The sequence below is a fragment of the Myzus persicae genome, unplaced genomic scaffold, assembly GCF_001856785.1.
Source record: "Myzus persicae strain clone G006 unplaced genomic scaffold, MPER_G0061.0, whole genome shotgun sequence".
NCBI lineage: Eukaryota > Metazoa > Arthropoda > Insecta > Hemiptera > Aphididae > Myzus > Myzus persicae.
The window spans coordinates 123,010-267,188 of record NW_019101384.1 but is presented as its reverse complement, the minus strand read 5'-3'; the positions used below and the strand labels follow the sequence as shown (position 1 = coordinate 267,188).

Sequence of the window (144,179 nt, the reverse complement as noted above, 5' to 3'; positions counted from 1 at the left end):
ATATTTTTAAGGAAATTTTAAATTAAAATTTGGATATTTAAACAAAATACAGTTATTTTAATGTAATTTTAAAATACTCTCGGCCAGGAGCAGAAAATTGTACATTTATTGTTATATTTTATCAAAGAGAGTTACAGAGTTTGGAGTTAAAATTATGTCTATAATGGATGTACAACTATACAGGTAATAACGATTTATAATCAACCAATTTTCGTTATTATTTTTGTAATTATTATCTTTAAAAAAATTTTCGTAGAAATTGAAACATTTCACATTACTTGAATTATCATTGGCTTTAAGAATGAAATTTTCAAAATAATTAGACTAATATTAAATTTAAAGTTAAAGCTATTTCATTTTAAGATTATTGTAGGCATTTGGTATTTTAAAACGTTAGTATTTTAGTTTATCTACGTTGATAACAATTTCAATGTTCGATAAAAATCCTAAAAACTGAATTCAAAATCATACATAAGTACTTTGTTCATAAATGTTATGTCATCCAAAAATTCTATTAATGGGGATTTGAATCATTGCATGTATTTGTTATAATATTTTATACAATGACATTTTTTAAATATTTTAATTAATTTTAGGCTATTTGTACCTCGAATTATTCACACCGTCCTACAGTAAGTCGATATTGTTATATTGACTCAAAAGTTAATAATTATCTTATATGATAAAAATATATACTATTCTAATACCTAGTTAATATTACTGTTATCTAAGTTTCGTCAATGCTAATTACATAACATAAAAAACTCCGGATAGCATAGAGTAAATCTATCAAATGATAACTACGTTGGGTGTTACTTAATACATTTGATATTTTCAAAAACAAACAACTTTAATTTAAATACATCCCTACTTAATATTATGTTAGTGTATAGTGCAACAACAATAATCTACAATAAAGTAAAAATACAATATTAGGCATAAAGCCGACTCACAACTACCCGTACATATATATGGGCGAAAGATGAAACGGTGGACGGCAATGGTGAATGGTGATTATAGAGACGCTGGGCGATGGATAGTCGACGGCAATGATGTTGAGAAATGCGGAAAGGCCATGAAATGAGGATGGTAACGCTGACACTTAAAATATTCGTATATATAGGATTTATTAAAGTAATAAAACCACACATTAGACAATACGTCTTATGTCGTATTACGACGCACGCACACAACGTTCGACCGCGACTGACTATATATATGTATAATATATAATTGTATGCACGCCAATCTATAGCCCAAAGTCGTATAAGATAGACGGAGGAGCATTTATGGCAATACCATCATATTATTAGATCTGTACTCAACAAATACAATAAATGCTACGTTTTTGTTAAAATCTAATTAAACCTACTGTATCACTAATGGAAAAGTAAATAACTAATATCAAATATAATAAAGTATAGGCAAACCGGCTGTAGACAGTCTCCAATAGTTGTTTGTACATATAAAATGATAAATTAGTTAAAGTAGTTGAATTACAATTTTAGGCAATCATTTAAGTGACCTATTAATTTACGAGATTCGCTCGAAAACTACTATACAGCTGAACGAGTTACTACGTTTTTTTACTACACATTTCAAAAAGCTATGGGTTTAGGTTTGTACCCCTGCCACTCGTTGTAGACGCTTTTGCTTGATATACTGTTTATAACTTCTAGAATATAATCTACTCAAAAGTTAACAGCCTGCCACCAGCAGGTCGAAGATCTCGATGAGGATCCCACCCTGCATCCCCTGTATGTCTGCCTATGAACTACTAACCTGCGCGGAAATATTTGACATTATAATATTCAACTTATACATATAATATGGGACGGGAATATTTTGCATTTTATACACACTTTGTGCAGGTATAATAGTGAAAAAAATACAATAACGTTTACTACCTATATGAGCAGTAGAAACTATATAAACTAAATAATGTAAACTTCTCAATAAAAAAGCTGATGAATAAAACATTAAATTTTCCTTATATTATCTTGCATCTTTGGAGGAGTATGTCACATATTATATTATACGAATGAGTTATGGAGTCGAAAATCGTAGAAGCAATATGATGCCAGTATTTTACGTCCTCTTAAAAAAAAAAAAAGAAACTCGGATAAGTATAGCTTTAGGACCGGGTTCGATGATTAATTGTCTAAAATGTTTTAGCCGAAAAAAAATGACTTTACCAGATGCACTTTGTTGAAACGAACATACATTAGTATACAGAGGTGACTACCTACTTAAAGTTTAAGAAAAAATGTTTTTAAAAATAAAATACAAAATCGTCGAAATAATAGTACCGCATACTTATATATTTGTAAAGTCAAACTTTTCATTCGGACGTACAATAAAAACGAAATGTTTCAATTTATTATATTTCCCGAATAAAATAATACGTATTGTTGTTTATATTATACTCATATCGTATTTATGTATAGTTAAAATAGCTAATTGTATAAATCAATTAAAACAATTTTATATGGATGAAATTGCTAATATTTTATTTTATTTTCATAATTATTACAAAGGCACGAACCTAACAAGCAAAATATTAGTTCCAAAGCACTAAGAAATCTAGGTTTTCTTATTAGAAATACAAAAAAATTCACTAATGAAGTCTGCCTAAAAACAAAATAATATGTTTCAAATGTTAGACCATTATACTATTATTATATTTACTTGAATATTGCTCGGAATTATGGAATCCGAAGCTAATAGGTTTAGCTGAATTTCTAGAACGTGTCCAAAGATTTTTACAATATAATTCCTCCATCCTTAAATTATACCTCGAACTATGATTCAAGAGAGCATCTTCTCATGATCTTAATCTATATAAAAGAAAGTCGTGCTAGTTACACTATTTATAACTCAAGAACGGCTGAACTGATTTGGATAAAAAGTATCCCATGTCCATCTCCTGGTTCTAAGCTACCTCTCCTAAATATTAAGTAGAATGCAATCAACAGTGTTCTTTATTTCCATTATATACAACAATTATTTATTATTATATTATTTATTATGTACAACAATTATTTATTAAAATTATAGGTAATCACCATTCATATTTTTTTCTTATAACTATCATTAGTAGGTACTTACGTAAACATTATTTGTTGAAAAAATTATCTTATGTTAAATAAACTAAACAGTCTTTCAAAAAGTACGATGTGTAAGTATATTTATTTGTATTAATGCCAAAAATAATAATACAATTGGGACGTTTCAGGTTCATATTTTTCTTCACCTAATCTTCAAAACATTAGATTTAAATATATAATTTAACAACATTTAACTTATAACTTAACGTTCGTGACTTTGATTTAACTTACCCTACTCTAATTAATTGTTTTCATTAACCTTTAACCTTTAACTGTCAGGTGACCGAGTTTCGCGCGATGTATTACAATATGAATATTGTCGTATTGGATATTTTTCTTTTTAGCAGATTAGTAATTTTGTTACTGAAAACCGCGGTCGTCGATAAAATTATTTAAGTTAATTATCACAATATATAATCATATGAATAAACAACTATATTGGTAATTAATTAATTTTTTTTTTTAATTTTATTTTAAATAAAACAATTTAAATGTTTTAATCAACGAAAAAACTAAACAAAATATACATAAACAAAATTTTTTCTACAGATACTTTAAGTTGAAATTTTGAAAAAATAAAATATTGATAATGAAAAGAACGATTTTAGTTATTTTGTTTTAATTTGAAAATACTGTTTGTAGGTATTTGAAACATTTAAAATATATTATTATTTTTTTTTTTTTTTCAAGGAGAGAGCCCTCGGCGACATAGGCCATTGGGTTTTTGTGTTGTATAGGTTTGTATTGTAGGTTTTTTTGGGACGGTAGGGGGGAACACGTGTGTGTTTGATTTGGCAGAATTTCGAATGGGGCACCCGTAGGTTTCTGCCATGCCCCGGGAGTGGGGGATGGCAGCACTTGTTCTCCGATCACCGCGACTTGTCCGGAGAAAAATGCCGCCCGGTGGCCGAGGATCGAACCGCGACCGGCTGCGTCGCAGCGGACGCGTCAGACCACTTGGTCACCTCGTCCCCCTAAAATATATTATTATATTCGATACACACAATGATATTTTTAAATGCACCGTTTATATCAACACCATCATTTTTTGTTACATGGAATGAGTTAATTTCGGTAAAAACTACAAAGCTGTTTTATTCCATTGAGGATAGGTCACAAAACCATCAGAATAGTGAACTTAATTTCTTAGATTGTTCTTGATTTGTTCTACCTGATGTTGGCGTTCAATAATATTAGACTTGCAAAATCTACATGGAAAGTTAGCTATAAAACTCTCTGAAAATCCTAGCATCAGATGTAGACCTAAATTGTCACTTAAAATCAAACCTAGAGGGTAAAAAACTTTGTTGATTTCACCATTATAAATAATATCAACTCTAGTAGTCTCTAAAAAATTTGAGCTCAGAAATAAGTTCTGAAAAAACAGCAAGGTTCCCGTATTCTGGCCTATCTTTTGATTTAAATGAAAATCAGCCACATGCTGAAAAATTAAAATGGAAAACTTCATTTTTTTTCCGTGATATTTTAATGGCTGACCACACGACTAACCACACAACCAGAGGTTGAATATTTTGAAAGGTTTTTTTTTTTGGTTATGATTTTACAATGAAAAAGTATGCTACCCAAATTCGTGAGAGCGTGCGCGTGCGAGACGGCCATCTGAAAAAAAAACCAGAGCATGCCCTCCACATGGAGGTAGCGTCGAAGGGGCTAACGGTGGTGAGCGTGGTAGACCAAACGTCGCATAGGTACAACAATCATCGGTGTGGTAGGAGCGTCGATACCGTGGTACTTATTGTGGGTCGCCACACTACTCCCCCCTCCCGGGGAGAAATGAAAAATGTACTTTTTGCTTGGGTTGCTTGACGACTTCGGCGTGAGTTGAGTAGGAATGGTCTGTAGCAGTGGGATCATCCCTCAGAAACACGGGAGGCCGATAGTCATTTTAATTTAGAAAATGCGGACATAGAATTTATAAACGCATACCGCCGTACTTCAACAAGCTAACAGCGCTAATCTGAACTTATTCTAGAGAGAGAGTCATTAGTTCATTAGCTCAGAACGTACGTTCTCCGTACCTCCGTACGGAAGGTAAGGCGTGTTGTAGGTTTTGACATTATGTGTCTCTCGATAAGGGCAATATCATACTAGCTATTACTAAAATGAAAAATATTTCTACTGAAACAAATTACATAATTTAAGTACCAACATATATGTTTAATGTATACATAGAATAATTGTAACCGTCAATTCAAGTTAATTGCAAATTTACTTATCGATTTTATTTTACAACAGAGTTTTTTTAATTTGTTTACCCATGGAACCCTTTTTATGTCTACTTTTATGGTGTAGCCCCTATTTATTTCAGCTTTTTAACTTTTTTTATTTAGCTTTCAACAATAAGTTATTACAACTCGACAATTATAACCTCTACTTTGTTTCAATCGTTTTAATGCGTCATTTTATGTAAGGATTATTTGCATTGAAAATTATAATAATTTCATGTAGTAAATATGTGTATACTGTATTTAATTTTAAAAATATCTTAAAATAAAAAAAAGTTTATTTTGTATAGTTAGTTATCACTTGTCAGTGTTTAATATACGTGCCACAGCGGCACAGTGACTCTACTGAGTGCTTACTTGATACTTCTATAGAACATTTAGAACTTAAAAGTCTGTGTCACTTTATTAATATGAAATTAATACATTTTAAAAACCTAATACTGTATGATTATTTGTAACATTTCTAATTAGAAAAAATAAGAAGACCATTCTTCTAGACAAATGCCTAGACATAGTTACATTAAAATTAAATATGCATACTGGGGTAACGTTTCTATATTTAAAAGAAAGTATTAATAAACATTTTTTTTTAATAAATTATCAAAATTTAACACATTTAAGTCTCTATAAATACTATCAGAACTTGTATACTATGGTAACTCTAATATAAATTGTATTATTTTATGTACAGTTATCTTTAGTTTGCTTATTTGAGTATCATAATATTCATATCTCCAACTCACAATTACCTACATAAGTTATAATTTTGATTGAACTAGTAAATCATACATTATATTTAATTGTTTTCAATCCAGTATGAATCATAGGTTTTGGAAGGTGTAAACAAATTGTGGGTCAGTATACATTCCTAAATATTTTATATAATTAACTTGTTTTTATATATAGGTACACATAAGATATAACTTATGTGACATAAGCAATGTACAGTGATCAGTGATCACAGATTTTTTAATTGTGTATAATAGTAATATATTGTATACATAAAATAATATGTTTTGTTATGTTTAAGTTGAATTCAAGCAGGCGATTATCAAACCATAATTTGATTAAGATAAAAATAGTATTTACATTAGTAGGTGTATAAATGTTCAATATTTTTATCTCGAAGAAGAATTATAACTGTATCATCAGCAAAAAAAATAAATTCTGCAGTGATGAAAAACATTCAAATTTCCAGTATTGAACTGTTAATGTTGTCACATTCTTAATTAATTTTAATACTGGATTATAATATTTATAATTATTAAATGTTCTTGCAGTGTTTTTATTTCCGGAATGGTCTTCGTATAGGTATAAGAAAATATCTAAGGAACACACTCACGCACGTCACATACAACATTCGAACACGTTTCTATCAAAGTTTTATTGAATTAATTGAAATCTGAAGAAGAACACCGTGGAATTCTGTAGGGATTTCATCTCCTTGTTTATTGTTCAACGTGTGTGAATATCCATTAAAAGACGACTAGAACGATAAGTAACGGATATGGTAAACTTTTGAGTTGAAAAAAAAAATTTATTTCCAACGCGACAATTCAACCATTACGCAAAGTACCTATATGGCTATATACATTATACATGTATGCATTTAAAAACCCTCGAACCATTGAGAGCCCGAGTTTCTAATGAACGAACGTACATTCAGTAATTAAGCATTGAAAATAATAATAAAAAAAAACGCCTATTTGACAGCCATTAATTATTATTTTTCTTCGACGGCAGCGTTGAACACAGAACTATTATAATAATATGTAGATGTGCGGTGTAGACCCTCCTTGTCATTAGGTTGCGTCGAATGTCGATATCTCGACATTTCCCGTCACCAATTTAAAAAAATAATCTCACTTTTGAAAAAGATTTCCGATTTTACGTCCATGTACTACTACACTACTCGTTTTCCACCGAAGGGATAATTAAATTTATGGTCGGAACATGTTTTTATTAACACATAAAAGGTTTAATGTAAGACACATCACGAACAAGTTACTCCGTCTATGGGTTTGACACATCTTTGATACAATAATAATAATTATGTATAAATTCTATTCATAAACAATGTGCGCCTGTTTGTGTGTGTTTATTTTGTTATTACTGATCGTTTGTTGCATATGTAACATTAAAATGATTTTAGCATTTGTATTACTATTATTACTGTTATATCAATTAATAATAACACATAACTAAAGGCTAAAGGTAATGTTATTATAACATAATATGGATATAAGTACCTATATAACACTACAATTTACAATACATAGAGGCTGCTGTATTTGAATAAACCTAATGCCAAGATCAGCACAGAATAAGATAATAATGGCTTTAAGGCATTTAGTCTCGCTTCTCTAACTGTGGCGCAGGGTATTAGTAGTACGTTGTTAATGTTGTTGTATTAAAATTAAAAAATAATAAATCGTGACATATAAAAATCTGAACTTACTTGCATTTTTTCAAAAATAAATTGTAAAATTCTTTTCATGTAAAATTTAAGAAACAGCTGAGAACGATAAACTTACAATTGAAAAACCTTAATCGCTAATTTTAATATCAAATTAAAAATTCTCCAGTTCAAAATTTAAGAGGAAAAACATAGAAGTTAATTTATAGGTATTTTAGTTTTTATAATAATGAACAAATATTTATCAATTGATTTTCTGAAATGGTCAACACTGAAATTTTAATTTAACATAAAATTATATTTATAATTAAAGGGTAAAGTAAGAAAGAGGTTTAGGCCTTTTTTTAATTAAAAAAACTATTAGAATTTAAAGTGCTGCCAAATAAATGTACAGTAGTACATAATAATTTTAATATAGCTAAAGATAATTATTCTGAACTGGATGTTTTTTAATGAATCTACATGGTAACTGTGTAAAGTAGAAATTAAAAGCAAGAAAAAATAGAATCTAATGAAAAAACCGACTTAAAATGTTTAATTAGTAATTATTTTTGTTATTTATATTCCTGTTTACTATGACAGAATACATTTTTCTGTAGTGAGTCTCATTTTATACATGAGCTCACTGTATGTAGATTCATAAAATTATAAGCCGTTCATCATGAAATAAAATAAAAGCAAATCCGTAAAGTTGATTCTATATTGCTGTTGGTTTTACACAATTTTTTTCCATATGGTTTTTGATTATTGATTTATGAAAGACATACACAATAAATGTGGCACCTCGCTGTGTAAGGCAGTTCAGAATAGACTCACATAATATATACCAAGAGAGTAGGAAATATAAATAAAAATAAATAAATACCTACTTATTTTACATTTTAAAATTAATAACTCACATTTGAACAATTATATAATATTATAATATTGTTTTAAACTGACTATAAATTAATAAATATATTTTTTTTAATGCATAGTCATTTTAACTAACTATAATAATTAATCCCAAAAATAATCAATACACGATAACAGAACAACTCCGAGACCGTGAAGGCGTCAACGTATCCGCTCTACGTCACCCAAAACTCCCATCTCATCACCACCTGCAGGGAGATAAATATCAAACCTCAAGCCATCAAGCCTTTAATTTTTGATCAGTCAATTCGATCTATGTAGTTTCACAAATCCTAATTTTAAAAATTCTCATTAGGTACTACATCGACGTTTAATATATTATTCTTTATAATCAAAAATACCTATAGGGGTAAATAAGTTATTTGTTTTTTGTTTTGAAAAAGTGTTTTTTCTCCCAGTAATTTTGAAAGTATCTGTCCCATCGCTGCATTTAGTTCCCAAGCCATTATTGCGACGAGGAATAGGAAATAAGTTGGAAATTATAGAATCGATGAGTCGAAATTTAAAATTCTAAGAACGCGTTTTTAAGCATAAATAACACAAATAATGATAAGTTAGGAACTTAAATCAAGATTACAATATTAAAAATAAATATAAAATAATTACTGTCTGTACTTTACGTAGAAGACCATATAGAATACTTTTGTTCTGTTATTTGTTGCTTTTATAGTTATTAAAAACATAAATTGATTGAACAGATAACTAAGAAAAGTTATAATAAAATACCATAATAGGTACGGTAAAATAAGAGCACTCCTAGGAGTTAATTAAAATATTATTTATGGATATTTTGGTAGACGTATGATATTTACGTGTAGAACGAACACAATTTCATTCATTTGCAAGTAAATCACGGCTTTAGTTTCAGAGAACTAAAACAGGTGCTTACTCAAACCCTATTGAAAACACTTGGCGCAACGCCAAAGTTTTGATGCCAAGCTTTAAAAGGAAAAATAAATATGCAAGTTCTAAGTTTTATTTTTTACTCGATAATCGTTTGAAATTCTAAAAACTATGCTTTCGTAATACGTTAATTGAATGAAATTAAAAATTAATTGACTTGAGAATAAAAATGTATTTAACATATATTTTTTATATATTGTAAACTTAAAACTTACAATTTGGTTGGATCCATAAAAAAAAATAAACATTCAGCAATTCGCTTCCTATGTAATAAATATTATACTAAGGTCAAAGATACTATATAAGTAGGTATAATGGTACTTACATATTATGACAAATAAATAAAAAAATTCAGTTCATTAATTATACTCCACTTAAGCGTCGTCTCAAAAAATATAAATAAATTATAATATGAATACTCATACTGGTGAAATCAAGCTTTTTTGTGTTCTTAAATATCATTTTGAAAACCCAAACTCTCGTGTTGAAGTGGAAAATTAACACTCCGACTCAACAAAAAACTGTGGTGAAATGTTAGAAATAAAACGCACAGTGGAAGGTGTTTTTGTTCCAAACCTGGAAATAGCATAATACATTAATAGACATGAAATTATTTTTATCATAACATTGTATAAACTGCAGTAATTGACTGTTCATGATACTAGTCGAATATATTAATATATTTTTATGAAATGTCCGATTAATCGTTTCAACAACAACTCTGAATTTAACATTCAACTAGGAAGAGCACGTATAGAACTTACCATTATTATATACGACGGTTGACGGGAATACAAGCAAGCAGGTAATTCTTGTACGACGTCTGTTCAAATCATTTATCCTAGGTGGTTTTGACGGTTCTGTATTTGTAACTGCGTACAGTGTACACATGCTAGGTCACACGGTTAGAAGCCATTCTCGCGTATTACTTCTGCTCAAAATCATTTCCCCAAAGTGGTTACTTATAACAGCGTGCTGTTGTGCAAGTGCAGGTTTCGAGGCATCTGATCTGTGAAAAGGGATAGCCCCGAAAAGCTTCCCGGGAATTATTACTCACACGTACATATTATAGTCATTTAGACGTATATTATAGTTATAGACTAGGGGTAATTAAAGTTCACAGCGTGGGGAACGATAACAGATTTTGTGCAGGCAAAGTACATTCTTTATCCTTATAGGTATACTAATTCTGTAGGATAATTAGCTACGTTTTTGACATTCACTGCAGTAATATAATACAACAGTAAAAAATATATTATCCTATTATAATTATATGTTACTTATAATGTGTGTCTATCGTGCAAGTAATCAAATATGTAACTCAAAATCATATTTTATATTAATAGTAAATTTGAATGATATTAATTTTGAATTTAGTATCGTACAATTTTGGTTTGATTTTCATCTTTATTTTTAGATTGCGTAAAAAATATGCCATTATACCAAGTCAATATTCATATTTTTAGAAATCTTATTGTTATTTCCTAAATCATATTTGTCAAAAATACGACCAAGAATTTATATTTTTGACATTTACGTATTTATAAAATATAGGTAAATATAAATATCTAACGACCTCCAAATTCGGTTGGCGACGGTGAAGAACTTATACACGATTCAGGTCGATTACAGCCAGCTGTCGGTTTGTTACTAACTGAGAAGAGTTTATTACCTACTTAAATTTTATCACGTTGTTTTTTTTCGAAATGTTTTTTTATTTAATTGAATTCGTAACTATAATTTATAACGAGGATATTATAATATCATGTCACGCACTATACATTCTGCAGTGTCCATCACTTAAAATTTTAAAATATCAAATTAAACTTTTTTTTAAACAAACCTGACCATAAAATATAATAATAATAAGACTAAGAAAAGAACAAGAACTGAGTCAGACCTGAAGACCGTGGTCTAGTTTTGGCCTGGCTACTTGGGTCAACGAGATCTTTGAAATTCATAGTGTACTGCAGACTATACAAAATAGGTAGGTAAATACCACCTACAAGTGGCTTTAAAAATAACCGTGTTTTATTGTAAGCCAATAATATATAATAGGTACCTATTATGTTGCACATAGGTAGTGATCGAAGTAAATGGATCAAAATAAATGAGGGATGCCACTGATCTAGTTGGTCTCTATTTTGCGTTTCCATAAGTTCCAGTAAGTCCTGTCGTTCACATTGTACTGCGCTGTCAATGATTAGTGATCAGTGATAACTTTCAATGAAAAAAATTACATTTTGGGAAACAAAATACGTGTATAAAAAATGTAAGTAATCGACAACGTTTGTTAAGAGCTTTTAAAAGTAAAAAACAATTTATTTTTCAAAATCTAACAAGAATATATTTTTTTTTAATTTATAGATAGGGGATAGCAAATTATTACTACTAAAATAAGTGGAAAATGACGTAACACGATTGAGCACTTTTTACCGAATTGCATGTTTTTTAGTTTCTTATATTTGAGAAAACCCCACTTTCACCATTTATATATGCAGTAAATATAATTAACATGATAATAATAATAATAATAATAATAAATAAAGTTTGGTTCAGTTATAGGAACCTAGTACTACTACTATATTATTATATTAATTAAAGACTGGTTCGTTTTATGCATATAATAAAACAGTATTTATAAATCATCATATTTCTTATTTGAAACATACATACAGATAGTGGGTCACCAAAAATATAAATAATAACTAAAATGGGTTGTGACTCCAATAAGGTGAAATACCACTGATAGAGACGAATTTCTTAAACTTTCATCATTTAAGCTAACAATATAATACACATTATGTGTGTTTTTTCAGATAAAAGGGCAAAAAGTGCGTAATCCTATTGCACCGACCACACTGATCTCTTCTCACCCAACACTTGACCATTAAACACAAATACATAGGTGTACATCACAATTTATGGTATTGTGAGACGGCGAATGCAGAATAATTACCATTTTTTTTCAACGAATATTATATTTGTGCAAGTTTTGTTTTTAAAGCACCGTCAACAGCAACAGGTAATATAACATATTATTATAATATATAACTTAGGTATATACGCACACGCTTTGGTTACGGTACAGCACGATAACACAAATAATTATAACAATATTTTTATTAAAATGCAATATATTATTATTATCGCCGTCATCACGACGACGTGCCGGTGCCGCCCGTGACAGAGGTTGCAGCGGAGGCGGCTGCGAAGCTACCTCTAAATATATATTTTTCGACAGAAACACGTCCCGAGTGGCCGTCAGCCAACACGCGCAAAAATAATGAGCAGCCCGCGACAGTCAAACATCGGCAGCCTAACGGACGGACGGACGAAAACCGCATAGACGACGGCATCGCGCCCCGCGGACGGTTTGTATAGGAAGGTAAACGGAAAAAAAATGAACTAAATAAAATTCCGCGTAAAATCGCAGTCGATTGGCCGGTCGTGCGGAAAACACGAAATCCGTAAACACGAAAAATATCCACTTTTACCGAGTACTGTGCCGAATCCCAGGGACCCGAGCTGTTTGGCACTCGTCTCGCATTAGCTCTCTCGGGCGTAAAAAAAAAAAAATGCGTCCAAGCCAGCTGTATAATATTAATTCCATCGATAGATTACCTAATAATAATAATAACAATAATAATATCACATATCATCACAGAATGCCGCCAATTTGACAGAGAAAAACAGGAAGCAGGAGTACCCCTCATTCTCGCCGAAGCCCTCCAGCCAGCCAACATTCAAAACACGATATCATTTATAATCAATTCTAATTTAATTAACCTTCTGTAAAATAATTTGTATATTAATATTAAGCAATTACCTTCCATTGTAAACCCATAAATTTGTAGTAGCCAATGGCCCAAGATGCCGAGGCTTTTATTAATAAAAAAAAAAAAATAATAATAATATCGTTGAATTCTTTCGTCGATCGATGTTCAGTAATATGCTCGATCAGGATTCGAGATTAATCCAAACATTCCAAACAGTACGCCCTATATACCGAGGTCTGGGAGCGACCATTTTTTTTTCTTCATATTATTACTATTATAATAACATACAATTAATAAAATCTTATACGAACCTTACAGCGGACAACCGTCATTAGAGTGCCTATATTTTTGCCCACTGCTTTTTGTTAATTTTGTTGGAAAATAATTGGTTGGTATGCGTATAATACCAATGTCGGAAAATATTTATTCTTTTTAAGTATCTGGAACCGTATAGGATTCGGAAAAATATTTGCTAGGAAACGTATTTCGTTTGAAAAGTGTTTACTTAGACGCCGTAAGGATTTGGAAATCGAATGGACCGTCGGAAAATATTGTTTTGTAATCGTATTTAATTGAAACGTATTTTGATGGAAATGTGTTTGTTCAAATACCGTATACCGTAATCCCATTTACCCATTATACATTTCCAATGACATATTTTGCATGAAAATAAGTTGCTGAGAAAATACGAACAAAATGCCATTCAATTAAAACCCAGTTCCAACAATACATATGTTTCCTGCCATGTATTTTTCCAAGATATACTGTTCCAAACCAATCATTATCCAACTTTTTCATTCGCCCCCGCTTACCTCACACTCTTATATGCAATATATCTTTAGGAACATATTAGTTTTAAATAAAAATAACATTGTAGATTAACTAAAACTAAATTTTTTTTAGAAACATTGACCACGAATAAATAATTATGGTTAAGTAAATAAGATTAAGTTAATTACCTATAAAGCTATAACTAAGGTCTGGGTTGCACACGTTGACTGCCGATGGATATAAAATGTGATCTCCAAAAATGCTTTAAAAAATTTGAGAGAGAAAAAAATGGGTGACTTATTAAAAGAGACCCTCTGCACTCACGTAGTTCTAATCGTACCAAAATCATAGTTTTTATATGGGTGTAGTATTATTGTATTTTATTAATGATAATTGATAATATTTCATTAATTGAAGGACTTCTATATTTTTAATTGAACATTTTTATGATTTGTTACTGTTACAAATTAACTGTTTTTTTTTTTCAAAAACGATAATTATTTTGAGTTTTATCAAGAGATATGAGTTTTTTGTCTGTATTAAACAATGGTAAAAAATGATATTACCTATACGAGTTGTAAAATAAAAAAAAATACTAGGTTTCTATTTTCCTTATCAATACACTATTAAAAAATTATTTTGATATTAAGGATATAATTTAACTGCATTATTTTTAATTAAAATTATTTCTAGTCACTAGGTATATCAGGCGTATGGCATGACTTAAAATATTAATTTACTTACACTAAAATAATTCTGTTGTGTGCTCGTATTATTGTAGTTTTTAAAATAATTTCTAAAATTATTAAGCGATTTTAAAATTGATCATAATATACAATAGACAATAGTTTTATAACCTGTATTCAATTTCCGATAATTTAAGACTTAAAGTACCTACTGCAAGGTTTAATATGGTATAATATGGTCTTATAAAAGCCGTATTTTAGCATTTATTTTTCAGTTTAATCTGTTCAAATTTCGGTTGTATCCAAAAACCACACACTCATGATTTCGACCCCAAAAAGGTCGGTACATAAAAACCTCACACTTTGTCGGTACATAGTATAGCAAAATACCGCACACTTTTTAATGCCAAATAAAAGAATAGATAAGATTAAAATTACTGATTGAAATAAATGGAGGATAAATGTTTAATATTTGATGATTTTAAGTACAGAAAATGTAGAGTGTATACTAGTGGAAATATTGAAAAGAATTTTTTTTTTTAAAACTTTACATATTTATTACTAACATATGTCTATACGCCGATAACAGGCATACACTAATAAATAGACAATTATTAAATTAAGCACTTTTATTAAAATATTTACGTAATGTGGTAGTCGAGTCACACGACCACCACCTGGCTCTAACACTGGTGGTCAGTGGTAGTCGAGTCACACGACCACCGCCAACTGACCCTCTTCCTGTTTTAACAACTAACTTATATACACATCTTAAATTTTGATGAATAATTTGTTTACAAAATAAATGTCTTCTTAACCTAGTTTTTACATACTAACATTTCTTTTTACTGCATCTTGCATAATTTATATTATTGTTATCCTAGCCTACTTGTATGTTTTTTTTTTTGTTTAATTTTATTTTTTATGATATTTCTTATTACCTATAATTGTTTACTTAACCTAATTTTTAAGTACTAACAATTAAAAGCTTATTACAACACATATTACATTTCACATTATTACATTTTTTTCAAATTAAAAAACGCCGGCATTCATTTTTAACCAATAAACCTTTGAACATTTTACATTTTTTGAAAATAAATATCTTAAATTTTTGAATATATGAATTTTTTAATTATTTTTTTTTTTTTTAACAAATATAAATAGGTAATATACGATAAATTATCCATCATTATAAAATGTGCGGTTTTGGAATACAACGCCAATTTCAGTAATTATTGTTTGTTACAAATTTTTTTGATACACTATTCATTAAAATAAATTCTAAACAATAATTTATATTGAATTAAAATAAATGATAAACATTTTATTTTAAATTTTAAACGTCCTTAATCATTATGCTAATTGATGAAATTTATATAAGTACCTAGCAATTGAGTTGGTTATAATTTTTTAGTTATCGATTTCTAAAAACAGTTGCTAAAACGTATTTTAAACAATGAAGTAAGTAATATATATTTTATACCAAATAAATATTGGTAATATTACTTGAGTTGAAGAGCAGTAAGCTTTATGTTATTATCTGGTTAAAATAATATGATGGTTGCTATTGTGCAATATTAGTTTGATGATGGAATTATAAATTTTAAAATTTACCCCAAACAAAAATTTAAATCACCAAGTGGCCTAAATAAAAATAAGTGGTATGAACTACCAATATATTTGCGCTATAGGAATTTTAAATCCACTCCACCGGCCCTGCACCTAAATGGGCATGTATATTACATACTGTATTGAAATCAATAACAAAATAATTTGCATGTAAATAATTGTACACAAAGAGCTAAGATTTAGTAACGTTTGAACGGTTTTAACCATAAGTTGTATGTACTTTCCATTTTCCTTTTATAGCCAACACATGTCTTCGATAGGTACCATGAATCACGATCAAATTTTAGTAGACAATGAAAAAAATTGTATTTATTTATTTTTCCCCTCAAACCCAAGGAAACGTATATGTCGAGACTAAACAAAATAACCCTCTATCGAATGTTTAGCTCGGGGCACGCGACCATCATGCAAGCTATATTATATTAATATCCAGTCCCGAACGCGGTAAATAGCTGCCATGCCGTTATACTGTTATTCGAAAGTCGAAACATAGATTCGAGCTGGTCTCCATTGACGCCCTCGAGATTTAGATAAAAATGTACAATACCTACAATATTTTAATGGAATTTCGAATCATGATATATGTATTATAAATGATGGTGAAACACTGAAATGTATAATTTAAATTTAGTTATTAACGACACTTTTACTATGTAGTACTACATACGAATTGTTTTGGCGTGATAGGACTGTACGGATAGAATATATTATAATTTATCAAACGATAATATTCCGTCTCATAAAAAGAAAGCACACACAAATTTAAATTTCAAAGTTAATAATTTGCATGACTATTGTTTTATCAATTACAACGCACATAGTATTATTATTACCTATGTAGTACCTGCAAGGCTACAACACTGGAACACTGCTACCCAAATTACAATTTCCACTAAAGAACATTTAACGAAAACAAAAAATATCGTCAAATGTATTAATAATTATAAAAAAACATTTATTTGTAGGCAATCATGCAGTTGCGCTCTATCAGTGATATTATTGCGAAGCAGTATTATAATATTTATAATGCGCTCTACCGGTGTTATTATGAGTGCAGTATGTGCACTTTTAATATTATAAATACTGATTATTTAAAAACACTAATTTAAACTATAATTTTACTGTATTTTATTGTCTTACCGTTTCTGAGTGGAGAGATAAATGTATTGTTTTATACAATGATGTGTGGTTTTTTGTGTATAATCACACCAGTGGCGCCGAACCTATATGTTAGGTGTGGCGGCTGCCACACCTAATTTAGGGGGTGGGTACCCACCGGGGGTGGGTACCCCCTAGCATTGGTAGTTTTTAAGTATGTACAAACAATTGTATAATTTTATAATTAAGATAAGAAGGAGCAGTGGACATAATATTACAGGTTACGGCGCAACGCGAACTGGTCCATTCGTAGAGTGTCGTAGTGTACACCGTGACACGCCGCGCTGTGTGATTACTTTAGAAAAATATTAAATAATATCACTATATTTGTATAAGATAAATTACCAACATTATTCCTAATAAATTTCTAAACCTAACAGCGGCTACAGTTCACGTTATTTTATGCAGGCTAATGGCTATACAGAGTGAAACATAATATACATGAAAGTAATATCGTAATACCTAGTAATATTCGAAATTATATATTTTTGTAATACAAGAATAATATAATTTTGTATACATTTAAATTCCTTTGATTTATTTGAACAAAACAAGAAATATATAACAATATGAAATCCACTATTATAATATAATATTATGAAATATTATAAATAATAATTATTGAAAACTATTTATAGATATATGGGTAATTACACTATTTACACTTATAACTGATAAGTCATTGTCATTCAGTTATTGGTCATACGACACACACTCACACAGAGTTCACTAAACCAAACATTATTGAGTGGGTATTGGGTACAATGAGTATAGCTATTAGTTATTAGCTTGTGTCTTGAAATCTGTGAAGAGTGAAATTACCGTTTTATATATTCTCAAGGTAGATCATTTCATGATAGTTGGTTTTGGAAAAAACTACCCTGTGGAGAACCAGTTCGTCGAAAATGGATGTCTTATTCTTGGATCAATAACCGATTATATTGTGTTCATTGTGCACTATTTGGTAAAAATAGGAAATTTGAATGGGTATGCAAATGGTTTTCGGATTGGAAGAATGGACCTGTCAAAATATGCAAACATGAAGTTACGGAAAATCATACTTTTGCCTCTATTAAAGCAATATATAAAGAAGCAGCTTTTCCTCTTATTCAATCAATGAAAGAAAATGAAATGAAAAAACTAGTAATGAATAAAGAAGTTATCAAAAATTTAATAGACATCACAATATATTTAAGTAGACATAGCTTACCATTCAGAGGCCATAGAGAAGGTTGGCAAGATAAAATCCGTGGAAACTTTAAAGATTTAACTATTTTTTTAGCAAAATATTCATCGCCATTAGCATCACATTTAACTGAAGTTCAATTGAAAGGAAAACACACATATAATTTTATCACATGGCAACGGCAAAACCAATTAATTCAAGCTATAGCCACTCACATACGTAATTCAATTAAAGATGAGCTTATTAATGCCAAATATTTTGCCGTGTCTGTAGATACTACATTTGATATTTCTCGAAAGGAGCAGTTGTCAATAGTATTTCGTTACATAAATAAAAACACCGGTGATGTCTGTGAAAGACTAATAGCTGTCCGAGAAACTTTATCAACTACTGGTCAACATTTGTTTACAATGTTCAACGATATATGTGAAGAAATGGATATAGATTGGAAAAAATATCTAATTGGCCAATCATACGATGGTGCAGCTTCAATGAGAGGCGCCTACAATGGATTGCAGGCCATAATGAAAGAACATAACCCTTCCGCTACATATGTCTGGTGTTGGGCTCACAGATTTAGTTTGGTAATAGTAGATGCAGTAAGTAGTTGCTCCCAGGCCAAAAATCTATTCGGTAATTTAGAAACACTATATGATTACATAGGCAGCAGTAAAAAACGAGTAGGGCTATATTCTCAACATCAAAAAGAAAGATATCCTGGAAAGCCATTACGTAGGTTAAAAAGAGTAGAAACTACCAGGTGGTCATCCCATGCTGCTGCTCTTCATACAGTTTTTGAGACTTACGATTCATTAATTGACACATTGGACGAATTACAAAATGATGTTGATCGTATTACTAGTGTTAAGGCTGGAAGTTTATTGAATTATTTATTGTCAGAATCATTTGTATTAACTGGTTTTATATTCAAACAAATATTTGAGCTAACTAATCCTTTAAGTGTATTTTTACAAGGCGTACAAATTGATTTATTGGCTGCTACTGAGTATATACAATGTGTATTTGAAAAAATTCAAGCTTTCAGAGATGACAATCAGTTTCAAAGTTTAATCGAAGATAAAAATCAGTTTGTATCATCTAAAAGTGACGAATTATCTTTCACGCCACTAGTAGCAAATAGAAAAAGAGCTAAAAAGAAAATGCCAGGTGAAATTATGTCTGATGAACCTATCAGCTGTCCAATAACAAGTTATAAAGTTAACACATACTTTACTATCATTGATATTGTGTGTACTCAAATTAGAGAAAGATTTAATGATCAGTCAACACCACTATATAAAGATTTATCACTTTTTCAAGTAAAGAGAATAATAGAAGTTAAAGAAAACTCCAATTTACCAACTGATGCATTTGAAGGTTTTGAAAAAATTTATGGACAATTTGTAAAAGCTGAGGATTTGAGACGTGAATACAAACAGTTTGTAAATTCATATTTAATGTTTGAAAAACTTATAAAATTACCAGTGAAGATACATAAGCCAATACCATGTGATGATAATAGCAATGATGACAGTGATGACACCGAAGAAGAAAACACAGAAAATCAAATTATGTCTACAACCTGTGGAACAATAAACACAGTATACAAGGTATGTCAACAAAATGGACTGAAAGAAGTGTTTCCAGCAATTTATACAGCTCTAAGCATTGGACTAACGTTACCTGCTTCAAGCTCATCTCCAGAACGAGCCTTCTCAAAATTAAAACTTATTAAAAGTAAATTAAGAAGTACAATGGCAGAAGAACGATTAGATTCTCTGATGTTAATATCATGTGAGAATGATATTGACATTGACTCTGACTCAGTTATAAATATTTTTACATCATATAGTACAGTGCTTAAAAAAATATTATGTTAATCAAATGAGTAACAGAATGCAGTAAAAAATGAACCTAATATTATATTTATGTAAATAGTTGGTTAATGGTTAATATAATATTATGTATTGTTTATGTTATTTATATAAATAGTTTATAATATTAATATATTAGTACTGCATGTCTCCATAATATTATGATTTATATAGAGAAAAATATAAAATATAAATCAGTTTCTTTGTCAATATCCTTTTCTGATGTGTGATGATCATATTAATAAATTTCTATGCTAATTAAAAATGATAGTACTTATCTGTATATTAAAATATTAAATAATGCAAAAATGCAGTTAATAATATAATTTATTTATGAAAATTATATTTAAAAAAATCTGTAGTGTCTTTGGGGGGGGGGGGGGCTTTGCCCCCCACGGCTTAGGTTTCATACCGCATATAGGTAGGTGGGTGGGTATAAATCAATGTAAATGGCCACACCTAAAAAAAATTAGTTCGGCGCCACTGAATCACACCATAGGAACTCAAAACAATTTTTCAATTTTTAATTACAGTAACTTTTCTGGTGGGAAAGTGAATCTAGTTGGTACTTAGAGAGGTCAAAATGGAAAATTCTTATGAGTTTTCAAAAGCGTTGGTAAAAACCAAATTTAAGAAAAATCTGGAATTTTCATGCAAAATCAGTTTTTAACAAAATCGATTTAGTTTTTTTTTAGTATAACTAAAATAATAACTGCATTTTCATCAAATGTCAATTACATTTTTTCTATACATGATAACATTTTCAAAATATTTTGACCTGTTTTGAGTTATTTGTAGACATGTTCAATATTTTTTAGTTATTGCCTTTAAATGTCAATGAAGTTTATTTCGTTGGGTCAAAACGTTTGAAAATTAAATGCAAGGTTTCTCATAAGTTGCTCTAATAACAATTAAAATATATTAAGTATTTAAGTATACATTGGCAAAAAAATTTTCATAAAAATCTATTACTTTTTCAAATTATTTAGTAACAAATTTATAAAATGTTCATAGCTGAGAATTGAAAATGAAGAACAAGGTATCTTAGAAATATCAAAACATAGTTCTAGTGTTGTCATTTTTCATTTTGTTATTGAATTCTACTAACGTCTGCAATTTTGATGGCCCACAAACAATTTCTAGATTCCTAATGTGGCCCTTCAAAAATATTAATTTATCTCTACAGTACAGTAACTAACTACTGTAACCTATTTTTTAATTCGTTTTTTTAAATTATTTATTTTTAAATAACGAATAAAAAGTTTTATTATAATTATAAATCATTTTCATTTTACAAATTTGTTTTATATTTTCATATTTCAAATACTTCTAAAAAATGTATAAAATCAACTTGAATGTTAGCAATTTACTGAATGTGAACAAAATTAATACTAAGTTAAGGGTATATAAATGTAGATATTCTACGCATATCCAGCCAATAAGATATTATGAAAATAATTATAGATGTAAGTTCAGTTTCCTATTCAAAAACGAAAGTCTCTAATAATGTGTAGGTATGGTTTGTCAAAATAAAGATGAAAAAACAATTTCTCGTTTTTCTTAGTATGCAAATTTGAATTTCGAATATAGTAAGAAAATCGTTTTTTTATGCATATTATATTATTAAAAATATATAAGTAAATAGGAATTATATGTGTATACATTCCATTTAAATATTTTATATTTACTTTCGTCATATTTTATGTCTATCAAATATTTATTTCAATATTTACCTACCTTATTTCAAATGAATAACTTGAATTTGTATTACTCGATATTATTTATATAAAACGCGACAATTTGATTGTCAAACTAATCAAGTATTTTTTCAATGTGATCAGGATTTTTTTTAGTGAAAATATTATAATATCATGTATGGTCTTCCGTAAAATTTTTAACGCCAATTAAGTTCCAAAATGATATTTTGAATGATGTACTATTACTATACTTACGCCATATACGTAATATACGAGTAGTATGCGGTACCCCAACAGCTGAAGTTAATTTTGTGTGTAAGACATTTTAAAATTCGGCAGGTCTTCTTGAACAATATTATGCACGTGCATTTCCGCCAGGGTATGGTGGTGAGCAAAACACAAGTAGGTATAATTTTTACTAGAGAAATGAGAATAGCCGACTATTTAATACTATACGCATAACAGCCCCGTAGTACTTAATCCACCGAAATATACTCAAACGGCTTACCCACAACTACAGTACCTACCTACGGACTGCGGGGCCTCGAAAGATTTTAAGTAGGACTTAAATATTTTTGCAAACACAACGTCGTTTCAGCCGCGCGTTTATTGTTTTCAAGTGTATTTTCACTCGTATATCGCCTGAAAAACCAAAATACAATCGTAATGGCAGAAGGTATTGTGCGGCGTGGGTATTACGCGACTTTAACTTTAATTGATCTTATAATATAATACGAATTTATCGACATAAACCAGCTGCCGTAGGACCTATATAATTTATAAAACAGTGCGTGTGCAACGATCGATTCTCTGTCTCTGGCGATTGAATGTGAAATTTGACGTCTCATCCTGCAGCATATGAAGTGTGTAGTGGTGAGAGTTTAAAAACTGTACAGCGCAGATAAAAAGATTTCAAATATATTGTAAGAATATAATACGTATATGCGGTACCTACCTATATGATGTTACGACAATTTTTTTTTCGTCGTTTGTCTTTAAGGTTCAAAATTCACCACTGCAGGTCTAATATGCATGTCGAATGCATCTGCAGTTCGCTTATTGTTTACTAGGTACTATATGTCTATATTTTCTTCTTTTTTATGTTATCTTGTTATCTATCTTTTCACCCACAAACCGATCAAATCCTCAAAAGATAATAACATTTGTTTTCCTTTTCTCCAATCATTCTCGGCGGGTATTAAAGTTGCGCACAATTTTATCAACACATATATTATGTACAATATGAATTCGCAGTTTGAAACGAACCGTCAAAATGAAACTATCGTATAGACAATATTGGACTCAAAAGTCAAAATGTTTGGAATGTAATATAAAAAATCGAATTCTTAGTAGTATTACCCACAGTGGCCTCTTTTTCAGAGGCTACGATGTAGACATGCTATAATATGGATATACATACAATATTTCATTTTATGGCTGTGTGTATTTTTCTTTTGTTTTGTTATTGAAAACACTTTTCGGAGTAGGTAGTAAAAAATTTCAAAATCTGCAGTGCAGCACTTTTGTAAATTGGATATTATACAACAAAAATATGTTTCGCAGAGAACCTGTTTTTCAGTGCGATAATTGGCGCGTTCGAATTGTTTGAAACATAATAGATAACACAAATAATACGATATCTCATTATTTCAATACCTATACAGTATACGGATATATACAATAACTGTTTCAAAACATTATGTTTTCAATGCACACTACCGCCACGGATTATATAAAACCAGATGGTGCACTTGCTATTCAAACCATATGTAACACAATACAATAGTATTGTAATACTAGAATACTAGATAAATGAAAATAATATTATTTTTGATGTTATGGACTACGAATTAGTTAAGCGTGCGGCTGACATGATTAAACATAATAAATAAATTAAACACAAAATACCTAAATAATTGGGCGAGAGACCGTTGTCAACACTTAGATCGTAGTAGACCATCGAAGTAGCGAGGCCAATTTAATGCGGCTACACGCCGTAAAGGTGCAACGGGTGGGCAAATACGTATTACGCGAGGCACTCAACCACAGTTAACTTTAGTTTAAGACAGCAACTGAATTAAAAATATTATTCAAGATACTTGCTGACGCTACCCCGTGATTCTACTCCAAATGACGCCTATGTCTCATATAATTCTATTATGTTACAGTTACAAACCGTGCTAAGTGAAAACGCCGTAACCACATTTTGCTAAGAAAGATTGCCGTAATTTTTACTTCAAACACGGCGTTTTTAGTTTTTACTTAGCACTTATTTACGGCGTTATTATAAAGTATTTTTGAAAGTATTTGGAATTTTTCTGTAGTATTAATAGGTATACAGTATAATCTTAGTATCGTACCACTTACAAGTTACAATAGGTATCAGCCAAAAATAGTGGCCCACTGAGTCATTTTGGACAATTATAGACCATGAATATATATGGCTGAGGATGTTTAAGTACTTAATTTGATTTTAGTGTTTCCGAGGTAATGAAAATTGTTTATTGTGATTTATTATGACCGTTGAATTATTGTAATCGATTTTGTAATCGTTTTAGATAATTTTTTATTGTTCACCTGTGATTAATAATTTATGACAATGCTGAATACTGCAAATAAAATTGTTTGTATTTATGGTTTTCCCATATCAAGAGGTCAGTACCCAGAGCATAAGCCCACAGATATATAGAATAAACTAGATTGCTAACTGTGGTAATACGTGAATCTACCACCCACCATTTTAAAAAGAGGCCAATGGGGTCGTATCACACCTATTTAACGTTGATAATAATTAATATAAATCATTTTTGCAAATACAAATTATTTAATGTTATTTATTATGTTATTTTATATGTATCTCATAAACACGAGTGATAACGAACACTGGCCTCGAATAAAATGGCGGTCAGTAGCTTCAACCAATTACACAGGTGCTGCATCGCAGTTAGCAATCTACAATCTAGTTTATTCTATATATCTGTGCATAAACCTATACTAAAAATAGATTATTATTGTAAATCATTCGAGTTTAAGAGTGATTTATTGATAGTTAAACTTGTCCATCAATATTCCCTGGTGGAATTCGTTCGCCTGATGGCCAAACATCGATTCCGCCGAATATGAATACAATAATTAAAAGGACGTAACACCCACACATTTTATTGTCCCCGATAAATATTTTCCCAAAAACATTACGTGAGCTTTTTTACGTACTTGTTGCGCTGTTATTAAAATACCCAATGTTTTGGATTAATCAATTTTATTATGTTAGATACTGTATTCATTGTTTTGTTTTTGATAGATAATTTTTAAGACATATTTTTGACCTTATCACTACAAACTTTCAATTTTCGTTTACCCGATGACCAGCACATCAAGCGCGGTTATGAAGAATCAACAGGTTATGCGTCGGTAGCACGATTTAATATAGTAGGGTTACCCGATGACATATGATAAGACCATAGACCTTATGCTCTTAGAGAGATTCGCGAGGGCAGAGCAAGCTAATTTTTCGGAGCTGCTGGTATCACGGATGGCTATTGATCAAAGAGTACCAATGTAGAAACGCCCTTGTTGTCAAAATTTAAACTTTAAGCGCCAATAAAAATCATGCTTGGTGCCTAAAAATACTTAATACCTTTAAATAACTGTTAAAAAATTGATGATGAACCTTTTATTAAATTTTTTTTATCGGTTAGACTTCGAAAAACATTTCTTATTGATATCTATAGAAAAAAAGCTTTAAAATAATATAATTTATTGCAATAATAATTAACAGAATATATAATATAAATAGTAGAATAAGTAGTTTTATTTTTGCTTAGTTTCGTCGTTTAAACTTTATTAGATTAGATAAATATTAAATTATCATAGTATTTTTTTTAGTATACTTGACGAATAAAATTTACCCAATATTACGATAAAATATTACATCATTTTTGCTTGAGCTTTATTAAATTTAAATGTCTCCTACTTTTGGTATAGCCGTCACAAAGTTCGCAAGTTAGCTTTTCTTTCAATTTTAATTGAAAATGTCTGATATAAATATTATTTCTTTATAAAATATGTTTAACCATAAAACGAATTGTTTTTGGATACTTCGAAAACCGACAATTAACAACAAGTTATACCTGTACAGCATAAGTGAACTGCAGAGTCCAGAAGAATGGGATTTTATAACCAACCCCATGAATTACGATATCAAATTTTTGGTTTGGTGGATTCAGAATGAATCAGTGCAATGATTGTATTACTATATAAGTACCTATAATAAAAGTGTACTTAAAGCCATATAAAAAAACGTTTATGTGTATTTTATTATTCCTCAATTATATTTCCATGCACAATGAATTTTCAAAATATTAAGATTTATTTTAAGGTATTTTTACAACAATCCTTTATTATTTATTACCTATTTATTCTCATCGTTCTATGGTACATCGGTTGGTAGACACTCACTGATTATAGTTAATAACAGCTAGGTAGTTATATTATAATTATTACTAATTATTATTATAATATAGTTTATAAATTGTTTTCGACATAAATTAAAAAATTAGTCCAATCTGCCTTATTATAGTAGAATATTAATGGATAAATAAAAAAAAATAATCTACTAATATTAATGAATATATTTTTAATTATCCTTAGAATAGAGGCCAATACACTGTATATAATAGGTACTCAATATCGTTATTCGTATTCAATAATTATTTAACATTACTTACTCCTACATCACGTACCCACAGACCGGTGTTCGGCAGTTATGCCGATGTTACGAAATAAATATAAGTTTTTTCACTAGTAGATTTTTCTCAAATTAAAAAAGTATACCTACATAGACTGCTATGAAAATATTTACCATAATTCACCGTAATATTTTTAGTTATCTTATTTTAAATAAATATGCAAAATGTGTTTATGTTTCAAGTTAGTCAAACTAAATTGTATAAAATACAAAAAACATACATTTTGAAATTTGTTCAATATAATAACATGTTATATGTAAGAAATGTTCTAAATATTGTCTAAGTTACAAGTACCGATATTATGTTACCGATACGAAAATGAATTTAACCTACTGTAGTACTAATAAATGCTTACCCTGGTGCAAAATAAATTTGCCTGCTCTTCATAACGTTCATATTTTTTTCAAATACATTCTTCACCAATCTTCAGCTGTATACCGTTACAGCAATACTGTATTAAATATTTAAATTATTAAAAAACATATGGATAAAGATTTTGCTTTATACATTTAAGCAAGTTCAGATATCTTTAGGAAAATGTTTGGAGAATATATTATTATGATACTTTTGATTTTAGACCAAATATTCCATATATTAAACTTAATTAGTTAAAAAAATTAATAAAACTATACCTAATTAAATTAAAAAGAAAAACTGTATAAGAAAAAAAACAATTTATGATGATACCAGTATTGAGAATACAATGTGGATACTAAAGTTAAATTATGAACATGGAGAAAATAATTTCAGTTTTAAATGTTTTATTAGTTAATTTTATACAATAATTAAGTACCTCTTTAAAAATCTATTTCATAAGTTACTTTCAAACAGTTTATATAATTTCCAGCAACGGAAATAAATATTGTAAAACATAATAGTTAAACAGTATCCACCCACTGTAAATCATTTTGTTAACATATACAAGTACATTGAACAAATTAAGTAATATAAAATTAGATTCATTGGAAACTGTTTTTTTAAGTGTTTATATAAAATTGAAATTAAACCTAATACTATAAAATTTTCTGATAAATTATACCAAATATCCTCCAATCAACAGTAACAATAATCGTCTTCATAATCACTATACCTTTGATCTATTTCGTGTTGTCTTTCTTTTTCGTCCCACAATTTGACAGCTTCTAGAACTTCTTCTGTGACAGTTATTTCATTTTCCCCTTCCACGATTAGTTCATGTTCTTTTAAAAACTTTATTTGAACATCGTACTCCATATGTGATCCATTAATAGCTGCTTGAGTATTCACATACACTTTAGAAATGAATTCATTTTCATCATCAACTGAGGAACTCGGATGACTCTCTTGCGACATTTTAGCAAAAAACTGGTATTGATGAAGCAAGTGGGCTTTTTTTAAAAATAGACAAAACTCGTCTTCTTTATTCGGTATAAGATAAGCAAAAGCAGACGTCATCATTACTCTAGGATAGTTCTTACAAATAGTCTCCATCAGTTCAAAAGACACTATAGGATTTTCAGCTTCATTTTTAAGGTACAAGCATGTTAATATTGGGACGCTCTCACAAACTCTGGACAATGTCACCGCAGTCTTTGAACTTTTAGCTTTTGAAACCAATTCATATTTCAATCGAAGTCTTTTGAGTTCGAGTTTAAATTCTGGTGATGATATAGAGATTTTTTCCAAATCGTTTCCTCTCTCAATACCTAATTTAATCAACATACTTATATCTATATCCATAACTGTTTTATCAGAACTTTGTGCAGCAATATAAGATATAATAACTTTAGGGTCAAATTCCTGTTCGTAATTTTTTTCCTGTGACCATGATGGTACATATTTAATGAATTCATGAAACTTTTTGGCCGTTACTTCATCAGTTCGACCATTCAAAATCATCTCACAAAATTTTTTTCTATCATCTTCAGTTATTTCGGATATCTCTTCGATCGTTTCTTTCATAATGATCTGGGGTTCTTCAGGGTTAGGCTCAGATGAATTAGGTGCAGTCTCTGATACTTCTTGTGCAGACATGTTTCTTTTGGCAGCAAACGGAAGTATTTTGTACCTACAACCTACCTTATATTATTTAATACTTGGTGTTCAATATCAAGACGATATATCAATAACTTATCGAATATGTTATACGAACTACTGCGACTACACTACAAACACTGTCAGGATGAAGCAAACCAAATTTTAAAATCATAATATTATTGTGGGTATCGATTTTTGTTCTGTGCAAACAAATAATACTGTAATGTTAATTAAATTGCGTCCAACAGTGAACTGTTAATAGTCAAAATCAATATTTAGTTATTATCTTTAAATATGCTCACTGCAATAAGTACGTTGTTGTCTCTAGTCTCTACACCATTCTAATAAAACTTAAAAAATATAATAACAGCAAAATAATAATATTGTCGTTAATACATCCTTAAATAGGTACAATGATTTAAAAATTAATGTATCAGTAAATAAATACATCAATGCACTAATGATGTGTGTATTATTGCAATGATTTTATAATGGTTCTGTTCTACTATTGACGTATACACTAGATACTGCGTGTTGATATTATTAGGTATTTTCGTGATATCTAATCATGTTATTGCCAATAATAATAATTATAAATTGTCTCTGAAAATCGTTTCCGAGCGCACTGCTAGGTTAAACTAACACAATACGTCATAATATTATATTGATGATATTTCTTTCTCATTTTTCGTGGTTTAGGTATTTCGGTAAACGTTTAATGAGTTATGGTTATAGGAAAACTCTTGGGATAATCAAATAATTGCTTTTTATTAAATTTACGTATAAATGCAATTAAATATATCTAAAAAATTAAAATAAACAAAGATCAGGTTAAAAGTATTTTCATATAAATTAATATAAAATATAAATAATAAGCTTTAATTTAATTACCCCGAATATAGGCAATCAAATAATGTTTCATATTTTCTGTTTAAACGATTTTGAATATTCTATAGTTGGAATATAGTAATTTGTATACGTTGAAAAATATCAATCTGTGTCGACTGAGGTGTATAAAAATGCGTACCTGTAGAATATCAGATAATCGCGTCCAGTTACTCTAGTAAATTTGTCATATCAATCGGTTCTTCACTGAGACAATGCAAATCCTACATTTTTCTTTAATACATTTTATAACACTTTAACCCGAAGTTTCTATCCATAGAAATTGAGATTTCCAAGATGAATGATGCATTGGTGCATAGGCTGCAACATCTGCATATTATTAGGTAAACTAATATGCAATGATAGATAGCTATATTACTGCACCACCCTGGAAACAATAATGTCAAATCTATTATATTCAATTTGAACTAAATGAAAAACGCTTCTAGGTGAAGACGGCCTGTCACCCTGTATCACTATTTATACTACTGTTATAATAATTTATTTTCAATATAACCAATACGTTGGTAGATTAAATTGATTTTTGACGAAAACAATTCTATATTATTTTATTATTTCTCTAAAATTATAGTAATATAGTATAATATGGTATTTATAATGTATATCATATGTCATATTATTGTTTGTAATTGTTGTGTCAATTTACTGTCTGACCTGTGTATTACGGTAATAAGCAATATGTGAATAAGTTCTTGGTACCTACCTATAAAATATGGTATAGCTTAAATTTTATGTGAATATTATAAAATTTCATGACGTATATTGAAATATAATATTATTTTATCATATGTAAATATTTGAAGTTCAAGAGAAATGTATTTTTAAATTGCAACAAAATAACTAAGGCCGTTATTTTTCGCTTAAACATATCTTATTTGATCCAAATTTAAACTTAAAATGTCTATAAAAATTTTGAGTTTCTATGTTTTTAAAATGTTTGGTTATAAACTAATTATGAGAAATCTTGTATTAATAATGATCAAACCTTAGCTATAAAAATACGTTGTTATTTTAAACAAATATAACTACACAATATTTGCAATATTTTTTCAAAATTTGAACTTCAACACTGTTATACCTAACCTACCCGGAAAAACAACATTCAAATTCAAACCGCGTTGTCCCACCGCGTCTGCTTCTTGCCATTCACCAGCCCACATATACAGTCACTTTCTATCTTTTATTAACACATTTTTGAGTAGCCATTTAACGGTATTATCCGTCAGGAGCACTAAAAATGCCAATTTTTTAAAAATACTATGTTGTGGTTAAACTTCAAGAACGAATGTAGCTCACTTCCAAAGTTGTTCTTTTATTTTTTTGTAAATAATAGTACTCGTATAACTATGCTCAACACTTTGGGAAAATCAGAATTTACTCTCACTTATCTTTTTTTTTATTGTTAATAAACCACGTACTACTTAATTGTAGGTTTTACGTGGTTAAATACATAAGCACGATTTAGTCTCATAAGCATTTAAAGTTCAAATTTTGACAAAATTTATCAAATTGAAAATTTACAAATTATTTTATAGTTAAATATTTACAAAATATTCAACTTTTACAGCTAAGGATTGAAAGTTTAAAACAAGGTTACGAGTAAGTATTTTATTCTGCAACCGAAAAATTCATAAAATATATAAACAGCGTTCTGTTTTATAAGTATTTTAAGTTCGAGTTTAGACGAAATTATATATTAAAACCGAGAATAACGATTCTAGTTATTTTGTTGTATTTTAAAAATTCTATGAGTGGATACTTGAAACTTTCAGAGTTTATTATCATATTCTATACACACAATGACTTTTCAAATGTATTTTTTTCGGCAAAAATGAATTTAACCTACTGTAGTACTAACAAATGCTTAATAGTAAAATAAATATCATTAGTCACAATAATATCATCAAATAGGTAAACTTAATTATTAAATAACATTATAGGTTGACAGACCATCTTCGCTCAGAACAATTTTTCAATACAATAAATGAAAATCATTGAATTCAAATTTAACACCATTCATTACAGTTACCCACTTGTAACCTAATGTACAGCAGTGTGACATCCAGTTACAAGTTATTTTGAATTATTTACAGACATATAAAATTGTTACCGCCTTTTAGTTATTATTTCGAATATATTACATGTGATAATTTTTTTGTAATTAAGTAAAAACATTCAAAAATAATGTAAAAATATAATAGATACTGCATAGTTAAATTGTTCTTACCACTGTTAAAAATATCATAAAAATAATATAAATATCCAGATTAAAAAAGAAACTTAAACTTAAAAAAAATATTGGTAATGTAACATACTACAATGCCGTCCAATCATAGACCATAATATAATAAACACTCATATTATAAGCAAGTCGGCTTTTTTTCAAAAATATACAAAACTCGTCTTCTTTATTCGGTATAAGATGAGCAAAATCTGGCGTCATCATTACTCTAGGATAGTTCTTACAAATAGTCTCCATCAGTTCAAAAGACACTATAGGATTTTCAGCTTCATTTTTAAAGTACAAGCATGTTAATATTGGGACGTTCTCACAAACTCTGGACAATATGTCACCGCAGTCTTTGAACTTTTAGCTTTTGAAACCAATTCATATTTCAATCGAAGACTTTTGAGTTCGAGTTTAAATTCTGGTGATGCTATAGCGATTTTTTTCAAATCGTTTCCTTTCTCTCAATAGGTACCTAATTTAACCAACATACGTACTTACATCTATATCCATAACTGTCTTATCAGAACTTCGTACAGCAATATAAGACATAATAACTTAAGGGTCAAATTCCTGTTCGTAATTTTGTTTCTGTAACCATGATGGTACATATTTAATGATTTCTTGTGCTATTGGTAAATATTTGTCCATTCCAGCATACAGTTTGTATGCAGATTTTATTTACTTAATCATGAGTTAATAAGTTTACCTTATCTAAAATTTTACGATCGTACATATTTAATGATTTCTTGTGCTATTGGTAAATATTTGTCCATTCCAGCATACAGTTTTTTCTAGATTTTATTTACTTTATCATGAGTTAATAAGTTTACCTTATCTAAAATTTGTAATTTCATATTTATCAGGTGTGAGTTCTGATAATTAATTTGGGTGGTGTAGTCTCCGGTACTTCTTTCGCGGTCATGTTTCTCTTAAGGGCAGATGGAAACATAAATTATATTACAATACTTGGCGAATTAAAATACAACAAAATACATCCATATATATAAGAACAGGCCTTTTTTATGCACCCATTTTTTGACTACGCTATTTGACTTTTTTCCAATTTTTTTTCACAAAATTGTTTCAGATAACTTCCGGTATCACCACGTCACCCGATTTTCAACATTTTGATTTTAAAGGGTAGTGAAATTGATAGACATAGTTTTTTACGTGTAATTTGTATATCTATATATTCATATAATAATAACAACAGCAGTCGGCTGATAACGGGAAATACGGTATGGCACGGTGGCTTGAAGGTCCATCTACCTGGACTCAGGCCTTTTTTTGTGTGTGTATTTTATCGGCGTGTAGATATGAATTGATCCTAGACGTTTCGACGCGACACTACGACTGTTAATTTGTCTACTGGCGGTCGTATGTAGCAACGGTTACAACAGCTATATTTATGACGTAGATATACTTGCCGAAATTATTAAAAACTACAAAGTAACGTAACATTTTATTAAGGTCAGTGTTTTATGGAAAATACCGAATAGCTCAATTATACAAATTGTGTTACCGAAAAATAATACTTTTACACAATATGTTTATAGAATCATTAAAATCATTTGTAAATATTATTATTATTATTGTTGTTTTATTTGTAATTCAGCTACTACTACTGCTTAGCACTTGATAGCACTAAGTAAAATACATTTTTGTTCTTATTTAAAACACACACAACAATGTGTGTTGATTTAAGAATTTCATTTTGAGAAATCAAAAACTACAGACGGGCAAAGCCGGGTAATTCAGCTAGTACCTATATTATAATCATACACCACTTAGATGCGACACTCGTAAAAATATGGATGAAGTCCTAACTATTATAATTTATAATATTATGAATTTTAATATGAGCAAACGTAATTACTGGAAATTTTAATGTACGGACAACAGCGGCTGTACTACTAAATACTATCTTAGAGAAGGAAACTGAAGTTGCAACTTAATGATATGTAATATGTTTATCAACTTCTGTGCGCGCAAACAGTATATTGTAATATTAAATATTAATAAAAGTAGACCTCTAATGATCAATAGGTTTAGTAACCATCGTTAAATATGATTACTGCACTACGTCGATGTCGCCACATTAAGCAGATGATGTGAAAAAAAAATACCATTACAGTGGTATATAATTACTGTCATCGACACGTCCATTAGGTGCATTAATAATGTGTGGGTATAATTGTAATTATTATACTATAACTGTAATAGTTTTGTTCCACAGTCGGCGTTTATGGCTTCTATACTATGTACCTACTACGTTTGTGACTTCCGAAAATTGTCTATTGAACCGATCCTGTTTTTTGGAAAAACTTCGAAATAATATCGCGGTAGACAATGTGACAGCGAACGACTGAGTTCATACGAGCGAACACGTTTGCTTTGTGAAGTTCGGTGTAATTTTATTGTAATCGTTTTGTGCGTTTCTAGCAATCCTACAACTGCAGACGTTCTGAAACACGGTATAGGTATAATAATAAAACCATTTGTTCATGGCCCGATTGAGGCTCAGTGAGTTTCCCCCTATATCCGGCCGAGTCCCAGGAATAAAATATAATTATGACCCAGGCGAAAATTAAATATCAAGGTGAAAACTAATGGTGCCAAACGAATTTCCAACGCAGTTTCTTTATACCAGTAGTCTGCAGACGCAATTTCACGTACAACAATAGTAAAACCAAAATATTTCCATTTAAACAGTATTATGTGGACTTGTAACAAAAACTTTTTGTTAAAAAACTCTTCGAACACTGAGTCATGAGTTGAGACACATTTTCGTTGAATTGAATATGCTACTATTATTACCTTATATTGTGCATTTGTATGAGTCCGAATTCCTATGAAATAGACATTGTAGGATAAATAATGAAAACAAATATTATTGTTTTTATGGTTCTTGCATGTATTCGGTGATTCTAAGGTATAGAATACCATAAGAGCTAAGTCCAGACTTTGTAATTTTGATAAAATTATGAAATCATGATATTATTTTAAAGGTACACAATAATATAAATAATGAACCTTGTCATCCAATCATTATTATAATTTCTAATCGACAATTGTTATACTAATTATTATAGACAAATATACACCCGCGAGCCTTTTAATGAAACAAAATTAATATAAAGTAAACGCTAACTCATGGGCATCGATACGAATTAATAAAAAAAAGTACAAAGAAAAGATAAATTTAAAAAGAAGTTCATAGCAACAAAGATGTTAAAATATAATGATCAATACTTTTTACCCTCCGAAAATAATAGTTTTCAGAAAACAAACTAATGAAAAATACAAATTTGTAATAAAGAATACCTGAATATAGTTATAATATATTTAATATTATAACTATAGTCGGTGACTATGTGTGATTTCAATTTCTGTAAGAATAATTCATGATAAACCTTATAATATTACACTTTTAAGGTTTATGGCTGAAAAACCAAAAATGCTTTCAACGTCAATTAAAAAATTCCTAAAACGTCAAAAATTCAAATGCCTATGGACCTATTAATAGTCAACCTATATCCAAAATATCGGTCTAGAAAATAAATATAAATAAATAATTTATTTTTAAACTCTTGGTGAACATGTGAACATGTCAAGTCTTACTACAGCTATTCCTTCCTGAACTAATAATAACAAATAAATAAAATCGATTTTGTCAAAAGCTGGTATTGCGTAAGTATAATTTACTTTTCCCAGTTATTTTTAGTTTGTTTTTCTCAATATTAAGTTCAGTGATTTATAATACATACGCTATAAGGAAATCGATCTGTGGTTAAGCCACGAATTTCACTCGCTAATTGGCGTAATGTATATATAATATATATTATATATATAGTACAATAAGTTTATTATGTTGCAAACAAATTATGATAATTGGATACGAACTATGGTTGTGAGTAAATTTTACAAAATATTCTGGAATCTATTAAAACTAATATAGTTAATTATAAATTCTATAAATCGTGGTCATCGCCAGAACGACTCACCTGTATAAAGAGCATATTTTGTAATATTATTTAATGTAATGTGACTAATGTTTGTTCTTTATAGACCTATACACAATAATGATCATAATCTATAACAAAAAACAAATGTTTTTAAAAATGTCTAAATGTATTATTATCAGAAAAATAAGTATACCTATTGGCTATTGGCTAATTTGTTAGTATACTCTTATATGATATTACACAACTTAGTCTACAAATATAATCGTTGAACTGATACAGAACTAACATAAGAGAAATTTCGTACATTGTAGTTACAATTTTTATTTTTATTTTATCGCCTCATTGATTATTTAAAATACTTAATTTTCAGCAGGTACAATTTTATTAATTTATTAAACTGTTTACCAATGTAATATTTGATTTTCGATTTTTTTTTTTGTATGATATTTTTTTACTGTTTTGACTCTTTTCTGAGGCTTTGTCTCGTTGAATTTAAAAGGAAAGAGTAATCAATTAATATCGATAGATACTACGCCATTGACGAGTGTACGAAAGACTTTTATTATTATTGTTAACTACATATTATTATTATCGATGGATTTTCACCTATAATAGCCACCGAGTTTTATACCATCGCTCAAACGCGTAATGTGGAGCACGTGCAACGTGCATATTATACTTTATTATGATGGGTATATGTACATAATATAGTTTATGATATTATAATATACAATACTGTTGTAGTTATATTATTTCCTCATTTTTCATACGCGTATTTTGCCCATTTATCACGGTTAGTCATACCTACCCCGCGTGTGTCACGTCGATCGGATGGCTGATCAGTGATCACTCTCCTCCAATATTGCATGGATATGCTCAAACTACATTCCGTATATCAAACCTTTTTTTTATTTTTACTATTATACGTTCTGCAGTCGTAAACAATATAAAATGATCTATACGTGTTACAATTTCCCCGGGTTTGTACTGTATACGTCATTATTAGTCGATTGTATGCGTACCGTGGCAGTCAGTTAAAACATCCTGGAGGTATTCCTTAAGCCCAATATGCCGTCTACCGTAATTTTGTGTTATGTTAATATTGTCCTATTGATGAAGATGCCATTATCTTACATCATTATATTAATGAATAGATGATTTATACCAATAATTAGTGTAAGTCCACGCGAATTCCGAACAGACTAACTATTTTAATTTTGTCGTAAAATGTACTCAACGTTACATAAAGTCTAATCCCAATTACTTAATTGCGGAAAATGATAAATTAGACTAGTAGGTGAGTATACATATTTATGTATCGGTAAATAATGTACTGGACGATTACTAAATGTCCAAATACATAATCACTTTTAAAACAGCTATTGAATCAATATCCAAGCAAAAATGTCCATGTACCAGTGCATACGAGTTGGATACCAGACATCAGTGACGCACTTAGGTAGTAATTACTAATTCAGAGCAATGCTATGGATTTGCGCAGTCCCGGTTAGTAAAAAAATAATTGTGAAGCCCAACAGACATTTATATTTAATAAGATTAGTCTTCAAAATATAAACTTTTTTACTGTTTATGTTAGTTGATTCAAAATTAACGAACATCCGAATTGCACATCTTAATCTGGTATTTTAATGTAAAGATAGCTACGAGTTTTATTCAGTCCCGACTCGACCTAACCTAACCTTGGCAATGTTATACAGGTGCAAGTCTAGAATGGAATAATTTTTAATACATAAATGGGTGGTAGGTAACATGATTTCCTTAAGTGTGTTAAAATACTTAAATCTGACTAGACTTATTTGAATATTAACACATAACCGACACCTTACCAATAAGTGTTTGAAAGTTATCTTCACCAAAAATTGAACAGAAAGATTCAATTGTAGGTACTAAATTTTTATTATTAACTATATTAAGTATAATATATCATAATTTACGATTTATTAGTTCAAAATTGAATAGCAAATTACCATGTATTATTAAATAGGTAGGTACATATTACATTACTAGGTACAAACTACATATTTATATAATAGGTATTAGGTATGTTACTAATCATACATAATAATAAAATATCAGCACGACAGCTTATTAAGAAAATATAAGAAAAATAAAATAAACAATATGTGCATAAAGTTAGTTGTAATTATTAAAATATGTTTGCAATGACTCGTCATTGAAATCAAACTTTACACGACCGTTATACAGTGGCCAATTCAATGACGAGGTACAATCTACAACTACAATTATATACCTAGTTGAGGGAGTTCTCCGGATTTTTGCCGTAGGCATTTTTGATGTGGACATTATTATCTATACTCGAATACTGCATTAGTAGCGCTGTGTACATTACATACAATTTATAAATATAATATGTACATTGTTCATCATAGTCGTCGTCCAAAAAGTGATCAAGTGAAAATTATTCAGAATTCAAATTCAGAGTTCAAATTTGTACTTGTTACTATTTATAATTATTTAATGGTTCACTTGGTCAATTTGTGCATGACTACAACATAGCTGCCAACGTGCAAAAAAATGACCAAGGGAAAAAACAAAAATAAATTATGATGTTATATTAATTGTTATTTGTTACAAAGTTACCTGAGCATAAGAAAGTGTGGATTAAATTCTACCTTTGGAAATGTTATATGAAAAATATAATGTATTTTATAAAAAAATCTTCCATACGTCTTAAAAACCACGATTTCAAAATATAAATAAAAATGTTAATATTCTTATAAAATTGTATTTTATTATCAATCATATATATATATATACATATTGTATATATTATAATTATCGCGTTAAGTATAGTGTGGAATTTTTATATCAAAATATTAAAATATAATAATATATTATCGTTGTTATAAAAGTGTTTCATGTATTAAAGTAGTATATTTATCTATATCCTAACCACCCCATGTTATAGAAAACAATTTTAATACACAAAAGTTTTGTGACAAAACGATATTACATTTATAGTATTATTTTCGTTCGTCTGTATATATGGTGGAGACTGAAGGCTGACGTTTAAAGCTACTTAAAACCGTTCGCCGAGAATAAACAATAGCGAATAAAATACCGAATTATTGCAATAAGAATAGTATCGTTTTACTCGCGGGATGATGTGTCGTCCATAGTCCATCGTCTATATACTATGTTTTATTTACTTGTGTGCTAGGGCTTTTACCCGGGTCCACACAATTAACTTTGTGTAAACTCAGAAAACAGTTAATGCTTTTAGTGTGTCCCAGTGAAATCGTATATTATTTTAGTGGTGTATAAAAATATTTAATGTATCACATGAGATATACTGTTATGAAATTCAATAATGTAGATTTAAATAGCCAAAATATAAAAATCTCAGTAAATTGTTGTAAATAATACATTTTTCGTTCCAACGAATCGATGGAAAATAAAATGAAAATTATTCTGTTTTGATTAAACTTTTAACAGCAGAATACGTAGTTAATAAATAACAGATAGGCAAAAAGCAACATGTGGAGTCAAATACTCAAATCAGAAGAAAATATATTATGGTAAGCATAAATGTCATGAACAATAATTATTAGAGTGATGGGTACTTATTTTTTAATCTATAATTAGTAGATGATTGAATAGTATAGAGAAATTACTAGGATTAAGTTTTATTTTGGGTTTTGAGTCTTTTGACCAATTATTATAATACCAATAGCCCACTGTGCGTTGAATGCAAGTGTGGTTGCCTACACAAACGCAATACTAGCGCGACCATGGAGAGAGTTTAGATGCCTACCCGGCAAACTTCGGGCTTAAGATAATAAATTATATTTTTTTGTATATAATATATCCGTTACGAACCGTCATATCCGTATATCTGTCATGATCGGTAAGAATCTTGAAGTAATCCAAGTGAATAACAATTTTACTCTTTTATATTTTAGGATTGTTAAAGACTAGCACAGAGTCGGCCATTCAATAAATTCACAAACGAGCAAAATATATTCAATATTAATTCATCGGCCTTCGATTTTGGCGCCTATAAAACAAATTACACTTAATTACTTCAGTTATTTATTAATGCAAATCAAACTCAATTCGTGTGAGCATAGAATAATAATGCTTGTATAGTTTAAGCTCTAATTTATTAACGAGTGTTTATTCGTATAATATATCTAATGATTATGATGTTGTGTAATAATAATTAATTACTTTACTTTGTGTTGGTAGCTAACTACATTGTTATTTTATAATATTTTAGAACATTATAATATATAGTGTATCCGTCTCACACAATCAGATGACATTAAAAATAAACGATAATATTTTTAAAAAACATAATCGTTTCCAAATGCCGTCTAATGTCCATTATGGTTTCTCTGTGAATTGCTTGCTGAGTGCTGACACTATTGAATTATAAGTTTCTAATCAGTTTGCCATGCAGTCGTTGTATTGGCCAAGTTTTATTATTTGTGTCTGCGTGTGTACAAGTGAACATTTTTTTTAACTTTCCTTATAAACTAACCCTAACCTAACCTAAAACGATTGCGTGCAATGTATTCCTTACCGGGAAACGATTCACACTAACCATACATCCCTATCTATACCTATAACCTATCTATACCTCCTTACCGTATATAGGTTCACGGGGCACTATAAAATTATACAGAAATTTCAAATAATATATTATTAGTGTTAGGTGTGTTTTGATTCAAAATTCAATATTTGGTTTACTAATTTGTTATACTTGTGTGTAGGGGTGCGGGGGCGAAGCCCCTGCGGGTCACTTTACAGTGAATCATTATAGCCCCCCTAAAAATTAAACCAAATGTCCGCCTATGGTTTTGAAAACTAAAAACTTCAACTACTTATTCTTTAGGTTGTTTTTTCTTTCCGTTGACTTTAGTTTGTAGCAGTTGAAATATTGGTATTCTCTCCTTTACGGGAGCTTAACTTTTTTTAAAGTTTAAATTATGAATTATTCCGCGACTTCGTGATCCAGATCCACGGATCACATAATACCTATATTATATACGCAATATTATAAATGTATTTCACCTGGTCAACGAGCAAAAGCCTAAGGTGTTTGTTACCACATCTACTATTCGAGGCGTAGTGCTTTCTATAAATAAAAAGTTTCAGCAATAATATATTGATGAAGACTTCAAAAACAGTTCGAAAATAAGGCAAAAAATCATGTGTTCGAACGAAAAGTTCTAGGAATATAGTTTGTTTGATAAATCTTGTTGTGTTCGAACATATTATGTCCTTATATTGAATTTTACATCGTTTTTAATCAACTATCTATATCCGTTATCAGCTGTATCGAATAAAATTGTTGTAAGTACTTACGGGCATGGGCGTAGGTAACTTTTTCAAATTTTTACGGGGGGGGGGGGGATTTATTTGATGTCGAAATAACGTATACTTAAATACGAGATATTTTACTTTAACTATGGGAAGAATAACAAAATATTATCTAACCTAAATTTTTATTGTAGATTTTTAGCATGTAAAATTAAGGCAGTTCCCCTTCTTGACCCCCCCCCCCTCTGTTTACGCCTATGCTTATAGGAACAAATTATTCTACACCATAAACTTCTACTACATATAGAAACTTTAAAACATCGTTATAATATATTTGTGTTCTAATTTACTAAAACCAACTTCTTTTATATTATGTAGTTAATCGTTTTGCTTTGTTTCTTTAAACTTCTTTATGGCCCTTCTTTATGACCCTTCTTTGTATAATCTGAACAATATTATTTTCGGTTTCCTTTTGTTTTTTTACTATTTTGGAAATTATTTTATTACATAGTTTCTAAGCTCCAAGTTGTTTTAATATTAATCTAAATTTAACTACTTAAGAATACTTATAATTTACTAAATTATAGTTAGTTAAAATATTATATAAATAAAAATAAGGGCGAATGTAAAAATGTATAATTTATATTTTTATATATTGACCATAATACCACCTATGTATATTCAAATATTTAAACCCAATCGGATTATTAAATTTTTTCTTATTTGCCTAGATGTAGGTTATGGGTATTCTTATAATAAACCGATATTAATACAACAAAAATAAAAAGGTGTTATTGCTATTTGCTAATAATAATAATTTAAAATCCATTGTAAACATTTTATGAAAATAGTTTGTGAAAAGCACAAGATCGCCGAATCGGATTCAAAAAGGAGTATAATACATAAAAACAAACAAATTATTCTTTATGTGTATTAATGAAATCAGCATGTGAAAATCAAAAATCACTTATATATCACTACATGCATTATAATATTATATCATAATACTTATCTAATTTTTGGGCAAACTATGATTATAGGTATTATTTTTGTTCATATAGGTAACTATAGTTTTTATTTTTGACTCATACATAGTGTTGAGATAAATAACTAAAATATAATATAGATAACAGATAAGATACAGATAATTTAATATAAATGTATCAAGAGAATAGAGATTATAATTTATACATAGATAATGATAGAGTGGAAATGTTTATTTTTATCTAGAACACCTAAAATTTATCTCATTTTTATTATATCTAGGTAAATAATATATTATAATACATTTCAATAGCTGGTGAGCGGTGACACGAGCGGCACTTGGTTTTAATTGTTGGGGAGTCAAAAATAAATCACAATTTACTGACCCATTTAAAACGATATTTTTGTCCTCTCAATTTTTTTGGGGCGGAGCAACTGCCCACTCATGCCCCCCCCCCCCCCAATGCCTCCTATGAGAGGTGATGAATATGAACAAAAAGAATCGGGAAAGTTGATAGGTATAACCGCTCAGCTGTACAGTAAGTTTGGAGTGTACCTCGATACACACACGAGTAAGTCATTGCAGTAATGTGTTTAATTTGAATTCAACGAAAAATCATTGCATAAACCTACCAAAAAAAAATCATGCACTTAAAATTGTATAATAACTGATTTGGAGTCAATATTCCATAACAGTAGCTATTCTTTTGTGAAATATCTTTATTTTTTTAAATTATATTAATTTAAACTACCTAAGAAATAACCATAATATAAATGGTTCAATGTGATTAGTTAATACATTTTGTGTTAACGACCAATTTTGAGGAACTATGTCCTTACCCGGCTTACCCTCCTTTCTTTTTTCCACTTATGTAAATCTCCCGGATTTATTATTTTCATCACAAGACTGTAAGCATAGGTAGTGAGGTACCTAGTCATAAAATGTAGCTGAACAATACCTCTCTAAAGGTCACGAGTTTGTTGAGTTCAGACGACGATGCGATGACTATAAGAACTATTGACTAGGTACACAAGCAGCTATATATTATACACTATACAATATATCTTTAGTGAATGCCATGGATAGTAGAAACACGAAAGCACTGTTATGATGATAATAATACGACTTTGCCAAATAAAATCCGATTATTACCTGAATCATCAAATAGGTAAGCTCGCGTGTATTGACGTATTGTTTGGGGTTTCCCATTCATAGCGGCGGAACGCTTCGAAGTACTTGAACGTCCTCAAAACGATTTCCTTTGAGTGACGAGATTTTCAGATAGACGACGTTGACACACCAAACTTGAGTTTTAATAATAACATTGAAAAAAACTATAGTAGGTAAAAAATGAAATCGAATTCAACTAAAGATATTTATGTAGTACCTATACGTAAAATACTTTCCTCATCGACTCGTTTATCGTCCGATCGTCGTTATGTTTACCTGCTCATTGAAACAATATAGCCTATAAATCATGATACGTGTTCAACGCATAATACATTATATCTACAGCTGCTGTATAGACTACAAACAAACGTATAGTATTATTTTATTGTGGCTCTTGTGTTATCGATAGATACCTTCAGAGTTAAGACCTTTAGTGTTTAAATATTATCTGTTTTATTTAATCCAATAATTAATAGAGCCCAATAACGGCCTTACAGATATCTGACGGACACTGCAAGTAGCGCAATCAACTGCACGTGGCGAGTCGTCAACGTTTGATTATTTTTTTTTCCATATTATACATTATGAATATTTTCTAAAAAAAATTGATCTTTTTTTTCTTAAGCTGTGATTTTTAATAGCAATTATTTAATATGATTTAAAATATAACTGAATACATAACTCAATATTATTTAATATAGGAATTTATTGTTCTCGTCGCAGATAATTGTATTTGTCTGTAGATTTATTGTAGACTTTTATTGATTTAACAACAACTGTTAACACATTTAATGTATATCGCATTGATATTCAGATATACTATCTTTTCGAATATACTTTTTAAAGTACTTTTGAAATATTATTATATTTTTAAAATTTCAAAATGCAAACAATTTTTTAGCGTATTTGAAATAGAATACATTTATTATAGATAGATTCTAGTATTTATGTTTGAAAAAAACCTGAAAATATGTAGGTAGGTATTTTAGTCTTACTTTAAATTATTCAAAAATCTGTTCACAATTTAAGATGATAAACAATTGTATAATATGTTTATATAAAACTTTACAAATTTATAATATTTATTACGTTTATACCACATCTATTATTGTACACCAGGTAATAATAATGTACCTACCTAAAGTTAAAAATAATCATTTCGCACTTTTTCTTAGGTAAATAATTTAATTCAGTCACATTTGTAACATTTAAACAATTTCCAATTGATTTACAATCAAATTATTGAACGATTTCTATGAAATTTTTCATAGAGCATGTTTTTTTTAAATTACAGCTCTGGATAAGAACAGTTAATGCACAAAATACATAGTTTGAAATAAATATTTTCAATATTAATAATACTTAACAAATACTTTTAATGTTTTCTGAAACAACGAGTATCATATGGAACGCCCATATATATATATACCTACTTAATAAATGATTTGATTCGGTAATTGTATTTTTTTAGATTTTTAATTCCCGGCTGACGTAAAAAAATAAAAATGGAACATCCCGTCAATAAAATATATATTACTATGCGTTGTATGCGATCACACGATAAACCTGTATTATAATCAATTTGTCCGATCGCACAATGTAGGGATAGGCATGTTTACATAATATTATTTAAAAAATAATACAATTATTATCTCAGTCAGTTTTTAGCTGCTGTTGTGTTTAAAATGTGTACGCTGACCTTATACAAACGCTGCACGGTCGACAGTGTTACAAGGCGCACTTTCCAATATAATATTATAAATCCTACACTATTGTAATATAATAATTTTTTTACTTTTCCATTCCGAAATGAATTTATTCGACGAGAGAACTCGCGGCTAGGCGGCTTCCGTTCGACACGCGTTGTGTCTTGCGTTTTGCTCTTTGTGTAGTCCATAGAATCGAACAGAACGCAACAGGAACGCATGCGGTGATCGTGACGGTCGATCGTCGGACGAGCGCCGAGCAGTTACAGCCGCCGTCGCCGCCGCCGCCGCCGCCGCCGTCGAAACCGAGAAAAAGTGCCGACTAGCGCATGAGATCCTGGTACCTCCGACCCCACGTTTTTTGTATAAGGTTTTTCTGGCTCGATCAACGCGATTCAATCGACGCCAACTTCTATTACTATTACTATTCAACGCGCGGATTGAAGCCGCCGTAACCGAAGAGATGAGCACCGGCTACACCACACAATTATTGTTATTATTATTATTATTATTTTATTCCGACGCGCGCCGAGTGTGTTTTTTTTTCATTTCATAGCTCACTGTCGCCGGCGCCGCCGCCGCCGCCGCGACCCGTCGACCTTGACGCGGCGCGGTAACGAGTGTACGACTGCACAACAACAATAATAATAATAATAATAATAATATAATCTCGACACTCAAACCTCCCACCTAGGCCGCCGGGGCTATGTACAAAGCGTATTCCGCCGCGTTTCAAACGCTGCGTAGGTATTGAGCTGCGTCTTCCGTCGAATTCGAATTTGGTTCGTAACCGATTAGTTGTACACGACAGACGTGACGCGCCGGTCGGCTTGCGTTTTGCGGACGAACGCCGAAGTAATGAAAACGCGAATTAATAATAATTGCACGTTGTCTTAAATCAGGATGGGACTACACCGGTAGTGGTATAAACCGATCGTGGTTCGCAGGGTCGTATTAGGGCACGGGCACTGTGCCTGAGGCCTACAAAAATTAAATGTACGACTACGATTTTTCTGTAAAATTTTTTTTTTTTTTATGATTATTATTTTTAGTTAATCGACTATCTGTAGATGTTAGCACAACAAACAAAATATTTTGTATAATATCTCTCGTGTATATTTTACACTCAATGTTCATTAACGTAATTTGTAATAATTACTCATTGAAATCAGATTGGATAAACCATTATACTGATCAAATGCGTACGGTTTACGGGCAAACGACTGTTTATGATGAATGAAACCACGATTACTGTTTAGAGTATTTTAGGAAATGATAAAAAAATTTTATTAACTATATTATAAACTTTATATAAATAATAATTATCGACCGCGGACACACACACGCACATCATACATCAATATATTTCATAATAATAATAAGAATTATATGCGGCCGGAATCGGTCGGCTATAGGAAGAAAATGCAAAATGGTAAAAAATAAGTTGTTTCTCATGATTTCTGGCAGTTTAATTTTATATAATATGTTTTGAGCTAAATAAAATGTATTTTTAGATGTGTTAAAATTGTCATCGGGTAAAGTTATAATTATAAAAGTCAATATTTGATTTTCGTGTTGTAAATATTTTCATTTTTAAAGACTTCAAACAACGCTGAGATTCAAAATTACCTCTACCAAACATTCGGTTTCTCAATAATTTATATACCGAACACTACAGAACCGTATAAGCACATGGGTAACTGAGCACAGTGCCTAGGACCCGCGATAGTGTCAATCCGGGCCTGGTGGTTCGAAAAGCTTCGGAATACGCCGTGTATTGCCCCGAGTGCACACGGCTGCTGTCACTCGTATATACGTAACGCGGAATAAATTATATAAATAAAAACAATATTGGTCGATAAGCGACGATACCCATCACGCTCGTTGGCGGATATTTCAATCTGGATATTTAACGAATTTATCTGATTTACGAATGCCGAACTAGGATTTGAATATTCTGCGACGATCTCGCAATGTCTAGCTAGCGCAATTCGATTTTCGCGCAGACTTTCTTCGATTTTCTCGCCACATCGAGCATCTCGAAACTTGTAACATTCAGTACTTCAAGTGCCTACCATCCTTTGCTATCTATAAGTCCAAGCTTGGTCATAAGCGAGTTAAAAAGTTAATTTTAACTTTTGACTTAACAGTTTTTAATTTAATCATCATTGACTTAACTGAGTAACAAAAAATCAGGATAACTATTGGCTTTAAACTTTTAAAAATATTTTACATCAACTTGACTCAGTTAATAAAATATCATTGAAACTTGCCCAGACAATGCCCTGGCTTGTCTATAACCACTCCTAATCGAAGTAGAATCTAATTATTCGAATATTGAAAATTATGCAAATGATCTCGATTTTATGATGGGTCAAAAAACTTGAAAATTGAATACAATGTTCGTAATTTGGTTTGATAGAAATATGTTAATTTGTAATGCTTCATCACCTAGCTCTAGAACAAGGCAGAAAACAATTCTGATTGAAAGTAGCCAAATAAATCGTGTAATACAAATTGTAAAAAATTTTTCAATTTAAAAATTAAAAATTAATATTTCGGCTTAATGCCAAAAATCAATCGGTATAATATATAAATTATTAATAAGTAGCGATCTGATTAACATGATATTACATATCAGTTTATCAATTTTTATCAGCTACCTATAGTGTTGTAAAGTACCTACCTACAATAGGTACAATATTTGTGATAAATTATTATTATTAGCCTTTTAATAATTTTGATATTTTAATTTGATAACTTGATAATTGACTGTCATTTTTTCTTGGATTCAATTTATTAGCTACTCTAATTTCTAAAGACAGAAAAATACAATGTTTTTGATGAATTGATTTACAATTATTTTAAAACCGAAACAAAAGATTGTGTTATAGTACATATGTGGATAAATACAAGGCATTTCACAAAAACGATTACTTGTGATGTTTGCTGGACTGCAGTAATAGGTATTATGTCCACAGTCAATATACATTTTATTAAAATAAACTATTGTAGTTTCTAGTACTTAAGTAATATGAAACAACAATGTCAATGTTTGTTAAACTGATTTACTTTTTTACGTAAAACATCTAAGCATCTTATTCAGAGAAACCAGAATCTACACTGATAAACCTAAAATCGCAAAGTAGTTTGATTCATCCCAATGAATTTGTTTTCAAAATATTGTCTGTTGCGAATTGCTTTTCAAAATTTTGAGACACCATTGATGTCTTTGAATTAACTGATGTAGATCAATCCTTGCAAAATTGTCTTCCAATTACTTCTAATAATAGATTTATTAAAATATATTGGAAATACTTTACCATCATTAAATGTTCCAATCAGCATATATTTTTAACAGTCTATCTACTACTCTACTTAATTGATTTAAGGCTAAAATGTAAAAAAAAATTAATTATATTATTACTTTAATTTCCTTAAAAAATACAAGATTTTCAACTCCTATTGTCCATTAATACATTTTGTGAAACATAGCAATACTGATCACAACACTCATGACCTATGAAGAAAAGAGTATAACCTTTAAAACAATAAGACTGCAAAGTTGAAATTACAAGAAGTTAGTAAGTAGGTATTAAGCACTTTATGTATTTTCATAAACATAACACAACTTCATTGTGCTTATAAATTATAATCTAGTATTTCCAACATTTTAAGTATAATAAATTTATTGTTATTTTGCCGTAATAAATTGTTTATCATAATTCTCAAAATGTATAATTATTTAAAATTACCATGATTCTCAGGTTCTCGACGTTTTTAATATTTAATATAATCAATAATATTGTCATTATTTTTTGGTTTCATTCAACTATCAGGTAAGTTTATTAAGTAATTACACAACAATTAATTTTGAATCTCATTCTACGCTTCGACCACACCTTTTTCCTAATATCATTATGATCACAGGTATTAATATCTGTTACATGTTTTTTTTCTGTCTGCCATTACCTTTTTGCTTTTGGAGAAACATTTTTGGTTCAATTTTCAATGTTGAAGGTGGATTCTGTTAAAAAATTGAATATAGTTGGTACTTAGTGGGAGAGGGAGTATAATAAGTACAAAATGTTCAATACATTTTAAAATATTCAGGAAATAAAGAAAACCTGGACATTTTTACGCCAATGGTTGAACAGTAAACCGTAAATCTTACCCCTCACTTAATTCAATTGTCTCAAATAATATTGTCGTTTGCGTACTACACAAGGTTTGGTTACTTCTAAGTAATATTTTTACTTGAAGTATTTGTAAAACAAAAATGTAATACAAAATACTATATGTATTATATACATATATATATAATATATATATATATATATATATATATAGGACGTAGGAGCCCTGCAATTACAAGATCACGAATGCACAAACAACATTTCAAAAAGATAAACTAACGCAGATACATCCGAAACCATATTATGTTTAAGTTAAGATATCTAAAGCGCGGTTCTGGGCTGGCTACAGAGAGAAAATAATTCCGTGAGATCTATCACCGTGCTGCTTTCATATTATATTATTATAATATAATTATGATTATACACAATGCACAAATCTACATGTTATTAAGATATTTATCGGGCGTCGTACGCGTGACGCGCATAGAGTCTGCTAACCAAACGAAACTTTAGAAAACCAACGATTTGGCACAGATTTTAAAATTGGTCGTAAGGTAAACGTTAGGTATCTATAGCTACACAATATTTTGCACACATATCAGAACTATGACTAACAATAGTAGCTGCAGGTTCCTACTTACGTGCATTAATGCACATAACTCCATGCTTCCGTGCCATCCGTGTGCATTAAATTATAATATTACGCGAAGCGACGCGTAATAGAACGTGTTGATCGCAAACTGTCGAGAATAATATGTATCATTTTAAGACATATAATGATAATATAATAACGGAAATTATGATTTTTATGCTCTGACGGTTCCATGTCGTCCGGTTATAGATGTTTCGTCCGGCGGTGAATGTGAACGATAACAACAACTGCGTGTGTACCTATGCCTATAGGTAGGTGCCTATAATTTATACATAATAATAGTGCTGTACCTAATTATAACAATAATATAACTGTGGTTCTTACGATCTGGCCGTTACAGACCAGACCGTTAATATAATAATATCATTAGGTAGGTACCTATATGATGTCCCCCGCCGTTTTGATGATGTAAAAACGATTGTTTTCCGCTAACCATAATAATATTATAGAGCAGGTATGTTTACTCGCCACGAGCATTATTTGTGTCTTCACAGAGCATATCCGCCCATCGGATAGATATAAGTAAGTGTATGATATATTATGTAAATAATATTAATAATAGAAAATAGAAAATGGAAATGTACATTGCAAATTAATTATTAATCACGATATTTAAATATTGATAAGCATCAAATGTAAACATTATACATAAGATAAAACTCTTAGGCCTCCACACGAGCTTAAAACTCAGTGAAGTATAGTAATTTTTACTAATTTTAAATAAAATAAAATAAATAAATAAAATAGTGTATTGTATACCTATTTTATAAACACAGGCACTCGGCTTTGTGGTGGAAATGATTTAGAAATTAATATTATGTGCTTATCATCATTAAAATATGCTGCATAAAAATGTTGATATGAATTTGGTTAAATAAAACGCTGAAATTAATTAATTAAATAGTTTATTAACTTTACTTAGCAACTGGTAATAAATATTATGTTGGAATGTATTGTAATTGAATTGTAGTCAATCATAAAAAGTAAACAAATAAACTTAAAAAATATATTCAATACCCCTATTATTATATAAAAACTACATCAATTTATCGGTGGCGTAGACAAGGTTCTGGATTAGGAGGGTGGAAAGCATCGCCAATAAAAATTACAAAATTGTAAACAAATTATTATTAATGTTAAATTTTACTCTTTTACTTCTTAAACAATACTTCACACGTAAATAGGTGCTTACATTATAGTGACTTACTTAATGACGAGGTGCATTCGATGTCTCGACATCTATGTGTGTAGGTATGAGTACTTACTGTGATATAAACGGTAAAGGTAAGTATATATTCTTATTTTACTTACTTACTATAGTAATTTATATTTTAACAAAGAATACTTTAATCTAATAGCTTAGCATCACATATCAAGGTATACCTGATGTTTTTTTTTTTTTTTTATCGAATTGTTATTTATGAAGAAAATAATAATGTCTGATATTAATGATGTGCAATTATATAACTATAAGACAATTATTCCTACGTGGCTGAGTTAGTACCTATACTCTCGTGGTCGTTACATTTGTACATCATTGTAAGCTATTACAATATATGGCTCTCGACTGTCTCAGTCTCAAACAATGTTGGGCCAAAACATTTTTTTTTTCAAAAATACATTTAGGTGAAAACGGGAATCAAAGTTTTTTCGTTTTTGGCAGTAATAATGGGGACTACCTGTGCATAAATCAGTAGCAAAAATATTAAATATTTTCATAGTGTAATCTTCTATATATATAAGAATCTAACTTGATTTTGGAGACGAAGGAAACCGGTTTTGAGCCCTCATTATAATAATAATAATAATTAACTAATTTTATTATTACTAATCTTATTATTATTAGTTATTTTCATATATTCACCGATAACGATGTCTGTTTCTTTTTTTTTATTATTTTATAATCGTATTATTTGTAAAGCCAAAAAATAGTCTTATGTTTTTAAATTAAATTATTAAAAAATAATTTCTTCCGGAAGAAGATAGGGCAGCTACTGCCAGCTAGTATTTAATAAAAATCTATTTTCACTATAGGTATTTAAATTATATAAGCATGCATGCATGAATGTTTTATAACATATTTATTGAATATGCACGAAGTATGCATGATTTGGTTCTGATTCAATAAAATGAATGATACCTATAACACCTAAATAGGTTTACCAGCTATATCTGCCCGAATATGATGAATATCTCATTTGTCAGACCACTATATGAAGCCGTCACTGATTTCGTCAGTGCTTCAGTGGTGCGTAAGTAAAAACGTAATAGGTAGCCGGTAGACAGTGTTGGTTAAATTGTTCTTAAAAAGTAATGGAATTACGTTACTCGTTACTTCAAATATTTTTATTTAAATTACATTTGCGTTACTTAAAATTATTTTTATCACGTTACGTTACTTTTTTATAAATAAAGTAGTGCGTTACGAATAATGTTACTTTTTTTTTATCTCTGATAACAGTTATCTTTTCTTTTAACAATATTAAATTCATATCATGATGTATTTTCCAATCATAGACTTAGTGATAATATACCTATTATTATGAACAAATTACAAAATAATATTATGTAAATGTACAATCATCAAGATCAATCAAGATGCACTCCCAACCTACGCCGGTTTAACCAGCTTCTAGTGTGATGCCCGTACGATTTGTATTATTATAAGTCGACCTCCCATATTTTGGTATACTTTCTTGCCGACCGTTGGAATGAAGCATTTATAAGTTACATTGTGAAGTATTCGGTTGGGGGGAGGGGGGCAGGGTACCTAGTTGTTACAATAATATATCCGCGGCGGCGAGGCGGATGTAATTAATTAATTTTTGCGCACACGGTGCACACGCGGCGTAATATAATACCTGTTGTTACGCCGTTATAGATAGGTACTTAACCAACTAACGATATTATAATAATAATATGATATTACATGTCCGTCGACTCGTGGCGTGTGTTTGCCGCCACGGCGTGTGCCCAGAGTCATCTCGTCCGCGGAAAGCAAAATTTTCTTTGCTCCGGTTACGGCGACGTGGCCACTATCATTGTGTCTGAGTATGGGGATCGGCGACAGTATAAAATACGCATCGAGCTGACGACCACCATCAGACTACGCCAACCTGTTGCGACTGCAGTCGAAGTTGACCGGACCACAGAGTACATCAAAGATACTATACCATAAAAATAATACCTGTTGAATAGGTGCTGTAATATAGTGGTATTAACAACTTTTGTTCCAGTGCAAAGTCGCAATAACAATAATATTGTAAAATAATACTCTTGAAGAATAACCGCTTTAACGACATCGCCATGGCTGCTAAGGTGAGTAGATACCTATCCACTGTATACTTATAAACGTACAATAATAATATTGTATCGGTATATAGATAGGAACCCGGCTTCCTTTTAACAGAGCTGAACATTTGACAAGGCTATAGGCAAGTTGATGATTTTTAATTTTTTTTAACTCCGTTAAGTCCAATGTTATAGAAAAAAAAACAACAATTCAATCACAACTTAAGTACAATCATTTTTCTCAAATTTATAATAATAACCTACAGATAATTTAAACTAAAAGCCTGCGATATTGTATGGTACCAAAAATAAATTATATTATTGTATCGTACAATTCTGGCTCATGGCTATATAAAAAGTAAATTTAAAATACATTTTTAATTTCCTATTATGTATCATAAATAGTTATTTTATTATATTTATTATTAACTATTTAATTAAGATAATTCGTTATGTTTATAAGGTATGTTAACTTTTATGTCGATAGAATTAAATTTAACAAGTTAAGTTAATAGTTAGACTTAATTTAACTTTAACTTTTCACTCGTTTATGCACAATATTGGAACTTGATGCATTAGATAAATTTAAATTTGCTTAGGTATAGTAATATTATTCATAAATCATAAGTCATAGAACTATAGAAGTATCTATAGTTACTAGCAATAACTATCATACATGGTGTAGGTACTTATATTATTATCAAAATGCATAGCCAGAATTAACTGTTTGGTGATTAGTACATTTTCTAATTAATTTAATAACTTCAGTACTTAATTTATCTGTGGTAATAACTTTGCTTTTTACCTATTAATTGAAAAAATAATATATGGGCCTTACTATGCCTAATAATAAGCTATACATTTGGTGAATATTTTAAGAACCTATACACTCTACACTTATAAGTTATTAAATTACAACAAAATAAGAAAATCTTTCTATGAACATTTACATACAATAATTTTTTTAAAAAACCAATAAAAACCCAAATTTTTCTAATGCCTATAAATAATTCAAAAGAGTCAAAATATTTTGAACTTTTTTATCTTATTTTGTTTGATTAAATTACGCAATATACAATATTTTTAAATAAAAACAAACAAAAAGAAATATTTAGTTGACGCAAACGTGTAATGGCATAAACCAATAGGTATATTCATTATAATAAACAATAGTCTACGTACAAATTGTGTGTAGGGATATCTCGATGCATTTTTAACAAAGTCAGTTTCTATAGAAATAGTTATTACTTATTATCAAAAGCATTTGAAAGTTGCTCTATCACTGTAAGATACAATGTGTCTACGTGTGACCCAGTTGTTCATTAAAACAATTTAATAAATAATTAACATCTTGATTTGAGTTACGTTTATCTTTTAACTATTATAGTTAAATTAACGTTCCTATTTTTAACGAACAGCTGTGATCTGTGAAACAACAACTCATAATAATTTTTTTTGTTTAACAAGCTTACCAACAATTTTGGTAGAACAATAGAAGCTCTAAATAGCGTTTTAAATTGTAATATTTATAATGAGATGAAATTGTTATTTTAACATGTAAAAAAATATTGAATTCATGTGCATTTATTGTGATGAGTCAACGCGGTAATTGAATTTTTTTTTTACTTAAATAAATATTACAAAAGTAATAAATAATGAAGGCATTTTGCATTAAAAATATTGTGTACAATTTTAAGTACCTATCTATAGTTACAAAGTGAGTGGTTTTTGCACGAATACGACAACCTCAAAAAAGTATGTGGTTTTACCTTGTGCTGATTTATCCTGTATTTTATCTAAAATTTGTAATTTTTGGATGCAAATAATAATGCGAAGTGTAGAGCTGATGATTTTATAAAACTTGACCAGGTAAATCGTTCCTATACCATACGATTTTTAAAATTCAGTATAACCAAGTAGATTTAAGATACGTACCTCAATAAGGTAATAGGTAATAATAAACTAATAGGACTCGAGACATGGGTAACCACACGTTCACACCAATTTATTCGACATTTCTCGTCGAATTTTCGATTTTTAATTTATCTGCGTACCTAAAACAAAGATAAATAACGTATTCGTTAATAACAATATGATTGAACGATGTGATTGTCTGATCTTTTCAGCTGTTCTACGTAGCGTTGGCGGTCGCGTGCTGTGCGAGGATGACTTCGGGCAGGCCGTCAGCAGTGCCGTTTCCTTTCGCTCCGCCGCCGCCGACCCCGTCGGAAGTCGTGACGACCGCATCGGCAGCGCCGTCCGGATACGACTTTGGCTACCCCCAAGTCGACACTCACCTTCAGCAGCAGCAGCAACAGCCGTCCGAACACGAAGACTTCGGCCATCGCGTTAATCAACTGCAGCAGCCGTCCGAACACAAAGACTTCGGTCAGAACGCCGCCGACGTTGCCGGCTCGTCGTATCACTTCGCGTACTCGGTGGAAGACCCGCTGACCGGAGACGTGAAGAGCCAGAACGAAGTGAGCGACGGCCGCGGCACGGTCAAAGGAACGTACAGTCTGGTCGAAGCAGACGGTTCCACTCGGGTGGTCGAGTACACGGCCGACGACGAGCACGGGTTCAACGCCGAAGTGAAGAGGATCGGACCGCAGCACAGGTACGGGGCGGCGGCGTCCGACTTGGAATTCGCGAGACTCGGCGGCGACAGTGGTGGCGACACGTCGGTGGAGATAATACGTTCCACTGACCAGCAACACATGCACTTTTACTACCCCGAACAATACGTCATCACGTCCGTGCGACGGTGATTTTTTTCTCGTGTTTTGTTTTCCGTTTTTGGTCGCGATCTAACGGTTGAGAGTGTACCGTGTCCGTATTGTATATTGTATATAATATATAGGTGATATAATATTATTAAAATACAACAGTTATAATATTAATACCTAGCATAGGTTTTTCTTCAGTTTTTAGTTCTACATTTTTATAATAGAATTAGGTACCTCACAGTAAAATGCATTTGCTACCGTAAATGACGTTCAACGGGAAATAATGTTATTTACTGGTTATTAATAACGTATTATTGACTAAATCGTAGGTAGGTAGATACCTAATTATCGTTATACAATACCGTAACATTAAATCGTATAATATGCTGATATTATACGATAAAAGTTATTATTTATAAAAATATTCTTCTGTAATAATATTGCTTATCACTTTATCCTTTTCGCTCGCTTAGATGCATAGTGGGCGACGTCTTCTTGGGCTTAATTATAATAATATGCAGTATTTGACAATCAGTTTTTAATATACGTGGTGCTCGTCCATTTAATGTCACATCGTGCATTTAGTACTGCACTCACTAAAGAGGCATTGAAAAAAAGTTTGAGAAAGTCACGGTTTTTAGATTTTTCTCTATGCATTATATAAGGTAGGTTCTATCTTATCTAATCCCACGTAAGTATCTACCCACTGCCGTGCGCTCAAATAAATTATGTTATAATTAGACATTAGTATTAGAAAAATCGAATGTACAACCTTTAATATTTTAAATTATGGGCTGATTTCTACTCTTATTGTCATCAAAAGTCAAAACGGATAACATTTTTAAATTAAACACCCTCGTTGACATCTGACTGATGAATATTCACGTACAATGTGCTAGTCTTATAAAATGTATGAAATACGTTATTACATACCCCTTAAGTGCAACTCATTTTGAAAAAAAAAGAAATTTTTAGAATTTTCACTTTTATTTCACTTTAGGGCTGTAGACCCCGCCTTGTATTACATGAAAAGCGCGGTTCCCTATAGATAACCGTGATGCACAGATGTAGATATATATATATATATCTGTGCGTGATAAAAAATAACCCAGGAAAGTGGAGTTGTCCACTTGCCCCTCCCCCTATTGTTAACATATATTTCGTGCCGTTTTATTATAAATTACTGATAAAATCATATGTACTATAAATCATCTACACATTTGTTTTCATTCAAAAGTGGTTTAAAATAGTACCTAATTGCAAGGCTGAGCAAGTTAACAGTTTTTTTTTAAATCATTAAGTTAATTTAATTTAAAAGTTAACTAATAATTTTTTTATAACTTCGTTAAGTTAGACTTTGGATAAGACAAATTAACTTTTAATTTTTTAATTTTTTAATTGGTAAACAAAATAGGTATATTTACAACATTAAGAGGACGTTATACCTGCATGTGTTGTCTCCGTCTTACAAGTACTTAACATACCAAATTTTAAGCCCAGAAGATCACGTTTAGCTCAGTTAGCTTAAAAATTAGAGTGAATTGACCTCTTATTAAAATTAAAGGTAAGATTATTACGGAGGGCTTCTCATGGGCTTTTTATTATATTTTAATTTTAAAGAAAGTTATGAGTATTTGAAGTTGTACAAACAATTTACAATTTTTAAATACTGAAAACTCTCTTTAAAATTAAAACATAATTCTGGTAAAACGGAGACAATACATGTCTTTAAAATGTGTATTCATTTTAAATATTAGAAACAACATGGTAAGTACATATTGTGGTATTAATTAATATTATTGTTGTACACACAGCAATATTGAACAATGTATTCCTTTTCTTTCATATGACACATATCATACTAAAACCAACTAGGTAATTTAATAGCCAAACTAATACATCTAATATTATTAGTATTTATTATACTAACTTCTTAAAAATTGCAATGTTTTGCAATTGAAGTGCATTACTTTATTAGTAACAATTGAGATGATTATTAAAAATCAAAAGTATGACTCTTATCACTAATATTCATTAGTTTTTACAGTCAGATTTTGTTTAAACAGAATTTATCAACCATTTTATTGTATTTAAAATAAAGACTCATCAATCCATATTTTATTATTATTAAGTAAAGCGTTGGGCACCAAAAATTGAATTAGTATTGTGATAGTATTTAAAATTCATTGAAATTTTAATATATCTAGATAAATAAATACATAAATATAAAAAAACAATTTGAACTCAAGAATTCAATATTATTACATTGACTTAAACTTAAAAAATATTAAATAGTGCAATCATTTAAAAATGTCACTGAACTTTTTTTTTATTGTATTAATTAAAATAAGTTTATAATGATGAACATACCCAGACTTAGTAAATATTTATATAAATAATTAGTACTAATATAATACTATTCATAATGGTACCCATGTAGCTACAAAATCAAATAAAAATATCTAGTTATTAAAAAAAAATTAAATTCTTACAGCTGATTTTCATGAATGGATTAAAAACAGTCCTCAAATTGTCCATGATTGGCAGCCCATCTACGTGTTTTTTCATCCCAAGGACATCCATTTTTTCGAGCATATCTTATGCATTCATAGTGCCCATTCACTGCAGCCATGTAACATGTTTCTGAATGCCATGGACATCCATTTTCATGGGCATATTGAAGACAATCTAAATGCCCATTTTTTGCAGATCCATAAGTTAAAAATGAATCCCAAGAACATTTATTTTCATGCAGATACTTTAAACAATCCAAATGCCCATTTCTACCAGCTGCACTAGACGTTTTATCATCGCATGAACATCCATTAGTAAAAGCATAAACTAAGCAATCTAAATGTCCACTTTCGGCTGCACGGAATGTTGTACTTTCATCCCAAGGGCACCCATTTTCATGGGCATACATTAAAACATCTAAATGCCCATTAGCGGCAGCCATAGTACATGTTTTTTTATCCCAAACACACCCGTTGGTGTGAGCATACTTTAAGCATTCAAGATTGCCTTTTGTTGCAGCCTTGGTACATGTATCTACAGTCCATGGGCAACCATTGCTAAAAGCGTACACTAAACACTGCAGCTGTCCACTACTTGCAGCCCATTTGCATGTGTCTTCAGCCCATGGACAACCATTTTCATGGGCAAATTTTAAGCAGTCAAAATGTCCATTATGGGCAGCCAACATGCATGTTCTTTCGTCCCAAGGGCAACCATTTATGAACGCATATACCAAACAATCAAAATTGCCACCATTTGCAGCCCAGTTGGATGTATATTTGTCCCAAGGACACTTATTTTCATGAGCATATTTTAAGCATTCCAAATTACCATGTTTTGCTGCAGTGTAACATATACTTCTATCCCACGGACAACCATTCTCATGGGCAAACTTTAGACAATCCATATCACCATTTTTTGCAGCAGCCAAGCAGACTTCTTTGTTCCATGCAAAGCCTAATTTGTGAGCTAATTCTAAACAATCTAAATGACCAGAATCTGCTGCAATGAAACATGTCTTAGTATCCGATCGACGGTCAATATTTTTTTCGCCTTTTATGTAGAGCATTAAGGTTTCGCAACACTGTTTGATTTCGATTCTAATTACATTATTTGGAGTGGTATTATACCAATACTTTTGAAATTCGTGACATTGAAAATATGATAATTTTGATAAAGTGAACATCTTAGTTTTCAAATGTTCTGATTCCTTTAAAAATATTTTAAATCCACCTAAAACATTAAAATCATTATTAATCATACATAGGTACAGATTATTATAGCTATTATCATTGGTTAAAATGTGTACTCAAATTATACTCTGTGCACGTTAAGAACATAACCAGTTTGCCTTCAAAGCCAGGTTTTTCCACATGTCAACTGGTCATGTTCTTAACACCCTTGGAGTACACTTTTAATAAGAATAGTTACTTGTGAATTATTGTAATTTATCAGTCAGATTGAAACCAAATTGATTTTCTCCATGAATTGTATATTCTATAAACAATTACAAAATATAAACAAGTTAGGTTAGATTTGCATAAGTTTAAGGGTAATGGTTACTACACTGTTAAAAACTGATGTTTTTTTAATCATTCTTATACATTTGTAGATAACATATAAAATTTAAATATACTAGCCGTATAACCTGACTTTGCCTGTGAAAAAATGAAATTATATGAATGCATAGATTAGTGATGGGAATTATTCGAATTCAAATAGTTTTACTGTAAATAATTTGGATATTCAAATATTTGGATATCAGTATTCGAATACTATAATACTGTAACTTTTTTTAGTCTTTTTCCATGATAAGTCTTATACGTTTATTCAATTCTTTAACCAATTTTTGCTCCCGCCAGCCATGTATTCTTTTTCCTTTGCTCTTTTAATAGATTAGGTTAGCCGCTAGGTATACATAGGTATAATATTCCAATAATTGTTTTAAAAACAAAGTTTTGATATTTTGTACAATAATATATAATAATAATACATAATATAATATTAAGCATAACAGAAAAATAATAAATAATAAATAATAAATAATAATTGAAAAATAAATATACATTTATAAGTAATAGTTTTACGCGATAATTTATTCAATAATAATTATTAAATACTTGTACGTTAAATTTCATTGAATATAATATTATTATTATTATTTAGATAGCTTAATATTGATTTTGTAATATAGAATACTGATAATCAAATTATTCGAATAGGTATTCAAATATTCAAATTATTTATGGTTACACTATTCAAATGTACATTTCTAGTATAGATCTTAGATTTAGTGTATCTCAGTTCACGGGAAAATTAATGTTGGTTATCTCGCTTTATGATCTAACTCGACCAAAATGGTCAATTTGCCTTTGGTATAGCACTTGATATATTTTCGAACATGGTTCACACTACTGAACTACTGTCTATACTTTTCTTTTATTTATAAGAACAAATTTTTATTAATATCAGTTGAGTAGTTTTTGAGTATATAAGCTACAAACATACATTCAATTCTCATATTTGTTTTAAGATGTTATTTCTTTATTCGAGGTCATATATAAGATGATTTGATGCTAACTTTTTATTTTACCTCCTCCAATCAAGAAATGACAACAATTTAAAAACAAAAAAAAATTTGATTTCCACTGTGAATCTCAAAATCCCTCTGTGTACATCTCTTTAAAATGCAAATTTTGAAAAATCCTTAGTGCATAGGTACACCTTTTAATGATTGCATACCACATAGTATATAGTAAATTAATATATCCATTCAATAAAATGCAAAATTATAAGTAGGTACCAATAAAAACAAAAAATCAGTCAAGAACTCCTTAACTATAGTATGTTGCACATTTTTTTTTCCATTTCCTTCGTCCTAGTTGTGTTATTTGTCTGTATTATGTGTAGTGTTTACAAATTAAGTGTAATTTTATTATCAATGTTATAGTTATGTTTTGTAATAGTCATTCATGTGGTTTGTATTCTAGACTTAAATATTATATTATATTATATTATACACTTAATTATAATGATATTAAATATTTAAAGTTTACGTCCAAGCATTTTCTATTATTGGCACAACTACTAAAGAACTGGTCTCTGTCCATAAGTCAACCAACATAGAACAAGATATTTCTGTTCAGTTGTATTGTGATGGTGTACATACATTATTCATTATAATATATGATATATCACTATTACTTATATTATGTATCACTATAACTAAATAATAATAATTTTTTTGATTTCCCAAATTAAGGCAATCTTAAAATGAGCACTATTAGTTGGTAGCTAGTCAACTTTTATTTTTTTCTGATCTGATGAATTTAAAGTTTTCATATTTATGAAGTTTGTGAACAAAATTAATAGAAAACATAGACATTTCAGCTTCCATTAAAAACTGGATACTAATATTACATAGTTTTACTTATTTATGTCAGTTGAAAAATATCCATAAATTTCAATTTTTAATCCCTTGTAATTTAATAACACCATAAGAAGGCAAAATTATTATAGTCTGTCAGAAGTATTTTCAGCCATAAAAAACCTAATGCAAATGATTTTTTGTGGATCAAAGATCTCAAAATGTTTGTATATGTATGTATTAACATTTAAACTTGTAGGAGCTATGTGTATAACTTGATAATGCTAGGTGCATCTCGGTTTTAGTGTACATCAGTTTAATAGCAAATTGGCACGGGTATATGAGCATCTTGCTTTGTGAAGTAATTTGATACAGACATCCACTAGTCATGGAATTGTACTTGGTATATTTTTAACATGGTTTAAACTACTCTCTACACTTTTTTGATTTTTTCAAGAACAATCTCTAAGATTTTGGTAAAAATCAGTCAAATAGTTTTTGAGTATATGAGCTAAAAACATACATTTGGTTTTCAGATATAGTTTCTGTAATTGAGGCCATTTAAATGCAACAATTTGTTGCATGTTTTTACCTCATCTACCAGGGTAACCGATGAAAATCATGTATGTACAAAAAAAATACTTATTTCGACTTTCGCTATTAAAATCTGAAACTAATTGTAACCATTTATCAGCAAGCAATTTTTTTCTATATCCGTCAAAATTTCAAAATACATACCTTTAACAAATGAGGATTTTGGAAAATCCATTTTACATATTGTATAAATGTGTGTAAGCATGCAATTAAAGTATTAGTGAACAACTGAACAATGACTATTAAGAAATCACAATAATAAAATAGGTTAAATTGTTTAAAAAAAAAATGTGTTGTTAAAGTTATGTTGGCTTTGTGTAGTTTAGTGTAATAACTTATAAGCTTATAAATATTTTCTTCAGTTTTTTAATAATAAATAAGGTGGGTGGGTGGGCTTTGGTTAAAATGGACCAACTTTTCTTTACTGACCTTAGAGCAACTTATTGTAAATTAATAATTATAGTTCTGTAAAATCTATAGGGAATTTCAAAACTGATAATTTTACAGTTCTAGATAATTTATAGTCATAATATATTCACATTTAGTTATGTAGAAGTCTATCCTGTACGTACAATTTTTAAATTTTTTAGTAGTTGTACATTTTAAATAAATACCTACATGAAAACAATTTAAAGACTTCTTTAATTAAGGCTAGGTCTTACACTAAAAAAAACCTTAAAATCTAACAAAGCAATTTGAAGAAATTATAGAACATACTTTTATGATTTTATGTTATCATACTCCATTTATATATTATTTACCTAATAACTTTTTAATGCCTATTTACTCAAAAATTAGATTTATCTATTGAAATAAATAATGATAATATACATAACATAATTGCACAGTTCAAAATTTAAAATACTTCATTTAAAAAAATTCATACCTTTTTTATTTGCATAAGTAATAGGTATACAAAAAAAATTCAATTTTAAAAGGTTTAAATTTTTGAAGAGTGGTAAAATAAATTATGATCTACAACTAATGGCCATTGATTGTTATAAAAAAGGCATAAAACGAAAAAAATAAAAATGTTTAATGTAAAGCAAGGCTCTGTATAAAATTAGAAAAATGAAAACCATTGCTTTTTATTTTGTTATACTTGTACAGCCTAGTCCTGAATAACTCAATTTTTTTTCTTGCCCCTCAAAGTGTTTTTAAGCTGTGTATGAGGTATATAACTCAATAAATATATATAAAAGGTTTTGATTGCTAAAAAATTGAAAATATGATATTGTAAACAAAATGTAATTATTATTAATTAACAATAAGCAAAATAGAAATTAGAAAAATTAGTAAAAATGTATATTAAACATATTTTGTAGGTAATACATTATTATATAATGAATAATGTAGGCTTCCGTAACAATCAATAGTATTTTAAAAATTTGAATGATTCTAGAATATTTGCAGAAGACAATACAACAATTTTGAAAATTAATTGTTGTATACCTATTAGCTACCTTACTCATTGCATTCACTTCAATATTGCGTACGGTATTCCATTACATTATTATCATAATATTATAGTAAGACGTATTCTTTTATGTTAATATGTATGTTTGTATTTATGTGTTCCTATGTTTAATGATAAGTTATCACTTAGACTTTAGAGAACAAAAACAAATGGGGCTTGTAGAAATTTTATTCACGGACTGAGAAGCAACCTAATTCTGCACTTTGAGGAACTTTTTATGTAATATGATACATTTTAGGGCACAGTATAATATAAATATTAAGAAATACTTATATCAATTTTGATTAATGTTGAAGTCAGAAAAATTTCATAGGTAATAGGTATATTAGTCAAAAAGTAGCCCACACATAGTACATTTTTATGGTGGGTATAAAATGGTTTGAAATGGATGGATACTAGCTTTACACAGATACAAGACTCTCAAAAAGAAAAATTTGATACTCATCAACAGGGGGATAGTTATGACCAACTGGTATTGTTACACACATCCGATATGGTATCGCATCGCTTGTATATTATATGTGTTACTTCTTGAACACTCAATATTTACCCGATACGAATCAATAAACTCCAATTTCTTATTTGAAAATCTTATTTACCAGTACAAATATGAAGTCATTCATGGATATAAAACCGTTTTAACAAGATCATATAAACATATTAATAAATTCTGAATTACAATATTTCTGCTAGCACCTTTGGTTTTAATGTTATATTAAAAAAATAGAACTATTCTGATTTTTTTACAATTTAAAAACCACAATCTTGCTATGTGACACAAACAGAATTTTAGCAAATATCTTCCTCCTCTTCTACAATTAACCCACAGCTCTAATCAAAACCCATATTATGTGACCTGCAGTCGCATAAACAATATGTTTTGAAAGTACCCCCCCCCTCACCTGTCTTACATACGCACAGTACCACCCAGTGGCGGTTAAACAGGGTGGATGAAGGGGATAAATTACTCAACGTCATTTTTTCAATATTTATAATGACTTATAATTTATAGGTATACAACAGTAACCACAAATGATATCTTTAACGATCAAATTTTGTATGCTAAAAAAACAATGTAATTAGGTACACAAGAGAGACATTTGACACGTACCAACCATGAATTAGAGTGAGGCATACTAGGCTTATTGGGCGACGATCCAACAGAGAAAGAAGCGGGCGGTTCTTAGACTTACATATTATAAGTAATGTTATTTTGTACGTCGGTATGTGACTTGAGAATACTTTAAGCTCGAAGCGTCGCGATTGATTCGATGTCACTGACTGACCAAAATCCAGTTGACGACCGGAGAGTGGAGAAGAACAATAAAATAAAATGTTCACATACTAAGAGCAACAGCAGTCACGGACGATAATAATGTGCCTGGATACTGCAGCAGTAGTAGTGCAGTACAGGCGTACAGCGATCGATACGGATGAACGAGATGAGACCGCCTGTCGGAGTCTCGGCGTACTCTCGTCAGGTACAATCGATAATCTGGGCAGTGGCAGCTCGGAGATAGCGTATTTAGTATTATTCTTTTTTGTTGTAAGTACGCTAGATTCGGCAGTGCGATTGCGCTTGGACCCGGACGGAGGTATCGTTGAACCGCGTAACCGGTACAATTGCGATCTGATAACGTTTGTTGTGTGTAGTTCACGGCTATAGATATGAGATAGATAGTATCTATAGCCGTGGTGTAGTTGGTACTCTTATCACACAGCGGTAGACGTCCCGGAGTTCGTAAGTCAGAACACTCGAAACGTCCAAACGTCTTACTGTATTTGTCTATGAAAAAATTCGGTTGTTTGGAGACTTTTTTGCTTTTTATTTTAATGGTGTGAAACCAAACAACTAACAAGAATTATACTTACATAATATATTATACTAAGGAACTATAAAGGACGTGCTCTAATTATTATATAAAAATACTACTAATTAGTATGAGATCTATTGTCTATGTAGAATACCATGTATAATAATTATATTTTCATGTATTCTTATCCTCTCGATGCTATGTCGCATATTATTTATCTATTTTAAGTGATATATACATAAATAAATCGGCGACCACCGACGAAACGCTACCGCAAGTGCGCATCAAGCATCTACTAGTTACTAGTTACTACTTACACTATTACAGCAGTGAATCGTAATATTATCGTAATGTGCGTCGAATTGTTTAGGCAGACGAAATGAGCATGGCTCCATTCAAAGCGCGGTTAAAGATATTATACTACTAACACAACTCATAATATGTGAAATAATACGAATTTGTGGCCCGTTCCATTTAGGCTATCCATAGTAGGTATATTGCACTGGACTGTATAACAGTATAATGTGTTAATATAATAGTTATCAACTTATTATCTAGTTCAATGCATAGAGTAATATTACTCTACGGTTCAATGGTACTCATTATACTTATTCCGTTATGATCGGAATCTGAACATTATTTCTGATTACATGGAGGCACGCTTTTTCTTATCAAGGCAAGTTTAGATTTTGGAATATTAAAACTTCAATATCTCATATTCTCACTCTTCCATGATATAAGCAATAGCAAATACTAATATTATATTAGCAAATTATATTTAGTTGAAAATTCATAAAAAAATTTCTATTTATATCTAAGATTTAAAAATTTAGTACAAGATTTCTTATAAGTTTGTCTACCTTTATGAAAAAAAATGTCTACCGGAAAGTCAAATAAAACTTTTATGAGAGGTCGAAGTTGAAATTTTTACAACACTGGATATTCACTTGATTTTTCATGTGGCAATTTTCTTATTTTGTTGTAATTCAAAAATAAATAACTGTAGATACTTGAAATTTACACTAAATGTTTATTTTATTATTTTATATACCCATTTGATACAATTTTCAAAATATTTTAACTTGCTTTGAACTGGTCATTTTAAATTTTAAATTGTTTTGGTTTGTTTTCCAATAACTATCAATAAAATTGTATTTCTTGGATCAAAACGCAAAGGCTCCTGACATACCGTTACAATATCAATTGAAAAATATTAAAAATACATAGGTACGATTTTATTTTATAAGCATTCAAGTTCAAATGTTGACAAAATGTATCAAATTGAAAATGTACAAGCTATTTTGTAGTTAAACATTCATACAACTTTCAACTTTTATAGCTAAGGAATATAAGGATCAACAATCTAAAACAAAGTTTGCACACGAGTAGTTAATTCTGTAACCAAAAAGTATAAAAAAACACATTTTTTTATAGTTATTTTATGTTCAAATTTGGACGAAATTACATATTCTTAAATAACCAAGAATAATGATTTAAGCTACTATGTTGTATTTTAAAAATACTATTCGTGGGTACTTGAAACTTTTAGTGTATATTATTATATTTTATACATACAATTACTTTTAAAATGTATTTTTTTTTATCAAATATTGAAATATACTAAATTACTAAGTGATATTATATGCTGACAAACGGTCTTCGCTCTGCAGAATCGTTTTTCGTATAAGTAACTACAATGATATTTAATATTTAATTCAAAAATAAAGCTGTCAATTTATAGGGCGGGAAATCTTTTGTGTAAGTTGAACGAACACTGAAGTCGAACATTTCGAAGCATGGTTAGCAAAAATGTTCGGTAACAATATTCTTCCTAGTGTGGACCTTACTTAAATTTATTTTATGCAGAAAAAATATAAATTTTAACTATGTATTTTTTTTTATAATTCTATGTATCCGCACTGACGTACATCATAAGCGAGAAATGAGATTTATTGTACAAAAATATAATTTTGTAATTTGTTTCAATAACCGGTATTTATATTAATGTATTATTTAAAATCGTTATCTTCTGGTTCAACAATCTAGATCTATGTGATGCACCGAAAAAATTCACACAACAGTATTTGTGAATTGTTGGGTTGTTGAGTTATTTTAAAACTTGTCATACGTGAATCGTATTAACGAAGAAAAAATACCCTAACAAAATATAATATAGTGCGTACAAAAATATTTTCTATTGTTTACTAATTAAATTTCTACGTGCGTATTATAGCAACGAGCGAAATAACAAGGTATTTTATCTTTTATTTATGTTTATAGATATCAGTCTCCGTTCAAGTGTTCCAGAATTGAGATTTGAGATTCAACAATCACTTCAGAATCTGTAATTGTACCTATGCTGGAATAATGCTTCAATCTAAATTCCAAGTATCATTATTCACCGCGTTCTTTAGCGTTGGCAGCGGTCCTATGGATAATTGGTCCATTCAGGTGCGTCTATAAATCAGTCAGTTAAAACTGCACACAATTTTATATTATAAATGATAATCATTGACTATAGTAAAATTTTTTTTTTCAACATATTTACACGTCACGTGTTTCCGTGAAGCAAATCTGTAATCCAGAATAAAATGAATTTACCACCTATCCGATCTATTAGTTATTGAAAATTTGAAATTATCAACCAAACAGTATAATTTATAATTTAATTGAAATTTTGAGTAAACTATTGTCTATTACTACATTTATCTAATAATCCGGGTAAGACATGAGGAGAATCCAAAATCAATCGAAATATATTAAGCTTGTGTGCATATGTGAATTGTAACCATTTTCACACCTTAAGTACTATATTAGGTATGTAGGTAGGTACATATGCTATCCTAATCGTATGCTATAGATTTAAGTTCCATATTATTAACAGGTCAACATCGACTTTATATTTATTCCATAATTATTTTTAATTTATAACGGCGAACACCGAAATATGTTTCCATATTTTTTTTTTAAAAGTGATGTAAATCAAATAAGTAAAATGCTTATTAATAACATAACCTGATCACCGTTGTCGCATATTGTACATGGTCGATGCTCCTGGTATATCAGTGCAAAGGGGGAGAAGTGAAACAAGTCCAAGACGACGAAATAAAGTCCAGCGTGCTCCAGATCCAGTCAAAAAACGTAAATGCCTGTTTTATTACTAGTCCGGTGGATCCCAAAGATTCGATGGGCGTTCAGCTGCCGTTCTTGACGTTGATAGTCAAAAACCTCGGTCAATTGTTTACGTTCGAGATCACGGTACTTACATATTCTATAGTTATTACTAGGACTAGGATTTATTATAGAATAAAAAATTATGAAAAATTCATTCCATTTACCAAAATATGCAAAATTAAATTTTTTTTATTTCTACATACATCAAATTAAATATTTTTACATAAAATTCAGAAATTAATCAAAATAGAAACTTCTAATATTAGTCATTATTTATTATTACATTGAATATTACATGCTGTAATGATATGTTCTTTCAAATGATAAAATACAAACAACTGGCGATTGGAACGAAGAATGGATTTATATTATAGATTTATATTATGGAGTTATATTTATAACCTCCACACGAATTTTTCTCCGTAAGGCCCAGTAATCTTTCGATATTAATTTAAATTAAATTAAATAACAATAAATGTTGACCAAAACTTCTTTCCACATCACACGATATTGGTGGAGCATATTTAAATGATGCGATTTGTCACGGAGTTAAAGTGATACTAATATTTTTCTTTTTTTTTTCATTTCGTATTCATCATTTATAAGGCTACACATTTTTAAAAGTATTCTGAATCCCTTATTTTCTTTAGTACCAAGTCTATTTCAGTTTTTACCAATTTTGCTAACTATTCCGTTACAATTATACAATGGTTCATACTTCATATCTAAAATGTTTGTTGAGCTCTCATCAAGAAATAGTGTACTTTTTTTCATATTGTATTTGATTCTCAGAGGTCGAACTCCATAATGTGAGTAAAGGCGGGGTTTTCTGCGGGCTTCATCGTTTAAGAGGCCTCGTAGTAACTAGTAAAATTCTGAATTATTAAAATTGTATGTTAGTATTTTTTGTATTTCAGTATTGGAGCATCTGAAAACATTTTGTTACTGGTACAGCTCGATCATGAATAATATAACATAATATTTTACCATGTGTTTTAAAAACTTCACTGAGACTCTCACTTTCAACTTTCAGCATTTTATAAAAAAAAATGTTACTGTTAACGAAAACCCTCAAATTATTAACCGTAAATGTACCTACCTACACGGCAACACAAGTCTTACTAATGAGAAAAAAATAGTGTATAGTTAACTAAGATAAGATTATATGGTAAATTTACAAAAAATCATCAAATTACACAATTAGTAAAAACGTTCATAAAATAAATAATTAATTCATAAAATCAACCCACATAATATTCGATAACCAATCAATTTGAACTAAATAAAAAATCATGCAAATGCACAAAAATCCTAGATTCCTAGCCCTGGTTAATAGTTTCTGTCGCGCATGTGCTTGTGTTCTTTGAAATGAAAATAAATTACTATTATTATAGCTGTATATAGGTACAAATCAATAATTATTATATCTGACTATCTACATATACCTACTTATAAGGTTTAAAATAGTATCAAAACAGCAAAATAAATTTTTTTTTAATTGAACGCATATATGCTTGAATATAGAAAAATATTAATAATCAAAAATTTGTTCGAAAATTGTTGATTTTAAATCATACAATTCTATGACTAACAAAAAAAGGTGATATTTTGACTGATGAAAATTTACTTTATTCTCTGTATTGTCTTACACTTCCTCTTCACCCTTAAATGTATGTAACAGATTTTGGACAGCGAAAACATTCGCCGGCGATTACGAATGAGCAGTTACCATAAGACTAAAAAGTTGAGCACGTTCATGGTCACGATGCCGGTAAGTATGAACATAGGTTGGAACCTACTGCACATGAACTTGGCCGAGTTCATAATCACCAGTTTTAAGACGACCTATGTGGAGACGGTTTGCGTCAAAGTACACGCCAACTGCCGGCTAAGGAGAATATACTTCAGTGACCAGTTGTACAAAGAAGATGAGCTTCCGAAGGCGTACAGGGTGTTTAGGAACACAGCCGTGATGGAGAAACCGAAAAGCATTCTGAAGAAAAAGGCAGTGGGTGTTAACAAAAAGTCAACAACCGACCAGCTCTAGGACATATTATAAATGAATATAATAATACCAATAAACCCATGACAGTGTGGAAAACGTCATGTCCGTGTTATATCTGTGCAACGGATGCAGTGCTTATATATTATTTAGTATTGTGTAATAATAAACAAAAAAGTGTAATTTTATAATAAAAAAATAAACGTTCTATAATTATAATAAAATAAATAGGTATATACTTCACGAAAGAAATGTTTAATTTTAAGGCAAACACAAAATATTAAGGTGAATGCAAATGGGCCGTTTTAAGTAGTTAAAAATAGACAATTTTCAAATTGTGTGCATAAGTGTAAGTATATTAATGCGTGGGTAGTAAGTGATCATTGGTGTGTGTAACTGAAGTGTAAAACAAATTTAGGTGTACCTACGACCTACCCTGGCACTTGCAAGACAAGTCATCAATAAGGCGTTGCGCAAGTGAACGGTACATTTGAAATTGTATGTACCTACCTGGCTCCTATTTGTTCATAAGTTCCTTAATACAAATTGCAATTTTTATAATTTTTAACCTTGAGCACATTATTCGCAAAACTGTAAATACAAAATACTTTTAAATACTATAAAAGTTATGAATAAAAGCAATATACCTACCATTTTTTTTTTTGAATAAATGTTCTATAATTTAAATGAATGACGGAATGAAATTACAATACTTAGTACTTATCAAGTGATCATTTAATTCGAAATTTATATTAGATGATGTTTTAATAGTATCTACATTCAATTAAACTTGTATTTTGTGGATTGTGCATGCTTGAATTTTGCTTAGGTACAAGTTGTTTTCTAGCCACCATATTTAGCTTTTGTCCCGTGTTTACTGTAGGTACATTCCTGAAAAACATGATACCTATAATATGAGTCAATTTGTTAAAGATGTATTGAAATAAAACGGGGAAATTCAGTACCAGAAAGTAGAAACATATCAGCAAAATTCCAAAATTCACCGTGCGGACTAGCCGATTAGGCCGCCGTCGTCTGTGGTAAGCAAAAATACATAAATTGTAGGTACCTATACCGTACACGGATAATATGGGGATACCTATACATAATAATTATCAATGAATTTACCATCCACTACAAAAATGAAAGGTGAGTAGTATTATATGTTTAGTAAATAGTACTTCAATTGATAAACATAATATTGTTTTACTCAATTATTGGGTATTATTTTTAGGCGTTGAGGATGATCAAAAGAATTGTTGAGTACAAATGTTTGCTTTATTTTACTTACTACTCTCATGAAATACATAACAATGTTCAACTGTTTTATTAATTTAATATGGAATAAAATTTAATGTAAGCCGTTTGATAAAATTATTTATTATTAAAGAACCAGTACTATAAAATAAACTATTAAACTATTTCATATATCTTCCATAAGTTCTATGTTCAATACACTTTCAATACACTTTTTTACCTACCTAGGAGCATTTTCTTTTTTACTAAAATAATTGATTCAACTAAAATAATAAATCCCAGGTTAGAAACTTATTTAACCTGCACATTTGTTATAATTTAGATTGACAACCCTAAGGTGAATTTATAGACATAAGTTTCAAGTTTGTATTTAAATTAGATACTGAAATTCATGAAAATCAAGCAATTTGAAGTGTAAGTTCTAGACACAGTTATCTGGTGAAGTTAGTTCTGTAGGTACTAATATACTTAAAGGCGTGCGCACTGGGCAAGGCCAGTGGACCACAGATTAAGGTTATGATTTTTCATGGACCAAAACACCCTATACCTCAATCATGTTATCCATATATTTGTCTAAAATACACCTTCATTACCAAATTAAATTTAAGATAATATTTTTAAAGTGAATTTAAAAAAAATTAAAATAATTTCAATAGATTTAAAAAAAATAAATGTTATCAATAAATGAGAAAAATTGAATGCCAACAAACATAGTATATCATTGATCATGGCCACTTCACACAAACACCCTGTCTAAAATGTACATTCAATGTATTTTATTTTTTCTTAAGTTTCTTATAAATCTACAACATCACACATGCTTACTGTAAAAAACACTAATTTACAGATTGTACAGTTAAAAAAAATTTTAAGAATTAAAAAAAAATTACAAATAATAAACAATAAACAATTAGCGTCCCAATACGTAATGTAAAAAAATAATTTCAAATAACGTTCCTTAATAAGTTTGTGGTTTTTTTACGTCAAATTTGGCATTATTATTATTTTTATACCTATTGTCATTTTTCGTCATGATGTATTTAAAGTCGGCAGATTTTGTCGTTATTTTCGTTTCATAATTTGGAAAACATTTTAATGATGAGATTCTAAAATAATAGCTTATAAATCGGTATTATTCATTATTTAAATAAGTCTATTTATATAACTTCTATATGCTATATCCTATTATTATATCTCGTGTAAGCACTGAAAGCAATGCAATTTTTTTTTCTTCAATAAATCCTGTTCAACAGAATTTATAAAACAGATACCTATAAATTATTATTAGTGAGTGTTGGAAATTAAAACTTAAAAGTAATATCTGTAAAACATTAGTTATAAATAGTTACAATTATTTTTATCACTTCTCAGAATTTATTAAAACAAAAAAATAAAATAATGTTTATAAATACAATAATTAATAATAATTTATTGTATATTAACGTAAAACGAAATTAATCAAATAATGCTTGGATGTTAAACAATAATTTTACAGTAATTGTAAAACGTTTAAAGAAATACCAGTAAACATAAAAAGAATATATTTTTAATTATTAATATTAAGTGGGGTATATTAAAATTTAGATGTGTTGTATTATTAGAATGGTTGACTACAGAGCTGATGTTAATACATAGGCGCTTTCTGCTTTTAGAGTATCAATTAACTGTAAACCAAATAATAAATACAGTTTATAATGGTAAGTTATCACCAGTTAATTGTTATATGTTATTAATTTATTATACAATAGGCTGGTGAGTAATTCTTGCAAAAGCAAGTATATTTTTAAATCTCAATTATGTGTTACATGCAGTGTTGAATAAGTTCATTTAAAAAGTTATTAAATTACCTATTCATTACATAGATAAAAGTAATGAAATAATTTTACTCATTATTCAAACAAAATTGTTATGATATAACTTCACTTTTTAATCAGAATAGTAACTATGTGACTATTAATCATTTAATTTTTTATTAGTTATAAACTTATAAATGATAAAAATGGTCATTTGATAAGCAATTCAAGTATAATTACTGTGTAGATATGGGTGTAGGTGTAATTTAAAAAACCATTTAAAAATAAAAGTTTGCTACCTAACAATAATTAACATATAGCATACAACAATTATTAAAACTATTAAAAATTAAAATATATTTGTGTTAATATGTAAAAAATTAAAAATACATAATAACACAAGTCCATCTGACTTATTCATAGAAAACATTCTCAGGTAAAAGAAAAGGTTATTTAAAATATTTTGTTTAACTAATTTTTTTTGTAATTTAAGGTGCAATTAGACACATGTTTTAACGATTAAAAAATGAATTGTGATGAATTAAAATTATTCATAAATACATATTTTATTTGAAAGTTGAAACAGTAATGCGTTATATTGTAGGAATCAATTATCAAGACATTTGTATTTTATTATTTTCATTATGTGGGAACCACCCAAAGTAGATATGTAATGTGTTATAACCGAAGTAATTCCATTACTTTCTTGTCACTACCCCAACACTAGTTTTGTACATCTTAAATAAAAATCTACAAGAAATATGCGAAAAGTTCTATTCTAACAAAAAAAAAATTGTAACAATGAGCAAAGCTACAATTAGTTATTAAAATCAGAATAATAAAAAAGATTTTTGAACAAACTACTTTCTAATCTTAACCTAATAATCAATACCTAGTTGTAGAATTATGTATCTACTTGATTTAATATTTCATCAAAAATTCCAATATAAAATACTGTTGATCTCCAATATAACTGTTGAGCCTAAATTATTATTATTTATACATAAATTCCAGAATACAGAATATTATATATCTAGGTAATGATAAATGAAAGTACATACAAAGAATAAATAAAATATATTTATTTTAATTTGGTTTCTTTTCATATAATTACAAGTTAAATTATTTATTTGTATTACACAATTCAACAATTGTTAGTAACACATTTTATTGCAGATATTTTATTGCTATACAGCAGCCAAGTTAAATAATGATTGATCGTATACTAACCAAACATATAACATACATAGAATAAAATAATATTATTTGGGACAAAAAAATAAGTTTAACATTCTTAATGTGTATAGGAAACAATTTGTTTCATTTTCTTTTGGGTAGTTAAGTATACATAAATATGATAAACTAAACATAACAGACTAGTTTAACATTAAGAGCTTTAATGCTGTAGTAGTTTCCTACATAAATCATATGAAAATTAAACAACAAAATCAATGATGATCGATCGTTTAGAAATCGTAAAATAAAAATTTGCACATCGCCAGTGTTTCAACGAGTTTGATAATTGATAAATCATACATCATATGTTGTAACAATAAAAATATATTTAATAACATAAAACATAACTGAAACTAATAATAAATTAAAAATATTATGATAATGATAATAATAATAAAAGAACATTTAATTGGAAAGGCAATGAAAACATATTCAATGTGACACCAACCATGAATAGTACTAAACATTATCTCTTCAGAAGTGAATAATATCATTTTTTGTTGTTTGCATAAATGTATGTATGCCATATATAAATACGAATGTTGAGAATTATTAAGAATCCTTTTAATTCATATATATCACAATAGTTCAAAATCGTCGTCTGAATCAGTTAGAAACTTTTTATCACTGAGTTCCAAGTCTGCAAAAAAAAATTAAATTAAATTCAAGTATTTTAGTTTATAATTTAACAGCAGGTTACTGCATCAACAATATCAACCATTTAGTGATCAAGAAAATCACCGCCATCTCACAATTTAACAAATATTTAAATACATATCTAATATGTATGGACACAATTTAACCTTCAACTTATTATTTTTATTGAACGAAGCACTTTAGGATATGACCTACCCGATAATGACACAGCAACGTTTTCAGACGAAGTGGACAGAGTTCCAGAGGTATCTAAATTCCAATCAGATGGCCGGTCATCACATATAGTGATTAGAGGTTGTGATGGTGAATGATCAGACTGCACCAAATGTACTTTTAGCTCATGACAAAGTGCATTAAAATCGTTTTCAGTCTGGCACATGAAACACTAAAATCACCACACATTAGAATATATTATTATATTATAGTTAAGTTTGAACATTTAATTTGTGTCCAAGAAAATAGTAATTTGTCACTTGTGTTCTATACTAATCTGTTACATTATTATAATTGTATGTATATATTTTTTTATTGATAAAATTACTCTTGGCAACATAAGAAAATAGGATACAAATATAAATTATTTACATTAAGAAATTATTATAAGTGATATTAAGTTTGTACATATTTATAGATTTTTTTTATATTTTGTTTTAAAGCTTCGCTTTTTTATGGTAACAGCAAGTGAGGATCTGTTGTACCCGAGATATTCTACAAAGAGTTCTGGAAGTTTTGTGATCGATCTTGTTTCGGAAAAAGAACACGACATTCCGTCATTATGGGCTTAATTGTATTTATATTATTGTATTGTTATACATTGAAACAACGTTATCTGTAGTGTAAATAAAGTGGGATATACTAAAATAAAAATTACTTTAACATATTGCTGCAAATCTTAAAAGAAAAAAAAATTCTTTCATTCAAAAATCTTAAAGAGAGTATAAGATCAATTAATATAAGCTTAAAAATTATTGATCACTAAATTATGACATGTTTTTTTTTTTACTTCTACCAATTCCACTTCAGGTTAGTAGGTACTTAGTTGGTAGTTTGGTACCTAACTAAAATACATTAAAGAATTTTAAGGGCTGTTAAAGTTAATGTTAACGGATACTTAACTGGAGGAATTCTACAGGTAATAAAATCTATTATTAGTTGGTTAATGTTAACTTTTATGTTTATGTTAATATTAAAAACTAATTGGACCAAGTCACAAAAAATAACAAAAAAGCTAGTGAGAATCACTAGTAACTCTTTTATCCAAGCACTTAATGATTGCAAAATTAAGTGCTTTAATCTGTGCTGCTATGCAAGATGAAATTGTATAAGAAATGAAAGAAAAGGAAAAATGCAGTGTTATGATTGTTAGTATTCAAGATGCAAGTACAATAGATCAACTAGCTTTTTGTTGCGTTCAGTAAGCGATCAATAGTATTGTATAAAAACGATTACCGAGTGTAATGATTTACCATCATGCTAGTGGAGTAGAGGTTTTCAATTTAGAAAAGATTAACTAAAAATCAATGATTTAGACAAAATAAATTATAACATATTAATTTGATGGAGCTGTTAACATGATACAATGGCATATTTGAAATAGAAATTGTTCTCAGTTTTGTCATGAATGAGTGTACATCAAAACAGCAAGTGGCTGAAGATATATTTTTAATAATTTGAGCAGATCAGACTGTTCTTAACTGATAAAAGAATGATACATTGGTAGAAAAAAATTCAGCATTATTTCTACTTAAAAACTTAAATCATTACTCAGTTAATAAATAATTAGAACTTATTTATTTAATAAAACCTATTAACTTTGATTCAATAAGACATTCATACTCAAAATATTAATTTATACTTAGTGATAATATATAACTTTTAATAAGTGGGTAAACTATTAATTTACTATGTTTTTCCTTAAAGGGACATTACACCGGCATGCACTGTCTCCATCTTAGAAATGCGCAAGATAGTAAATTTTAAACTCAGCAGATCACTTTTAGCTCTGTTAGTTTAAAAGTTAGAATGAATCGACCTTTTAAAAAATAGGTTAGATTTAACCAATTTGAAACTCCTCCAAAAACATAAGTTCAAGTATAATTGCATGTTTCATAAAATTGTATTAATAATATTTTACTACCCTCTGGTTGAGCCATGATATTTTATTGGTATAATTATTATATATTTTAATAATAATTGTCTTTCTATTACACTATCGATAACCAGTATCACAAAAACAAATACATTAATATAAGTTAATTTTAATTTCGTATAATTTGTTTTGTAAATTAAATAACTTGCATAATCATTGTCTTTGTTGTTAATGTATTTTTGTTTCGGTATGAGTATTATAAAGATCTCTTAACCAAACAGAAAGTAATTTTTCTAGTTCACTTGAATCCAAAATGTTGTTAGTTTTGTTCTTTTGACTATTCATTGTAAGTGTTAATCTCTGTTAATTTTTTTATTTATTTTTGTGAGCACTAATCGCGATACACTAAAAAGGGCCTCATGTGCGCTGACATAACTCAAAATATACTTAAGAAACTAAATATACCCTAGCCTCTGAAATATTTCTACAACATTTTTTCTTGTTACACTCTTGTGTTGAACATATTTTACTTCTATAGACTACATATATTCAGCAATGATATGCAAAAACCTAAGAATCCAGAACCTATATAGTTAATATTTTGAAGATCTGTAATACTGTAAAGTATGAACAGTACCAATGTTGACCCACTTTCTGTAAGTCATTGGTATTTTTTAGCTTAAATGTGTCTAAAAACTAAATATTATTTAGAAATAAAAAAATCATCAGAATTAAATTTAAGTATAATATCTCATATTTATCATATTGTAATTTGGGCTTATAAATGTCATGTACTATAAATACTATTTAGAAAATTGTTTTATGTGTATTAACTGTTTTCAGAAGTTATTTCATTTTTTTCTTGTGTATTTAAAGGTTATTTCAGACAATACACATGACTCTGAGAGTATAATCAAAAGACCACTTACGGCGGCAAGTGATGGGTCCATATTAAGGATTGGTAGTCTGTTAATTTGCTGGCAGTGATACGAATGATCAATTTTATGTTCGGTTTCTATATCTTTGTTCGGCAGCATTCCTATTTGTTGTGTCGTATGTGGATCCAAAAATATTATATCATTGCCTAATTTACAATAACAATGAAACTCATGTCAGCTAGCAAAAACCTATAGTTAAGAGGACGTTATACGGACATTTGTTATGTCCGTCTTACAACTGCCTAACATAGCAAATTTTACACTCAGCAGATAAATTTTAGATCTGCTAGTTAAACAATTGAAGAGTGAATTGATTTCTTATAAAATTTAAAGGTAAGATTATTATCTAGGGCATCTTATAGACTTTATATTATATTTTAATTTTAAAGCGTGTTATGAGTAATTTAGAATTGGAGGTAACTTACATTAATACATTTTAAAATACTCAAACTATGAGAAGCCCTATATTATAATCTTATTTTTAAATTGTATAAGAGGTCAATTCCCTCTAATTGTTTAACCAACAGATCTAAACGTGATCTGCAGAGCAAAAATTTACTAGTTAGGCACTTGTAATACGGAGACAACAAATGTCTGTGTAACGTCTTCTTAACAAAATTATAGACCAATTAAAATGATTTATATACCTACGAAACCTATAAAATATAGAGCGTGGTTAGGTCTACCACCAATCACACCCAAGGACTGTGGGAAAGTGAAACACATCTGAAACAAAAACATTTTTATTAGAATTGTAACTAACATTAAACCATATTGATAATAATACATAAAATATATGGAACTACAGTAAACATTGATCTATATAGTAGAAATTATTGAAATGCATTTTGGTAAACATTGGTAAAATCTAATATAATTTCTCAAAACAAATAAACTAATAAATTTAACTTCATAAGTTGTAAATTAAATCCATGATATATGTTGTAACATTTATAAATTGAAAAATATAATATATTTGCTATCATAATGCAGAAGCATCATAGTAATAAATACAATAAGTCATAACTCATAATATTACTCACCAATGCATTTCTAAGGAATTTTCACGTGGCGACAAAAAATATATTGCCAAAATAAATATTAAATTACAGTAAGATAGAACTATTTCATGCTCGCCCCTCATAATTATTAAAAATAAATATTAATGCTAGAAAGTAGAAGTAAATTGTAAAAGTTAATAAAAATAAGTTATAAATTATAATAAGAGGTATAATTTCAAAGAATATCTAATATTAAATAAATAATATGCATGGGGCGCAAGTAAAAGGGAATAGGTGAGACCTCTTTCAACCATAGCAATTATAGTCGTTTTAAAATTAAGTTGGCGATAATTTTTGTAGTTGTTGCAAAAGTTTTTAAAAATTTAACATTATTACAGTTATGATATAAATTACAAATTTATTTTTGTCTACTAAAAACTACTAACAAAAAATCATTACACAGTATATTATAATATAACATTAATTTTTACTAAATTTTTTTATAACTATTATTTTTTTGTAATTTGTATTATAACTATAGTTTTAAAAACTTTTTTATGACTACAAACATTTTAGTAAAAAATAATGATATACTATATTGTTAGAAACCGCAACTAATTTACTTTTAAAGCAATTAAAATGGTTTTGATTAAACAGGTATTAGGGCCAAAACACATAGTCAACCGAGTGACAAAATATTTTCACTCAGCAACTTTTGTGTCGCCCAGCGTACTAATTATGCACTAATAAATGCACTGTTACTCACTTTAACACCTTGAACATAAGCAGGGTTGATTGTACTTATTCCTAAACGTAGTGGAATTACTAATACCAAAGGTTTCCAAATTTGTTTACTAGAGTTAGTTTGTTCCATCACAGTACATAATTTTTCTAAAAAACAAATAATTAAGTACTGTTTAAAAAAAAAAAAAAATGTTTTATCAACTTAAAACAAGATATCAATCATAAATATTATGTACTCACTGACTTCATTAATGACTAGTGTGTTGTCTAATGCTACATGGAAAACAAGAGAGCTCAATTCATCCATAGTGGCTAATTTTCTACACAATAACAAGACAAATATTATATAAATTGTTAAATCAAGTATTTTTTCATTCGAAAGAATACTCACTTTAACACTTGAGCTATTGTGTTTGGACCAAACCACTCGCCAACTTGCTTACCATGAGATACACCCATAAGAGCTATCTGATGAATTGAATAGGGTGCAGATCGCTTGTCTTCAAACATTCTTAAAATTTTTAAGTAATCTATATCCCTCTTATCTGGATCCCAGCGCCAATCTCTACCTAAAAAAGTTTATTTTTTAAGTACATTTATAAGTAAATATTAAACATTATTATTTCATTTAAAATCATATTAATATATTATATATAATATATAAAAATGAATATAAATAAAAACTTATATTGCATCAATTAAATTCTCTATTTACATCAAAATTATAAGCATTTTTTTTTTATTGTCATTATGAAATACAATAGTAAAACACGGCTAAAAAACAGTTAGAGGGTAGTAGTTAATCAATTACATTGGAAATTACTGCCATGTATGCATTTTTCAGTGATATACCTTTACCTACTCATGAGTTACTAAAAGACCAGAACTAACCAGTTTCAATAACGACCTCAAGAGTCGATAGACCTGCATTTACCATTAGACCTTTAATCCTAAACAACCATGAATTAACCAGTTTCAGATTGGACTCAAGGAATGTGGTTAAGAAGTGTGTCTACTCAAACAGAAACAGACAAAATAAGGCATGGAAAAGATTTAATATAAAAGATTTACCCAGACAATATCAGACAATATCAGCAATGCTTACTCTAACCTTAAACGCATGCTAAGTCTCTACTTAAGTATGAATTGCTTATCAATTTTGAAATGAATGTTGTGTAAAAACTAAGTAGCTAAAATTTTAGCCATAACTGTTTATACATTAATATCAACACAACTAACTTATTTAATAGAGATTTTAGAATATATTAAATAGCTAATAGGGGCATTACATACAACATACTTTGCGCCAATTTGAATATTTTTATAAATTAAATATTATTAACTAGAAAACAGTTTGGTCTGTGCATTATGATATTTTATGTAGTGAATGTTAAGTTACATTTAAATACTTAGATAACTCACCAAGATGTAAAAATATTAGAGCTTGACCAATAACCATCTGTCCACATCGTAACATACATCCCCAACCTCTGTCAGAGGTGAAATTTGTATTGCCAATTTGAACAAAACCTTTCCGATAAGTAAACCATAATCTGGATTGAATATCATTCCGAATTTGTTGTAAATCTGCACATAATAAATAAATATACATAATAATATTATAAAAATGCTAAACAATATTGGGGACTTTTAATGCTTTTAAAATTGGTCAAAGTAATTTTTGCAAACTAATATAAATAATTTTATTTTGGACCAAAAGTCCTATAATTTGAATAAAAACAATTATTTTACAGTTAGTTTTTTGTTTTGATTCTGAAAAGTAACAGTAATTAAACACTAGTCAATTGAATCCTTCCTCATAATGAATAGAAATGTTTATTTGCGAATTAAGTACATTATAAATCTAAATTTACAACATGTTTTAAAAATGATTAGTTTTAATATATTAATATGTATAGTCTATAATATATGAATTTACTCTAATGTTAACTATAAAGTATAAATAAATTAGTAAGACTCTAATATTTAGATTTACTGCAATCCATGTGTAAGATAGAGACAACGTATGTAGGTGGAGTGTCTCTTAGAAATTCAATGTAAATAATAAATTGAACGTAGAAGGAAACCAAAAGAAATTCTCAATTTGATGAAGTACTTAATTAAAGCCAGATCACAATGTTTTAAGGTTTAATAATACCTGAAGCTTAACATAATAATTATAATTTATAAAAATAACATTATTATAAAAAAAAATATTTTCAGAATTATTTAGGTAGGTACTCATCAGGTTACTTTTTTGTAACAAGAAATTATACCAATAAAAACATAATATTATAATTTCTCAGAGGAAAGGATATTTTTGTATTTATTAAAATAAAAAAATAAAGTATAACTTTTAATTACCAATAATTGTACTATATTTTTTTCCTAATATCCACACGGGATCAACTGTTTGCGGTATATCTTCCAAATCCATGAGACTTGATTCGTGTGTCAAATAAGCTTCTAACATCAAGTCCATACTTATTCTATTCAAGATCTTACGACTATGTTTTTGAATTAATTGCTTCCAATCCATGCATGTCTAGATCAAAAATACAATTTAAGAACCATGTATCAATGATTTTACAGTTAAAAACAAAATTGTTAAAATAGCATTACTAAGTTAAAGATAATCAATAATCTGGTTGTTATTATGTTTTTCAATAAAAGAAAGGTATTTACTAACTGAATAACTATGATTGGTTCGGTATAAATTATTACCATGGAGAAAACCATTTAACAAATACAGTTAGTTATTTTTAAAATATGAAGGTGTAAAAAATGTTATCTAACTTATAGGTATAAAATAACTGTCATTTAGTGACAGAATCAGCTAGGTTAAGTTCACCAAATTTATTAATTTATCTTGATATACTTAATGTTTAATTAACATAATAATTATTTGCACAATAGATGAGTAATTGTTTTAAAATGCATCAATAATTAAGATAATCACAGAATACCTTAAAATGAATTAAACATTTTTTTATGATGGTAAATAATTGGTTATTATTGTTTGGTTCAGTAAATTGTATTTAATAATATAATATAAAAAAGAAACTATAAAAATGTCAATGGACATCTTTCCTGAGATAGAAGCTTGGTGAAAATAATGAGATAATGTCATAATATATTAGGTGTACTATATTTGTATTTATAGGTAATCTATTTATTCAAATGCTACAATTAAAAATAATAATAATAATTTTTTGGTTATTGAATTGGTTTGGTATTTTCATTTAGTACCTACCTAATGAGCAATTATATTTTTAATTTATGGTTAATATGGTATAAACATATCTGAAGTACACCTTAAAATGTTGGAAAAGTCAATCTTGAATAGACTTCAAATCTGTTTTCAGAATTCTTATTGCTTCATTAAGAGGATGCCATACCCGCATTCTTCGTCTCAGTCTTACAAACACATAACACAGCACATTCTACGTTCTGAATAACAAATTTAACTCTGTTATGTTTAATCTTAGAGTGAATTGACCTATGATCAAATTTAGTGGTAAGAATATTATATACTCATAACTTCCTTTAAAATTGAAGTATACAAAAAAAACCTAGGTCATCGACTAGATAATATTCTTACAACTAAATTTGAATTTAGGTCAATTCACCCAAAGATTAAACTTAACAGAGTTAAACTAATTATTCAGAACATAGAATTTGCTATGTTATGTGTTTGAAAGACTGAGACAAAACATACGGGTATGGCATCTTCTTAAATACTTTATCAAATCAATCGATAATCGATAAGTTGGAAATATAACAGGTTTAAATTACTTGAACATGTGTTAGGCAAACACAAAAAGTGACCGCTTCCAATCCTCGTAACTTATCTATATTACAATATAATATTATACACCTTATAAAGTTGTTCATATATTGCTTTGTAATTCAAATATTTAATAATCAAAATGGTTCATCAGACTTATATGACTTATATTACTTATATGAGGTACTTTTTTAATAATAAAACTAAACTTTAGAAAAGTGTTTAGGAATACAAATCTTTTATAATAAGTTGTAAAATTTTTCATAAGATTAATTCATTACAAACTTATAATTTAAAATTAATAAATAAATAGAAACAAAAATAAGAAAATTAATATAATGTACCTATTTCAAAATGTATTTGCAAAGCTGTGTATTTTAAAACACTGTTGCAACAATTTAATGTTGTAACAATTAAACAAACAAATTAGAAAGTGAAGTTTTATGTGCAACTTTTATGCCTAGGTATTGACGTTCAATGAAAAACACTTAACATACATGCACTTCAAGAGGTCTTATCAGGTGTACTATTTAATAATTATTTTTGAAATCTATATGAAAATAGTAATTATATATTAATCAAAAAGGAGAGGTACTGCTTGTCTTACCAATTAAATACGATTGCATGCAAGCCCAGCAAAATCTGTAATATTTTATAATGACCAAAACAAAATATCATATTTAAGTGAAAAATGGTTAGAGTACCTACTTATGAAGTAGAAGAGTCTGATTTAGTTTCTTTAAAAATCATTTCTTTCCTAAGATCTTTCTATGAAATGTATATAAATTCCTCGCAAAAATCAGGAACATAATATATTTTATTACTGGTTTAATTATTAGTAACACTTATGTAATTGAATATTTCTAAAAAATATAGGTAGGCACCTCTCTAATTTGTATATAGATTTTTTTATTCAACTTATAAGTTATGCTGTTATAGGTACCTAGTTATATTTGTGTATACTATTAAGTGTATGTCAAGTATAAGTAGGTTTAACATACTATGTATACCAACATATTATATAGTTGCATTAATATTTAATACACCTAAATTATGTACCTAATATTTGGTGCTTGTCTAATTTTTTATAGGAATAGTTTAATTGATTTAAAAAAAAAAAGTTTTGCCTTTTAAAATATTGCAAAAGTCAGTCCAACAAATAGCAAGTTATTATCTTTAAATAGGTACCAATATGGTTGGACTATACATTGATGAGAGTAAATTAAATTATATTTTGTTAGCTAGTTCTTATGTGAAACATAACATGTTGTTGATAATGTTTTTTGAAGAACTATATTGTTATTGTCAAATGGAGAAAGGGTATATGAGAAACTAGGTGCCCTAATATCTTGGCTATTAATTATATCTTTGATTTGAGTAAATATATGTCAATTTTTGTTAAAAATGGGACCAGTATTTTATTGCAGACACTTAATTTGTAGGAAATAAGCTATGTCAAAATAAAAAGTGCACAAAAATGTTAGTCTCAACTGGCGTTAGTAATTGCATCAGTAATGTAATGAATTCACAGCGAGCAGCCACAGTATAGGTACAAAAGTTCAAAACAAAAGTGCAACAAAAATTAAGCTTGTAGGTAGGTGTACTTACGGTGAGTTGAGAATGTATACGTCCAAATATGCACCCCTTGCAATTATATAATAATATAGCAATGACAACAACAACAAAAAGCGATATTCATGCGACGTGTAATATATTATTATTTAGTGTGCCCGGTGCGGAGACGATTTCGACCGACGGCCAGCCGAATATCCGTCGGTGACGATGGTCGCCGATCGGTGGGCCGAAAGTCATAATACCCACTATATAATATATTATGTTATGCTTTATTTGGTAGGTGTACCTATCGGACGAATCGGTCGATGAACAACAACGAGCTGTGTCTGCTATCTAAGAGTCACGACAGAATACGGCTTCCGCGTTCGGACATCGACGACGACGGCGAGTCGACGACAAACGTCCTTCTGGGCGGCGCGTCCTAATAATACGTAGGTAGGTACTAACACATCTATTCTGACGGACGACGCGGACAGAAGTCGCCGAGAGTGATTCAACAATGACGACGACGACGACGACAATATTTTATTATTATTATTTCGTACGAACAGTCGACGGTTTCGTCGAGGTCGATCGGATGGGCGGAGAGGTGGTACACGCATACGACTGTGGGTACGATAAGAATACGGCGACGACGACGACGTCGTTATTATTATTATTTAATTATTTATAATATGATATATTTTGTTTTTGGCAAACCGTTCATACGCCATGATAATACTAGAATAATAATAATTACAATATTTGATACGGATACATCAAACAATATTACACCCGTTTAATTATTTATTGTTGTTATTATCGTAAAAATAGGTTTTGAGCGAGTGATAAGAACGCACTCGATGTGTTGTCAGCTCAAAAGTGCAGCGGTTGCAGCTGCAGCAGCTGACACAGGAAACTGTGACAGGACGTGCGTACAACTTACTGCGTACGATGCACTCTGATACAGTCCACTGCGCATGCGTTGTCGGTCGTTCGCGGATTCTTATGCCTACTACCTTTATACGGTTTTCGCGTTTTTTGCCGCGCCAACGGTATGCGGTTTTTGTCCTTCTCTTTTTTTTACCCGTTTTGTCGGTCGACCTCCTTGCAACACAACGCATAATATACATTCGTTAATATAATAATGAATAATATAATATTTTATTTTGTAAGGATAGGTATGACTCGTAGGTTGCAAGTTTCCAAAGTACTTAACCACTATTGTCGTCATTATAAAAATTATAAGTAATTATTGTAATCGTTGTACATTTGTACAAATAGTTTATGATTAAATGTATCATCATACAATGAATGTTATAACTTATAAGTAACAACTTATAATAATATAATATAACTACTCATATCATGTGTTTTCTATGTAGCGATTTAGGTAGGTAGGTACACAACATTGTAACAATACACAATAGGATAAGTCAAAGTTCATTATTATATCCATGGTCATTTTTACGTAATAAGAGGGTGAGAGCATATAGAGAGGAGTGGAAGTCGAGGAGTGCAAATCCGGCACCCAAGGATAACTGCCCTCCTTCCTTCCACAATCCTATTACTGCTAAATTATACTACAAAATATATTAAACTAAATAAATCGTTTATAATAGCCTATTATATAACCTATAGGTAGGTATTACTCGTATATTGACAAAAAAATTGACTATATTTTTAATATAGGTAAATGTATAATATTATAAATTATACTATAATCTCTTCATACAGTTAATCATTTCTCACATAATAGATACTTTTAAAAATATTTTGATTTGTTTTAAGCTGTTGATGGACATTTTCAATTTTGGTTTTTTTCGTTTTTTTCGTATAAATGTCAAAAAATATGTATTGGTTGGGTCAAAAAGCATGACAATTTAACATAAAACGCTTGATATATTGTTACAATAGCGGTTGAAAAATATTACAAATACATAGGCACGATTTTCTTTTTATGACAGGTAATAAAAACACAAAAGTTCCAAATTTCTAAAATTATTATTTTATTAATTAGATTCAACAAAATAACTAGAACGGTTTAATGAAAAATCGTTATTTTGACATTTTATGTCTTTACTTTAGCACATTAAAATAAAAAACCGGTACGAAAAAGTGTTCACCAAAAAGTGTCCACGAAAAGTGTTACCTACCATAAGTGTTATTCATGTCCCTGTCGAATGGCACAACTTTGAGAGAAACAAAAAGGAAATGAACAATAAGGAAAGACATAAAATGTCCCAATATGTTGCAGACTCGTATGCAAGCGTTTTTTTTTTGTTTGAATATAAGCCAATTACGTCAAAATATGATAAAAAATTGATGCTCATATAATAGGCTCTCCAAAATGTTTTTTTGAAATGTCACCATAATTTATAAACCGAAGAGGGACCTATTGTAATGTATTTTAAGCCTTTTTTTGTCTAGAAAAAATATATCTTAATATCTGCACTAAATTCTAGTTGAATTCTAATACATCGATCATGACTGTAGTGACCTATTCAATGAGGAAGTCAGGAGGTATACTCAATATAGCATAGTGACTTCCTCTGTTTTTTTTATACCACTACCTATTGAGTATTCACACTACTTACTAAATTATTATTTTAGTATTATTTTGAAAGAGATACATATGAGGACTAAAATACAAAAAAAAAATACTATATATAAGTGTTATAGAGTACATTTCCCTCATTTAATATTGAAACTCTAGGATTGCTATTGCACTTATAATATAGTTTCAGACTTAATAAGGTATTTAAAATACCTTCTGTACATTATTATAGTTAAAATAAGTTTGAAGTGTTTAACCATAGTCTACAACAATATTGTTCTATTTAACTCGTCTTCTACATTTATACAGCTGTAAACTATATAATATATATATACTATATACACGTCGTGTAATATTAATTTAAATATATACAGTACACTAGTACAGGATTTATCCAGCACCTAAAATCTAGGTTATCCAGACCCTAGTTTCTAAAATTACCACGCCACACCGTAGCCATTTTACAGTAAAACACTTTGACATCGCCGTTACAAACCTTAAGGCACCTCTACTAGAGTGCCTTTAAAAATAGTCTACAAACCACAAACGTAATTTCAAAAATTGTTTGCATTTTTGCACGTGTTTAGATTCGTGGCGGAGAGAAATGAATAATATCATACCGTTAAATCTTGGCATTCTATATAAAATACAAAATAGTATGTTGCTATAGGAATATTATGTGTGATACATAAAAAAAACAAGCGAATTACCAATATAAAACGACATTAGCTAGACAATCGAACGAAATTCACTATATACCCAACACTAACACCCCTAAAAAGTTTAACGACCTGAACGATGGGACAAAATGAGCAGTCGTGCAAGTCGATCCGATGCTGTTGCAAACTGATATCAAAAGTCGAGGAAAAACCGGCCGCCCCGGTGGTGGCAACGAAACCGCGGAATAATGGCTGCGGTGGTCGAGCGGAACGCCCTGCACAAATGAGTCTATGTGATTTCTTGAAAACTCAACCGATCCCGGATTGGATCAAAGTGAATGATTTGCGTCAGCAACAGCAACCGAACCAGCAGCGTCCAATGCAACCCTGCGCGCCCGACCAACCGAAAGCAAGTTCCACCTCTGAAGACGTGCAATCGTCGCAGATCATCATCAACTTCGGGACGGTCGTGACCAACGGACCGTGCAAGCAAGACTCGTGTCAGCAGACCGATCCAGAAGTCCAGCAAAAAGTATGTCCGATCATCGTCAGTCCTGCACCGGCTAAACCTTCGATGCCCTGCAACTGTCCACCAGCTAAACCTTCGATGTCCAAATGCCCACCGGCCGATCGTCCGGCGTTCAAATGTCCACCGGCCGAACGTCCGACGTCCAAATGTCCACCGGCCGATCGTCCGACGTCCAAATGTATACCGGCCGATCGGTCGACGTCCAAATGTCCACCGGCCAATCGTTCATCCGTCGGTCCTGTACACGCAACACAACCTCCGGCTGCGCCTGCCCGTGACCGTTGCAGTCGGGAAAAAGCGGCTGTCTCGAGTCCACCACCGAAAACCTGTCCCGAATCAACAGTCAAAAAGGATAAATGTGCTTGCAACTGTCACTCGAACTAGACTATACTGAAACTGGAAAACACATTACGGCAATGAGAAAAAATAATCACTATTCCCACGTATCTCACTATAGTGAGGTCGTCGACAAACGAAGAACGTAACACTCTATAATCAAAATTATATTATACTCGATTTCAAAATACTCATTATATGATATTAAAGTTTTTACATTGATCACGTCAGTCCTTCATAGGTCTCTAGCAGTATTGGTCTTTCTCTATTGGTAAGTATCGTTAAACTCGAGTGCTCTTTTATAATTTCCAGTATACTTTTTTCGGGTACGGTGAACAACTTCCAAAGACTCGTTGTAGCAAACACGGTTTGTATTAAAGATGTTATATTATCATACCTATATACAAGCAATTTTATCGGTAAATTGAGCCACTCGGCGATTTATCTGAGGTGTAGCCGTGTAGTTTCTGTGTGTTTGGGAGTATGAGACCATCAATATAAATTATAATTTTATTAGGTATAATAAGTAACAACTAATAACGAATATTTATTCGATCGACAGACATGAGTATAGTTGCATGACATATGGACGACGAAACAAAACCAATGTTATAACTTATATGCTATGATTTATAAGCTTAAACGTGGGCGGATAGGCCATTTTTGGCCTACCAGGCAATTTTAAAAAGGGGCCCCACATGAAAAAAAAGTTGCTCGCAAGTACAGTATTAGATGAATTATATTACCTACAATATCAAAACAAAACATTGAACGTGTATGATTTGTCTGTTATGGCAATATTAACATCTAGAAAATCTATAAAATATATTATAACAACATCTATATTCTATTATCAATTGACAATTAAGTACATCTAATTATAAAAGTTTAGTGTTTAAGTTAGGCTTTTACACTTTAAAAATAATAATGTTGAAAATTATAAATGTAATAGACACATTAAGAAACACAATTTGTGTTTTAAAAATATTAGAAAATTTATTTGACAACCCCTACTTATTTTATACTGCTGATTGCTATTAAGTGTAAAAATTATACTAAGATACCTATAAAATATAGTTTCTTTTAGTTAATATTCTACATGAATACATGATTATATTACAATTATCGTAATAATTAATAAGCACCTATTTTATATACTTAGTGATGGGCCGCAACTAATAAAAACTAACGAATAATTATTCGATACCTAGTTTTTCCAAATAAGTTATTCGAATAATCCTTACGACAAATATTTGAATTATTATTCGAATATATTTTCAAAAGCAAATTCGATCTAGTAAGTACTTTTGGTAGATCAAAATTAAAAATCCTCCAGTACTTTTAAAATAATTGGGGGAAAAAAAGAAAATTTGTCAAAATTGTTTGGTAACCTTGGTTAAACTGTCTTCACTTCAATTGTATTTGATTAGTTTGAGTTTTTTTCCTACAAATGTCAATAAAAAATTATTTGTTCGGTTAAAAAGATAAAAATGTAATAGGTATATACTATATAAGTTTTTATTATACCTAAAATATTAACGATACATAGGAATGATTATTGTTTATAAGCATTTAAAGTTCAAATGTTGACAAAACCACAGTGTTAATTAATAATTTGTAGTTCAAAACTTAAAAAATATAAGATTATAATATAAAATAATATAATATTTCAAATTTGAAATTTCTTTTGTAATTATATATTATTAATGTGTCATTGCGTTAACCATAAAAAAGGCCCCATTCCCAAAATACAAAGGGGGGGGGGCCACCGGGAAATGCCCGGTTGCCCGGTAGGCCTATCCGCCCATGCAGCTTAAACAATCGTATAATGTAGACTACAGTATGTAGTCTTAATGTCCTTAACGCTGATAAACACTCAACAGGAATTATACTTAGGCTTTTTTGAATTTTAATCTTTAGATGATATTGTGATGATTTTGATTCGACAACTAGTTACTATTTATTTGCATTAGTTCTATATTTGTATTTATTTGTTTGTTTGTTAATTTTTTTATTTATGACTTGCCGTTAAAATATTGACAATTTTTGTTAATTTTTACTGTAGACAATTTTAGCCTGAAACAAAAAAACAATAAAGAATTTATACAAGAACAGTATTGCAGATAAAAACTAACTTATTGAAGGATTACAATTCATTATCGTGCAATTCTGCAAGTATGTACAAACAGTATTATTACTGTACCATTTTACAGTGAGATTTATAATTAAGACCTTCTATTTCCTATACAGAGTTTTCACTCATCAGTTATCACATTATAATTATATTTTTTGCAGCAGCAGTGCTTTCTTTATAAATATATTATAATTATTAAAATAAGAACCTATATATATATATACATATATATATAACCAACTACATACATTCGATCTACATTGTACATATATGGTATCCGGTAGACTCAATTTCTAAAGATTCAATCTGACCAAATGTTACTTCTATAATACATATTCGGTACCATAAGCCAACAGGCCATAGGCGCACATTAGGTGTAAACTGTAAAGTTAGGAGTGCTAAAATAATTTGTTTCGTAACGCCTTAGGGGGCCATCGCCCACATACAACGTATTATATTATATAAGGTATTATGTGTTGTATACCTATATGAATATAATATTTAATAGGTATATGCTCATTTATTTTTTGAAAATACTTATTATTGAATCCTTAAAACAGATGGTTATTATAATAGAAATGAATGAAAAAAATAAAAATGTTAACCGTTATAAAAATAATTTAATAACTATTCAAGATTAAGTTTTTTCGATTTGAAAACAGACATATTATTTTGTCGAATAAATATTTATTTATTTAAAGAGTCTAATTAAATAATCAAAATTCCAGACCACAATAGCCTGGCAATACATACATTTGTAAAAATGTATTTCTAGGGGAAACTTTGAAACCTGGGATGGTTAACAACCAAATTATAATACAATATAAAAAGTAAAAAATCTAAATTTAATTATTTTAAAAATTAAAGACAGATAGAAAGAAAATACATCACTTAGTTCTGGAAAAAAAAAAATGCCAACGGCACGTAGTGTTCCCAAGCGGTCACCCATCCAAGTACTAACTACGCCCGACGTTGCTTAACTTCAGTGATCGGACGAGAACTGGTGTATTCAACGTGGTATGGTCGTTGGCGACGGCTGAAGGTTTTCACACTGCATCTAGCCAAACAACCGATGGATAAAAATATGTTGAAACTATATTCAAATGATATCTACTTCATGCGGCTGTTTGCTTATAACTATTTAATTATTGTTTATTTAAAACAAAATACCGTTTACTTTACAATCAATACGGTGTATATTAATTAATAATCAATGATCGAACACTGAACAGCCTCATTTGCCAGTACTATTATCAATTAAGCAACAATTCAATACCTATCTTTTTACATTAGTAACATCGGGCGATTTACAACATGTACGATTTTCGTGATTGTGTACGAATATATTATTTGGAAACGGTTTTTGGTTCAGTTATCTGGTTCATCGACCTCTTATGCCGTGGCCCACACAGGAACAGGAATACAGGATACACGTTCGGCGTGCAACATTTTCCCGACGGTAGCGTATTGTTAACAGCACCAATATTATTATTTCGTTTTGTTAAACAACAATGTGGAATTATCGTAACCATTCCGATCAGTGGTGGTCAAACGGAGATAGAGGATTTGGGGGGGGGGGAGGGGTTGTTTGACATTTTTTCATAATAACTTATATTATATTGAATAAAAAAAGAACAAGATGGAAACCAAAAATTATAATTTTAATGATCAAATAGTGCATGTGTTAAAAAATCAGCCCTTTCCCCGCCAGTAACAAATTCATTTGACCGTCACTGATTCCGACGTCAAAATGAACAGTAATTCATTGTTCGCGAATAATTATAATATAACTTATAAGTGAGAGGTTATTCTGATTAATCAAGTGACTATACTATTATTATTCAGTTAGTATTTCCTTGAACGAATTTAGTCCTACATTTCGACGCGTAATGTCTTGTGCATGTGCAATGTGCATAATAATAATATTGCATGTTGTAATATTGTATATATTATAACATAAAACAATCATATTTAATATTGTATTATTACGTATTGCTTATTAGTTATTACAGTAGTTATTATTATTATTATTTGCTAGCGAATAAGTAATTATGATTTTGATTTAACTTAAGCTTTTAATTTGTTTTTTTTTTTTGAGATTATTCACATAACAACAAATTTTACAAACTGCCGATGATTCTCAAAAGTGTAATTTCGTTTTTAAAACGATTATTATCATGTATATTGAGATTAAAATTTTTATTATAAGCAAGTTGATTATTTTTATTCGTGTTTCAATTAATACGTTAACATAATTTTACGCTTAGTCGCTTCCCTTGTTATAAGTGAAAGCATCTTTCTTCTATAAATTATGTAAATATAATACATATAGGTTAGGGGTACCTACCTAAAAAAAAATATAAACAATTAAAAACACACATCGTTGTAAAATCAAATATAAATATTTTTTTTTGTGTCTTTGACAACATTTATTTTGTCTTTACTTTTTTTAAAGTATTGACTATCGGTACAAACAAGCTTAATCTAATACAAGATTCCTCTTAAGTTTTTATAATAGTGGTTTCAAAATATTAATGGTGCGTAGACATGATATTTTTTATATAAGCATAGGTACTTATAGTAGTTTCTGAGTTATTAAAATGTATGTAATTATGTACTAATGGTATTAGTCCTTAATAACGGTTTACGTACATAAAATCAAAAATATAGGTTCCTAATGTATTTTATTACATAGGTAACTATGATGAAATTAGAATATACTTTTTATTGTAATACAATGGTTCTACGAGTCAGATGTATTAAACTATTAATACAGTTCGCATTGCATTTATGCATGCGTAGTATAACTATGATTAATTTCCCTATCGTTTTAGTTTCTGAGAGGAACAAAGAATGTATTGATTTTACAATGTATTTTTTTTTATGAAATATTTTGACTCCTATTAAGCTGTTTATAGCCATGATACATTTTCAATTGTTTTCTCAATTTATTACTGCCAATAAAAAATTAACCACTTGGTCAAAAACTTCGTCAAAAACTTGGAAAATTTAATTCAAGGTTCTACATAAGTTATTGTTAGTGAAAATTAAAAAAAAATTAGGCCTTATTTCACAACATTTTTTTAAGAGCGTCTTAAGTATTTTGACGAAATTCGTCAAAATCATGAACATTTGCATATTATTTTAAGTTAGAAATGCATAAATATTTAATATTTATATCTAAGATTTGTAAAATTAATGATAAGTTCTCTCGCAGGTTTTCCTTCCTTAAACAAAAAGTTACCGGAAAATCGAATTATAAACATAAAAATATTTTAACTTGTTTTGAGCTATTTATAGATCTTTTCGAATTTCAATTTTTTAGTTTCAGTTTTTCGCATAAATATCGGTAAAAAATATTTCATTGTATCAAAAAGCTTCAAAATGTATTACAAGGTTTCAAATAAGTTGTTATACCTAGTAGCAATTAAAAAATATTAATGATAAAAAAGCACGCTTTTTTTTATAAACATTCATAAGTTAAAATTTTGTAAAAATTGTTTAAGTTATTTTGTAGTTAAAAATGTATAAAATGGTCAATTTTTATAGCTATACCTCATACTCAAACCAAAAAATCTTAAATTTTTGTTTCAAAGATATTTTATTTTCAAATTTAGATGAAGTTAAATATTTAAAAGAAAAATTCCGATTTTAGTTATTTTGTTGAACCTTGAGAATATTCTTCATGGGTACTTAAAACTTTTAAAATAAATAATTTTTTTTAAGACATAATGATATTGTCAAATTTTGTTTGTAGTTGATTTCTATTTTATAGTTGATTGGAGTTTTAATGAAAATACGAGTACATAGAATACCTAATAAAATGACAGGGTCTGTTACACTTTGATAGATACTAGATTGAATTAATTATAATTCTTGTCTAAATAGTATGAACTATGAAGACTATCATAAAAATCAAACTAATATTTACCTTCAGACGATTGTAAAAAAAACGTTGTGATAGCGAATTTTTGATATTTTCAAAATGCAATAATATAAATTATATCATTTTCAAATTACTAGTTTAAATGTAAAAATGTTATCTATCATAAAGTGGTATGTTAATATAGTATAATATTAATACTATAATATCCATATGTATCATAAATTAAATACCAGACATATTTGAACCTTATATTCATTATATTATAACAATTTTCCTTTATTAACAAGAGAAACTTATGAGAAGCCTTTAGGCTATATTTTATAATTATAATACATTTTTGAGCTTTTTGATTCAGCATAACGCCATAATAATATTTATCTACATTCATAAAAAAAAGCTTAAGCACCTAAATACTAACCACAAAAAGTAAGTTATATTATTAATATGTTTAGTGTGCAATAAAGTCTGGTCTTCAATCATAATGTGTTGTTATGGCGTGGTGTTTTCTAGGCAACGTTGTAATTATTATATCCGAGTAAAAAAATACAAACACAATAATTTTCAGATACGCTTTATATTTTAAAATCAAGAAAATTACTTATGAATTACAACTTTTAATTAAATAATCGAAATTATATCGAAATATATATATTGAAATTAATAAAAACGAAATTTGACAGTGTAACACTAAAGCCCACGAACAGATCACCTATAACCAATAATAGTATTTTAAAGGACCGGACGATGAGCCAAAACGATAGAGATGTGTGCAAGTCGGACCGATGCTGTTGCCAACTGATATCAAAATGCGAGAAAAAGCCGACACCTAAACCACGAAATGCGTGCGGCGGACGCGAGGAACGGACCGACATGAGTATATGCGATTTCTTAAAATCGCAACCGACCCCGGAATGGATAAGTAGCGGCCGAGGCAATCGTCCCGAGGCGAATGATTCGAAAGACCGACAGCGTGGTCCTTGCGGACAGCCTGCACCTCCGGCATCGAACTGTTCCAGCAAAAACCGAACAACTACGTATGCTCATCGGCCGAAACCCCAACCGGAGTGGGTACGGTCGTCAGAACAGATCTGCCTGACGAACGACGGTGGAACGCGTCAATCTCAGCACCGTCAGCGGAGCGATCAGCGTTCGCAACCATCGATCTGCGAAACGGAAGACCGGCAACTGTCGCAGATCATCATTAACTTCGGGACGGTGGTGACCAGCGAAAAACCCAAGCCGGGTGACTCGTGCCAGCAGACCAATTCGGAAGGCCAGGACGTTCCATCGGAGAAAAAGCGACGAGCGTGTAGGACTACCGCTCGCCCATCGCAGGATTGTTCAAACTGTACACGCGGGCCACCCAAACGTTCGACGTCTACCGGTCCATCAGATCGTTCAAGCTGTACACGCGCCCCAGCCGATCGTCCAATCCCCACATGTCCACCGCCCGAACGTTCAAGCTGTAAGCGCGAGCCTGATCGTTCGACTTCTGCCTGTCCACCACCGGATTGTTCGAGCTGTACACGAGCCCCAGCCGATCGTCCTACTCCCACCTGTCCACAGCCTGAACGTTCAAGTTGTACTCGTGCTCCAGCCGATCGTCCAATCCCCACATGTCCGTCACAGCCCGAACGTTCAAGCTGTACACGAGCCCCAGCCGATCGTCCTACTCCCACCTGTCCACAACCTGAACGTTCAAGTTGTACACGTGCTCCAGCCGATCGTCCAACCCCCACATGTCCATCACAACCTGAACGTTCAAGTTGTACACGTGCTCCGGCCGATCGTCCAATCCCCACGTGCCCATCACAACCTGAACGTTCAAGTTGTACGCGTGCTCCAGCCGATCGTCCAACATTCGGTTCACGTGCGCCAGCCAATCGATCGACTTCATCCGGTCCACTGGCCGATCGGTCGTCCTTTACAGTTCCACAGGCCTCTTCGACATTCATACGTCCGTCGGCGGATAGGCCAAACTTCACTTGTTCACTGGCCGATCGGTCTGCCGACAAATTGATGTCGACCGATCGGAACAGTCGTTCGACAGGTGCACGATCTGCGGCTGATTGGTCGACATCTACCCGTTCGCCGGCAGATCGTATGAACTCCGTACGTCCACCTAACGTCCGTCCACCCAACGTCCGTCCACATCCTAACGTCCGACCGTACGGGATGGAATCGAATTCGACGGGACGAGGCGCTCACAGTCGACACCAGGATAACGCTGTCTCAAGTACTCAGCAGACAGCACATTCTGAATGGGGGATGAAGTCAAAGACGACGTCGTGTTATTGCGATAACAACAACTCGGACTTCTAGGCATTAGAACCCAACATCATTTCGGCTGATAGAATGAAAAAATGTTAATAGAAGACCTCGGAGAGCTAGTTTTAAATAGATGATTAAATAATCATCTAAACCGATGTATCTGCTGATCCTCAAATTATCAAAATACACATATCGACATAACTGTGATCAAAATTGCAATAAAGAATATTTTACAGTATATACATTATATATTATATTACATATTTAGTTATTATTGATTCAGCGTGACGCCATAACGGCAATGGCTAAATATTGGTATTATAACGAGGAATGGATTTTTCGGCCTTCCCAAAACAAGCTCAAAAACAAGTAATTTACTGTTGCAAACGATTTTAATCAAAAATTTTTTATTTTGTAAGCACAACGTACCCATCACGTAAGTCAAAACTATAACTCACTCTCAGTGGCATTTGTTTTGGTTCAAACATTGTAAGAAACATTTTATTAGGTACAAAACAGGTATGTCTACTTAAGAGTTGAGGATTGATAATTTTAAAAAGGTTAAACTTTCTTATTAAGTCGAGTTAATTCCATAAATGTAAGTAATTTATCATTGATTAAATTTGTACTTACGTTGTTTTTTATTGAACAGTAGTTATAAGATTATTTTTATTTTATATTTCTCTCAAATTGAATGAAATATAGTTATTATTTTAAATGCATGCCTTGTTGAAACTTAATGATACAAATAACGTAAGTCATATAAAATAAAAATTATATTATTCACGTACAACCTATGAAGAATAGATTTTAAATTCATATTTAATGATTAACAGAAAGAAGGTACATTAAATATTTAAATATTAAATTGAATTAATTATGAGTTAAGATATTATGATCAACAATTTTGAATGATTTTTCAAAGTTTTATTTTCTCATTCTGAAAATAATGTGTTTTTGATTCCTGACATTTATAAAATGCACCAAAGAAATAGTTTTATATTATTATGTGAATTATAAAATAAAAAAAGCAAGTAGGTATACTAACCTTACATAATTATTTTAAAGTAATATTTGCATACTGATTTGCTTATTATATTTTTAAAACATAATAATATAATATAAGGTTATAAAAACTTATTGAAGAAGATTAAAACAACAATATTTACTTCATGCCATTAAGTTAGTTATTAAATTGTAATAAGCAACAAGATAATATTAATTAATATTAAATATTTTATTATCTGTTATATAATAAAATAATAAATATAGCAAAAATAGGCATCTAATATTTGACCTAGAGACTACATATACCTGTAGTAGCAGTTCATAATTGAATAATAAATTAATGTAGACATATTTTACAATGTGTAAATCTGTATACACACTACACGGTACACACATTGTATAGTCACAATGATACTTATTAGTTATTAATTAATATTACTTATACACCCATAAATTTGCTAACTGTTATACGTACCTATACTTAAATGATTTATTTGTATTTTAAATACTTGAGCTATTCTGTATAAACGTACAAAATGTAGAAGGAGAATGAGGTTGACGAAAATGTTTAACTATTTATATTTCTTAAATTAGTAGGTAATAACTAAAAAGTAAAAAATATTAACATAAATTAATAAACGACCCATTAGTGCACTAAATTTATTAACTATGCCTTTATATTTTCATTGTTTGGTTCGACAATATATAACTGATGAAGTTCCTTTATTTTTTTTGGATCATACAGAATAATTTTAATTGTAACAGGTTATACTTATATCCTTGTAGTGAAAATTTGGTATACGAAGCCTGCAGATAGTTTGTAAACTAATTTTTGATTATAAAAATTGTAAATAATTAATTGCACATCTGCATATTTAACAATATAACAGGACGAGATTAAGATCACCCAATAGCACAAGTCGTTTACTAACATTTAATTTATAATTTAAGGTTTGTCTTACCAACTTTTAAATATTCTTGAGGTATTTCTGTTTAAAAATATAGTTTGCGTACAAATATTTCGAGAAGATTATTAAGCAACTGAAGCGTATGGATGACTAATAATAACTATCGACCCGTATAAGTATATATTTACTATCGCTATACGCCTATATATGTATCGAGTATGTACAACTATTATTTAAAATTGTACTAAATACCTAAGTAAATTTATTTTTGATTTTTTATACAATATATGTATGTATATATATTATATACGTAATATTATATATTATGTGAATTACAACAAACATTTAATTTTCAAATTCAACTAGAATTTGGTATTAAAATTTAAAAGCTCTTTTAATATGCGACGGTACTACTACTCATGAACTTTTCAATATTTTGTATACTCTTCGCTAATTTTTGATAATATGTTATATGCGCAAACGGAGTACGATATTTTTTGATGTTGGTGAACTGACAATGCACAAAAGATGACCACCGTATTGCTACCATGCTTAACAATTATCAAACAATATTTTATTTTAAAATAATTATTTCAAAAATATGCTGTTGACTGTCAGTAACGGCCAACGGTGTTTCTCTAAGCTGTCGGTTCTGGTGATGAAATATCGTGTATTTTGTGTTATAAATTATAGACTTTACTGCATGAAGTGTTTCCGAATAATATGGAAATATTATTAAATTGTGAATAAAATATCATTTGGTAGGTCATCGCTTTCTTTATTATTTCGTATTATCAACATTATAATATGATAGTAAGATACCCATGTTGAAGTGTAACTAAATATCTACTAACTAAAAGATACGGAACGAAACGTAACGAAATTTCACAAATCAAAATTTAAATTATGGAGTATTCTTGATTATTGCTCAATATTAGCGTAAACTTTAAACGCATCATAGAGGTAACCAAATACGAAGAAATATAATGTCCTTTTTGTAAAATATTGTTTAACTAACGTAAAATAAGTTATATAGCTATTTAGATTTTTACGTATTTTTATATTATTATATTAAGTTTACTATTATAAAATAGTCATCATTGGATGATAATTTACAAAAAACATAAGATATTATCTCGAAAATATTGTACTCATCAAATTCGTTGAGACATTATAGAGTATAGATAAACTCTCAGTCGTTCGGGACTTATCCTAAAGCGCATTTGGGCATATGTTGTATGGGTACCTAGTTGAAAAAACTAGATGAACATTTGAAAAATATATTTTACGTACCTAGGTAAGTAATTGATATTTTTGTAATTAATTGACTAATTTACAAATCATTTATGAAAGTAGTATTTTATTCTTATATTAATGCTATTATTTTGCATTACACATTTATATTTTTTAGCAAAATGTTCAAAGAACATTTGTCAAACACTCAAATATAACAACAAATACATTTTCTGTACAAAAACATTTATAATTTCATATAGTTAAACTTATTTTTTGATCGAACAGTATAGGAACTATTATCAGTACCTAAATATTTAAATGTTATAAATACCTACTTTTGTCTATCATTGAACGTTGAACTTAATTTATCTACTTACCTATATAATTAATGGCACAATGTTATGTTATAAAGCATTATGTATCTTATATAGTTATATTAAATGATAATAAAAAGAATCCTTATATTAGATCATTATAATTATTTTATAGGGCTCGAGTTGGTAGTACGCTGTATATACGAACAAAACTATTCTCTTATTCGTGATAATTCATCCAGATTTTTTTTTACTAAAATATCCGAAATTTACTGATTTTGTGACAAAAAATATTGGTTTATTTTATGTATCGTATATCGATAAAATACTAGAGCGGATCCAGAAGTAAGGAGTATGCTGAGTTTGAATAATTTATGAAAAATCATATTATGTTTGTTTTTTTGTACGGGAAGGGAATTTGACCCTAGTTCCCCCTGGAGCCTCACTTGATAAAACAACTATAAATGTCATAAAACATCGGAGAAAAATAATATATTTAAATTAGTTATGGCGTTTAATTTAGATCGACTATTCAACTGTATCAAAATTCCTACTCTAATCTTCCTCTTAAATTTAATTTTAAAATGTTAAAATTAAAGAATGCTTTAATTAACTTCGGAGAACTTATAAAGACATATACGTTTTAGTGAATAAACTAGTCGTTGGCTACAACTAGATTAGGCGCGTGTGCGTTCGGGATCTCGTTTACAATTTCTGCTAAACTGATTTGACTGCATAACTTTGTATAACTTTACTATAATATCCATGCTGGACTGTCTCTTTTCGTAATTAAGAAAAATCCTTAGAATAAGACTTAAAAACTCTAACATTAAATACTATAGATGCCACAATAATTTAACTTTTCTACATTGTACCTACGTTGATATAAATAACACCAATGTGGCAATGTACTATATTATAATGCCCGGCCATTGTACAGGTATTACGTATTTATATCGTGTCTATCTATTATTGTTTTTATTATTATTATTACGACTTTTAGACTACGTATGCACATAATATAATATAACGAACAGATATAGCCAATATAGGCGCACATGCCGGGTACATCATAACGTAATATATAATGGAATATAATAACAAATTATGATTACATTCAAAATAATTGTTCGTGTTTTCTCGTCTGATAAAACAAAACACCCTCCTGCGTTGTGCGCAATGACCTACACATTTATTATCGACTCACAGATTTTGATGACTTATCGAAAATTTCTCGACAACAGAAGATGTATTTATACAGAGCGGCGTTTGTATGCACGTGATATACCATAATAGTATATCATGTGTGCGAAGAAAATATGTATGATGCAAACCTTACTGCCTAAGTCGGCATCAATTGGTATTTTTATAAATTTTCTATTCATAATATTTATAAAACCAGGAAAAAATAAAGATAAAGTCTATGATCACACAATTCCGATTTGCATTCGGTGTACAGTTTAATATATTATATAACACAGTTAAAGTATTGTCTTTAACTAATTTTTCATTAGTTCAGAAACATATAAAATTTCTATTATCAGACAATGTGTAGATGCGTATATTATAATACCCTAAAAAAATGTATTGGATATAGTAATAACTTGACGATAGACTAGGGCCAAGTGATGTAACCCACAAAAATTAAATTGTTCGAAAGTGACTAAAATGTTGATAGTTCTTTAAGAAATGATCCGTTTTTTTGTTCAAATTTTTAACAAAAAAAATAATGAGAGTTACCTCACTTGGGAAAATCGAATTATGTACCAGGTACCTACATGTTATCTATTTAAATGAATGAACCCAGTTTCTACTTAGTTATTTTACATTTATATTACATTTTTTTTTGTTTTAATAAATTAAATGGAATACTTAAGTAGGCATTTAACCTAACTAAGTTGATTATTATAATATTATTTTCAGTTTTGTGTGTAGCTTATGGTTTTATAAATATTTGTATTCATTGTTTTGGATTTAAGTTGCAATCAAATAGTTTTTTTAATATTATAATAACGATTATAGTAATAGCTTCTTAAAATGAATGGAAAAACAATAAAACCAAATTCTAAGTGGAACAGTTTCTATGAAATCAGTCATAGAAAATAATTTTAAAAATGCTCTTGTTATTTCCCAAGATCCTAAGATAAATTAATATTTTATGACCCAGAAACCTGAAGATTTGCAAAGCTGGCCACTCACTTAACTAGTTAGTTTGAATTCAAATACATTTAGCAGAAAACAATTTATGTAAAACAATCTAATCTAACTCGTTAGAAATAATAAGTTACTAATTTATTTTCATCCTAAAAATTCAAATGTTCCTTTAACCTTCTGAGTGCCGATAATTAGTATCTATAACCATGATCATAATTTATTAATACCAAATATTGAGTATTTTTAATTTTATGATAAAAACATATTAATTCTTGTCATATTATTTCTTATCAATTATTCATAATATTATTTACACATATTTCTTGTAATACAACGATACGATACGATGCCTATAATATTATAACGACCAATAGATATATATCCATACGAATATAGCTGACTATAATATACTGTTTGACGTTTTTATATTGTACATTTTTTATTTTGCTATATATTCTCTGTTCTAATGACTGATATTCCAATTTGTTCTAAGAAATAGATATAATTAGTAAAAATGACCTACCTACTTGAAAGTTGAAATATTTGATCAAATTATCAGTTGTTCAGTATAATTTTTCCATCGTCATTCGTCACCAATAATTTAGTTAGATACTCAGACATTGAGTACCTACTTTATTTATGCAATACTTAACATGTTTCGAACAAACTGGTTTCTAAATGTACATTTTTAAAAAAACTAACTTCTGACTTCTACTCTAACTTAAGTTACTATTTTTACCATACTAACTTTTAACTAAGTTAGACATTTTGAAAATTTCAGAAACTTATATTCTAACTTAGCTGGTTTTTGCATTACAGTAACTTAACTTTAACTAGTTGAAAAAAATTACTAACATGCCCAGCTCTGAAGATTTAACATGTGCGTATCAAATATTAAGTGTTTGTATGTTCTAGTCGTTCTTGGATACTTTTTGACTTTAATATCCAAATATAAAACAATTGCTGATGATTAACTTTTTATAATGGTATCATCAAAGCTATAAAATTAAATATTCTGAGTTACCCGTTTTACCAAATAATTTTACCTTCAATATTTGTATAAAATATTATAAGTCATTATTATGCATAATACATGTTTATTGTTTGCTGTTACTATACATAAATATAAATTTATTCTGTTGAGTGTAATTTTTTTTTTATTGTGTTTCGTTAACATGAAATTAAACCGTTTTAAAATATTTTTTGAAATAAAACGTTTTTAATATTTTGGTCATGTTACATATTATTATAACTATTATAATAATTCAAATATAAAAAATATACATTTTACTATTTTAGGAATATTCCTGAAAAATTCATAAATATGTACAACATGACATGTGAATATGTGATACACTTGTAATCCATATATCTAATATCTAACGATCGCATATAATGATTGAATTGAATTATTTTTGGTTTCATAATCGAAATGTTGACAGTAAAATGTTATATAGTTCCATATAAACCGAATGTTTACATAAGTTGTACAATAATAATATATTATAATAGTAAGTACTACATATTGATGTCGATGTGTACATAGATGTAATTCCCAAGAAATTGTGTGTTACTATAAATACCTACTTATTATACAATTTTAAATACACAAAATGATATTATTATGTTCGCTTTAATAATCTCAATATCTAATTATAACTACAATCTACATGTATGTAGTCAATATTTTGGGATAAATCCAATGGAATAAAATATGACACTTGGTGTAGTTGTATTATTATTTATAATTATGCATTTTCACCATGAAACTAAAAATAATTATTACATATATTTTTTAATATTATTTAAATATAATTTTATAGTAACATATTCGAATAATATAATTATTTTTGTTTAGATGCTACAAATATATTGTATATACTTCTCTAAGAAAGTTATTGTTCAGTGTTCTATATGCATTGACCTAGATTTTGTTTTTCATCACTCCCTGGAAACCTAAATATGAGACATTCATCTTCGCTTACTTCACTCACCTCGACATTGAACAATACATTATAAGAATCTATACTATTTTTAAATTCTGAGCGAAGCGATGAATGTATTGTATATTTTACTATGATGTGTGTTTTTTTTCTGTCATCATTTGGAATAGATAAAATGCTTCGATTTTCGACATCACCATATTTTCTGATAGAAAAGTGAATCTAGTTGATATATTCGGGAGGTTAAAATTCCCAAAAGTTTTTGAAAGCGGCGGAAAAAAAAGAAATTAAGAAATAATGTTAAAAATGTGGTAACGAAATGTTAAAACACGTATTTTATGTATATTATATCCTACTAATATCATCGTGTTAACGTTAAGGAGTTTTCATAAAATGTTATTTAGTTTATTTTTATTTGCACTCTACTCGTTAAGTTTGGACGGTAGGTATACCTACGATTATAAATAGGCATAGCACTACAACAGCCATCTAATAATCGTGCATAATAATATAATATACTTGTATACTTACTATACAGATTTTGAATATTTCAAGACGAGTGAACTGGTGTGTCGACAATGGTAACGAAAAACAATCCACGACAGGGTAACTCAAAAATGTATAGTATGGTAGTCGATGGGTGCATAAAATATCACTGTGTTTTTTATAAGTTATAACTAGTTTGCTACATTTCGTGATTGTAATACCGACTTAAAGGAAAATAATGCCTCAGGGAATTCATACTATACGGTCTTCACATGTGCACAACGTATACCTATTTAACCATTGATAATAAATACTATACTATTATGTTATGGTATTTATAGTCAATGGTATAACTATCGTCTACCATTGTAATTTAATACATGTCTAATGAAAAAAAGTTTATCGTGATTTCATAGTAAAGTATTGAGAGTTTAAAAAAAATCTTACTAGGGCATTAAAACATTTACAAAGCAAATATAAGTACAGATGCACTGAATAGGTACGTTTAGTCAACGTCACATGGCTTGTTAATTATCCATTACAATGTATGCAAAAGTATGATACAATGTGTTTTGATAGTTAGAATAATTATTGTACAACGAAAATATTAAAAACATATTTTGGGATAATGTAAGGCTTTGTTGCACCACGGATTTGAATGACAAACGATCTGTAACAATATGGCGTCTACGTGGCACGTAATGAAACTTTTTCTTTTCAACTACATTTTGTATTATCGTATAGGAAAATCAAAATATGATTTCACTCCATACCGTTCGATTTTATTTGCGCATACCTACAGCTACCAATAATGCTATATTATAATATAATAATATATTATATTATTATTGCGTGTCATGATCTAGTCGTGAGCGGGAAATCACCCGTTGGCCACTCGCCGTTCTCATTAAAAACGTAAAACAAACCGAGTGTCTATGGCTTTATTGTTTGAAATATAACAACAACTACAGTATTCAAGGCCGACGCGAACCCGTCTCGGGCTTGAACTGTCCGTCGGTCTCGCTGATCACCTCGAGCAGACAATAACTACGACTGTAAGCATATTGTGTTGCATACTTAACTATCAATAGACTCCGAAGTGTATAATATTAACTAATAATAATGTAATATTCAATAACATTATGAATGAATTATAATAATAATATGATCTGTTCACTAATCACTATTGTTTTAGACTATCCAGCAATAAAAAATGCCTGAGTCCAATGTTTTAAATAAAATATAATTTAAAGGTAAAAAATTGGCCAATAAAAATCATTTTTTTTTTTTAAATTGTTCACAATATAAGAATTTTTATTATTATTTTGAACTCACCATACCTATTTAAATATAATATTGTATAAGTATTAAGTATATAACTAACACATGTCACCAAAGTTTAGTGTAAAATATAATTATAATATAAGAAACTTTGTATGCACATATTATTATCATTTACTTAATTTCATAACTATTGGTTTTAAAAAAGAAATTCATTATTCAAGATTTCATCTCCAGGAATAAACACGTTTTTGAGTTAGGTATGCTCGGAATTTTGAAAATTCACTAAAATCTGAAATATTGATATTATTTGATTATTCCAAAGAACATAAAATATTCAGAACATGTGTTTTTGTAAAATTATACAAGAAAGTCGAGTTTGAAAATAATGTTAATTAGGTACCTAAGTGGTATTGACGCGACTGTCATGATTTCTAAAGAAGTAAAATAAATACTTGAAAACAGTTAACAGATTTTGCTGAATATTTGTAAAAAGTTGGAAACGGAGACTTGCCAGTAACGAATACGGGTGAAATTAAATAACCATTTGACATTTTTTCTTATGCAAATTTAATTGATGAAGTCTTTGAAACAATTGCCAACAGTAGATTTCAACATATATGAAAGACAGAGCCATAATTGCACCTTTTAACTCTTGTTACACAAATTAAGATAGTCAAAAAACTACATTTGATATTAAAATGTATTACAGCTACGATTCTATGAAAAATGAACTAGATATTGAATTAATTAAACCGATAAGCAAGAGCTTTGCGATCCACTTCTGACTTCCTAAATTCTGTTGATGTATAGCCAAATTACTACCACGTGAACTTAAACTGAAAAAATACTGTAATTAATAATATTGCTATCTTGTGAACTTAGATATTTCAGAAAGACAAAATTATGGGACCGGGTAAATTGTTAATGAGTTATGTAATAATATTGTTGAAGGTATTAGAAATAGGTACTGAAGACAATTCGGGAAAAGAAAAGAGGTGCACATTCCAAGAATTACATAACACTTTAGCAAAGGTCAACTTGGCTGTACCATGCAGACATCAACTTCCCGTTAGACCAGCATTTTCTATGACAGATCACCAAGGTTCAGGGTCAAACATTTGAGTATGTTAGTTTAGATTTACAAACACCAGTTTTTATGCACGGAATGTTGTACCTACGTCGCTTTTTCGCGAGTAAGAATAAATAGCAATTTAAACGTGCTTTTACTACAAGAATATTCTCGCTACATTCTTAATATCGTGTGGAAATAAACATTAATAATAATATAGGCTATTCTAATTATCAGTGGCGGCATCTGGGGGGTGCAAGAGGGTGCAGTTGCACCCACGACAATTTTTCTGGTGAGGTAAAAGTTTTGCACTCGCAGACCAGTGGCGTTGAGAGCTATTTTAACAATTTCAGTCTACCACCCACCCAATATTTTATAAGACATATCAAAAAAAGGACGTTAAATTAGATTATGTTTATTATTAAATTATCATTATATACACAATAACAATAATTTATTAAAACGTTTGAAGTTAATAACGCATATAAATTAAAAGCTTCTTCTAGATAATTTTTTTCTTTAAATTATTATTTTTATATTCTGAGCTGAGTGAAAATACGTATAGGTGTTAATTTTACAATAAGGTGAGTTGTTTTTGTCAGTTATGAACTTTTGTAGCAGTAAAAATGCTAAGTAATTTTCAAAAACATGTAAGATCCCGAAATAAATAAGGACAAATGGAAATTTTTTTGGCATAACTAAAACGTAACTGTAGGTATAGGTATATGTGAAATTTTTACCAAATGTTAATATTGACGTTTCCTATATGCCAATAAGTGCTCAAAATATTTTTATTTCTTCTGAGTTACTGATAGCTATGAAAAAAATTTTCATTTTTCTTCATTTTGTTAAAATTATTATCGATACAAAAAATATTTGATACTAAGTTATTATTCAAAAATGAATAATCAAAGAAACTTGAAATTTCACCAAATTGTTGAATCTCTTTTCGTGGACATTCCAAATTACATGAATGATTTCAATCTAACCAAAATTAATCTGAAATCCCTAATTTTATTTAACACACCTAAAATTGAAACCTTGATATTAGAAAAATAATGAAAAATGAAATAATATAAAAACATTTTATTCAAACTAATATGTAATATTTGAAAAAAAACTGAATTCTAGCTATAAGCTTTGTCACCTGGTTACAGTTGTATTAACTATTGAGTGGTTAATATAGAAACTATTTATCCTTTTTGATTATCAAACTATAGTAATGAAAAACTCAAATCAATAAAGTAAACAACTGTACACATTTAATAAAACATAGTTGTTTTTTTTTTTGATAGTCCATTTTTACTATGAATAATATTCTGGAAAATAATGAAGATTTACATGAAGAGTTTAAAACTCTTTTGATTAAAATTGAACCGCACTTTGTCTTGTTAAAATCAAATCTTGGTACTTATGAAGTTTTATTTAACTCTTTGATCAAAGCATACAATTATCTATATTGTATATAATTATATTGACTAATGGAAATAAGAAGTTTGTTTTATAAAATTAAAAATGTATTAGTAACTATACCAGGTAGGTACTTAATACTTATGATGTAATAATATATGATGATTCCTTTAAAAGGAAACATTCATTTTAAGAATTGTTTGAGAAATAAAATGTTATCATCATTTTTATTATGATTTGAATCCGTTATAAAAAAAAAAATTTAAATAAAAACAGAACATTGCTGCTGAAAAATCAAATTTTGAACTAATAGTAGTGAACATTTGTAAGGTAGGTAGTGTGACTCAACACCACCTCGACATCTTTTAAATATATTACGTACACCAATAATTATTGGAATATAATGTATTCTTTCAAATAAATAAATATACATTAACAGAAATGCAAATAAAATTGTTTTTAGAAAAACTTTTATGCCGAGAATGGTTACACAAGTTATTTAAGACTGGTGAACACGAAGAATCACTTAGAAATGCTTATTTAACCAAATTATTTGAGCAACTAGAAAAAGGAAAATTAAAAGAACCGTTTAACAATCTTCCCAAACACAAATCGCCTTTGTTACCTTTGACTATTCATAATTTTTCCAAGCCGGTGAGAATAATTAGTTAATAAATTTATTTTTGAGTTTTTTAGTATGATTTTAACTTTTATTTTTGGGACTTTAATTATTTTATTATATTACAAAAACATAGTGAAAATGTAAAGTGTAAACATATTTTAGTACTCGTTAATATTGAAACTAGGTATTTAAATAATTTAAAGCAGTCGGTATTTGTTCAACTATAAAAATTATCAGAGTACAAAAAAATATTTAATATGATTTTGCTTATAAATTCTCATCAGATTCTTTTTTTTATCAGAATTTTAATGTTCGTGATAAAAAAGCCCCCAAAAAAGTAGAGGAATCTTTGATTTCGGGTGTGCCAAATGTTCGCAAGACTGTTGATACTACCAAATGCACGGAAAATCATGTTCATAATAAAAAAATCAAAATGTTCGGTAATGTTCGTGATGAAAAAACGATGGAAAAAGTAAAGGAAACTTTGATTACGGACGCAGTAAATGTTCACAAGTCTGCTTATGCTCCCAAATCTACGGAAAATCATGTCCATACTAAAGAAATCAAAATGTTCGATAATGTTCGTGATAAAAAAGCGATGGAAAAAGTAAAAGAAACTTTGATTACGGATGTTGTAAATGTTCATGAGATTGTTGATACTCCAAAATCCACGGAAAATAATATACATACTAATGAAATCAAAGGTAATATCAAAATATTCGTTAGCTTTCCGACTCAGATCCTTTTTTCAAAATAAGTTAACCATCAACGTTGGCCTATAACAAGAAATAATAATTTAAAAAAATATATAATAATAATAATAATCATAATAATAATAATAATAATTATAATAATAATCATAATAATTATAATAATAATAATAATAGTAATAATAATAATAATAATAATAATAATAATAAAATAATAATAACTCACTAACTGACAGTAAATTTACGTAGTTTTTAATCCACTATTAAAAAAAAAAATAAATTTATATTTTTAACAACAAAATCTAAACAGTACAAGCATATCCTCAATAAACACAAAAAAAATCCAGATTAATCCATATTATTTAAAGTTTGGTACACATTTTCTCAGTAAATTTTTATAATTTAAAAAATAATCTTTTATAGTAACAAAAATTGATAGATACCTACATAAAAGATTTTTTTTTTCTATACTCTGGTAGTGAATGCGAGTTCCAATGAAGTAAAACAATCGGATATGAATGAAATTTCAGATGATTCAATAGAAGTACAGGTAAAATCACAATTACTCAAAGTATTTTCAGTTAGGTTTTTTTATTTTGTAAAGTTAGATTTTATTCACAATATTTGAGTCAAAAACAATAAATGATTTATTAAATATTTATACATTTTTAATTTTATCTTTAAAATAAATTGTATGCAGCCTTAAATCAACGCATGACTTAATTGTGCTCTAGCGACGGGCTTGGGCTTAACTAGACAAATTGAATTTCATATTAATGTTGAACTACAAATTAATTGCAATTTGTCAAAGTTTGAACTTTAAATGCTTATACAAAATAATCGTGGCTATAGTTAATATTTGTATATTTATAATAAAAATGTATGATAAAACTTATTAATATTACGAAAAAATATAATACACTTATTTTAATTAAACGACAGTGCAATCTGTTTTTTGAATAAAACTATTCACTCAATTTTCAAAGTTTTATGTAATTCTAAAAATATCTAGTTTTTTGAACATTTTTTAGAGTTTGTAGGTCATAAATGAATTGTTTGAGAGAGCATTGAAATTCGAGCCCCTGACTAATTAAAAATATATTTATAATATTATACATTTTCGAATACAAACATTTAATATAATAATAATACTTGTAGTAACGTACCTATAGGGTATAACGGAGTATAACTTATTGGACATTTGAACTCTACTCATTAAAAATACAATTGCTATATTAAACTTAGATTAAGTAAGGTTATATTTATTCCATATTTTTTTCTTGTTTTTATAGTGGCAAAAATCGGCAGTGGATAAAAGTGAAGGCGGTGATGGACTGACATTAAATGTAGAGACTAAATTAAAATTAGGATCTGTTGAAAAATTGTCCAATGAATTAAAGGTGAGTGTTTCCATCGTTAAGAATAGGCCATGTGCCACGTTTATTTATTATTTACTTATTTTTATTTTTTGAAATATTATACGGGATCGGACTCAAATACTCAATTACATGAATTTATTATTATGCATAGCATTCGAAAAGATTTAGTTAAATATAATATATATTTCATAATATTTTGTAGAAAAAACGCGAACTTCTATCGGAACAAGTTCAGGAAATTAGGCTGTACACTGATAAAAACCTAATAAACGACGATCAAATAATTGTACTCAATGGCGAGTTAAACAAGTTAGTTTATGTTCATTGTATTTGTATTTTGTATAATATAAAATTCACGCGTATCCTATAATCTTATCGATCATTTTTTAATAGTATGATATTATTCACTGTGGCTTACCGTACTTACCTAGTTACCTATCCTAGATTTAAGAACGACTTGGAAAACATGTGTGATCGGGAAGCAGCTGATGAACTGGGTGCATCAAAGTTACTTAAAAATATTTTGGAAAAAACTACTGGACTTGACAACAAAATTGTATCAGAAATGCATCGTTTAAAAACCATGGTCGAGGACGCGTGTGCGAGTAAAAAAAGTAACAACTTTGTTGTGGAGCAATTGAAGGAATTACACCGCTTGAAAATGGACGAAAAAGAAAAATTCCATGCCACGGTGAATAGAAAATTAAAGATCGAGATTTTGCAATTAAAGGAGTACGTGGGTAAAGTCGAAGAAGAGGCCAAGTTTAAACAACTTAGCAACGAAAATGATTATGATGACGATTGCAGCAGTACATGATTGAAATTTGAAATACCTACCTACATATAGTAAACTTATTAATATTTAAGGTAGAGAATTGATAAACGGTTTGTTCATAACGATCCAACGCAATTAATTGATTTTACTCAAACATTTTTTTTTATTGTAAGAAATATGTTTTTTTAACAATCTGCTAGAGTCTATTGACACCTATTGCTAGTTCAATATAACACCTAATTCATAGTCATCAATAACTTTAAAAATGTATGATTTTAGAAAATATTTTATTAATCCATCAAATATTCTCATAAAAATAAACAAATTACTATAGTTTAGAGAACTAGAGAAGTTATAACTAAAATTGACAAAATCTGCACGAAAAATAATGAAAAATATGTATTGAAATCTGAATAAAAATATATATATATATATTGTAGATTCAATAAATCCATTCACATAGGTTATTTATAAAAAATAATACTTTTTTTAATTTTTGGCACAATAAATTTTAATTAATAATTACTTCAACATAAATTTAATATTTTTGTAGTTAATCGTCGCCAACCGCCGACGGCCTACCGGCATCGATAGTAATCATCGTCGTCTGTCTATAACATCCTATTATTAGACAATAGACGCTGTAATCATATTTTTATATGATGCAAAACAGTCAATAGTCAATTAAATTGAAATTTTAGCCATTTCTGAATGAAAATATTTATGTTGGTATTTAAAATAAATAATAATCTTAAACATGCATTTGTAAAATATTGAAGAAATATGAGATATATAATAGATATGACCTTGAACAGATATCTAAACAGTGCGACCCACGAGGTAAGTCCTATCAACAAATAAATTGTACTTTGATTTTTGAATTTCCCTATATAGTTGATACAGAAGTTCTTTTGAGTTTTTGCTTCCTCCTTAAAAGCTATAGATCAGTTAATTTTCCGACCAGAAATCACCCTCAAGCTCATTATTAATGCTTTTTCCTGCTCTGAAACAAGATGGACTCACAAAAAACACCATTTAAGACTAATAAGTATTATACCTAACCTATACAGCACAATAATATACAATAGGTGCATACCTATTATACATTCATCACTCCGCTTTGAATTGAATATTGTTTCTTATCTACCTACATTGATATTACAATGATATTGTATTTTATTTTTTTAATCAAAATAAAGGGACTCGCATGTCCCACACACGAAACGATTAGTTGACAATAGTCAATAACTTGTTGACATGCTGATTGTTCGATAAGTTGTCAAACAATGCCATCACCTCTTACACTCTGCACGTGTCGAATAATTTATTCGATCGCTTTGTACATATATGTTTGTCAATAAATTATTTTAAAGTTGAAGAGGGTTAACAATCTATACATAGTGTACCTAAATGTATGTATGTATAACAATCAAATTTGTGTTCAAAGATCATAGTATCAGATATTCGCCCTGTTCAAAGCATCATGAATCATGATGTTTCTTGACAATATAATAAAACGAAATATAAACATAAAGATTTTTCGTTGAAAATATGACGATAATATACATCATATAAATAAATACAAGGTGAAACAGAAAAACCTGAGCTATATAGAAAAAATTGATACCAAGCAGTTAAACGTATGGCAAACATTATACAAATATATGGATACTAAATTATTTAAGAAAATCAATAGTTCTACTATACAAGAAAATACTTTGAAAAACTTATTACATTTCAAATTATTTTAAGCAGGTACGTACTACGTACTTCAAAACAATATTGATGTTTAAAATTTTTTTAATAAACGTTTTTATGGTCAAAATTACGTCGAAATAAGGTCTAAAAATTAGATTTACAAATTGTCTGTTGTGAAGAATGTAATGAAATAATTTTTTTATTTTCGGTATTAAACAAAAATGGTATACCTATACTGTACTTGTAACGCAGTGGTGTATTAGTTATTTTTATAAAAATGTATAAGTATTGATTTGAACTAAATGTATTTCATTTGTCAGGTCTTTCTCTTTCATGGCGATAAAAAATACACTGTTTATAGTTTTATACATTCTATTAATTTATTGCTGTTGAGAATTTTTTCACTCCATAGGTATACACACACATTATACACATAACTATATAAATAGTATTAAATATATACCTTATAGGTACAATATAATCATTACAAAAAATGTCATGAACGAAACAGAAGTCCATAATCTAGTTTAATAATATTACCTAATACCTAATACCTAAGATATTATAATAATTAAGTAGGTAACTCAATACAATAGTAGTGTAATGTAATGTAATGAAAATTCTTCCTTTTATTTCCAATGCAAAAAAGTAAGTATTTAACGCTGGCTAATAACCACTCAGTTGATACCTTAAAACAATCATAAAAAAAAAAATATTCCAAAATTTAAGTAAATAAAACCATCTATACATAATCATACAATTTATAGGTAATACCTATATTATAGGTCCTAAAATATTTATTTATTTATTAATATAGTTATTACAATTAATATCTATATTTAAATAATTTTTAAAAACAATTTTTTGTGAACATAAAAATTATGTAATAACGTTTATTTAATTTGTACTACAAATTAGTAGGAATTAAAATGTACAGGCAACTTATACGATACATATGTACATATAAATAATCGAACGTTATAAAAATATTATCGGTGCATGATAGTTACCACCCAAAATATACGAATTGCATTCCATCTTTATCGTAAATAAAAAGTGTATAATATTCAGTATTGTTGCCTTCGATGATCAGGTATTTCATAATTATATACGAGTGACGAGTTGCCTCCCAGAAAATAAGAATGTTCACACTAGTTGCCTCCCATATAGAATTATGTATAGTGGTTCATAAACCCGACTAAAATATACCACGTGAGTATATACAAATACATACCTACACAATATAATATTTTGTGTTACAATATTATTATAAAAATTAAATTAACAGTGACGTATATCTAATACCTATAATATTACATGATAAAATAATGAATAACGTCTAATATTATTCGTAGGTAAAGATACTTTTCTATTTTATTATAGCAAACGTCGTGGTTTTATTTTATTGTCAATGAAGAACTCTACACTACAATTATTGAGAATAATGTGATTATTGTTAAACAAGTTATCTTATATATTTAGAATTACATAATATATACCTACGCTTAAGACCATCATCTTAATTGATTATACATTTATACAAATTGTACACAGCTATTAAAAACAATATTATAACACACATTTTTATTAGTCAAGGAAAAATCGTTTGGTAAAAATATTGTTTGTATTATAGTACAATTTTGAACTGTTTAGGAACCACTTACACATTTATTACCTGCCCGTTCGCTGTGAGGCACCTGTAGTACTATAGACCCTTTTCATTGACGATAAAATATTATATTGTGGTGCGTCGGGAACAACTCTGAACTCGTAACGTACAGCGTTATAGCTATTTGCCCGTTGCCGGGAGGCAATATGTTTAAAAATTATCTACCTTTTTGACTAAGGGTAGCAACTGTAGTATAAACCCAATCTTATTACATTTACTATACGCTGTAGAGCCGTAACAATGCGTACTTATAATCGTATTACAAAAATGTTGTAAATAACTTCACTGTTTACAATATTTTCTGAATGCAATCGATCCAAAAATGTGCGTCATGTATTTGCATTTGGTGCATAGAAAATATAGTTGTAGGTACTGAATTGATGAAATAATATTATTAAGATGGCGCTACACCCGCATAATATGTATAGACTGTTGTCTCCAGTGGCTGTTCGTGTTTATGTGCACTAGTGCACGTACGCTATCCCTACCCAAACTCGAGAAGAATTGAAAAATTGAAAACATAAATCATACAACTAAGTAGGGGTCACATGAAGTGTTATTGAGATTATGTTTCAAAGTACAAAAACAGAAATATAGAAATATTCAGATGAAAAGAAAACGGCCGGGCGGTTGTCCGCACCGATCGGTATGTATTACAGGATAGTTTCACACAATCGCTGTGTGCACATTATTGTACAGAGTAAAATTTAAAACAAGTCAAAACAAGCAATCCGCGTTATAATGAAATTGATGAGCACATTCGTTTCTGTGCACATCACCGATTAAATTGTTTTCAGAGAATTATTTTCGACGTCGCGGTCGCGCGTCGGCATTAAAATTTATTTTTAAATACTCTAGCTCGTTTATTATATTCAGATTATCAGAATTAAGCAATTGTTTAATACAATCTATTAAATGTATTATATAGGTATGTATAATATTGGTAAAATTATTTTGTATGTGCTCTACTTCATGAAAAACCCACAAGTCGCCACTGGTAGTCTCCGTCTGACAAACGTAAAACAGAACAAAAACTTTTTAGCACTTGAATGAACTAAGAAAGTTACATTCATAACTGAGACACCATATTTTCACAACATAAAAAGAAGAACTTTAGCTGTGAAAAATAGTTTTTATTTTTTCTCTATCGGAACTACAATAATAGTTATTGAAGTTTTAAAAACACAGAAATAATGGATTTTATAACAATTAGAACTTTTTTCGTAAAAGTGATGTACAAAAATTAAAATACTATTTTACAGTTAATGCTCTCGACTATATTGTTTAACAAATTTGGAGTCTTAACTATCGCTACAGCCTGAGTGGTTCTATCCAACACAAAATAGTTTTTGCTACATTGTACATTTGTAAGACGGAGTCAGCACACTCGGGTATAGCGTCCTGTGAAGAAACGTTAGGTAAGCACAAGCATATTATATTGTGCAAATGTATATCTCGATTGCCTTCAATGGGTAGCGAAATCTTTTTTTTTTTAAACTGGGAACTCAAATTCTTTTGAGCAGATTCTGACAAGTGGATTCTTCTGACACGTGTTTTTTAAATGATGTTATTCTGTAGAAATAGTTGATAATAGTGTTACTTCACGGTATTTTTTGAATGAAATGTCATTGTTTATAAATCATGACTAAATTCATTTATCGCTCGTTTTAGTTTTCTTAAAAATATTCTTATTGAATACCTACTAATTCATAAAAGGATAAATAGACGATAGTTTTTTTCATTGTGCAGGTTCTATAGCCATAATATTATATATTATTTCTTAATAAACGTTATGCAAGAATTGTTCAGACGTGGGTGATAAAAATATTTCACAACACTTCATAAAATCTCATACGGCGCGTCGTAAAAGAATTTACGATTTATATATACATTATTAGAGGTATTGTTTATAAGTAGATTTCATGGAGAGATAAATTGTCTAAAAAAAAATGCCAACGGCACGTAGTGTTCCCAAGCGGTCACCCATCCAAGTACTAACTACGCCCGACGTTGCTTAACTTCAGTGATCGGACGAGAACTGGTGTATTCAACGTGGTATGGTCGTTGGCGAAGGAGTCGAGTTACCTGTGAGCACATAATAATATTTTGTGCCTACCTAGCAATAATATATTATGTAGATTGTAAATGTCATGAATACTAGAATAAGGAGACCAAAATCCGTTTACTGAAAACGCACAAAAAACAGTCGCATGATTAAACAGCCACAGGTTGCGCTCCAGTCTCTAAATTTAATTATCCATGTGGTATGGAAAATATTATACCAACACGTCTATCACTTACGGATTTGTATAAAATAATAATAAGTTGATATGTCGTTTATGTTGTATTTTGAACCATGGCCATATAAGAGTCACTAAGAGGTGTCGAATGGTACTTTTGCTATATTTTTGTATTAGGAAGACCGTCGTATTTCAGGTAAAGGGACGCGTTTGGTTTACAAATCTAGAATAATTATTACCATATATTATTTTAAATAGTACTTTACTCTTTATTGCATATAACATATAATATATATATCGCCAAATCGGAAGATGGCTATTCGTAATTGTATATATTATATTAATAAAGTTTGCTCGTGTTGATGGTGACTATCAAACTGACTGCCGACTGCCATGTGTCCAGTGTCGTAACTATACATTACGGGGCTGCATGTTTGCAAACCTTAAATTGGATTTGAATTATTATATTAATATAGTCAGGTATTATAGGTACATACTTAGTAGTAATTATAGACAAAAATGTAATTGTTTAAATAAAACTGTTGCTAACAGCTGACAAGTAAACATTTGGTAAGGTGCCTGTAATGTTACATGATTACAATAATTTATAATAATATATTTTAATAATATGATCCATCTTGCTTTTTACTATCTTCATTTCATTTAGATAAAAATGTCTACAGCCACGGCTATAAAATTATTTTATACACACCGATACAGGGAGCCACATCAGCAGGGCTGTGAATTTAATGCACTTAAAAACTATTAAATATGCATGCATATATGCACTAAAATCTGACAAAATATGCTCTAAAAATTCTTAAAGTATGCAAAAAAAACTACAAAAATTAAACTTTCATTTTTATTTTTTTCATTAGTTTAATTTTTTTATTAATTTTAGTTTAAATATTAGTATTTTTACTTCTTGGTATAAGTATATGAGTTATTTATCTTAACTAGTCTTGGTCTTCGTCGTATACAAGATCTATAAAAGAAATATAAATTATACAAGTAATATAATTAAATATAATTAAAATTATATATTTTACCTTTAAAGTAGTTATTGCATTGAACAACCAATGATTTCTTCAGGTTTTCGAACTTGAAAGACCTCCTGTTTGGTGCCAACAAAGTTTTATATAAAGAAAAGGAGCGTTCTACGTCTGACGAAGTTATTGTGGCAAACTTGAAATACGTCATGTCGCTACTGGTTAAATCTTCTGGTATATCTAAATCTACATCATTTTTTTTGCCAGTTAATATTTTTGAAATGTTACACATAATTTGAAACTCTTTGTTTTTGTTGAGTACTGTTTGTGAAAATAGAATAATTTCGATAAAACTATAAAAATTATAGTTTATACTATAAGATTGACCGAAAAAATGTAAATATTAAGAAAAAAAAAGCATTTAAACAAAAAAATTATTAAAACATGTATTTATATGCCCTAACCCATGAAATATGCAAGAATATGCAAAATAAAATTTGGTATTTGAACTACAAATAAGTCAAAACAAATTTTGGCCGAATCCATTTTTTTATGAAGTGTAGCAAAAAAAACATGCAAATGCATTAAATTCACAGCCCTGCACATCAGTTTGAGGCTGACATGCAAAGCACGCGCTCTCGGCACTCCTGAGTCGTTTTAATAATAAATAATAATTTGGACGTTGTCGAAAAGTGTCAAGTGTGTAGGTATATTTTGTGATGGACTGGTAAATTCTATTGTGCGTATTTAGTGTTTAATTTTTTATGTAATATTGATATAACACATGTTTAATTACTCCCTTTATTTTTGTCGAAAAAAACATGATACAACTTTTAGTGAATATAGGAAAAGAACATTAAATAACATTGATAGAACATATCAATATATTTTATAACAATATGATTTATAACAAAATATTTCTGACACATTGTTTTTATAGTTTTACATATTTATATTAGATTATTTTTGAAAATATAATTGAAATGTACAATATTTTAGATTGGCATTTTTTTAAAACACAAGATCTGTCATTAGCAGTTACTGCAAAATCTTTTACTTCTATTTCCGTTAGTTATAAAATATTGATTATCTCTATAACTGCCAAATGTAGGTTTTGTAGTTTGGTCAAAATAAATAAAATTTGTAATTTCTACAGGCATTGCCAAAATAGTTGGATCGTAGAATGGAAAAGTTATTATAAAAAGTAAAAAGAAAAACAATTTTATGATTATTTATTTTTCCTGGTATTTTGATCATATAATTACTATGGTTTTTATCACTATTATTCAGTTTATAATGTTTGCTTTTGTTAAGTCAATTGTATTATTATATCTTTGATTGCAACTACCCGTGTTGGTATCCCAGAGTTTTTTTTCAATATTGAAAACACTCCTAGCCAAGTATTTCATTTGAAGTATTTTGACGTGTACATGACAAACGCATGTGACCCGGTAGCGGTAGTTACTTATAATCTGCAATCATGGCAAACAATATCAGCTTTATTTGGAGGGTTTTCATTATAATTTTTATTTTGGCTTTGATTACATTTATTTTGATTATTGTACTGTGTTGTATTGTTTTTATTGGTTATAATTTTCCATACAAATATTTGAAAATTGAAACTGTTATTGTCGTTGTACATGTGGTATCTATTGACATATTGTTATTCATTCCAGCGTAGGCACCGTTGTTATTAAAGTTATGAAAATTATTTAGTCTGTTATAATTATTATAATTAATCATATTATTGTAATAATATTTTTGATCAAATAATGGTGGCTTATAATTAAATCTAAGTCTTCTATAATGTTCATTGATATTTTTTAGTCTTTAACCATAATATGTACCATATAATTATTATTAAAATGTGAATTACTGTCCCAGTGCACTAAAACTGATGGTAGATACATAATTATTTTAAAACATAAATCCATCACTTTACTACGTTTATGATTTTATGTATGCATATTATTGCATAACAAACTATGCCTTTAATTTTTCTACAATGAGAGAAAACGATTGCACAATGCACATTATAAACTTATCAATTAGTTTATTAAAATCTTCAATTTTGTGTATACAACACATCATAAGTACATGCCCCAATAAAAATCCTTTTAATTCCTAGTGTCTTCTACACTATACCTAGCAATAATACCTAAATTTCTAAGATAGTATCAACAAATTATACTTTAGATTATATCTGTTGGCTGTTGTCACTCTATCACTTCAAACACTACTTCAATGAAGAAATATACACCATCAATATAAAATTATAATGGATAAAACTACTTAAAATTTCTGAGTGAAATTAAATATACCTATATTTATATACAAATTTAATTTTACAAATAAAACTTACGACTTATTTCAATAGCCGTTTCTTTAACATACAAAAAAATATATTAATATTATAACTGTGTTCAAAAATACTTTATACGGAAAAATATAAATAAAATAAAATCTTATATCATTGATAACTATGTAAATTATGTTTCCAAAGTGTCGGTACCTCCACCTATAGTGACCTAGTATGTAACGCGTGTAGAGGGAACCATTTTATAGTTATCCAAAGAAGGATTTTTACTCTTTATATATGGACGAGTTTTCCATATACCTAGCTGTGGGTTTCAAAGCACTTGTGCAAAAGATTTTTATCAACAACAGGACATGTTTGGCTTACAAATCTAAAACAATTATTGATAGGTATATTTTAAAATAGGTATAGTACTTTCCTGTACGTACATCGGGAGATGGCTGTTAAAAAATGTTATATATTTGAGTTCCCTCTTGATGGTGGTGACTGGTGAGTGGTGACTGTCGGACTGACTGGCGAGTGCCGTGTGTCGTTTTAATAATAAATAATAATATGGACGTATCGAAAATTGTCGAGTTTGTACATTTTGTGTATAATGTATATGCACAAAAGATATCATAGATATGTATACATAGGATGTAACAAAAATATCACATAATATGTTTTAATATTTTTCTTATTAATGTATAAATAATTAAATTTAACAATCCGTTTTCACTTGTTCAATAATCCCTGTATATATATATATATGTGTGTGTGTGTGTGTGTACATATTACATATGCAATAGTCAATGTATAATAGTATATTATAATAATAATAATGTCTACATCAACAGAGTGAAGAGTGAAAAGTGAACAGTGAACAGACTATGTATTCATAAATCATAATAATAATATTAGTCGGACCATAGATTTACCTACCTACCTAATTCAGTAATGCGAACGGGTCGTCGGCCTTAGAAAATATACAGATGAGTGACAAAAACCGAGCCAGTCTCTCTGTTGTATTGGTAGTAGATTTCGACTTTCAAGTGTATCTCAAGTGATATTATAATAGTAGCTAGGTAGGCTCAATTCACTAACGGCTGCGCAGAGGACGGGCCTGCAGGGTGGCAAAATATATATATTTCATATATTTTTTTTTACTATAATATCCTTGGCTTAACTGCAATATTTCAAACAAGTGTTCTCATAAGTTGTAATCGTAGAAATTTAAAAATATTGAAAATACAAAGACACAATTTTATTTTATAAGTGTTTGAAATTCAACTGTTAACCACATTCGTCAAAATTACGAACATTTATAGACTATTTTTACCTATTTAAAAATATACAAGATTTTCAATTGTAATAAGTAATAACTTACTGGCTTGAAAATTGAGTGCAAGGTTCATCATAAGTTGTTACAGCAACCTACAAATCTCAAAATAGTAGCAGAACCGCCAGTACCGTGATGAAATGTAAAATTATTAATTCTTTTACACAAGTAGTAATCAACATAAGTAGTACACTCAGAAACAAAGAACATTTTTTTTACGTTCCAAAAATATGGAACTAGATCATTACAAATTATGGAATATTAAATATCCCACCGATTACCGAAATGGTTTTGATACGTATGATAAAACTATAAATCACAAAAGTATGTTTTTTAAATTTACCTTAAGTGATTACCGGAATGTTTTATGTACATATTTGGTTACACTATTTAGCAACAGTTCCAAGTTCCAACAATCTATTAATTTAAATATTTGAAACGAACCACCTGCACAATGGGTATGATTATTAAGTCATGATTAATTTAGCCTAAGAATAAGTTGGATCCATTATATTCAAAGTTCATATAGATAGTTAGATTTAGATTCCAATCAAAAAGTTATGTCACGTCAACAGAACTCAATTTTGTCAACTTAACGAACTTAGTTCTCTTACAGTCTTACGCTTACCTATAGAGTATAGGCTATAAGTAAATAGTTAGACTGCCTTGTCTGCCTTAGTGCCTTAATTTATGAAGCAACTATACAACAAAATGTATTTATGTTAGCGTGTTATGCATTTTTTGCCGAAAAACGCATGTTGGTCGTTATTGTAATAGGCGTTGGGCTAGTGTCGATGAAATAAAATAAAAAAGAGCAAAATCTAAATAAATGTTTATTGTATTAATAATGTACTTGAATTGAGAAAAAAGGACGTGTCGACAATGAACAAAAACAATATAATTTGTCTCTAAAGCTATTAGGTAGTTATTTTCTCAAAATACTTTATTTTTATTAGTTATCACCATCTGACACCCATAAGTAATTAAACAAATTAATATAAATTAGTATTATCATTTTTTAAGCATACTAACATTATACCACTGAAGCAAAATATAAAAAATACCAGATCTAAATTGATATTTTATATGATAGACCTTGAATAAAAAAAATGCCAACGGCACGTAGTGTTCCCAAGCGGTCACCCATCCAAGTACTAACTACGCCCGACGTTGCTTAACTTCAGTGATCGGACGAGAACTGGTGTATTCAACGTGGTATGGTCGTTGGCGATGTGTCGAAGACTGCACATAGCCAAATAACAGATGGATAATAATATTATGTTGAAACTATATCCGAAGGATATCTACTGTCTACGGCTGTTCATAACTATTTATTTTGAATAAAATATCCGTTTACATATTCTAATACGATCTTCCGACTTAACTATAATTGATAATTATTGATCGTGTATACCGACCAGCCACATTTATCGCAGTCCATCTATTAGCAATAATTCTATACTTACTTAATTTCATTAATTGCATAGGTAGAGCGATTTACAAAATGTATGATTATCAATATTTTTAGGTTTTGTGTACGAAAAACGATTTGGAAACGGTTGTGGGTTCGATTTCGGCAGTTATTCTGGTTCACTGACCTCATACACCGCCGTTCGGAGAGCAACCTTTTTTCCGACGATTAAGGAGTAAGGACGCCACACAGCCATTTATTTTGTTGTATCCGTCTTACAAACGTGCAACACGGAAAAATTATATCTTCACAATAAATAATACATTTTACTTGTAGTTTTCAAAATTTGAGTGAATTTACCTCGTATACAATTATACACTATCTAGGGCATCTCGAAGGATTTTATTGATAAAGTTATTATTTTTAAGTAAGCTGTGAACATTTTAAAATTAATTAAAATTTTATTTTTATTTTGTCGTCTAATAATTTCAGACGTTTAGGCACCTATTCGGAAACATTTTCGTACTACTTTAACTTCTCAACTTTTCCAGTAGTAAAAAATAATGGGTTTCCATGACTTTACTATGGAAACGTACTGCAATAAATGTCTTCAAAAGTTCAAAAGTAATATTTGTATCTAATAGTCATAAGGGTTACATAGTTTTTGTTTTACTTAATATTTTTTTACCATTGTTAGTTGTTACCTAGGTACTGCGTATAGCCACCAATATTTTCAGCAGTAAATAACTGTTAGAGATTATAGAGATTATACTAGTATATTAAATTATTACTTAACTTGTAATTAAATCTTAATTTAAGCTAAAAATTTAAATAAGTTTATAAAATATTAAAATATAAATTTATTTGTATTAAAATTTCAGTTCCATATAGCCTGATAATATAATATAGATTTTATTAGGTATTTCCTATAATATGGTTATTTCGAATACCGTCTAAAGTCTACTATACCTACTATTGTATAAATACTAATGTTTCCTTTTTTTTTTTATTTAATAAAATATTACAATCTGTTTACACACAAAAACAATAAGTAACAATTATGACAATGATTAAAGAAGACATGTAGCACATGAAAAGGAGACTGTCCAGTGACAGAACCTCAGAAAATTTGAGTTCGGGCATTGTAATTTTATTTAATTATTTAATTTTTGATTTAGTTTAGTAGGTCTCTAGCCCAATTTCTTTTTAATCGTCGAGGAATATTAAGAGGTAATGTGAGAGAAGACATGTTGTTGATAAAGGGGTTAGAATGGTTAATTAATTTGGAATGGAATTTTTTATAGTACCTTTTAGCAAGTTCATTTACTTTTGGAAGTTTTAAGTCATTGTGGAGAGCTGAATTTGTGATACACCACGGAGCAACGGTTAAGAGTCTTAATGAGATGGATTGAAAGGCTTGAATGGGGCGGATGTTAGCTGATTTTGCTGGGCCCCATATTTGAATACCATAGGTCCATATTGGTCTTATGATAGATTTGTAAATTAATATTATACTAATGTTATGAAAATAAAAATCATAAGAATAATATTTTATCTTTATTCCAAATAAAAATGTACAATAATATAAGGTAATACCTACATGGCTATATTAAACCAAGATATTCTTGAATTTATATTTAACTCATAGTTATAAATACTTTTTTACTTCTATGCTGGTATTTTTGCATATTAGGCACTGGCCTTGAAAGTGTGCATAGATATGTACTTATGCAATTATGTGTTTCAAATTTTAAAAAAATATTTTACAATAAAAATTCCTGAATTTGGTATGAAATTTAGTTTTGCATAAATAATTATGCTTACTGTATACTTTTACCTTCCTGACGCCTACTACAAAATCCCTCAGTAATTAAATTCTATAGGACTCAGTCTGACTCAACTGCTGATAAAAAATATATTGTAAGTCAATTTGTTACTATTATTAAATATACATACCTGTACGCTGTATGCAATACATATTGCCCATTTAATTGTGTAGTTATTGTCGCCCAAAAATGTTTTTTTTTTAAGTTGTAAAGGTATTTAATATTTATTCATAGCTGGTCGATTTAAAGCAGCGAATATTTAAATAACATGAATTATTATCAGTACCGACAGTACCAAATGCTTTATATTGGTTCTTATATTTTTTTAGTAACTTAACGTCCTCATTCCTCACCTGTATATAAAATTTAAATGTAAGGCCTGGCAACAAATTATTTTTTAACATATAATAATATTATTTGTTAGTTAATAAATACAAAAAGGAACTAGTTAGAATTTATAAAAAAATATTTATTTCACATTTTGATTCCAATTACAACATAATTCACTATTAATTACCTTATTTGATTATACAAAGTGTGGTACAATAAAACATTAATATTACATAATACATTTCATTTTTACATTTTAATAGGTATTTTAAATTATTTATTTAAGTAAAGGTCATATTCAATAAAAATTGTTTTAAACAAATAGTAATGAATAGATTTACAAAAAAATACATAAATAAATTAACAATTAAATAAACTAATAGAAATACATTTTATAATAAAACAAGAATATTTTGTAAGAGAAATACATACATAATCATGCAGTAATCTCAAACTAAAAACCTCAGCGTTATACCAATATGTGAATATTAATTTATTCTACCTATACAATGGTATTTTTTATTAAAAACCACCAACCAATTATTATCTAATGAATAAGGGTTACTGAATCCTAAAAAGTAATATTTTAGATCATAGGTATTCAAACTGTGCATTACAGCTCCAAGGAGAGTCCGAGTATTTGTTAGAGGAGCCATGACACAGAAGAGGAAACAATAATAATGATAATGGTGATAATAAAAGTTTAAGCATAACAGGTTATAGATAATATCATTTATGTAATTTTTTATTATTTTATAGATTTAGTGATATATGCTTACACTTAAATCTAAATTATTAAGAAATTTTTTAAGTACATGTGGGATCATATTGAAAACAAAAATGTATTTCTCTTAGGTATAAATTGATGAATGGTAACGATAATAAGTAACTAAGGGCTCACAACATAGAAATTTATTAGTGGTGCCAATTATAAATAAACTAGATCCTAAGTATTAAAATAAAAGGTATGATTTTTAAACGTATACAATACAATATTGTTTTACTTTATATGTTTATCATTTTATAATCTATATTATTCTATTTGTTATTTTTATAAATAAATCCTTAGTATAATTCATCTCAAAAATTTCAGTAGACTAAAAATTTTATTTGGTTTGTTGTCTTTGGGTCATCATATCATAATGGTGGACACATCGACTATCACATATTGGTATAATATACAAACTTTATAGATACTTAAATTTAATCATTATAAATACACACATACATAATAAAAATACTATATAAAAATAAATATTTGATAAATGATAGGTAATTACTATAAAGACACAAAGAAAAAAAGAAAAAAAAGAAAATTAATAGAATAATAGTTTAAAACAGATTTTAAAAGAAGTTCAATAATCAGATAATTCACAAGTTAACTAATAAAACTAAAACATTTTACATAACATAAATAAGTGCAATTCAAAATAAAAACCTAAATTTATCACTATAACATAGGTAGTATTGGATGGGATTTAATAAGTAACTCTTACAATTATAAAAACAAAGAATAAAACAAGAAAATACTACAATTTATAAGATAATATGAAAAAAGTAGATTAACTAAAAAATTATATATAATAAATAAACTATGTAATAAAGTTCTCTTTAATGGCAACTTGGCTAAACATTTTATTACTAATTGTAACTTAATTTAAATAAAAATAGTGCCTATATATCAGTCTTTTATGTTCGTTATACGTTTTACAGTATAAAATAAATAATTAAAATACCACATTAAATCAGAAGACCTAACAAATACCTAAATATTAATGTTTTAATTCACAGCTGTGATTAACTATACAGATATACGTATTTAGCAATCTATCGTATTCTATAAAATAAAACAAATAAAAACTAATAATTGTCTTGACAAAATTATATACATATACATTAAACTATATAACATGTTTAGTAACAATAATTGATTTAATTAAATTTTACTATTTTAAATTTAGAATACACTTGTTTAAATCTAAAATGTATTATTCATATGAACTTTAAATATGTATAAATACAAAATTGTATTTTTATTGGTGTTATAGTCACAGCTTAGTTTCATTTCATACAATTTTTTGCATTAAAATTGGGCAAATCAATTCTGTACACTGTACTTTTTACTTTAAATCATTTACAGGTCCTTAACCTAATTGTGGTGTGTGAAACTTCAAATCAGATCAATAAAATTTCTTTTGAATGAAAATATGGTTTCTTAAATATCAAAAAATAAATGCTTTAATTAAAACTAGTAACATTCAGTGGCAGCTTGAACTTTATTTCCTTGACTACCATTTAATATTTTTACACTACCCACCCTAAACCTTTTTTTTATTGCTTTCTGAATAGATTGTTATAGACTTTTTAAATTATTCAAACTAATTTTTCCAACCGCATAGGACGGACACCCACTCATTAATATTTTTTTACATCTCATGATTCAAATATACTTCCTTCGAGCTGCCACTGGACTAAAATTCATCATTCAAATGTTTATTACAACTACACCCGAATACAAGTCATTACATTTAACTAATAACCTTAATACTGGATTAAGATTGTAAGGAGTTAAATTATTTTTAATGAGTTGGTCAAGACTTGTTTGTAAGGCCTTTAATGTAGCCATTGTGCTTTGCAGCTTTGTATCACAACAAAGACAAAACTCTGACCACCTATTGCATATGAATTTCAATATTCGCATAATGTACAACAGAAAACTAGTGTCACTTCCCAACAATAAATCTAATATCAATTCATTTAAATCATTATTATAAGATAATGTTTGTAGGAATTCAACTAAACTAGCAGTGGGATTTAGCACTTGACGCAACATTGGTAAAGAGTTACGACGATAACACAATACCAGTGAAATATCAATAGTACAAATCATACTCTCAATGAGTACGTCGTTGCGATCAGAAAATAACTGCACAATCCACTGTGCGATTTGAGTTTCCGGTAGATAAGACATGCACTTTTTAACACATGCGTCAAGCTTCCGTAAAACTTCATTAACACTACTTTCAATTATTGCCATCTCAGCATCTATTTCTTCAGAGTCTTCTGATTCATCAGATGAAGAATCACTGGATGAAGATTCATTTTTTGTTTCCTTGATGATTGTAGCCACTGCTTTTAAAATTAATAAAACTGTGTCTTGTAACAATTTTTTATCACCTTCATCATCTTCTCCTCCTCCAAATTCTCCAGGACCTTTTCGGAATGGCATGTTGTTCAACATATTTTTAGTTTTTACAACCTTGACCAATTCTCTAGCCAACATACAAGGTTCTTCTTGCATAGTACCTTGTACAGCCAATGTTGTAGTGTAACACAAACTTTCATTGAAAAGATTAATAATATTTTTCCAAACTACTGGTTGGACTTTTGGCCGCCTTAAAAGTATGAGCATTTGTCCCAAATCTGCATAGAAATATTTAATGTTCATAACGTTCAAATTAGTTTTAATGGAAACCATTGAGGTCCATAACTTTATAAATTCTATAATGGCTAGATGACCCATTTTATGAGTGAATTGTTCAGTATTAAGATCTGTACAGTGGTCAAAAGATGACATGTACCTAATAAATTTCAATACAATCAATTGCCATTGGGTTTGTAAAACTTCGATAACTTTAGTTTTAACTAGGCTTATTCCAAATTCATCATCCATCTCAATTTCATCATCTTCAAAGATAACTTTTCTGCTAACACAATTTTCAGGCATCTTGATATTTTTTTCATTATCATTCATTTGTGAATCTCTCCAACACAATACACGCTTAAAAACTGATATAACAGGACATAAAGTTTCAGGAGATCGACGAAGAAATAAATCTGTCAACTCCTCCACCCATACATTGTCTATTTTATTTTGCGAACACACTAATATTTCTGCTAAAGCATTACTAGCTGCGTATGATATGTAAGGATCTGTTCGTGTAAGTAAAGATACAACTTCTTTTACTATACCAGTTTTATTAGAAATTAGGTAATTACTTAACCGCTCAACACTAGTACATATGGTGCCTTCCGATTGTTGTTTGAGGGCAATGTCACAAGTCAACCGAGCTGAACTCAAAAAATTTAAAAGTCGTTCTTTACTCCAACTACTAACATTTGAGACCCTAAAAACTTCTTTCAGCATACATGTTTCAGGCAATTGACACAGACAATGCTTTGTCAAGTTTAAACTAATTGTATCTACGTTTAAATCTACCAAACGATATTCACTGTCATTAATTTTCTGCTTCTTAGCAAGTGGCAATGTTTTGTTCATAGTTTCCTGTTCTTCCATACTCCCAATAACAGTTTAAAAATCTAGAACATAAAAGCAATTCAACAAAATAAATATTTATAAAGTTTTTTAAATTATATTCATGTACTTAATAACATTTTTATTTTAATAATAATCGGCAAATAATCCCATGATATTGATATTTATAAAAAAATTTGAATTAATGTACCTATTTAAATTTCAAATATTCATAGATTTTATGTATAGGTACCCAAATAGAATATAAATTAAAAGTGTACTAAGTGTGTATACCAAAGTGTACTGATATTTGTTAATAAATATATAATATAGAAGTAATCGTATCTATGCAAGGTATATTATACTATTCGCTATAAACTCAGATGCCATATTTTTTTTAATGTTAAATTTTTCATCATCATTAATTAAATGATACAAAATTATAAAAATTTAAATATTTTAAACTCGTATTGATAAATTATCAATATGTTAGTGTTAGCCGTGGTGTTCGCCATTAGCAATAGGTAGTACCTACTTCTTCACTTGCATAACAAATAATTAATGTTAATGCATACAATAAAACATTTTATGTTTTTTACTAATAATACATTGCTATGCAATTTCAATATGTATATAAAATGTTTTCATATTCAAGAGACTGCAGAAAATATGTTTATTGAATTTGATTAATGGCACAATCTCGTGGTACATGCATATTTTAATAGAAACTATTTCATAGAAAATAAAAATAGTTAATAACAGCTATCATTATTGCATTAAAATGAAAATCTAAAATATTATAACTGAGATTGTAGCTAATTTGTGAGTAGACAAGCCAATGAATACATAAAGTTAAATATATATCCAAGTATTTGTATTATAGGTATTAACCATTGAGTATGAGTTGTGACACTAAAAATGGTAATTCTAAAAACTTTTTTTTATTTATCAAATTAATTGTGTCAATACACCAGGTATTTTTACAATGTTAAATGCAAATACAATTTAAGATTAATGTGTTACAATATTATAGAAACTTGAGTATGCCTAAAAACATTTAAATATATAGGTAGTGCAATATCAATTTGTTTGATAAAATTAGTATGATAATTAAATTGAATTAATACATTTTATAACATAAAAATATAATATTATTGGGTAGGTATAAAATTAATATAAAAATACCTAGGTAGGTCAAAACCTAAGTTGAAACCTAGGTTGAAATGTTGTAAAAAAGCACCTATATCAAATAATGAAAATAATAGGTGTACTTGAAAATAGCACTAGATATACTTGGGAACAAATAATAAATTGACCTTGAAAATAACCATTTGAATTAGTGATGATTTATGACAGTATTAAATATATAAGATGGTAGTCCCTACTATGTAGTACCTACTTACACCAACTTAAAAACATTTTTTCAATTTTTTTTATGCACCTATAAACTGTAGGGTTTAAGCCATAAATAATGCAAATGTAATTTCAGTAGACCTGATATTCAGTTTAGGTTACTAAGTTAAATGTCATACCCTCTTAGTAATATTATTAATACTTGTATAGTTGTTTTTATATATTTTTATACATTACCTAATAAATCTTATTTAAAAATATCAATTACTTTTCAATAATAATTATTCAGGTTTAATCATACACTTTCAACTAAAATTGCTCTAGAATTTATCAAATAATTTAAATTACCTATAATATTGTCACTTGTAGAAGTAAGATAAAAATATCTTTATTACAAAAAAAAATAACATGATACACCATACACCTATGTACATTCCAGTTGTGTAATTGATAATTAAATGATTAAATAATTAGCTACCTCAAATAATACAATCTACGTGACCAGTAATTTCTATTCATATTAATATAAGTCAATAAATGGTCATATTAATTTGACATGTCTACATTTTTCTACCTACTAATTTTTTGATTTTAAAGACTATAACACTATTTTCATTTAGGAATAAACGTTATGTCAGTAACAGTGAGTAAAAGAATCAATATATAACAAAATGAAGGTTCCTAAGTGAAAGTTAAAATATACTGGACTCATTCAGATAAGAAAACATTGCATGTACTTATCAAATTATTAACAAATCACTATTTAAAGAACACAACATTTTTACTATTGTATTGCTATAAAATATTTTGTCTAGGTAAATATACTCAAAGCGGCCAAAGCTATACCTAACCTACCTTACCAGTATGTAAGCATAACACATAACAAAAATACACAAAATTAAGACTACCCCTAATATATTTTAAAATGTTAAGTGGGTTCCTAATAGTTGAGTACTTTTAATTAATATTGTTAGAGCTAGGTATATGTACATACTCTTGATACTTAAAGTAGAAAATGTTTAAATAAATACAATATATTTCATATTTGACAAAGGCTAGGAAGGTATTACTAAGGAACTTACTTAAAATAAATTTAAATAAATACAAAAATATATTTTTGATTTAATTGAAACTAATTTTAATTTAACCTGCCTAAATTAAAATATTTGTAAGGAATGCACTTACTAAACAATTTTCAGAATAAAATGTATTGATTAACCACCAAAATAAAACAATATAATATTCTACCTATCTAAATGTTTTGTTTTTCGAGTTGTTTTAAACTTAAAAAATTGTAAATTTAGGCAATAGATATTCTAGTTTAAAAATTTTGAATTGATGGGGCAACTCTATTTAGTGATCTAGTAAAAGCTTGATCAAAGCTCTTATTAAATGGGAAACACTCCAAACTATTCCTACTGTCCAGTGCACAGTACACTCCTAGCATGATAAATAAACCGTTGGAAAGTGACAGATGAGTAGAGAAATATAATAATATTGGCAATGCTCAATCAATGTGTTAGTGCCAAAACGGAAAAAAAATGTAGATCAACAAGTTGCATCAGTTAAGGGGACGGTCGAACGGTAAGACTAAAATGATTTAATTATGTGAAAAAGAATCGGAGAGCTTGGCGGCGGTCTAGTGAGTGGAGGGGAGGAGAACGGAGAGCGCGCGAAAAGCTGAAAGTTCAAATTCGGTCGCCCGGACGCCGTCTGGCGGCAGCCGCAAACTGTAGCCGTGGCCATATAGTACGGCTGCCCGTGTTACGCTGTCGGAATACCGGTCCAGCACAGCGCCATTGCCGTGCTGTCCGTACCAGTAACGACTATTCAACGTCTGTTCGCGGTCCGTCACCCGTACAAGACAACCTCAGAGACTGTGAAACACTCACCGAGTTGCCGATGTCACGAAATCGTCCGTGGGGGAGGCGGCATTGTGGTGGTCGCGCTTTCCGCCCGTCGTCGTCGTCGTCCTCTTCGGCGGCGGCGGCGGTGGCGGAGGCGGAGGCGGCGTCTGCGGTCCGGTGAACAGCACACGCGGCCGTGGTAGAACGCGGCGAGCCCGTCGTCGTACACACGGACGTCGCATGCACGGCTGTCGTCCGGACGGGGCCCCTCAGACGCGAAACATCGCGACCGTCTGATGGGGCAGCGGACTGATAGGCGCGCGCACGCGCGTTATCGCTCTGGTATTTATCGCGAGTCGAACGCCGCGATAAGCCGTGATACGTGAAAAATTCTGTCTCAACCCGTTCGCGATTACGTACGAGCGTGAAGCGGCGGCGACGGCGACTGTGCGACGTCGACGGTTGCCGACGTTGTTCGTGACTGGCGCGCGGCCCGACGGCGGACGGATTAGCGGAAACGCGAGGCGCGTTTCGATGGTGGCGCGGCGGTGGCGGCGGCGGAAAACCGCATTGTCGGCGGCGGCGGCGGCGGCGTAGCTTATGGAAATAATTGAAGGCCTTCGTCGGCGGGCGGTCTCGCGGTGGGATCGGATGGGGACGAGTGGTGGGGGGACGCGGCCGTCATATTATTATACACGTATGCACGCGAGCCGCGAACGTGAAGAATATTATCATTATTATTATTCCTATTATTACTATTATTACTATTATTACTATTACTATTATTATCGTGTAACGTACGTATATAATGATATTTTACCATATAGCCGCGGCGGCCGAATAACCGTGTCGCCGGCGGCGCGCTTGTTGCAGTGTTGCCAACCGAGTTCGGCGGCCACGATAATATAATGATAATAATATAGTTTTATAACAGCGAGCGCGCCGCGGCATACCGGACCGGGCGGACCGACGTCGGTCGACGACGCGACTTGTTGGCCGTTGCCCGTTGCTCGTTCGCTTCGCTCCCGCCGCCGGCCGACACGACTGTCGACGGCGGGCTACCGGTATTTCGACAAAACTGCCAACGTGACGACGATCGCCGCGTTCCGTCAGAAAGCTCCGTTGCCGTTGGAATATATACCCAACCAGCAACCGTCTAATGTCTATATTGTATGCAAATTGCAAATAAGTATACCTACAACTCGCTAGTACCGATGGCGCCCACGTTTCTTTTTCCGGCAAACTTTGGTCGCCAGGTACAGAGAACAATACCACACGCTTTACGACAACTTTTTCCTCCGTTTATTCGTAATTTTGTTTCGTAAGCCCGTTGTTTATGCGTTTAGGCACGGTTAGGTCAACTTAAATATATATTATCATATGGTACTATATTGTATATGCAATGAAATTCAAACCTCGTGTTCAAAATCTCAATATAATATGTTATTCCTGCTTTTAAATCGAATATCAATCATTTAGGTATCCTGTTACCTGTTCTCGATAGGGTAAAAACGTCTACAAAAACACCTTTGAAGGTCTTCCCTTTGTGCTCGCTCGTAATTCGTATCCGTCATGCTTGCATTATGTTTCATTTCTTTTCGGAATTGGTCAATTTTTGAAATGAGAACCTACCCGCTCAAACGAAAAAAAAATAAAATAGGTACCAATAAATCTAAACCACATCGAGCGCATAAAACGACGTACGATTAGTCTGACCTTGCGTGAAATACCTTTATTGTTACATCGTGTAAAAGTTTCGAATACCTACAAATGGCGGGCAAGTGGGCGAAGGTGCTTAAAATTTTTCAAATTGCGTAGGTACTGTTCCGCCACATACATAATAAAATAATATTAATACGTATATACTACATAATAGAGTTTAACTCGTCGTGCTATTTAAACAAATAGGCACTTCAATCTTTGTTTAAAATACAAACTCTTGTGTATATAAGTAAATATCGTCTGATACCTAATATACATGAAGGTAAATATCAAATGATATCTATTCGTGTAAGTAAATATCAAGTAATAACAACTACCTTATAGAAGCGACTCTTAAAAATTATATTGGTGTAGGTTTTTTTTTTTAGTAAGTAAACAACATATTTCGACTCCATGTCAGCATCATAATATATATATATATATAAATATTATACACATTCACCACTCAAACTGTACACAATTCTTGTACCGAAATAATAAACAATGTACGACTGTTGGTCATACTATAATTATTATTAATATCATTGCTGTATAAGTTGTTGCGCAGAACAATATTTTTGGGTCAGGCACTCAGGCGTGAGGCAGGAGAGAATTTAAAGAGTAGGTAGGTACCTACCTGACTTGAATAGGAGAAATTTACATTCAACAATAACCTATGAAAAATAACGAAAAACGCAGATATAAAAATAAACAATTTTCACTTCAAGTTTTGTACAATTTATATCACTGTAAGACATTTTAAAAGTTGTAGTCGTATATTATGTGAGATACACGCAAAAAATTCCTTCGCGTTGTATACACTATAATATATGACGCTACATAACATTGAGTGCCGTACCTGTAACGACCGACGATTTTTCTTTTTCGTTCTTACTTTGATGAACACGTGAGTGCGAGTGAACAAAATACAAAAAAAAAATAACATTTTAATTATAGAAAAGGTAAGTCACCATAACGCATGTAATATAGCAACAAAAAGGGTGTAAAAGATTAAAGAGTCGTTTTTATGATCATACTATACAACAATAAAACGTATAATATTTCAAATAGCGGTCAAACAGTTCACACCTGTCAGGTAGGTACGTACCCATTGACCGTCACCGTCTCTAGAAACATTTTCTTTAGCCAAGTCTTCACAGAGAATTTACAGTATTTATTGGTTTTTGATTTTCACCGGCGCATGGGCGGTTTCATTTTGATTTATTGGAATTGGTATTTTCTATATAAAAGACAAAATCCCACATGACAATTGAGAAATACGCGTTGACAGATTGGTACTTTCATGGTACTTCGTATTATTATATATAGCCTATAGGATTAATAGAGTATTAAAAGAGGAGACATTTTAAATCAATTATAATTTATCTGTTACACGATTTTATTTTTATTGAAAAAAAAAACTTTGTAAAATCGAATAGTGTAAACATTCATCCGATTATTAAAACACTTAGGCTTAATAAATATTCATAAAGAAAAAATACTCGGAACTATTAAACGAACATTAGTCTCATTTTTATCTGTAAAATAAAAAGTGTTATTTTATAGTTTTTTTACATTTATACACAACGAAACACCTTTACGATCGTTACCTACATAGTCGTAGGTATATTATATAGTATTTGTATATTATACCTCAAGGCTTAAGTGATTTTAGAACTATAATTTCAAAAGATTAACTCGTATAGTTAATTGAAACTGCTAGGCCTAGTCCTTGTTTATTAATCGACTCTCAAATTGCTAGAAAATGAATAATAATTGAATAAAAAAACGTATCTAACGCTAACAAGTAACAAGATTATCTAGAGAAAAAAATATGGCTATGAAGTGATCTCAAAAGTGTCGTTTGTCTTAGTCTAATTTAATTAATTGTCGCAGCGTCCACTGCTAATAATGCAAAAAATATATTTCTGAGATAATGTGTTTTCTCGTAAAAACTAAACCAGTTATCTTTATCATCGTAACTTGTATTTATTTATACATAATATAGCTGTATAAGTATAACCAGACTTTGCCTTGCAAAAATGAAAAAACATCAAATACTGCGCAATATCAGTGTATCTCGGTTTTAAATTTTAGTGTTCTCCCTGAACAAATCGGCATTGGTGTACCTGGGTTTGTGAAACAACTATACCGATATGGACAATCCGAACATTGCGGCTTAGATGTAGAACTTAGTATATTTTCGAACGGGATCAAAATATTACTCTTTAAACTTTCCTGGTATTTCCAAGAACAGTCATTGAAACTTTGATCAAAATCGGTCAAGTAGTTGTTGAGTCTTAAGCTAGAAACAAACTTTTGTTGTGCATTTTAATGTAATAACTAATAAGTAATAACAAATAATACATTAAATATAAACTTATTTTATTTAAAAAAAAACCCCATAATGACGCATGTTCGGCTAGTCTATGTCAATTTCTGTGCTTATTTCTATAACCAATGTCAATCATATTCATATACAAAAAACAAAAAATATTCGATTTTCGTGAACCAATATAAAATTCATGTGTGGGCCATATCCTTTAGCAACCTACATGGGTTGAAAAAAGAAGCTAAATACACCCTCCTAGTTTCAAGAAGTCTATTAAATATCGATATAAGTACATAACTTATATGGAAATCGGTCCAGTAGTTTTAATCAAACGTCTAACGCGTTCAAAATTACAAAATCTTAAGCTTTATAATGTTCAATTTATTATATTGGGCCAACTCACCGAGGATAATATGGTAATATTCACAAATCGCTGAAGTAAGAGTACTAATAAAAATAAAATAAATATTTTTTCATATTATTATTCCCTAATATTATGTGTTATTCCAAGTTTCAAAAAAAGAGATTCAAACATTAATGTATAATATATATATAATAATGAAATAATATATCATAGAGATTTAAGAATACAAATAGAAATAATTAACTATACAATCAGTTTCACATTACATGCTGTAGAAACTTATCAGATATTTGATGAGATGCTTATATTATATTTTAATATAAGATTTACAGTTACTAATTTGAATTGGTACTTTATTTAATAAGTTTAAACCTACTTATGGAAAACATTGGCTTGATTTTAACGTTTATATATAGTAAGTAGTAGGAATTTTTAGTAGTAAGCTTTTTTTGACAAGTATTAGTATGGATTATAGATATAATGTACTAATTAATATTATAAATTATTATATACGTTTTTCGATTTAATGCATCTATCAAGTTTACCAGTGTAAGTTGTAGTGTTCAACTATAAAAGTATTGAAGTACACCGTATACGTTAAATCGAAAATGATTTTGAAATATAAATGTAAAATGTAATATAATATAGTTTTTCCGTGTACCACAGCACATATATACTTAATACATTTCAAAAACCAATAATCGTTGTTGTTGTTGCTTCAAAAAAAAAAAAAAATACAAATTAGGTAGGTGTGTGTAACTACACTCCAAACAGAAAAAGAAAAAGTAAAACAATAATTTTTATCACACGGTTCGAACAACTGGAAACAATAGAGATAAAAACAAAATAGGTAGGTAGAGGACGTATAATATTATGTAGGTAGGCGGTAGGCATAGGTACTGCCAGCGGTTTTTTTAAGTGTGTCGAGTAACGATGTAATAATAATATATTATATACGTTTGTACAATTTACCTACCTATATAATGGTTGTATAGCCATAGGGACGCTCTAATATAATAGGCAAGGATATTGTTGTTAATATAGTAATATATTGTACTAGGCAATGCGTTTTCTGCGCGACATTGCATAATAATAATAGTAATAATAATTTAATAATATCATGTAATATCGTGTAAAATATTGTTTAAGTGCGCGTTTGACAAAGCAAAAAAATAATATCATAATGTTGTATACCAAAATAATATATCATATTAGTATTTTAGTTCAACGAACCGGGTTTTGTTTTTTCTTCCTTGGAAAAACAATATGACTCGGAGTATATACTCGTAATAATGGTAATAATGTTATACGTGTGTGTGAGTATAATATGCTCAGAGGTGGCTATAATATTATAATAATAATAATAAACGAATGTCCATACCCACCTACCTGAAAAAAAAATTATTATATTAAATATTTTACATTATTATTCTTCTTATTATTATTAATAATATTATATGCCCACTGCGGCGGGGGGTAAAACGGCAATAACGTCGATACTTTTCGACGAAAAATCACCGCCACACACACACACACACACGTACACACATAAGCCTATTATATTATAATATTATATATTATACTCATCATCACGAAACGTGGGTACACGTATAATGTGTATTATAATAACTCACACACACACACACACACACACACGCATGCGGGCTATATATATTATAATATGCATATATGGAATCTAATGACTGTAATGTTTTAACTAGGTATGTGTACGTATATACATACATATATGATATATACACACGGTATCCGACGGGTATGTGTGTATGTGTGTGCGTGTGTGTGTGTGTGTGTGTGTGTGTGTGTGTGTGTGTGCAACAGGTGTATGTGTATGTGCAACAGGTATGATATTATTATATACGCACACGGGCAACGGCCCGTAAGCGCGCGCGCACGCACGTGCACGGACGCGAGCCACAGACACGCGGCGCGCGGACACACTCGCTCGCACGCATTATTGTGTACGGCCGGCGTACCTCTATAATAATATTATACGCGTCGGGTCGACTTGTAAAGCGCGTCCGGCGGTACATACCGGTTTTCGGATGGCTCTTTTTTTTTCCGTTTTTTTTTTTCTTACTCCTTCGCTTCTCTTCCACTCGTCGACGGCCGAGCAAGCACACGCACACACACACACACGCGCGCGGGCGCGGACCCGCACACAATTGGTACGGGTGGAGGTCGTTTTGAAACCACTTTGTCTACATATATACGTGCCAACCTCAGATCATGATCCTGTACGCCGCCGCCGCCGCCGCCGACGCGCCGGCGCACGCGCGCGCGCGTGTACGCCGCGTGTGATACCGATATTTTATATTATAATATTATTATTATTATTATTATTATATACGGCGGACCCGCGCCCCCGATAGAGGTCCGCGTCATACCTGTGGTACGATATTGTCCGCATTATTACTATTAAACGCGCATAATATCATATTATATTTTCATTATAATAGGCCGTCCGTCCGCATGTCGTTGAATAATATTAATGATAATAATATGCGATTACGTTATACGTATCATTATATTATAATATATACGAGATCGTTGTCACCGCTGTCACGCGCAGGTGTCATACTGTTGACATTATACTATACTTATTACACTCACTATTGTCGTAGTCGTTGTTGTCGTTGTTGTCGCTGTGTCGCCGTCATTGTTAGGGTTCGAACTTCATTGATGTCCCCTCGAGAGCGTGTATACATTTACCCGTTTGAACGTCAATAATAATAATTATTGTGCGGTTGATAAACACGGCTGGACGATACGAGCAAAAATGAGAACATTTTCATTTTCATATTAATTGTTAATTTTTAATTTGAGTGAATCGCAGATAGAAAATTATAAAATTATTCAGCTTTTGTTGCGATTACCGTCGTAGTTGTAACAACAGTTAGGGTTCTTAGTCTTGAACTTTATTCACTAATAACGTCTCTATATTCTCCGAAAGTGTGTACTGTAGTTATCGCCGTGCAAGACTTAGCGCTCGTTCGTATATTTAATTATTTAAACGACGTAACACGTTAGTCGCGACTTTAGATAATTGTGAGAAAAATTGGTACCTAATTTATAATAAACACAACACCGGTTACTTTATGTAATTAAATTACTTTATTAAATTTAAATTAGCTACGTGCTACCGCTACGTATATAATAATTCGTAGAACTATATAGGAATGACTAATTTCTCGAGGAGATGTGGCTGATGTAAGCTAAGTCTGTGGCCAGCATTATTCTTAAACATTGGTCTGATAGTCAGTCTAAAACTGTGACTATCTTTTGAAAAAAACTATAAATTAAAGCTGTAATCTTGTTTTTACGAGTCCTAGCAGTGGCGTATATGGTGGAGTGATGCAAATAATTGTATGGCCTAAATTATCTAATATTAAGTAAGCTTCGGCTGGCCGATAATAATATTAGTTATTAAACACAAATCCAATTGGCAGAAACAATATGTTTTGTCTTTGATATTCTTAATGTTTGAATTGAGTGTCTAGTTAACACGTTCACTACAATATGTATACTAATATTTATAATAGCACAGTCGTATATTGAAATAATGTAATGACTGTATTTTGGGTTTACCACAGTACCAAATAATATGCACGTAAAAAATACAATTAAGAGACAAAAATAAAAATATAATATTTCCATTTTTTTCAAGTCGCATATTCTATGATATTTAAATTTAAAACTGTACAATTATAGCAATAGTTATAATTTTAAACGTATTTGCGGTCTCTTCGCGACTGAAGACTTTCTATATTTATATTACCCACAGCCTACAATCATGTACGATGCATATATTATACCTTTATATTTTAAAGAGTATTATTATAGTCCGTACGCTGTATTATAAATGTACAAATAAGTACGAGATTCAGATTTGGTCGTAATATGCGTCGAATTACATATTATTATAGTTTTCGTAATATTTTTATGATTAATATTATACGAACAACTGTAAAATAACATGCCGAATTCGCGGAAGAAGGAGAATTCAACGCATCATCAATCGAATATTATATAATGACAGAAATCGCTGCAGGAACGAGGAAACCATTGAACCAAAATGTCACCTTAAAACCCATTTATCAAAAAAAAAAAAGACCCACACGAAGATGTTCGAAGAATTCCAGTCAAGTCTGTGAATTCAGCAATTTACCACGAAATGTTATAATATAATTATTACTTAGTACATTTATCTAAAAAAAAGAATATACCATAAACGACAATAATAACAATATTTTAGTATAATATTTTACTGTACAGTACGATTACCTATTGTTCCCTTCCGTTATTTAGCCTTTAGGTCTTATTATTGTTATAATATGTTATTACATTAGAAAACACATGGTTTTTTTCATAAAATTGGTAAATGCATTTAAGCTATGGGCTTTATATGCCTCGAGCTGATTTTGTATGATACTATGGAATGGGTTTCCGTATTCCCGCAGTGCGTCGGCACGTAAATGTTACACGATATTTTTTTTTTTTGTATTCCTATTTGCACCACCGTCGGTATTATATTATTATATCGTCCAACAAACAACACACTTTTTCGTTTAATGCGTCTGGCCAGCTGCTAAACTGCAGCGTGTACGGTGTACCTATACCCATGTCTTAGAATTT

General features: G+C 29.5%; 10 protein-coding genes across 13 annotated transcripts; 6 read left to right on the top strand and 4 right to left on the bottom strand.

The window, feature by feature from the left end:
• Nucleotides 1-18,429: 18,429 nt before the first annotated feature.
• Nucleotides 18,430-20,753, top strand: LOC111028929 (zinc finger MYM-type protein 1-like; the record flags this gene model as incomplete). Its single annotated transcript, XM_022307730.1, has 1 exon — nucleotides 18,430-20,753. A coding segment is annotated over one exon (2,250 nt), but the record flags the coding sequence as incomplete, so codon positions are not given.
• A 7,418-nt stretch (nucleotides 20,754-28,171) lies between these two features.
• Nucleotides 28,172-29,131, bottom strand: LOC111028928. Its single transcript, XM_022307729.1, has one exon. The coding sequence runs from the start codon at nucleotides 29,129-29,131 to the stop codon at nucleotides 28,172-28,174; it is 960 nt and encodes a 319-aa protein (XP_022163421.1).
• A 23,545-nt stretch (nucleotides 29,132-52,676) lies between these two features.
• Nucleotides 52,677-56,382, top strand: LOC111028922. Its single transcript, XM_022307722.1, has 2 exons — nucleotides 52,677-53,509; nucleotides 55,609-56,382. The coding sequence occupies exons 1-2, from the start codon at nucleotides 53,498-53,500 to the stop codon at nucleotides 56,248-56,250; spliced, it is 654 nt and encodes a 217-aa protein (XP_022163414.1). The 5' UTR covers nucleotides 52,677-53,497; the 3' UTR covers nucleotides 56,251-56,382.
• Nucleotides 56,383-58,383: 2,001 nt separating this feature from the next.
• On the bottom strand, nucleotides 58,384-66,582 carry LOC111028919 (espin-like). 4 transcript variants are annotated; one of them, XM_022307719.1, is made up of 3 exons: nucleotides 66,292-66,582; nucleotides 60,154-60,219; nucleotides 58,384-59,955 (listed from the first exon to the last, which is right to left on the bottom strand). In XM_022307719.1, the coding sequence occupies exon 3, from the start codon at nucleotides 59,906-59,908 to the stop codon at nucleotides 58,721-58,723; it is 1,188 nt and encodes a 395-aa protein (XP_022163411.1). In that variant the 5' UTR covers nucleotides 59,909-59,955; nucleotides 60,154-60,219; nucleotides 66,292-66,582; the 3' UTR covers nucleotides 58,384-58,720. The 4 variants fall into 4 exon arrangements, with proteins under 4 accessions (XP_022163411.1, XP_022163407.1, XP_022163408.1 ...); XM_022307715.1 differs by lacking the exon at nucleotides 66,292-66,582 and adding an exon at nucleotides 65,272-65,791; XM_022307716.1 differs by lacking the exon at nucleotides 66,292-66,582 and adding an exon at nucleotides 65,276-65,791.
• A 1,030-nt stretch (nucleotides 66,583-67,612) lies between these two features.
• LOC111028920 (cilia- and flagella-associated protein 20-like) lies at nucleotides 67,613-71,282 on the top strand. The gene is made up of 3 exons (XM_022307720.1): nucleotides 67,613-68,425; nucleotides 69,041-69,232; nucleotides 70,830-71,282. The coding sequence occupies exons 1-3, from the start codon at nucleotides 68,342-68,344 to the stop codon at nucleotides 71,193-71,195; spliced, it is 642 nt and encodes a 213-aa protein (XP_022163412.1). The 5' UTR covers nucleotides 67,613-68,341; the 3' UTR covers nucleotides 71,196-71,282.
• Nucleotides 71,283-75,271: 3,989 nt separating this feature from the next.
• On the bottom strand, nucleotides 75,272-84,806 carry LOC111028916 (cysteine protease ATG4B-like). The gene is made up of 10 exons (XM_022307711.1): nucleotides 84,661-84,806; nucleotides 83,230-83,410; nucleotides 82,288-82,452; nucleotides 81,257-81,434; nucleotides 81,106-81,185; nucleotides 80,888-81,012; nucleotides 79,768-79,846; nucleotides 79,112-79,266; nucleotides 76,289-76,478; nucleotides 75,272-76,076 (listed from the first exon to the last, which is right to left on the bottom strand). The coding sequence occupies exons 1-10, from the start codon at nucleotides 84,757-84,759 to the stop codon at nucleotides 76,015-76,017; spliced, it is 1,314 nt and encodes a 437-aa protein (XP_022163403.1). The 5' UTR covers nucleotides 84,760-84,806; the 3' UTR covers nucleotides 75,272-76,014.
• A 4,259-nt stretch (nucleotides 84,807-89,065) lies between these two features.
• Nucleotides 89,066-90,855, top strand: LOC111028927 (vegetative cell wall protein gp1-like). Its single transcript, XM_022307728.1, has one exon. The coding sequence runs from the start codon at nucleotides 89,562-89,564 to the stop codon at nucleotides 90,333-90,335; it is 774 nt and encodes a 257-aa protein (XP_022163420.1). The 5' UTR covers nucleotides 89,066-89,561; the 3' UTR covers nucleotides 90,336-90,855.
• Nucleotides 90,856-97,051: 6,196 nt separating this feature from the next.
• Nucleotides 97,052-98,629, top strand: LOC111028926 (cell surface glycoprotein 1-like). The gene has a single exon (XM_022307727.1). It carries the CDS (start codon nucleotides 97,052-97,054, stop codon nucleotides 98,627-98,629), a length of 1,578 nt encoding a protein of 525 aa, XP_022163419.1.
• An 11,658-nt stretch (nucleotides 98,630-110,287) lies between these two features.
• On the top strand, nucleotides 110,288-113,918 carry LOC111028925. Its single transcript, XM_022307726.1, has 7 exons — nucleotides 110,288-110,387; nucleotides 110,854-111,044; nucleotides 111,314-111,716; nucleotides 112,202-112,272; nucleotides 113,015-113,122; nucleotides 113,304-113,410; nucleotides 113,546-113,918. The coding sequence occupies exons 1-7, from the start codon at nucleotides 110,288-110,290 to the stop codon at nucleotides 113,916-113,918; spliced, it is 1,353 nt and encodes a 450-aa protein (XP_022163418.1).
• A 16,205-nt stretch (nucleotides 113,919-130,123) lies between these two features.
• Nucleotides 130,124-135,622, bottom strand: LOC111028917 (protein lines). The gene is made up of 2 exons (XM_022307713.1): nucleotides 135,175-135,622; nucleotides 130,124-131,994 (listed from the first exon to the last, which is right to left on the bottom strand). Exon 2 carries the CDS (start codon nucleotides 131,969-131,971, stop codon nucleotides 130,160-130,162), a length of 1,812 nt encoding a protein of 603 aa, XP_022163405.1. The 5' UTR covers nucleotides 131,972-131,994; nucleotides 135,175-135,622; the 3' UTR covers nucleotides 130,124-130,159.
• Nucleotides 135,623-144,179: the final 8,557 nt, after the last annotated feature.

What these genes read in the sequence shown, in the direction of transcription:
- LOC111028927 (XM_022307728.1), top strand. Translation starts at nt 89,562, where the DNA reads ATGGGACAAAATGAGCAGTCGTGCAAGTCGATCCGATGCTGTTGCAAA.
- LOC111028928 (XM_022307729.1), bottom strand. Translation starts at nt 29,131, where the DNA reads ATGTCTGCACAAGAAGTATCAGAGACTGCACCTAATTCATCTGAGCCT.
- LOC111028925 (XM_022307726.1), top strand. Translation starts at nt 110,288, where the DNA reads ATGAATAATATTCTGGAAAATAATGAAGATTTACATGAAGAGTTTAAA. An exon ending in TTCATAATTTTTCCAAGCCG is followed by an intron (nt 111,045 to 111,313) that starts GTGAGAATAATT and finishes TTTTTTTATCAG; the next exon opens with AATTTTAATGTTCGTGATAA. An exon ending in AATTGTCCAATGAATTAAAG is followed by an intron (nt 113,123 to 113,303) that starts GTGAGTGTTTCC and finishes AATATTTTGTAG; the next exon opens with AAAAAACGCGAACTTCTATC.
- LOC111028916 (XM_022307711.1), bottom strand. Translation starts at nt 84,759, where the DNA reads ATGAACAACTTTATAAGGTGTATAATATTATATTGTAATATAGATAAG. An exon ending in TCTAATATTTTTACATCTTG is followed by an intron (nt 81,435 to 82,287) that starts GTGAGTTATCTA and finishes AAACTTTTTTAG; the next exon opens with GTAGAGATTGGCGCTGGGAT. An exon ending in ATATTTTATAGGTTTCGTAG is followed by an intron (nt 79,267 to 79,767) that starts GTATATAAATCA and finishes ATTGTAAATTAG; the next exon opens with GCAATGATATAATATTTTTG.
- LOC111028919 (XM_022307719.1), bottom strand. Translation starts at nt 59,908, where the DNA reads ATGTTCACTTTATCAAAATTATCATATTTTCAATGTCACGAATTTCAA.
- LOC111028917 (XM_022307713.1), bottom strand. Translation starts at nt 131,971, where the DNA reads ATGGAAGAACAGGAAACTATGAACAAAACATTGCCACTTGCTAAGAAG.
- LOC111028926 (XM_022307727.1), top strand. Translation starts at nt 97,052, where the DNA reads ATGAGCCAAAACGATAGAGATGTGTGCAAGTCGGACCGATGCTGTTGC.
- LOC111028920 (XM_022307720.1), top strand. Translation starts at nt 68,342, where the DNA reads ATGCTTCAATCTAAATTCCAAGTATCATTATTCACCGCGTTCTTTAGC. An exon ending in TGGATAATTGGTCCATTCAG is followed by an intron (nt 68,426 to 69,040) that starts GTGCGTCTATAA and finishes CTGGTATATCAG; the next exon opens with TGCAAAGGGGGAGAAGTGAA. An exon ending in TGTTTACGTTCGAGATCACG is followed by an intron (nt 69,233 to 70,829) that starts GTACTTACATAT and finishes TGTATGTAACAG; the next exon opens with ATTTTGGACAGCGAAAACAT.